At 29.4% G+C, this 124,871-nt stretch overlaps 29 pseudogenes; 13 read left to right on the top strand and 16 right to left on the bottom strand.

Annotated features, from left to right (window-relative positions):
• Positions 1-4,980: 4,980 nt before the first annotated feature.
• LOC145982397 (NADH-ubiquinone oxidoreductase chain 4 pseudogene) lies at positions 4,981-5,965 on the bottom strand (annotated as a pseudogene).
• A 1,723-nt stretch (positions 5,966-7,688) lies between these two features.
• Positions 7,689-9,396, top strand: LOC145982396 (cytochrome c oxidase subunit 2 pseudogene; annotated as a pseudogene).
• Positions 9,397-10,390: 994 nt separating this feature from the next.
• Positions 10,391-11,167, top strand: LOC145982437 (cytochrome c oxidase subunit 3 pseudogene; annotated as a pseudogene).
• A 1,058-nt stretch (positions 11,168-12,225) lies between these two features.
• Positions 12,226-13,727, bottom strand: LOC145982395 (NADH-ubiquinone oxidoreductase chain 5 pseudogene; annotated as a pseudogene).
• Positions 13,728-13,801: 74 nt separating this feature from the next.
• Positions 13,802-15,671, bottom strand: LOC145982394 (NADH-ubiquinone oxidoreductase chain 4 pseudogene; annotated as a pseudogene).
• A 1,616-nt stretch (positions 15,672-17,287) lies between these two features.
• On the bottom strand, positions 17,288-18,226 carry LOC145982432 (NADH-ubiquinone oxidoreductase chain 1 pseudogene; annotated as a pseudogene).
• A 5,552-nt stretch (positions 18,227-23,778) lies between these two features.
• On the top strand, positions 23,779-24,634 carry LOC145982393 (cytochrome c oxidase subunit 2 pseudogene; annotated as a pseudogene).
• Positions 24,635-25,628: 994 nt separating this feature from the next.
• On the top strand, positions 25,629-26,405 carry LOC145982435 (cytochrome c oxidase subunit 3 pseudogene; annotated as a pseudogene).
• A 1,147-nt stretch (positions 26,406-27,552) lies between these two features.
• LOC145982392 (NADH-ubiquinone oxidoreductase chain 5 pseudogene) lies at positions 27,553-28,966 on the bottom strand (annotated as a pseudogene).
• A 74-nt stretch (positions 28,967-29,040) lies between these two features.
• LOC145982391 (NADH-ubiquinone oxidoreductase chain 4 pseudogene) lies at positions 29,041-31,878 on the bottom strand (annotated as a pseudogene).
• A 21-nt stretch (positions 31,879-31,899) lies between these two features.
• Positions 31,900-33,471, bottom strand: LOC145982390 (NADH-ubiquinone oxidoreductase chain 1 pseudogene; annotated as a pseudogene).
• Positions 33,472-39,023: 5,552 nt separating this feature from the next.
• On the top strand, positions 39,024-39,864 carry LOC145982376 (cytochrome c oxidase subunit 2 pseudogene; annotated as a pseudogene).
• Positions 39,865-40,862: 998 nt separating this feature from the next.
• LOC145982426 (cytochrome c oxidase subunit 3 pseudogene) lies at positions 40,863-41,639 on the top strand (annotated as a pseudogene).
• A 1,029-nt stretch (positions 41,640-42,668) lies between these two features.
• On the bottom strand, positions 42,669-44,200 carry LOC145982375 (NADH-ubiquinone oxidoreductase chain 5 pseudogene; annotated as a pseudogene).
• Positions 44,201-44,274: 74 nt separating this feature from the next.
• Positions 44,275-46,419, bottom strand: LOC145982374 (NADH-ubiquinone oxidoreductase chain 4 pseudogene; annotated as a pseudogene).
• A 1,339-nt stretch (positions 46,420-47,758) lies between these two features.
• LOC145982368 (NADH-ubiquinone oxidoreductase chain 1 pseudogene) lies at positions 47,759-48,699 on the bottom strand (annotated as a pseudogene).
• Positions 48,700-54,171: 5,472 nt separating this feature from the next.
• LOC145982389 (cytochrome c oxidase subunit 2 pseudogene) lies at positions 54,172-55,105 on the top strand (annotated as a pseudogene).
• An 8-nt stretch (positions 55,106-55,113) lies between these two features.
• Positions 55,114-60,847, bottom strand: LOC145982439 (NADH-ubiquinone oxidoreductase chain 4 pseudogene; annotated as a pseudogene).
• LOC145982373 (cytochrome c oxidase subunit 3 pseudogene) lies at positions 56,100-56,888 on the top strand (annotated as a pseudogene).
• Positions 57,935-59,433, bottom strand: LOC145982372 (NADH-ubiquinone oxidoreductase chain 5 pseudogene; annotated as a pseudogene).
• An 8,374-nt stretch (positions 60,848-69,221) lies between the features above and the next one.
• Positions 69,222-70,100, top strand: LOC145982387 (cytochrome c oxidase subunit 2 pseudogene; annotated as a pseudogene).
• Positions 70,101-71,058: 958 nt separating this feature from the next.
• LOC145982430 (cytochrome c oxidase subunit 3 pseudogene) lies at positions 71,059-71,834 on the top strand (annotated as a pseudogene).
• Positions 71,835-74,470: 2,636 nt separating this feature from the next.
• On the bottom strand, positions 74,471-76,645 carry LOC145982386 (NADH-ubiquinone oxidoreductase chain 4 pseudogene; annotated as a pseudogene).
• Positions 76,646-76,754: 109 nt separating this feature from the next.
• Positions 76,755-77,894, top strand: LOC145982385 (cytochrome b pseudogene; annotated as a pseudogene).
• A 90-nt stretch (positions 77,895-77,984) lies between these two features.
• Positions 77,985-78,923, bottom strand: LOC145982427 (NADH-ubiquinone oxidoreductase chain 1 pseudogene; annotated as a pseudogene).
• Positions 78,924-84,170: 5,247 nt separating this feature from the next.
• Positions 84,171-85,312, top strand: LOC145982384 (cytochrome c oxidase subunit 2 pseudogene; annotated as a pseudogene).
• An 8-nt stretch (positions 85,313-85,320) lies between these two features.
• Positions 85,321-91,247, bottom strand: LOC145982383 (NADH-ubiquinone oxidoreductase chain 4 pseudogene; annotated as a pseudogene).
• Positions 91,248-91,633: 386 nt separating this feature from the next.
• LOC145982382 (cytochrome b pseudogene) lies at positions 91,634-92,772 on the top strand (annotated as a pseudogene).
• Positions 92,773-92,890: 118 nt separating this feature from the next.
• Positions 92,891-93,803, bottom strand: LOC145982381 (NADH-ubiquinone oxidoreductase chain 1 pseudogene; annotated as a pseudogene).
• Between the last annotated feature and the right edge of the window lie 31,068 nt (positions 93,804-124,871).

The raw sequence follows: 124,871 nt of genomic DNA, 5'->3' as shown, positions 1-124,871 counted from the left end.
TAATAATATATATAATTATATTACTAATCAAAACATCATTAAAATAATATAAAGATCTATAGGGTCTTATCGTCCCCTTAAAAAAATAAAGCCTTTTCACTCTAAAGTAAAATTATATATTAATTAACTAAAGACAGTCTATTCCTCATCCAACCATTCATTCTAGCCCCCAATTAAAAGACTAATGATTATGCTACCTTCGCACGGTCAAAATACCGCGGCCATTAAACAAATGTCATTGGGCAGGTTATACTTCATACAAAAATCATGAAAAGATGTTTTTGATAAACAGGCGAGAATAAATTTTGCCTAATTCCTTTAATTAATTAAGTAAATATACAAATAGAATCATAATTTCAAAATAAAACCAATTAAAACATATAATTAAGTAAGCAAGTAAAACCAAACTAAATTTTTAATAAAATTTCAAATAAATTATAACAAAATTACAAAAATTAGCAATCTCCAAACCAATAAATATAATAGTTTAATATAAAGTTATAACCAACATATTAACCAGAAGCACATCCCCCTAGTCATAACTAAACATTAATATTATAATATATATATATTAATATAAAAAATATTAAAATGCAAAGCTATATTAAATATAATTCCCTAATAACTAGATATAAGGTAAGTCGAATAACATTTTTTTACAAATAACAATTTTAACAGAAAAATATAACACTTTTACCTTAAAATTAGTCTACTAGCTCTTCCTCCTCAAATACACCGTCTCAACCCATAAAAATTGGCGGAAATTTTCCCTCTCTTTAATAAATACATATGTAAAATTTAACTAGGGAATTTTAAGCTAGAATAAAACTTTAGTTCTAAAATATAAAGAGAGGTTCTTTATTATTATATAGTATGTATTATATTAAATTAAATTATAATTAGAAATTATCTCACGAAAATTTCCTCCCTTTTTTATTTTTACTCACTTTCCCATACTATATAGAACACAATTTTTTTTTTCCCTCAAAATTGTGTTCTATATAGATATATTAACTTCTTTTTTCTCTAGACTCAATAAGTATTAAAATGACATGTTAATTAAGTCAATTACTTTAAGTTAGACTACAAAAACTTAAAAAAAATTGGATAAAATTAAAAAGGATTCTGAAGTATTTTATATTATTTAATAAATAGGTTCTACTTATTGATCATAACAATAAAAGTCTAATAAATAGTATTATTAACCCACTATTATAACTTATATATAAATAAGATGTCTGAAAAAGGATTACCATGATAGGGTAAAGTATACATGAAATTTAACATGTTCTTATTAATTTATTTGTAACAAAAATGAATTTTTATAATTGAAAGAATTAAACTTTCTCCAATGGTATCAAACCCCATAGTGCATCATACACCAAAATATAATAAAAAGGTAAGCTAATTAAGCTAGAGGGCTCATACCCCACATATGAAGGTCTATAATTAATCCTTCCCTTTTTAATGCTCACAACCCCCAAGAAAATAATATTCCTATTGACCCTCACAATAGGAACCCTCCTTTCTATTTCTTCCACCTCATGATATGCAGCCTGAATAGGCTTAGAAATTAATCTAATATCTTTTATCCCATTAATTTCTACACCAAATAATCAACGAAATACAGAAGCATCACTTAAATACTTCCTAATTCAAGCATTAGCATCATCAATAATTTTGGCTGCAGCATTAATTATAATTAATGCTGCAAACTTCAATATACAGATCCAGCTTTTAACCATAGCTTTATTAATAAAAATAGGAGCTGCTCCATTTCACATTTGAATACCAGAAGTTATAGAAGGAATAACATGAATTAACTGCCTAGTAATAACAACTATTCAAAAAATTGCTCCATCAACATTGCTTAGTTATGTAATTGACAATTTAAACATAATTTTAATTTTAACAATTAGAACATCAGCAATTATTGGAGCAATTGGAGGATTAAATCAAACCTCGTTACGAAAAATTATAGCCTTTTCATCAATTAACCACATATCATGAATTATTCTAAGAATAACATCAGAAGATAATACCTGGTTAACATATTTACTACTTACTATACATCCTTATAACTACCTCTACCATTATGTTATTTTCAATAAACAAAACATACTACGTCCATCAACTGTTTATATTAAAACTTCCGCCCATTAAAAAAATATCTTTATTCATATCAATATTATCTCTTGGTGGACTACCACCTCTACTAGGGTTTTTACCAAAATGGATAGTCATTATCCAAACAACCAACTTTAAGCAATTAATTATAATTATAATCCTAATTAGCATATCGTTGCTAACCTTATATTATTACTTACGAACCTCACTTACATCAATTTTAATAAATTATAAAACTAATATATGGAATATCATTACTTAAACTTAAAAGAACAAGTATTATCAGTAGTTACAATTTTTCTCTCAGTATGTGGACTACCTATAATCCAACCAATTTACATATCTCTATAAAATCTTTATAAGGTCTTAAGTTAATTTTAAACTAATGACCTTCAAAGTCATAAATAAGGGGTACTCTTTTAGGCCTTAATACATATATGTATCACCCTGAAATTGCAGTTCAAAATTATTATTCTTAACTATAAAGCCAAAATTTAATGAGAGAGTTTTAAACTCATACATAAATTTACAGTTTATCACCTATAACTTCAGTCATCTCATTCTTGCAACGATGATTATTTTCTACTAACCATAAAGATATTGGTACAATATATTTAATTTTCGGAGTATGATCAGGAATAGTTGGAACATCATTAAGTATCTTAATCCGTATAGAATTAGGCCAAAAAGGAAGTTTAATTGGAGATGATCAGATCTACAATGTGATTGTAACTGCACACGCATTTATTATAATTTTTTTCATAGTAATACCTATTATAATTATGGGATTTGGAAACTGACTAGTACCTTTAATAATTGGAGCCCCAGACATAGCCTTCCCACGATTAAATAATATAAGATTTTGATTACTACCTCCATCATTAACTCTACTATTATCAGGAAGAATTGTAGAGAGTGGTGCAGGAACTGGTTGAACAGTATATCCTCCCCTATCTGCAGGAATTGCACATGCCGGAGCCTCTGTAGATTTATCAATTTTTTCATTACATTTAGCAGGAGTATCCTCTATTCTAGGGGCAGTAAATTTTATTACAACAGTAATTAATATACGAACTATAGGAATATCCATAGAACGAGTACCATTATTCGTATGGTCAGTAGTAATCACTGCAGTTCTACTATTATTATCACTACCAGTTCTAGCAGGAGCAATTACAATGCTATTAACAGATCGAAATTTAAATACCTCATTTTTTGACCCATCTGGTGGTGGAGACCCAATCTTATATCAACACCTATTCTGATTCTTTGGACACCCAGAAGTATATATTCTAATTCTACCGGGATTTGGAATAATTTCACATATTGTAACTCAAGAAAGAGGTAAAAAAGAAACATTTGGAGTTCTTGGAATAATTTATGCAATAATAGCAATTGGGTTCCTAGGATTTATTGTATGAGCACATCATATATTTACTGTAGGAATAGATGTTGATACTCGATCATATTTTACTGCAGCTACAATAATTATCGCTGTACCAACAGGAATTAAGGTATTTAGATGAATTGCAACACTACATGGAACACAAATTAATTACTCTCCATCAATATTATGAGCATTAGGATTTATTTTCTTATTTACAATAGGGGGATTAACAGGAGTAGTATTTGCAAATTCATCACTAGACATTGTGCTGCATGACACATACTATGTTGTAGCACATTTTCATTATGTATTATCTATAGGAGCAGTATTTGCTATTATAGCAGGACTAGTACATTGATTTCCATTATTTACAGGAGTAATAATAAATCCAGATTGATTAAAAATTCAATTTATCTCAATATTTATTGGAGTTAACTTAACATTCTTCCCACAACATTTTCTAGGATTAAGAGGAATACCGCGACGATATTCGGATTATCCAGATGCATATACAATATGAAATGTTGTTTCAAGATTAGGATCAATCTTATCATTTACAGCAGTAATTATTATAATTTTTATTACCTGAGAAGGTATGACAAGTGCCCGACCAACATTATTTAATCTACAACAAGCATCATCAATTGAATGGTATCAAATGTCACCTCCCTCTGAACATACATATTCAGAACTCCCAATACTACTTACTAACAACTAATTTTTAAGGTGGCAGAGAAGTGCATTGAATTTAAGCTTCAAATATAAGGAATATCCCTTACTTAAAAGTGACAACCTGAAATCAAGTATTGTTATACCAGCAATAATAATAAATCTAGTAATTAATATTATATCAAAGTCAGAAACTAATCATAAATAATAGATATAATTTCAGCTACCATAATTTAATATTCAAGCAATAGATAATAAAATAAATACATCACCAATTCGGTTAGACAAAGCAGTTAATATTCCAGCAGAATAGGAACGAACATTCTGATAATAAATTACTAGGCAGTAAGAAACTAGTCCTAGACCATCCCATCCTAAAATAATTCTAATAATATTAGGAGAAATAATTAAAAACATTATAGACCCGACAAATAATAAAACTAAAATAATAAATCGATTTATATTATAATCCCCTTCTATATAAGAACCTCTATAATTAATAACCATAGAAGAGATATATATAACTAATCCTATAAAAATTAAAGATATTCAATCAAATAATATTGTTATGATAATACTAGAACTATTCAAATTAACAATATTTCACTCAATAAAAATTGTAATATCCCTAATTAAAAATATTATCCCTAATAATAATAAAATTATTCTACTAATTAATAAAATAATTGATACTATACTTGTAATAAAAAAATTAAAAAACATTGATCTAAGAACTTTTTAGCTACCAGTAAGTCCACAACTTACTATTCTACTTAAACTACTTAAATAATTTAAATTCAATGAAATATTGGAGAACAAAAAAAAAATAAAAAAATTAATGGAAATAAATGACAAAATAATAATAAATATTCACGAGTGTTACTTCTTCAGCAAGAAAATACACCAGAGTAGTATATTCCATGTTGAGTGTAAGAATATAAATATAAAGTATAACCAGCACTTAAAAAGGAGAGTAATGCAACACCTACAAAACTAAAGTAGGATCACCCAATAATTCTATTTAATAGACTAATTTCACCCAACAGATTAATAGAAGGGGGGCAGCTATATTAGTAATTCTCAATATAAATCATCATAAAGATAATCTAGGAATATAACTAATTATCCCCCTATTAATTAATATACTACGACTACCTAATCGTTCATAAGTAATATTTACTAGACAAAATATTCCAGAAGAACAAAGACCATGTGCTACTATTAAAGTAAGACTACCATTTATTCCTCATGCCCCTATAGTTATAATCCCCATCAAAACAAGACCTATATGTGCTACAGATGAATATGCAACCAAAGCCTTTAAATCAATTTGACGTATACAAACAAGACTAATTATTCAAATTCCAACAATGCTAATACCAAATCAAAAAATATTATATTTAACAGCTAATCTCTCAATACAAGAAATAATTCGCAAAATCCCATACCCTCCGAGCTTTAATAAAATCCCAGCCAAAATCATAGACCCACTAACTGGAGCCTCAACATGAGCCCTAGGTAATCACAAATGAACCAAAAATATAGGTATTTTTACTAAAAAGGCAAACACCATTCTAATATATCAATATTAATATATCTAAATATATATATATATAAACCCCCCACCTTATAATTTAACATAAAAATACCAACCAAAAGAGGTAAAGAAGCAAGTAATGTATAAAAAAGTAAATATACCCCCGCTTGTACTCGTTCTGGCTGATACCCTCACCCTAAAATTAAAAATAAAGTAGGTACTAATGATCCCTCAAAAAACAAATAAAATATAGCGCTGGTGGATTTGCTTTAATTTTTATATCTGAATATGCTAGTATTTTATTTATAAGTGTTTTATTTAGAATTTTATTGTTGGGGGGATACCACTTTTCTTATTTTTTTTACTTAAGGGTTATTTTTTTAGGATTTATTTATATTTGAATTCGAGGGACACTACCACGATTTCGTTATGATAAACTTATATATTTAGCTTGAAAAAGTTTTCTTCCGGTTTCTTTAAATTATTTTTTTTTTTTTGTTGGTTTTAGGGGGTTGATTGTATCAATTTATATTTAGTTGCATAATAATTAGAATGTGAAGACTTCTAGAATATTTATATTCTATTTTATGTTTTCAAGACATACACTTAAAGTTTCAGTCAAGAAGTCATTTTTTTAAGATTTTATCTCATAGTAGAAGGGTTGCTGGGGATATAATGAAATATATAAAATATATAATTGTTAATACTTGCCCAGTAGTAATGTATGGAGTTTCTACGGGTCGGGCTCCAATTCAGGTTAATAAAATAAAGGTTGCAAATATTAATCAAAATAATACTTGATTTAATGGATAAAATTGTAGTCCACGAAAATTTCTTTTATGGTGTATTGGTATAATAAATAAAATTATAATAGATAATACTAGTGCTACTACTCCTCCAAGCTTATTTGGGATTGATCGTAGAATGGCGTATGCAAACAGAAAGTATCACTCTGGTTGAATGTGTACTGGGGTTACTAGTGGATTTGCAGGGGTAAAGTTTTCAGGGTCTCCTAGGGTTGTTGGAAATATTAATGAGAGTTGTATTAGTCTTAAAATTATAAGTATAAACCCTAATATATCTTTTATTGAGAAGTATGGGTGGAATGGAATTTTATCCATGTTGCTATTAATAGATAGTGGATTATTAGACCCAGTTTGATGCAAGAAAAGTAGATGAATTATGGATATTGCTATTAAAATAAATGGTAATAAAAAATGAAAGGCGAAGAATCGAGTTAGTGTAGCACTATCTACTGCAAATCCCCCCCAAATTCATTGGACTAACGTAGTCCCTAAATATGGAATTGCCGAGAGTAAATTAGTAATTACTGTGGCACCTCAAAATGATATTTGCCCTCATGGTAATACATATCCAACAAATGCTGTTGCTATTGTTGCTAATATAATTATAACCCCAATAGATCATGTGTGAAAATATAAGTAGGATCCATAATATATTCCTCGTCCAACATGTATATATATACAAATAAAAAATATGGAGGCGCCATTAGCATGAATAGTTCGTAGTATTCACCCATAATTCACATCTCGGCAGATGTGTATTACTCTAGAAAGGCTAAATCTGTTCTTGAAATATAATGTATTGCTAAAAAAAGACCTGTTAAGATTTGGATTGAAAGACATATTCCTATGAGTGAGCCAAAATTTCATCAATAGGAAATATTTAGTGGGGCTGGCAAGTCTACTAATGCATTATTTGCTAATTTGAGTAGAGGGTGATAAATCCGTGCTGGTTTTGTCATTTGTAATTATTTAATTATTTTTAGAGGCCCATGTGAAAGTCTAGTAATTTTTACAATTGAAATTAATGTAATAAATAGATATACTACTGTTATAGTAGTTATTATTATAATGGATTCATTGTATAATTTTATTCCTGGTAAGGGTGGTGTACTTCTTCAGGTTGTATAAGTATCTATATTTTGTAGTATTGAGGGGGTTAATAATGGGTCTATTATTATTAATATAAATAAACATAATAATATTAAACTTACACTCATAATTATTATTTTTGTTCTTATTTTAAATATTTCATTTGGTGTAAGTCTTGTTGTATAAATAAATAGAACTAATATTCCTCCTAAAAATACTAGAAATAATACATAGGAAAGTCATGTGGATTTTAAAAATGTGGATATTGTTAGGCATGCAGTAATAGTTTGTATAATTAGTGTGATCCCCATAGATAGTTAATGTGTTATATATAATATTATTAGTGCTAATATTAATATAACAGTGATTAGTATTAATTGTATTTTAATATCAAGGGGAAGTTTAATAAAAATATTGGCTTTGGGAGCTAATGATGATGTAATTATATCTTCCTTGATGTTTTTAGAATTATTAATTCATTAATGATTTACAAGACCATTGTTTTTATTAAACTATAAAAACTTATGTTAAGAGTATTATTTATATTATTTATTTTATTTACTAGATTTTTATGCTTTATTTCTCAACGTAGGCACTTATTAGTAACTCTATTAAGACTTGAATTTATTGTGTTATCCTTATATTTATATATAACTTATTATTTTATTAATAATCAGGAAGAAGCTTATTTTTGTTTATTATTTATTTCGTTTTGTGTATGTGAGGGGGCTCTTGGTCTATCTGTTATAGTATCAGTTACACGTACTCATGGTAATGATTATTTTAATTCTTTTGTATTATTGAAATGTTAAAATATATTTTTTATTTTATATTTTTAATCCTTTTGAGATTTAATAGTTCTTTATGAATGGTGGTTCAAATTTCTTATATTTTTGGTTGTTTTTTGTTTTTATTAATAGTATGATTTGGTATCGGAGTATGGGGGGCTGGTTATTTTATTGGCTTAGATGTGATGTCTTACTCTTTAATTTTGCTTAGCATTTGAATTATTTTTTTAATAATAGTGGCTAGAAATAGTATTATATCTATTTATTTTTATCCTTGTGGTGGCATTTTGTTAATTATTTTATTATTTTCATAATATTAACTTTTATAAGAATAATTTTTTTTTTTTAGGATTACAAGATAGATCCTCCCCATTAATAGAACAAATAATATTTTTCCATGACCACACAATATTAATTTTAATTATAATTACAGTATTAGTAGGATACTTAATAGCATCATTATTTAATAACAAATTAACAAACCGAATACTTTTAGAAGGACAAACATTAGAAACAATATGAACAATTATACCAGCAATTACCCTAGTTTTTATTGCCCTACCCTCTCTACGTTTATTATACTTATTAAATGAAATTAATCAACCTTCATTGACCCTTAAAACTATTGGACATCAATGATATTGAAGTTATGAATACTCCGATTTTATAAGGGCAGAATTTGACTCATATATATCCCCAACAAATGAAATATCTATAGACTCATTTCGATTATTAGATGTAGATAATCGAACAGTATTACCAATTAACATAGATATCCGAGTACTAACTACATCTGCAGATGTATTACACTCATGAGCCATACCATCCATAGGGATTAAAATAGATGCCACCCCAGGACGACTTAACCAGGCAGGACTAAATATTAGTCGAATTGGCTTATTTTTCGGACAATGTTCAGAAATTTGTGGTTCTAATCATAGATTCATACCAATTATTGTTGAAACTACAACTCACAAATCTTTTATTAATTGACTAATAAAAATTATACAAGAATCATTAGATGACTGAAAAGTAAGTAATGGTCTCTTAAACCACAAAATAGTAATATAACAACTACTTCTAATGAAAAGAGTTAGTTAATCTATAACATAGGAATGTCAAACCTAAATTATCTTTATAGATACTTTTTTATTCCACAAATATACCCATTAAATTGAATTATTCTATTTATAATATTTATATCAATTTATTTTCTATTTATAATCATCAATTATTATAATTATAATAAATTATTAAATAGTAACAACTTTAAAATAGAAAATAAACCAAAAATTAAATACTGAAAATGATAACAAGATTATTTTCATCATTCGATCCAACATCATCAATTATAAATATATCACTAAATTGAATAAGAACATTCCTGGGATTATTAATAATCCCAGCCCCATTTTGATTAATACAATCACGAACCTCTATATTATATAACATAATAATAATAAAGTTACATGAAGAATTTAAAACATTTTTAGGGATAATTAGTCACCAGGGAAGAACCCTAATATTTATTAGTATATTTTCAATAATCTTATTTAATAATTCAATAGGATTACTACCCTATGTATTTACTAGATCAAGTCACTTAGTATTTACCCTAACCCTGGCCCTACCAATATGATTATCATTTATATTATTTGGGTGAATCAATAATACAAAACATATATTAGCACACCTAGTACCGGAAGGTGTGCCAGCACTATTAATACCAATTATAGTAGGTATTGAAATAATTAGAAATCTAATTCGTCCAATAACTCTATCAGTGCGACTAGCAGCAAACATAATAGTTGGACATTTAATAATATCAATAATTGGAAATACAGGAACAATATTAGAAATTATTGGACTTTCAATATTAATTTTAGCACAAATTATATTAATTATTATAGAAACAGCCGTAGCATTTATCCAATCTTATGTATTTGCCTTATTAATTGCTATTTATTCTAGAGAATCAAAATAAACAATGTCAGCAAACCAAAACCACCCATATCACCTAGTAGATCAAAGCCCATGACCAGCAACAGGAGCTATTAGAGCAATAATATTAACAACAGGGATAATTAGATGATTTCACCAACAAAATATAATTCTATTATCAATAGGAATAACAACTATACTTCTTACAATAATTCAATGATGACGAGATATTTCACGAGAGGGAACATATCAAGGATTACATACAAATCAAGTTATAATAGGACTACGATGGGGCATAATTCTATTTATTATCTCAGAGGTATTATTTTTTGTATCCTTCTTTTGAGCATTTTTCCATAGAAGATTATCCCCAACAATTGAACTGGGGATATTATGACCACCAAGGGGAATTACTCCATTTAACCCAATACAAGTACCTTTATTAAATACAGCAATTTTACTAGCCTCAGGAGAAACAGTAACATGAGCCCATCATGGGTTATTAGAAAAAAACCACTCACATACAACGCAAGCCCTTATATTAACACTAATATTAGGAATATATTTTACTATTCTTCAGGCATATGAATATTATGAATCCCCCTTTACTATCGCTGATGCAGTATATGGATCCACATTCTTTATAGCAACAGGATTTCATGGGTTACATGTTATTATTGGATCAACATTCCTAGGGGTATGTTTAGCTCGACACATCTTATGCCATTTTTCACCAACACATCACTTCGGATTTGAAGCAGCAGCCTGATATTGACATTTCGTAGATGTAGTATGATTATTCCTTTATATTTCAATTTACTGATGAGGTAGATAATTTACTTAGTATATTTAAAGTACGCTTAACTTCCAATTAAAAAGATTATAATAAAATAAAGTAAATAATTAATATAATCATAAGTACCTCATTATTAATTATAATAATTACCTCAATTGTAATAATATTATCCACATTACTATCAAAAAAAATAATTACAGACCGAGGAAAAAGATCACCGTTTGAGTGTGGATTTGACCCAAAATCCTCAGCACGAATTCCATTCTCTATAAAATTCTTTCTAATTGCAGTAATTTTTCTAATTTTTGATGTAGAAATTGTATTACTATTACCAATAACAGTTATTATTACTAATTCAAAACTAATATATTGAATATGTGTTAGACTCCTATTCCTATTAATCTTGCTTTTAGGTTTATATCATGAATGAACCCAAGGATCACTAGAATGAGCATGCTAGAGTAATAGTTAATAATAATATTTGAGTTGCATTCAAAAGGTATTGAATAGTTCAATTTACTTTATTGAGCAAGAAGCAAAAGCAATCAGCTTCGACCTGAATAAATTGGTATATATTACCCTTGCTTATTTGACTGAAGCCAAAGGAAGGCGGCATATTAATGTTAATAATAAAATTAGGATTATCTCCTCAGTTAAGGGGTATATTATTAAGTGGGGGCTGCTAACTTCCATCTTTAGTGGTGAAACTCCATTAATACTCTCACTATTTCTTTAGTATAAAATTACATTATCTTTTCATGATAAAGCTGAACTTTAAATAAGTTCAAGAAATGCCTATAGAATTATTTTATCCTTCCTAATAACTTCAATATTATGCTTTATTATAAGCTATATAAACACATATAAATTATTAATAAAATTACTATTAAAAATGAAAATATAAAATAAATATTAAAATAATTAGAATGTATTAATTGGATATTTAAAGAACCACTCCTTATATATTTATAGACTCCCTGTCCCCCCATAAGTTCACTTCATCCATAATCAACAGCCTTAATATATAGACCTCCAGTAATAAATGAACTACCAATTAATCCACCAGAGGATAAATAAGGTAAAAATCATATCCCCCCTAATAAATAATATATTATTTTATTATTAAAAAATGGATAAATTTCGAACAAGAAAGATGTAATATTATACCCAATTCACCCTCCCAATAAAATACATATAATTGCCCCTATTTTCAAACTAAGTGGGATAATAATAACAAAAACAGAAGGAAATATTAATCATATTAACCCAGAACCACCTACAATAGATAAGAATAATAGGCCTAACATACCTTTAAATATGCCTCATCCCCCATCATCTGAAAAGAATTGAAATGATATACCTCTATAAGATTTACCAACTAAATAATAATTTAATCGAAAACTATAGGCTATAGTTATACCCGTAGAAACTCATAATAAAACAAATATTACTAAATTAAAAGAAGATATACTTAATATTTCCAAAATTAAATCCTTAGAATAAAACCCAGCCAAAAACGGTATTCCACATAAGGCAAGACTAGAAATTATTATACAAGAAATAGTTATTGGTATTTTATTAATTAGACCCCCCATACAACGAATATCCTGAACATCCCCTATTACATGAATAACTACACCGGCACATAAAAACAATAAAGACTTAAATATAGCATGTGTCAATAAATGGAAAAATGATAACTCCTTTAACCCCACAGATAATGTTAACATTATTAACCCAAGTTGTCTTAATGTAGATAAAGCAATAATTTTCCTCAAATCATATTCAAAATTAGCACCAACCCCAGCTATAAATATAGTTAACCCTGACAGTAATAAGAGTATCCTACCAAAAACAGTATATATATCAGTATATCTCCAAAACGAATTAATAAATAAACTCCAGCAGTAACCAAAGTAGAAGAATGAACTAATGCAGAAACTGGGGTGGGTGCAGCCATAGCTGCCGGCAATCATGCAGAAAATGGAATTTGTGCACTCTTTGTTATCCCAGCAATAATAATAAATCTAGTAATTAATATTATATCAAAGTCAGAAACTAATCATAAATAATAGATATAATTTCAGCTACCATAATTTAATATTCAAGCAATAGATAATAAAATAAATACATCACCAATTCGGTTAGACAAAGCAGTTAATATTCCAGCAGAATAGGAACGAACATTCTGATAATAAATTACTAGGCAGTAAGAAACTAGTCCTAGACCATCCCATCCTAAAATAATTCTAATAATATTAGGAGAAATAATTAAAAACATTATAGACCCGACAAATAATAAAACTAAAATAATAAATCGATTTATATTATAATCCCCTTCTATATAAGAACCTCTATAATTAATAACCATAGAAGAGATATATATAACTAATCCTATAAAAATTAAAGATATTCAATCAAATAATATTGTTATGATAATACTAGAACTATTCAAATTAACAATATTTCACTCAATAAAAATTGTAATATCCCTAATTAAAAATATTATCCCTAATAATAATAAAATTATTCTACTAATTAATAAAATAATTGATACTATACTTGTAATAAAAAAATTAAAAAACATTGATCTAAGAACTTTTTAGCTACCAGTAAGTCCACAACTTACTATTCTACTTAAACTACTTAAATAATTTAAATTCAATGAAATATTGGAGAACAAAAAACAATTAAAAACTTTAATGGAAATAAATGACAAAATAATAATAAATATTCACGAATGTTACTTCTTCAGCAAGAAAATACACCAGAGTAGTATATTCCATGTTGAGTGTAAGAATATAAATGTAAAGTATAACCAGCACTTAAAAAGGAGAGTAATGCAACACCTACAAAACTAAAGTAGGATCACCCAATAATTCTATTTAATAGACTAATTTCACCCAACAGATTAATAGAAGGGGGGCAGCTATATTAGTAATTCTCAATATAAATCATCATAAAGATAATCTAGGAATATAACTAATTATCCCCCTATTAATTAATATACTACGACTACCTAATCGTTCATAAGTAATATTTACTAGACAAAATATTCCAGAAGAACAAAGACCATGTGCTACTATTAAAGTAAGACTACCATTTATTCCTCATGCCCCTATAGTTATAATCCCCATCAAAACAAGACCTATATGTGCTACAGATGAATATGCAACCAAAGCCTTTAAATCAATTTGACGTATACAAACAAGACTAATTATTCAAATTCCAACAATGCTAATACCAAATCAAAAAATATTATATTTAACAGCTAATCTCTCAATACAAGAAATAATTCGCAAAATCCCATACCCTCCGAGCTTTAATAAAATCCCAGCCAAAATCATAGACCCACTAACTGGAGCCTCAACATGAGCCCTAGGTAATCACAAATGAACCAAAAATATAGGTATTTTTACTAAAAAGGCAAACACCATTCTAATATATCAATATTAATATATCTAAATATATAAATATGTAAACCCCCCACCTTATAATTTAACATAAAAATACCAACCAAAAGAGGTAAAGAAGCAAGTAATGTATAAAAAAGTAAATATACCCCCGCTTGTACTCGTTCTGGCTGATACCCTCACCCTAAAATTAAAAATAAAGTAGGTACTAATGATCCCTCAAAAAACAAATAAAATAAAAAAAAAATTATTCTTATAAAAGTTAATATTAACAATAATAATAAAATAATTAACAAAAATATAAATCTACAAGGATAAAAATAAAAAGATATAATACTATTTCTAGCCACTATTATTAAAAAAATAATTCAAATGCTAAGCAAAATTAAAGAGTAAGACATCACATCTAAGCCAATAAAATAACCAGCCCCCCATACTCCGATACCAAATCATACTATTAATAAAAACAAAAAACAACCAAAAATAATAGAAATTTGAACCACCATTCATAAAGAACTATTAAATCTCAAAAGGATTAAAAATATAAAATAAAAAATATATTTTAACATTTCAATAATACAAAAGAATTAAAATAATCATTACCATGAGTACTTGTAACTGATACTATAACAGATAGACCAAGAGCCCCCTCACATACACAAAACGAAATAAATAATAAACAAAAATAAGCTTCTTCCTGATTATTAATAAAATAATAAGTTATATATAAATATAAGGATAACACAATAAATTCAAGTCTTAATAGAGTTACTAATAAGTGCCTACGTTGAGAAATAAAGCATAAAAATCTAGTAAATAAAATAAATAATATAAATAATACTCTTAACATAAGTTTTTATAGTTTAATAAAAACAATGGTCTTGTAAATCATTAATGAATTAATAATTCTAAAAACATCAAGGAAGATATAATTACATCATCATTAGCTCCCAAAGCCAATATTTTTATTAAACTACCCCTTGATATTAAAATACAATTAATACTAATTACTGATATATTAATATTAGCACTAATAATATTATACATAAAACATCCACTGTCTATGGGGATCACACTAATTATACAAACTATTACTGCATGCCTAACAATATCCACATTCTTAAAATCCACATGACTTTCCTATGTATTATTTCTAGTATTTTTAGGAGGAATATTAGTTCTATTTATTTATACAACAAGACTTACACCAAATGAAATATTTAAAATAAGAACAAAAATAATAATTATGAGTGTAACTTTAATATTATTATGTTTATTTATATTAATAATAATAGACCCATTATTAACCCCCTCAATACTACAAAATATAGATACTTATACAACCTGAAGAAGTACACCACCCTTACCAGGAATAAAATTATACAATGAATCCATTATAATAATAACTACTATAACAGTAGTATATCTATTTATTACATTAATTGCAATTGTAAAAATTACTAGACTTTCACATGGGCCTCTAAAAATAATTAAATAATTACAAATGACAAAACCAGCACGGATTTATCACCCTCTACTCAAATTAGCAAATAATGCATTAGTAGACTTGCCAGCCCCACTAAATATTTCCTATTGATGAAATTTTGGCTCACTCATAGGAATATGTCTTTCAATCCAAATCTTAACAGGTCTTTTTTTAGCAATACATTATATTTCAAGAACAGATTTAGCCTTTTCTAGAGTAATACACATCTGCCGAGATGTGAATTATGGGTGAATACTACGAACTATTCATGCTAATGGCGCCTCCATATTTTTTATTTGTATATATATACATGTTGGACGAGGAATATATTATGGATCCTACTTATATTTTCACACATGATCTATTGGGGTTATAATTATATTAGCAACAATAGCAACAGCATTTGTTGGATATGTATTACCATGAGGGCAAATATCATTTTGAGGTGCCACAGTAATTACTAATTTACTCTCGGCAATTCCATATTTAGGGACTACGTTAGTCCAATGAATTTGGGGGGGATTTGCAGTAGATAGTGCTACACTAACTCGATTCTTCGCCTTTCATTTTTTATTACCATTTATTTTAATAGCAATATCCATAATTCATCTACTTTTCTTGCATCAAACTGGGTCTAATAATCCACTATCTATTAATAGCAACATGGATAAAATTCCATTCCACCCATACTTCTCAATAAAAGATATATTAGGGTTTATACTTATAATTTTAAGACTAATACAACTCTCATTAATATTTCCAACAACCCTAGGAGACCCTGAAAACTTTACCCCTGCAAATCCACTAGTAACCCCAGTACACATTCAACCAGAGTGATACTTTCTGTTTGCATACGCCATTCTACGATCAATCCCAAATAAGCTTGGAGGAGTAGTAGCACTAGTATTATCTATTATAATTTTATTTATTATACCAATACACCATAAAAGAAATTTTCGTGGACTACAATTTTATCCATTAAATCAAGTATTATTTTGATTAATATTTGCAACCTTTATTTTATTAACCTGAATTGGAGCCCGACCCGTAGAAACTCCATACATTACTACTGGGCAAGTATTAACAATTATATATTTTATATATTTCATTATATCCCCAGCAACCCTACTACTATGAGATAAAATCTTAAAAAAATGACTTCTTGACTGAAACTTTAAGTGTATGTCTTGAAAACATAAAATAGAATATAAATATTCTAGAAGTCTTCACATTCTAATTATTATGCAACTAAATATAAATTGATACAATCAACCCCCTAAAACCAACAAAAAAAAATAAATAATTTAAAGAAACCGGAAGAAAACTTTTTCAAGCTAAATATATAAGTTTATCATAACGAAATCGTGGTAGTGTCCCTCGAATTCAAATATAAATAAATCCTAAAAAAATAACCCTTAAGTAAAAAAAATAAGAAAAGTGGTATCCCCCCAACAATAAATTTCTAAATAAAACACTTATAAATAAAATACTAGCATATTCAGATATAAAAATTAAAGCAAATCCACCAGCGCTATACTCAACATTAAACCCAGAAACAAGTTCAGATTCCCCCTCAGCAAAATCAAAAGGAGTCCGGTTAGTTTCAGCTAAACAAGAACTCAATCAGGCTAACGCCAACGGTAAAGCAATAAAGATAAACCATAAATAATCCTGAAAAACATTAAATAAAAGTAAATTATAGCCACCAATTAAAAAAATAAAAGATAGTAAAATTAATACTAATCTAACCTCATAAGAAATAGTTTGAGCAACGGCTCGAAGACCCCCAAGTAACGCATAATTAGAATTAGATGCCCACCCAGCAGATATTACTCTATACACTCCTATTCTCATACAACATAAAAAGAAAAATACCCCCAAATAAAAATTAAATAATAAGGTGTGATATGGAAAAACAACCAAAGACAAAAATAAACTAAAAACTGGAGATATATAATATGGATAATAGTTTCTCAAAGTAGGTAATGTTTGCTCCTTAGTAAATAATTTAACTGCATCAGCAAAAGGCTGAAAAATACCACAAATCCCAACCCGATTAGGCCCCTTACGAATTTGAATATAACCTAAAACCCTGCGCTCAAATAAAGTAAAAAAAGCAACTCTAATTAAAACACATACAACTAAAATAATAAAAGAAATAACTCCAATAAATAAATCTGATATCATCTACTATAAAAAGAAATTTTTCTTCATTATTGAATTCTAAATTCAATGCACTTCTCTGCCATAATAGTAATTATTATTAATCAATATTATATATATAATATAAGTATTTGGTCCTTTCGTACTAAAACACTTTTAATATTAAGAGATAGAAACCAACCTGGCTCACGCCGGTTTGAACTCAGATCATGTAAGAAATTAAAGGTCGAACAGACCATCAAATTTGAAATGCTACCCCCAAATGATATCTTAATCCAACATCGAGGTCGCAACCCCTCCTGTCGATATGATCTCTCAAGAAAGATTACGCTGTTATCCCTAAGGTAACTTATTCTTTAAATCACTAAAAATGGATCCAAATAACAAAAATTATTGAATATTAAATAAAAAAGAGCTAATTATTATCTTCCCATCACCCCAACGAAATACTATTTAATAATATATATAATTATGTTACTAATCAAAACATCATTAAAATAATATAAAGATCTATAGGGTCTTATCGTCCCCTTAAAAAAAATAAAGCCTTTTCACTCTAAAGTAAAATTATATATTAATTAACTAAAGACAGTCTATTCCTCGTCCAACCATTCATTCTAGCCCCCAATTAAAAGACTAATGATTATGCTACCTTCGCACGGTCAAAATACCGCGGCCATTAAACAAATGTCATTGGGCAGGTTATACTTCATATAAAAATCATGAAAAGATGTTTTTGATAAACAGGCGAGAATAAATTTTGCCTAATTCCTTTAATTAATTAAGTAAATATACAAATAGAATCATAATTTCAGAATAAAACCAATTAAAACATATAATTAAGTAAGCAAGTAAAACCAAACTAAATTCTTAATAAAATTTCAAATAAATTATAACAAAATTACAAAAATTAGCAATCTCCAAACCAATAAATATAATAGTTTAATATAAAGTTATAACCAACATATTAACCAGAAGCACATCCCCCTAGTCATAACTAAACATTAATATTATAATATATATATATATTAATATAAAAAATATTAAAATGCAAAGCTATATTAAATATAATTCCCTAATAACTAGATATAAGGTAAGTCGAATAACATTTTATTACAAATAACAATTTTAACAGAAAAATATAACACTTTTACCTTAAAATTAGTCTACTAGCTCCTCACCCTTCGAGAAAATAGAATATTCAATTAAAATTTAATCCTCCCTGATACAAAAGGTACGATTATTGACATCTCCTATAATAAAAATCAATATTTCATATATTTAATAAATCCCAACACTGTACTAATAACCTATAACAAACTAATTCATATACACTAAGTATATAACCAACCCCAATAAAATTACTTTTCATATAAAATCAACTTATAAACTAAATTCAAATAGTAATAAAATTTCTATCAAAATATGTCGAATTGCACGACTAACTACTCAATGTAAATGAATATTCTAACTAACAGAAATATTTTGATATTATATTCAAACTAGGTACACCTTCCGGTACACCTACTATGTTACGACTTATCTCACCTATATAAATGAGAGCGACGGGCGATGTGTGCATGCCCTAGAGCTAATAAACCAAAATGTTATTCTAAAACAAAATTTCAATTAAATCCAATTTCAAATATAATTTCAATATATTATCCAAATCAACATAATGTAACCCATCTCCACCCACTAATAAGCTGCACCTTGACCTGAAATATATTTCAACAGAAAAAAAGAATATATATATTTAAATATTCAAATTACGGTGGTATACAAACTGATACTTTACAATAATAGGTCAAATAAAACGCGGAATATCGATTACGGGACAGGTTCCTCTAAATAGAATAAAGCACCGCCAAATTCTTTGAGTTTCAAGATCATAACTAATACTACTCAAACCAAATTTACAATGATAATAATAGGGTATCTAATCCTAGTTTAACATATCACCTTTATAGAATTAATAAAAATAAAGAACAAATTATATTAAAAATTTCACCTAATAAATAAAATATAAACAACCAAAAATCAATTATTACTACAATTAAGCCAACAACTCTCCACTTATGTCCCCACGTCTAACCGCGGCAGCTGGCACGAATTTAGCCGGACAAAATAAATATTAAAATTTAAAATCCTGTAATCTAATTTACATTAAAATTAAACAAAACCACACACTGCGAACTAAATTCAAATACACCGTCTCAACCCATAAAAAATTGGCGGAAATTTTCCCTCTCTTTAATAAATACATATGTAAAATTTAACCAGGGAATTTTAAGCTAGAATAAAACTTTAGTTCTAAAATATAAAGAGAGGTTCTTTATTATTATATAGTATGTATTATATTAAATTAAATTATAATTAGAAATTATCTCACGAAAATTTCCTCCCTTTTTATTTTTACTCACTTTCCCATACTATATAGAACACAATTTTTTTTCCCTCAAAATTGTGTTCTATATAGATATATTAACTTCTTTTTTCTCTAGACTCAATAAGTATTAAAATGACATGTTAATTAAGTCAATTACTTTAAGTTAGACTACAAAAACTTAAAAAAAATTGGATAAAATTAAAAAGGATTCTGAAGTATTTTATATTATTTAATAAATAGGTTCTACTTATTGATCATAACAATAAAAGTCTAATAAATAGTATTATTAACCCACTATTATAACTTATATATAAATAAGATGTCTGAAAAAGGATTACCATGATAGGGTAAAGTATACATGAAATTTAACATGTTCTTATTAATTTATTTGTAACAAAAATGAATTTTTATAATTGAAAGAATTAAACTTTCTCCAATGGTATCAAACCCCATAGTGCATCATACACCAAAATATAATAAAAAGGTAAGCTAATTAAGCTAGAGGGCTCATACCCCACATATGAAGGTCTATAATTAATCCTTCCCTTTTTAATACTCACAACCCCCAAGAAAATAATATTCCTATTGACCCTCACAATAGGAACCCTCCTTTCTATTTCTTCCACCTCATGATATGCAGCCTGAATAGGCTTAGAAATTAATCTAATATCTTTTATCCCATTAATTTCTACACCAAATAATCAACGAAATACAGAAGCATCACTTAAATACTTCCTAATTCAAGCATTAGCATCATCAATAATTTTGGCTGCAGCATTAATTATAATTAATGCTGCAAACTTCAATATACAGATCCAGCTTTTAACCATAGCTTTATTAATAAAAATAGGAGCTGCTCCATTTCACATTTGAATACCAGAAGTTATAGAAGGAATAACATGAATTAACTGCCTAGTAATAACAACTATTCAAAAAATTGCTCCATCAACATTGCTTAGTTATGTAATTGACAATTTAAACATAATTTTAATTTTAACAATTAGAACATCAGCAATTATTGGAGCAATTGGAGGATTAAATCAAACCACGTTACGAAAAATTATAGCCTTTTCATCAATTAACCACATATCATGAATTATTCTAAGAATAACATCAGAAGATGGTTAACATATTTACTACTTACTATACATCCTTATAACTACCTCTACCATTATGTTATTTTCAATAAACAAAACATACTACGTCCATCAACTGTTTATATTAAAACTTCCGCCCATTAAAAAAATATCTTTATTCATATCAATATTATCTCTTGGTGGACTACCACCTCTACTAGGGTTTTTACCAAAATGGATAGTCATTATCCAAACAACCAACTTTAAGCAATTAATTATAATTATAATCCTAATTAGCATATCGTTGCTAACCTTATATTATTACTTACGAACCTCACTTACATCAATTTTAATAAATTATAAAACTAATATATGGAATATCATTACTTAAACTTAAAAGAACAAGTATTATCAGTAGTTACAATTTTTCTCTCAGTATGTGGACTACCTATAATCCAACCAATTTACATATCTCTATAAAATCTTTATAAGGTCTTAAGTTAATTTTAAACTAATGACCTTCAAAGTCATAAATAAGGGGTACTCTTTTAGGCCTTAATACATATATGTATCACCCTGAAATTGCAGTTCAAAATTATTATTCTTAACTATAAAGCCAAAATTTAATGAGAGAGTTTTAAACTCACAAATAAATTTACAGTTTATCACCTATAACTTCAGTCATCTCATTCTTGCAACGATGATTATTTTCTACTAACCATAAAGATATTGGTACAATATATTTAATTTTCGGAGTATGATCAGGAATAGTTGGAACATCATTAAGTATCTTAATCCGTATAGAATTAGGCCAACCAGGAAGTTTAATTGGAGATGATCAGATCTACAATGTGATTGTAACTGCACACGCATTTATTATAATTTTTTTCATAGTAATACCTATTATAATTGGGGGATTTGGAAACTGACTAGTACCTTTAATAATTGGAGCCCCAGACATAGCCTTCCCACGATTAAATAATATAAGATTTTGATTACTACCTCCATCATTAACTCTACTATTATCAGGAAGAATTGTAGAGAGTGGTGCAGGAACTGGTTGAACAGTATATCCTCCCCTATCTGCAGGAATTGCACATGCCGGAGCCTCTGTAGATTTATCAATTTTTTCATTACATTTAGCAGGAGTATCCTCTATTCTAGGGGCAGTAAATTTTATTACAACAGTAATTAATATACGAACTATAGGAATATCCATAGAACGAGTACCATTATTCGTATGGTCAGTAGTAATCACTGCAGTTCTACTATTATTATCACTACCAGTTCTAGCAGGAGCAATTACAATGCTATTAACAGATCGAAATTTAAATACCTCATTTTTTGACCCATCTGGTGGTGGAGACCCAATCTTATATCAACACCTATTCTGATTCTTTGGACACCCAGAAGTATATATTCTAATTCTACCGGGATTTGGAATAATTTCACATATTGTAACTCAAGAAAGAGGTAAAAAAGAAACATTTGGAGTTCTTGGAATAATTTATGCAATAATAGCAATTGGGTTCCTAGGATTTATTGTATGAGCACATCATATATTTACTGTAGGAATAGATGTTGATACTCGAGCATATTTTACTGCAGCTACAATAATTATCGCTGTACCAACAGGAATTAAGGTATTTAGATGAATTGCAACACTACATGGAACACAAATTAATTACTCTCCATCAATATTATGAGCATTAGGATTTATTTTCTTATTTACAATAGGGGGATTAACAGGAGTAGTATTAGCAAATTCATCACTAGACATTGTGCTGCATGACACATACTATGTTGTAGCACATTTTCATTATGTATTATCTATAGGAGCAGTATTTGCTATTATAGCAGGACTAGTACATTGATTTCCATTATTTACAGGAGTAATAATAAATCCAGATTGATTAAAAATTCAATTTATCTCAATATTTATTGGAGTTAACTTAACATTCTTCCCACAACATTTTCTAGGATTAAGAGGAATACCGCGACGATATTCGGATTATCCAGATGCATATACAATATGAAATGTTGTTTCAAGATTAGGATCAATCTTATCATTTACAGCAGTAATTATTATAATATTTATTACCTGAGAAGGTATGACAAGTGCCCGACCAACATTATTTAATCTACAACAAGCATCATCAATTGAATGGTATCAAATGTCACCTCCCTCTGAACATACATATTCAGAACTCCCAATACTACTTACTAACAACTAATTTTTAAGGTGGCAGAGAAGTGCATTGAATTTAAGCTTCAAATATAAGGAATATCCCTTACTTAAAAGTGGCAACCTGAAATCAAGTAGGATTACAAGATAGATCCTCCCCATTAATAGAACAAATAATATTTTTCCATGACCACACAATATTAATTTTAATTATAATTACAGTATTAGTAGGATACTTAATAGCATCATTATTTAATAACAAATTAACAAACCGAATACTTTTAGAAGGACAAACATTAGAAACAATATGAACAATTATACCAGCAATTACCCTAGTTTTTATTGCCCTACCCTCTCTACGTTTATTATACTTATTAAATGAAATTAATCAACCTTCATTGACCCTTAAAACTATTGGACATCAATGATATTGAAGTTATGAATACTCCGATTTTATAAGGGCAGAATTTGACTCATATATATCCCCAACAAATGAAATATCTATAGACTCATTTCGATTATTAGATGTAGATAATCGAACAGTATTACCAATTAACATAGATATCCGAGTACTAACTACATCTGCAGATGTATTACACTCATGAGCCATACCATCCATAGGGATTAAAATAGATGCCACCCCAGGACGACTTAACCAGGCAGGAGTAAATATTAGTCGAATTGGCTTATTTTTCGGACAATGTTCAGAAATTTGTGGTTCTAATCATAGATTCATACCAATTATTGTTGAAACTACAACTCACAAATCTTTTATTAATTGACTAATAAAAATTATACAAGAATCATTAGATGACTGAAAAGTAAGTAATGGTCTCTTAAACCACAAAATAGTAATATAACAACTACTTCTAATGAAAAGAGTTAGTTAATCTATAACATAGGAATGTCAAACCTAAATTATCTTTATAGATACTTTTTTATTCCACAAATATACCCATTAAATTGAATTATTCTATTTATAATATTTATATCAATTTATTTTCTATTTATAATCATCAATTATTATAATTATAATAAATTATTAAATAGTAACAACTTTAAAATAGAAAATAAACCAAAAATTAAATACTGAAAATGATAACAAGATTATTTTCATCATTCGATCCAACATCATCAATTATAAATATATCACTAAATTGAATAAGAACATTCCTGGGATTATTAATAATCCCAGCCCCATTTTGATTAATACAATCACGAACCTCTATATTATATAACATAATAATAATAAAGTTACATGAAGAATTTAAAACATTTTTAGGGATAATTAGTCACCAGGGAAGAACCCTAATATTTATTAGTATATTTTCAATAATCTTATTTAATAATTCAATAGGATTACTACCCTATGTATTTACTAGATCAAGTCACTTAGTATTTACCCTAACCCTGGCCCTACCAATATGATTATCATTTATATTATTTGGGTGAATCAATAATACAAAACATATATTAGCACACCTAGTACCGGAAGGTGTGCCAGCACTATTAATACCAATTATAGTAGGTATTGAAATAATTAGAAATCTAATTCGTCCAATAACTCTATCAGTGCGACTAGCAGCAAACATAATAGTTGGACATTTAATAATATCAATAATTGGAAATACAGGAACAATATTAGAAATTATTGGACTTTCAATATTAATTTTAGCACAAATTATATTAATTATTATAGAAACAGCCGTAGCATTTATCCAATCTTATGTATTTGCCTTATTAATTGCTATTTATTCTAGAGAATCAAAATAAACAATGTCAGCAAACCAAAACCACCCATATCACCTAGTAGATCAAAGCCCATGACCAGCAACAGGAGCTATTAGAGCAATAATATTAACAACAGGGATAATTAGATGATTTCACCAACAAAATATAATTCTATTATCAATAGGAATAACAACTATACTTCTTACAATAATTCAATGATGACGAGATATTTCACGAGAGGGAACATATCAAGGATTACATACAAATCAAGTTATAATAGGACTACGATGGGGCATAATTCTATTTATTATCTCAGAGGTATTATTTTTTGTATCCTTCTTTTGAGCATTTTTCCATAGAAGATTATCCCCAACAATTGAACTGGGGATATTATGACCACCAAGGGGAATTACTCCATTTAACCCAATACAAGATCCTTTATTAAATACAGCAATTTTACTAGCCTCAGGAGTAACAGTAACATGAGCCCATCATGGGTTATTAGAAAAAAACCACTCACATACAACGCAAGCCCTTATATTAACACTAATATTAGGAATATATTTTACTATTCTTCAGGCATATGAATATTATGAATCCCCCTTTACTATCGCTGATGCAGTATATGGATCCACATTCTTTATAGCAACAGGATTTCATGGGTTACATGTTATTATTGGATCAACATTCCTAGGGGTATGTTTAGCTCGACACATCTTATGCCATTTTTCACCAACACATCACTTCGGATTTGAAGCAGCAGCCTGATATTGACATTTCGTAGATGTAGTATGATTATTCCTTTATATTTCAATTTACTGATGAGGTAGATAATTTACTTAGTATATTTAAAGTACGCTTAACTTCCAATTAAAAAGATTATAATAAAATAAAGTAAACAATTAATATAATCATAAGTACCTCATTATTAATTATAATAATTACCTCAATTGTAATAATATTATCCACATTACTATCAAAAAAAATAATTACAGACCGAGAAAAAAGATCACCGTTTGAGTGTGGATTTGACCCAAAATCCTCAGCACGAATTCCATTCTCTATAAAATTCTTTCTAATTGCAGTAATTTTTCTAATTTTTGATGTAGAAATTGTATTACTATTACCAATAACAGTTATTATTACTAATTCAAAACTAATATATTGAATATGTGTTAGACTCCTATTCCTATTAATCTTGCTTTTAGGTTTATATCATGAATGAACCCAAGGATCACTAGAATGAGCATGCTAGAGTAATAGTTAATAATAATATTTGAGTTGCATTCAAAAGGTATTGAATAGTTCAATTTACTTTATTGAGCAAGAAGCAAAAGCAATCAGCTTCGACCTGAATAAATTGGTATATATTACCCTTGCTTATTTGACTGAAGCCAAAGGAAGGCGGCATATTAATGTTAATAATAAAATTAGGATTATCTCCTCAGTTAAGGGGTATATTATTAAGTGGGGGCTGCTAACTTCCATCTTTAGTGGTGAAACTCCATTAATACTCTCACACTATTTCTTTAGTATAAAATTACATTATCTTTTCATGATAAAGCTGAACTTTAAATAAGTTCAAGAAATGCCTATAGAATTATTTTATCTTTCCTAATAACTTCAATATTATGCTTTATTATAAGCTATATAAACACATATAAATTATTAATAAAATTACTATTAAAAATGAAAATATAAAATAAATATTAAAATAATTAGAATGTATTAATTGGATATTTAAAGAACCACTCCTTATATATTTATAGACTCCCTGTCCCCCCATAAGTTCACTTCATCCATAATCAACAGCCTTAATATATAGACCTCCAGTAATAAATGAACTACCAATTAATCCACCAGAGGATAAATAAGGTAAAAATCATATCCCCCCTAATAAATAATATATTATTTTATTATTAAAAAATGGATAAATTTCGAACAAGAAAGATGTAATATTATACCCAATTCACCCTCCCAATAAAATACATATAATTGCCCCTATTTTCAAACTAAGTGGGATAATAATAACAAAAACAGAAGGAAATATTAATCATATTAACCCAGAACCACCTACAATAGATAAGAATAATAGGCCTAACATACCTTTAAATATGCCTCATCCCCCATCATCTGAAAAGAATTGAAATGATATACCTCTATAAGATTTACCAACTAAAAAATAATTTAATCAAAAACTATAGGCTATAGTTATACCCGTAGAAACTCATAATAAAACAAATATTACTAAATTAAAAGAAGATATACTTAATATTTCCAAAATTAAATCCTTAGAATAAAACCCAGCCAAAAACGGTATTCCACATAAGGCAAGACTAGAAATTATTATACAAGAAATAGTTATTGGTATTTTATTAATTAATTAAATAATTAACGAATATCCTGAACATCCCCTATTACATGAATAACTACACCGGCACATAAAAACAATAAAGACTTAAATATAGCATGTGTCAATAAATGGAAAAATGATAACTCCTTTAACCCCACAGATAATGTTAACATTATTAACCCAAGTTGTCTTAATGTAGATAAAGCAATAATTTTCCTCAAATCATATTCAAAATTAGCACCAACCCCAGCTATAAATATAGTTAACCCTGACAGTAATAAGAGTATCCTACCAAAAACAGTATATATATCAGTATATCTCCAAAACGAATTAATAAATAAACTCCAGCAGTAACCAAAGTAGAAGAATGAACTAATGCAGAAACTGGGGTGGGTGCAGCCATAGCTGCCGGCAATCATGCAGAAAATGGAATTTGTGCACTCTTTGTTATCCCAGCAATAATAATAAATCTAGTAATTAATATTATATCAAAGTCAGAAACTAATCATAAATAATAGATATAATTTCAGCTACCATAATTTAATATTCAAGCAATAGATAATAAAATAAATACATCACCAATTCGGTTAGACAAAGCAGTTAATATTCCAGCAGAATAGGAACGAACATTCTGATAATAAATTACTAGGCAGTAAGAAACTAGTCCTAGACCATCCCATCCTAAAATAATTCTAATAATATTAGGAGAAATAATTAAAAACATTATAGACCCGACAAATAATAAAACTAAAATAATAAATCGATTTATATTATAATCCCCTTCTATATAAGAACCTCTATAATTAATAACCATAGAAGAGATATATATAACTAATCCTATAAAAATTAAAGATATTCAATCAAATAATATTGTTATGATAATACTAGAACTATTCAAATTAACAATATTTCACTCAATAAAAATTGTAATATCCCTAATTAAAAATATTATCCCTAATAATAATAAAATTATTCTACTAATTAATAAAATAATTGATACTATACTTGTAATAAAAAAATTAAAAACCATTGATCTAAGAACTTTTTAGCTACCAGTAAGTCCACAACTTACTATTCTACTTAAACTACTTAAATAATTTAAATTCAATGAAATATTGGAGAACAAAAAAAAATTAAAAAATTTAATGGAAATAAATGACAAAATAATAATAAATATTCACGAATGTTACTTCTTCAGCAAGAAAATACACCAGAGTAGTATATTCCATGTTGAGTGTAAGAATATAAATGTAAAGTATAACCAGCACTTAAAAAGGAGAGTAATGCAACACCTACAAAACTAAAGTAGGATCACCCAATAATTCTATTTAATAGACTAATTTCACCCAACAGATTAATAGAAGGGGGGCAGCTATATTAGTAATTCTCAATATAAATCATCATAAAGATAATCTAGGAATATAACTAATTATCCCCCTATTAATTAATATACTACGACTACCTAATCGTTCATAAGTAATATTTACTAGACAAAATATTCCAGAAGAACAAAGACCATGTGCTACTATTAAAGTAAGACTACCATTTATTCCTCATGCCCCTATAGTTATAATCCCCATCAAAACAAGACCTATATGTGCTACAGATGAATATGCAACCAAAGCCTTTAAATCAATTTGACGTATACAAACAAGACTAATTATTCAAATTCCAACAATGCTAATACCAAATCAAAAAATATTATATTTAACAGCTAATCTCTCAATACAAGAAATAATTCGCAAAATCCCATACCCTCCGAGCTTTAATAAAATCCCAGCCAAAATCATAGACCCACTAACTGGAGCCTCAACATGAGCCCTAGGTAATCACAAATGAACCAAAAATATAGGTATTTTTACTAAAAAGGCAAACACCATTCTAATATATCAATATTAATATATCTAAATATATATATATATAAACCCCCCACCTTATAATTTAACATAAAAATACCAACCAAAAGAGGTAAAGAAGCAAGTAATGTATAAAAAAGTAAATATACCCCCGCTTGTACTCGTTCTGGCTGATACCCTCACCCTAAAATTAAAAATAAAGTAGGTACTAATGATCCCTCAAAAAACAAATAAAATAAAAAAAAAATATTCTTATAAAAGTTAATATTAACAATAATAATAAAATAATTAACAAAAATATAAATCTACAAGGATAAAAATAAATAGATATAATACTATTTCTAGCCACTATTATTAAAAAAATAATTCAAATGCTAAGCAAAATTAAAGAGTAAGACATCACATCTAAGCCAATAAAATAACCAGCCCCCCATACTCCGATACCAAATCATACTATTAATAAAAACAAAAAACAACCAAAAATAATAGAAATTTGAACCACCATTCATAAAGAACTATTAAATCTCAAAAGGATTAAAAATATAAAATAAAAAATATATTTTAACATTTCAATAATACAAAAGAATTAAAATAATCATTACCATGAGTACGTGTAACTGATACTATAACAGATAGACCTAGAGCCCCCTCACATACACAAAACGAAATAAATAATAAACAAAAATAAGCTTCTTCCTGATTATTAATAAAATAATAAGTTATATATAAATATAAGGATAACACAATAAATTCAAGTCTTAATAGAGTTACTAATAAGTGCCTACGTTGAGAAATAAAGCATAAAAATCTAGTAAATAAAATAAATAATATAAATAATACTCTTAACATAAGTTTTTATAGTTTAATAAAAACAATGGTCTTGTAAATCATTAATGAATTAATAATTCTAAAATCATCAAGGAAGATATAATTACATCATCATTAGCTCCCAAAGCCAATATTTTTATTAAACTACCCCTTGATATTAAAATACAATTAATACTAATTACTGTTATATTAATATTAGCACTAATAATATTATATATAACACATTAACTATCTATGGGGATCACACTAATTATACAAACTATTACTGCATGCCTAACAATATCCACATTTTTAAAATCCACATACTTTCTTATGTATTATTTCTAGTATTTTTAGGAGGAATATTAGTTCTATTTATTTATACAACAAGACTTACACCAAATGAAATATTTAAAATAAGAACAAAAATAATAATTATGAGTGTAACTTTAATATTATTATGTTTATTTATATTAATAATAATAGACCCATTATTAACCCCCTCAATACTACAAAATATAGATACTTATACAACCTGAAGAAGTACACCACCCTTACCAGGAATAAAATTATACAATGAATCCATTATAATAATAACTACTATAACAGTAGTATATCTATTTATTACATTAATTGCAATTGTAAAAATTACTAGACTTTCACATGGGCCTCTAAAAATAATTAAATAATTACAAATGACAAAACCAGCACGGATTTATCACCCTCTACTCAAATTAGCAAATAATGCATTAGTAGACTTGCCAGCCCCACTAAATATTTATTATTGATGAAATTTTGGCTCACTCATAGGAATATGTCTTTCAATCCAAATCTTAACAGGTCTTTTTTTAGCAATACATTATATTTCAAGAACAGATTTAGCCTTTTCTAGAGTAATACACATCTGCCGAGATGTGAATTATGGGTGAATACTACGAACTATTCATGCTAATGGCGCCTCCATATTTTTTATTTGTATATATATACATGTTGGACGAGGAATATATTATGAATCCTACTTATATTTTCACACATGATCTATTGGGGTTATAATTATATTAGCAACAATAGCAACAGCATTTGTTGGATATGTATTACCATGAGGGCAAATATCATTTTGAGGTGCCACAGTAATTACTAATTTACTCTCGGCAATTCCATATTTAGGGACTACGTTAGTCCAATGAATTTGGGGGGGATTTGCAGTAGATAGTGCTACACTAACTCGATTCTTCGCCTTTCATTTTTTATTACCATTTATTTTAATAGCAATATCCATAATTCATCTACTTTTCTTGCATCAAACTGGGTCTAATAATCCACTATCTATTAATAGCAACATGGATAAAATTCCATTCCACCCATACTTCTCAATAAAAGATATATTAGGGTTTATACTTATAATTTTAAGACTAATACAACTCTCATTAATATTTCCAACAACCCTAGGAGACCCTGAAAACTTTACCCCTGCAAATCCACTAGTAACCCCAGTACACATTCAACCAGAGTGATACTTTCTGTTTGCATACGCCATTCTACGATCAATCCCAAATAAGCTTGGAGGAGTAGTAGCACTAGTATTATCTATTATAATTTTATTTATTATACCAATACACCATAAAAGAAATTTTCGTGGACTACAATTTTATCCATTAAATCAAGTATTATTTTGATTAATATTTGCAACCTTTATTTTATTAACCTGAATTGGAGCCCGACCCGTAGAAACTCCATACATTACTACTGGGCAAGTATTAACAATTATATATTTTATATATTTCATTATATCCCCAGCAACCCTACTACTATGAGATAAAATCTTAAAAAAATGACTTCTTGACTGAAACTTTAAGTGTATGTCTTGGAAACATAAAATAGAATATAAATATTCTAGAAGTCTTCACATTCTAATTATTATGCAACTAAATATAAATTGATACAATCAACCCCCTAAAACCAACAAAAAAAATAAATAATTTAAAGAAACCGGAAGAAAACTTTTTCAAGCTAAATATATAAGTTTATCATAACGAAATCGTGGTAGTGTCCCTCGAATTCAAATATAAATAAATCCTAAAAAAATAACCCTTAAGTAAAAAAAATAAGAAAAGTGGTATCCCCCCAACAATAAAATTCTAAATAAAACACTTATAAATAAAATACTAGCATATTCAGATATAAAAATTAAAGCAAATCCACCAGCGCTATACTCAACATTAAACCCAGAAACAAGTTCAGATTCCCCCTCAGCAAAATCAAAAGGAGTCCGGTTAGTTTCAGCTAAACAAGAACTCAATCAGGCTAACGCCAACGGTAAAGCAATAAAGATAAACCATAAATAATCCTGAAAAACATTAAATAAAAGTAAATTATAGCCACCAATTAAAAAAATAAAAGATAGTAAAATTAATACTAATCTAACCTCATAAGAAATAGTTTGAGCAACGGCTCGAAGACCCCCAAGTAACGCATAATTAGAATTAGATGCCCACCCAGCAGATATTACTCTATACACTCCTATTCTCATACAACATAAAAAGAAAAATACCCCCAAATAAAAATTAAATAATAAGGTGTGATATGGAAAAACAACCCAAACAACCAAAGACAAAAATAAACTAAAAACTGGAGATATATAATATGGATAATAGTTTCTCAAAGTAGGTAATGTTTGCTCCTTAGTAAATAATTTAACTACATCAGCAAAAGGCTGAAAAATACCACAAATCCCAACCCGATTAGGCCCCTTACGAATTTGAATATAACCTAAAACCCTGCGCTCAAATAAAGTAAAAAAAGCAACTCTAATTAAAACACATACAACTAAAATAATAAAAGAAATAACTCCAATAAATAAATCTGATATCATCTACTATAAAAAGAAATTTATCTTCATTATTGAATTCTAAATTCAATGCACTTCTCTGCCATAATAGTAATTATTATTAATCAATATTATATATATAATATAAGTATTTGGTCCTTTCGTACTAAAACACTTTTAATATTAAGAGATAGAAACCAACCTGGCTCACGCCGGTTTGAACTCAGATCATGTAAGAAATTAAAGGTCGAACAGACCATCAAATTTGAAATGCTACCCCCAAATGATATCTTAATCCAACATCGAGGTCTCAACCCCTCCTGTCGATATGATCTCTCAAGAAAGATTACGCTGTTATCCCTAAGGTAACTTATTCTTTAAATCACTAAAAATGGATCCAAATAACAAAAATTATTGAATATTAAATAAAAAAGAGCTAATTATTATCTTCCCATCACCCCAACAAAATACTATTTAATAATATATATAATTATATTACTAATCAAAACATCATTAAAATAATATAAAGATCTATAGGGTCTTATCGTCCCCTTAAAAAAATAAAGCCTTTTCACTCTAAAGTAAAATTATATATTAATTAACTAAAGACAGTCTATTCCTCGTCCAACCATTCATTCTAGCCCCCAATTAAAAGACTAATGATTATGCTACCTTCGCACGGTCAAAATACCGCGGCCATTAAACAAAAGTCATTGTGCAGGTTATACTTCATATAAAAAATCATGAAAAGATGTTTTTGATAAACAGGCGAGAATAAATTTTGCCTAATTCCTTTAATTAATTAAGTAAATATACTAATAGAATCATAATTTCAAAATAAAACCAATTAAAACATATAATTAAGTAAGCAAGTAAAACCAAACTAAATTTTTAATAAAATTTCAAATAAATTATAACAAAATTACAAAAATTAGCAATCTCCAAACCAATAAATATAATAGTTTAATATAAAGTTATAACCAACATATTAACCAGAAGCACATCCCCCTAGTCATAACTAAACATTAATATTATAATATATATATATTAATATAAAAAATATTAAAATGCAAAGCTATATTAAATATAATTCCCTAATAACTAGATATAAGGTAAGTCGAATAACATTTTATTACAAATAACAATTTTAACAGAAAAATATAACACTTTTACCTTAAAATTAGTCTACTAGCTCCTCACCCTTCGAGAAAATAGAATATTCAATTAAAATTTAATCCTCAATGATACAAAAGGTACGATTATTGACATCTCCTGTAATAAAAATCAATATTTCATATATTTAATAAATCCCAACACTGTACTAATAACCTATAACAAACTAATTCATATACACTAAGTATATAACCAACCCCAATAAAATTACTTTTCATATAAAATCAACTTATAAACTAAATTCAAATAGTAATAAAATTTCTATCAAAATATGTCGAATTGCACGACTAACTACTCAATGTAAATGAATATTCTAACTAACAGAAATATTTTGATATTATATTCAAACTAGGTACACCTTCCGGTACACCTACTATGTTACGACTTATCTCACCTATATAAATGAGAGCGACGGGCGATGTGTGCATGCCCTAGAGCTAATAAACCAAAATGTTATTCTAAAACAAAATTACAATTAAATCCAATTTCAAATATAATTTCAATATATTATCCAAATCAACATAATGTAACCCATCTCCACCCACTAATAAGCTGCACCTTGACCTGAAATATATTTCAACAGAAAAAAAGAATATATATATTTAAATATTCAAATTACGGTGGTATACAAACTGATACTTTACAATAATAGGTCAAATAAAACGCGGAATATAGATTACGGGACAGGTTCCTCTAAATAGAATAAAGCACCGCCAAATTCTTTGAGTTTCAAGATCATAACTAATACTACTCAAACCAAATTTACAATGATAATAATAGGGTATCTAATCCTAGTTTAACATATCGCCTTTATAGAATTAATAAAAATAAAGAACAAATTATATTAAAAATTTCACCTAATAAATAAAATATAAACAACCAAAAATCAATTATTACTACAATTAAGCCAACAACTCTCCACTTATGTCCCCACGTCTAACCGCGGCAGCTGGCACGAATTTAGCCGGACAAAATAAATATTAAAATTTAAAATCCTGTAATCTAATTTACATTAAAATTAAACAAAACCACACACTGCGAACTAAATTCAAATACACCGTCTCAACCCATAAAAAATTGGCGGAAATTTTCCCTCTCTTTAATAAATACATATGTAAAATTTAACTAGGGAATTTTAAGCTAGAATAAAACTTTAGTTCTAAAATATAAAGAGAGGTTCTTTATTATTATATAGTATGTATTATATTAAATTAAATTATAATTAGAAATTATCTCACGAAAATTTCCTCCCTTTTTATTTTTACTCACTTTCCCATACTATATAGAACAATTTTTTTTTCCCTCAAAATTGTGTTCTATATAGATATATTAACTTCTTTTTTCTCTAGACTCAATAAGTATTAAAATGACATGTTAATTAAGTCAATTACTTTAAGTTAGACTTCAAAAACTTTAAAAAAATTGGATAAAATTAAAAAGGATTCTGAAGTATTTTATATTATTTAATAAATAGGTTCTACTTATTGATCATAACAATAAAAGTCTAATAAATAGTATTATTAACCCACTATTATAACTTATATATAAATAAGATGTCTGAAAAAGGATTACCATGATAGGGTAAAGTATACATGAAATTTAACATGTTCTTATTAATTTATTTGTAACAAAAATGAATTTTTATAATTGAAAGAATTAAACTTTCTCCAATGGTATCAAACCCCATAGTGCATCATACACCAAAATATAATAAAAAGGTAAGCTAATTAAGCTAGAGGGCTCATACCCCACATATGAAGGTCTATAATTAATCCTTCCCTTTTTAATGCTCACAACCCCCAAGAAAATAATATTCCTATTGACCCTCACAATAGGAACCCTCCTTTCTATTTCTTCCACCTCATGATATGCAGCCTGAATAGGCTTAGAAATTAATCTAATATCTTTTATCCCATTAATTTCTACACCAAATAATCAACGAAATACAGAAGCATCACTTAAATACTTCCTAATTCAAGCATTAGCATCATCAATAATTTTGGCTGCAGCATTAATTATAATTAATGCTGCAAACTTCAATATACAGATCCAGCTTTTAACCATAGCTTTATTAATAAAAATAGGAGCTGCTCCATTTCACATTTGAATACCAGAAGTTATAGAAGGAATAACATGAATTAACTGCCTAGTAATAACAACTATTCAAAAAATTGCTCCATCAACATTGCTTAGTTATGTAATTGACAATTTAAACATAATTTTAATTTTAACAATTAGAACATCAGCAATTATTGGAGCAATTGGAGGATTAAATCAAACCTCGTTACGAAAAATTATAGCCTTTTCATCAATTAACCACATATCATGAATTATTCTAAGAATAACATCAGAAGATAATACCTGGTTAACATATTTACTACTATACATCCTTATAACTACCTCTACCATTATGTTATTTTCAATAAACAAAACATACTACGTCCATCAACTGTTTATATTAAAACTTCCGCCCATTAAAAAAATATCTTTATTCATATCAATATTATCTCTTGGTGGACTACCACCTCTACTAGGGTTTTTACCAAAATGGATAGTCATTATCCAAACAACCAACTTTAAGCAATTAATTATAATTATAATCCTAATTAGCATATCGTTGCTAACCTTATATTATTACTTACGAACCTCACTTACATCAATTTTAATAAATTATAAAACTAATATATGGAATATCATTACTTAAACTTAAAAGAACAAGTATTATCAGTAGTTACAATTTTTCTCTCAGTATGTGGACTACCTATAATCCAACCAATTTACATATCTCTATAAAATCTTTATAAGGTCTTAAGTTAATTTTAAACTAATGACCTTCAAAGTCATAAATAAGGGGTACTCTTTTAGGCCTTAATACATATATGTATCACCCTGAAATTGCAGTTCAAAATTATTATTCTTAACTATAAAGCCAAAATTTAATGAGAGAGTTTTAAACTCATACATAAATTTACAGTTTATCACCTATAACTTCAGTCATCTCATTCTTGCAACGATGATTATTTTCTACTAACCATAAAGATATTGGTACAATATATTTAATTTTCGGAGTATGATCAGGAATAGTTGGAACATCATTAAGTATCTTAATCCGTATAGAATTAGGCCAACCAGGAAGTTTAATTGGAGATGATCAGATCTACAATGTGATTGTAACTGCACACGCATTTATTATAATTTTTTTCATAGTAATACCTATTATAATTGGGGGATTTGGAAACTGACTAGTACCTTTAATAATTGGAGCCCCAGACATAGCCTTCCCACGATTAAATAATATAAGATTTTGATTACTACCTCCATCATTAACTCTACTATTATCAGGAAGAATTGTAGAGAGTGGTGCAGGAACTGGTTGAACAGTATATCCTCCCCTATCTGCAGGAATTGCACATGCCGGAGCCTCTGTAGATTTATCAATTTTTTCATTACATTTAGCAGGAGTATCCTCTATTCTAGGGGCAGTAAATTTTATTACAACAGTAATTAATATACGAACTATAGGAATATCCATAGAACGAGTACCATTATTCGTATGGTCAGTAGTAATCACTGCAGTTCTACTATTATTATCACTACCAGTTCTAGCAGGAGCAATTACAATGCTATTAACAGATCGAAATTTAAATACCTCATTTTTTGACCCATCTGGTGGTGGAGACCCAATCTTATATCAACACCTATTCTGATTCTTTGGACACCCAGAAGTATATATTCTAATTCTACCGGGATTTGGAATAATTTCACATATTGTAACTCAAGAAAGAGGTAAAAAAGAAACATTTGGAGTTCTTGGAATAATTTATGCAATAATAGCAATTGGGTTCCTAGGATTTATTGTATGAGCACATCATATATTTACTGTAGGAATAGATGTTGATACTCGAGCATATTTTACTGCAGCTACAATAATTATCGCTGTACCAACAGGAATTAAGGTATTTAGATGAATTGCAACACTACATGGAACACAAATTAATTACTCTCCATCAATATTATGAGCATTAGGATTTATTTTCTTATTTACAATAGGGGGATTAACAGGAGTAGTATTAGCAAATTCATCACTAGACATTGTGCTGCATGACACATACTATGTTGTAGCACATTTTCATTATGTATTATCTATAGGAGCAGTATTTGCTATTATAGCAGGACTAGTACATTGATTTCCATTATTTACAGGAGTAATAATAAATCCAGATTGATTAAAAATTCAATTTATCTCAATATTTATTGGAGTTAACTTAACATTCTTCCCACAACATTTTCTAGGATTAAGAGGAATACCGCGACGATATTCGGATTATCCAGATGCATATACAATATGAAATGTTGTTTCAAGATTAGGATCAATCTTATCATTTACAGCAGTAATTATTATAATTTTTATTACCTGAGAAGGTATGACAAGTGCCCGACCAACATTATTTAATCTACAACAAGCATCATCAATTGAATGGTATCAAATGTCACCTCCCTCTGAACATACATATTCAGAACTCCCAATACTACTTACTAACAACTAATTTTTAAGGTGGCAGAGAAGTGCATTGAATTTAAGCTTCAAATATAAGGAATATCCCTTACTTAAAAGTGGCAACCTGAAATCAAGTAGGATTACAAGATAGATCCTCCCCATTAATAGAACAAATAATATTTTTCCATGACCACACAATATTAATTTTAATTATAATTACAGTATTAGTAGGATACTTAATAGCATCATTATTTAATAACAAATTAACGAACCGAATACTTTTAGAAGGACAAACATTAGAAACAATATGAACAATTATACCAGCAATTACCCTAGTTTTTATTGCCCTACCCTCTCTACGTTTATTATACTTATTAGATGAAATTAATCAACCTTCATTGACCCTTAAAACTATTGGACATCAATGATATTGAAGTTATGAATACTCCGATTTTATAAGGGCAGAATTTGACTCATATATATCCCCAACAAATGAAATATCTATTGACTCATTTCGATTATTAGATGTAGATAATCGAACACTATTACCAATTAACATAGATATCCGAGTACTAACTACATCTGCAGATGTATTACACTCATGAGCCATACCATCCATAGGGATTAAAATAGATTCCACCCCAGGACGACTTAACCAGGCAGGAGTAAATATTAGTCGAATTGGCTTATTTTTCGGACAATGTTCCGAAATTTGTGGTTCTAATCATAGATTCATACCAATTATTGTTGAAACTATCTTTTATTAATTGACTAATAAAAATTATACAAGAATCATTAGATGACTGAAAAGTAAGTAATGGTCTCTTAAACCACAAAATAGTAATATAACAACTACTTCTAATGAAAAGAGTTAGTTAATCTATAACATAGGAATGTCAAACCTAAATTATCTTTATAGATACTTTTTTATTCCACAAATATACCCATTAAATTGAATTATTCTATTTATAATATTTATATCAATTTATTTTCTATTTATAATCATCAATTATTATAATTATAATAAATTATTAAATAGTAACAACTTTAAAATAGAAAATAAACCAAAAATTAAATACTGAAAATGATAACAAGATTATTTTCATCATTCGATCCAACATCATCAATTATAAATATATCACTAAATTGAATAAGAACATTCCTGGGATTATTAATAATCCCAGCCCCATTTTGATTAATACAATCACGAACCTCTATATTATATAACATAATAATAATAAAGTTACATGAAGAATTTAAAACATTTTTAGGGATAATTAGTCACCAGGGAAGAACCCTAATATTTATTAGTATATTTTCAATAATCTTATTTAATAATTCAATAGGATTACTACCCTATGTATTTACTAGATCAAGTCACTTAGTATTTACCCTAACCCTGGCCCTACCAATATGATTATCATTTATATTATTTGGGTGAATCAATAATACAAAACATATATTAGCACACCTAGTACCGGAAGGTGTGCCAGCACTATTAATACCAATTATAGTAGGTATTGAAATAATTAGAAATCTAATTCGTCCAATAACTCTATCAGTGCGACTAGCAGCAAACATAATAGTTGGACATTTAATAATATCAATAATTGGAAATACAGGAACAATATTAGAAATTATTGGACTTTCAATATTAATTTTAGCACAAATTATATTAATTATTATAGAAACAGCCGTAGCATTTATCCAATCTTATGTATTTGCCTTATTAATTGCTATTTATTCTAGAGAATCAAAATAACCAATGTCAGCAAACCAAAACCACCCATATCACCTAGTAGATCAAAGCCCATGACCAGCAACAGGAGCTATTAGAGCAATAATATTAACAACAGGGATAATTAGATGATTTCACCAACAAAATATAATTCTATTATCAATAGGAATAACAACTATACTTCTTACAATAATTCAATGATGAAGAGATATTTCACGAGAGGGAACATATCAAGGATTACATACAAATCAAGTTATAATAGGACTACGATGGGGCATAATTCTATTTATTATCTCAGAGGTATTATTTTTTGTATCCTTCTTTTGAGCATTTTTCCATAGAAGATTATCCCCAACAATTGAACTGGGGATATTATGACCACCAAGGGGAATTACTCCATTTAACCCAATACAAGTACCTTTATTAAATACAGCAATTTTACTAGCCTCAGGAGTAACAGTAACATGAGCCCATCATGGGTTATTAGAAAAAAACCACTCACATACAACGCAAGCCCTTATATTAACACTAATATTAGGAATATATTTTACTATTCTTCAGGCATATGAATATTATGAATCCCCCTTTACTATCGCTGATGCAGTATATGGATCCACATTCTTTATAGCAACAGGATTTCATGGGTTACATGTTATTATTGGATCAACATTCCTAGGGGTATGTTTAGCTCGACACATCTTATGCCATTTTTCACCAACACATCACTTCGGATTTGAAGCAGCAGCCTGATATTGACATTTCGTAGATGTAGTATGATTATTCCTTTATATTTCAATTTACTGATGAGGTAGATAATTTACTTAGTATATTTAAAGTACGCTTAACTTCCAATTAAAAAGATTATAATAAAATAAAGTAAATAATTAATATAATCATAAGTACCTCATTATTAATTATAATAATTACCTCAATTGTAATAATATTATCCACATTACTATCAAAAAAAATAATTACAGACCGAGAAAAAAGATCACCGTTTGAGTGTGGATTTGACCCAAAATCCTCAGCACGAATTCCATTCTCTATAAAATTCTTTCTAATTGCAGTAATTTTTCTAATTTTTGATGTAGAAATTGTATTACTATTACCAATAACAGTTATTATTACTAATTCAAAACTAATATATTGAATATGTGTTAGACTCCTATTCCTATTAATCTTGATTTTAGGTTTATATCATGAATGAACCCAAGGATCACTAGAATGAGCATGCTAGAGTAATAGTTAATAATAATATTTGAGTTGCATTCAAAAGGTATTGAATAGTTCAATTTACTTTATTGAGCAAGAAGCAAAAGCAATCAGCTTCGACCTGAATAAATTGGTATATATTACCCTTGCTTATTTGACTGAAGCCAAAGGAAGGCGGCATATTAATGTTAATAATAAAATTAGGATTATCTCCTCAGTTAAGGGGTATATTATTAAGTGGGGGCTGCTAACTTCCATCTTTAGTGGTGAAACTCCATTAATACTCTCACACTATTTCTTTAGTATAAAATTACATTATCTTTTCATGATAAAGCTGAACTTTAAATAAGTTCAAGAAATGCCTATAGAATTATTTTATCCTTCCTAATAACTTCAATATTATGCTTTATTATAAGCTATATAAACACATATAAATTATTAATAAAATTACTATTAAAAATGAAAATATAAAATAAATATTAAAATAATTAGAATGTATTAATTGGATATTTAAAGAACCACTCCTTATATATTTATAGACTCCCTGTCCCCCCATAAGTTCACTTCATCCATAATCAACAGCCTTAATATATAGACCTCCAGTAATAAATGAACTACCAATTAATCCACCAGAGGATAAATAAGGTAAAAATCATATCCCCCTAATAAATAATATATTATTTTATTATTAAAAAATGGATAAATTTCGAACAAGAAAGATGTAATATTATACCCAATTCACCCTCCCAATAAAATACATATAATTGCCCCTATTTTCAAACTAAGTGGGATAATAATAACAAAAACAGAAGGAAATATTAATCATATTAACCCAGAACCACCTACAATAGATAAGAATAATAGGCCTAACATACCTTTAAATATGCCTCATCCCCCATCATCTGAAAAGAATTGAAATGATATACCTCTATAAGATTTACCAACTAAATAATAATTTAATCGAAAACTATAGGCTATAGTTATACCCGTAGAAACTCATAATAAAACAAATATTACTAAATTAAAAGAAGATATACTTAATATTTCCAAAATTAAATCCTTAGAATAAAACCCAGCCAAAAACGGTATTCCACATAAGGCAAGACTAGAAATTATTATACAAGAAATAGTTATTGGTATTTTATTAATTAGACCCCCCATACAACGAATATCCTGAACATCCCCTATTACATGAATAACTACACCGGCACATAAAAACAATAAAGACTTAAATATAGCATGTGTCAATAAATGGAAAAATAATAACTCCTTTAACCCCACAGATAATGTTAACATTATTAACCCAAGTTGTCTTAATGTAGATAAAGCAATAATTTTCCTCAAATCATATTCAATATTAGCACCAACCCCAGCTATAAATATAGTTAACCCTGACAGTAATAAGAGTATCCTACCAAAAACAGTATATATATCAGTATATCTCCAAAACGAATTAATAAATAAACTCCAGCAGTAACCAAAGTAGAAGAATGAACTAATGCAGAAACTGGGGTGGGTGCAGCCATAGCTGCCGGCAATCATGCAGAAAATGGAATTTGTGCACTCTTTGTTATCCCAGCAATAATAATAAATCTAGTAATTAATATTTTATGAAAGTCAGAAACTAATCATAAATAATAGATATAATTTCAGCTACCATAATTTAATATTCAAGCAATAGATAATAAAATAAATACATCACCAATTCGGTTAGACAAAGCAGTTAATATTCCAGCAGAATAGGAACGAACATTCTGATAATAAATTACTAGGCAGTAAGAAACTAGTCCTAGACCATCCCATCCTAAAATAATTCTAATAATATTAGGAGAAATAATTAAAAACATTATAGACCCGACAAATAATAAAACTAAAATAATAAATCGATTTATATTATAATCCCCTTCTATATAAGAACCTCTATAATTAATAACCATAGAAGAGATATATATAACTAATCCTATAAAAATTAAAGATATTCAATCAAATAATATTGTTATGATAATACTAGAAATATTCAAATTAACAATATTTCACTCAATAAAAATTGTAATATCCCTAATTAAAAATATTATCCCTAATAATAATAAAATTATTCTACTAATTAATAAAATAATTGATACTATACTTGTAATAAAAAAATTAAAAACCATTGATCTAAGAACTTTTTAGCTACCAGTAAGTCCACAACTTACTATTCTACTTAAACTACTTAAATAATTTAAATTCAATGAAATATTGGAGAACAAAAAACAATTAAAAAATTTAATGGAAATAAATGACAAAATAATAATAAATATTCACGAATGTTACTTCTTCAGCAAGAAAATACACCAGAGTAGTATATTCCATGTTGAGTGTAAGAATATAAATATAAAGTATAACCAGCACTTAAAAAGGAGAGTAATGCAACACCTACAAAACTAAAGTAGGATCACCCAATAATTCTATTTAATAGACTAATTTCACCCAACAGATTAATAGAAGGGGGGCAGCTATATTAGTAATTCTCAATATAAATCATCATAAAGATAATCTAGGAATATAACTAATTATCCCCCTATTAATTAATATACTACGACTACCTAATCGTTCATAAGTAATATTTACTAGACAAAATATTCCAGAAGAACAAAGACCATGTGCTACTATTAAAGTAAGACTACCATTTATTCCTCATGCCCCTATAGTTATAATCCCCATCAAAACAAGACCTATATGTGCTACAGATGAATATGCAACCAAAGCCTTTAAATCAATTTGACGTATACAAACAAGACTAATTATTCAAATTCCAACAATGCTAATACCAAATCAAAAAATATTATATTTAACAGCTAATCTCTCAATACAAGAAATAATTCGCAAAATCCCATACCCTCCGAGCTTTAATAAAATCCCAGCCAAAATCATAGACCCACTAACTGGAGCCTCAACATGAGCCCTAGGTAATCACAAATGAACCAAAAATATAGGTATTTTTACTAAAAAGGCAAACACCATTCTAATATATCAATATTAATATAACTAAATATATATATATATAAACCCCCCACCTTATAATTTAACATAAAAATACCAACCAAAAGAGGTAAAGAAGCAAGTAATGTATAAAAAAGTAAATATACCCCCGCTTGTACTCGTTCTGGCTGATACCCTCACCCTAAAATTAAAAATAAAGTAGGTACTAATGATCCCTCAAAAAACAAATAAAATAAAAAAAAATATTGTTATAAAAGTTAATATTAACAATAATAATAAAATAATTAACAAAAATATAAATCTACAAGGATAAAAATAAATAGATATAATACTATTTCTAGCCACTATTATTAAAAAAATAATTCAAATGCTAAGCAAAATTAAAGAGTAAGACATCACATCTAAGCCAATAAAATAACCAGCCCCCCATACTCCGATACCAAATCATACTATTAATAAAAACAAAAAACAACCAAAAATAATAGAAATTTGAACCACCATTCATAAAGAACTATTAAATCTCAAAAGGATTAAAAATATAAAATAAAAAATATATTTTAATATTTCAATAATACAAAAGAATTAAAATAATCATTACCATGAGTACGTGTAACTGATACTATAACAGATAGACCAAGAGCCCCCTCACATACACAAAACGAAATAAATAATAAACAAAAATAAGCTTCTTCCTGATTATTAATAAAATAATAAGTTATATATAAATATAAGGATAACACAATAAATTCAAGTCTTAATAGAGTTACTAATAAGTGCCTACGTTGAGAAATAAAGCATAAAAATCTAGTAAATAAAATAAATAATATAAATAATACTCTTAACATAAGTTTTTATAGTTTAATAAAAACAATGGTCTTGTAAATCATTAATGAATTAATAATTCTAAAAACATCAAGGAAGATATAATTACATCATCATTAGCTCCCAAAGCCAATATTTTTATTAAACTACCCCTTGATATTAAAATACAATTAATACTAATTACTGTTATATTAATATTAGCACTAATAATATTATATATAAAACATCCACTATCTATGGGGATCACACTAATTATACAAACTATTACTGCATGCCTAACAATATCCACATTTTTAAAATCCACATGACTTTCCTATGTATTATTTCTAGTATTTTTAGGAGGAATATTAGTTCTATTTATTTATACAACAAGACTTACACCAAATGAAATATTTAAAATAAGAACAAAAATAATAATTATTAGTGTAACTTTAATATCATTATGTTTATTTAAATTAATAATAATAGACCCATTATTAACCCCCTCAATACTACAAAATATAGATACTTATACAATCTGAAGAAGTACACCACCCTTACCAGGAATAAAATTATACAATGAATCCATTATAATAATAACTACTATAACAGTAGTATATCTATTTATTACATTAATTGCAATTGTAAAAATTACTAGACTTTCACATGGGCCTCTAAAAATAATTAAATAATTACAAATGACAAAACCAGCACGGATTTATCACCCTCTACTCAAATTAGCAAATAATGCATTAGTAGACTTGCCAGCCCCACTAAATATTTCCTATTGATGAAATTTTGGCTCACTCATAGGAATATGTCTTTCAATCCAAATCTTAACAGGTCTTTTTTTAGCAATACATTATATTTCAAGAACAGATTTAGCCTTTTCTAGAGTAATACACATCTGCCGAGATGTGAATTATGGGTGAATACTACGAACTATTCATGCTAATGGCGCCTCCATATTTTTTATTTGTATATATATACATGTTGGACGAGGAATATATTATGGATCCTACTTATATTTTCACTCATGATCTATTGGGGTTATAATTATATTAGCAACAATAGCAACAGCATTTGTTGGATATGTATTACCATGAGGGCAAATATCATTTTGAGGTGCCACAGTAATTACTAATTTACTCTCGGCAATTCCATATTTAGGGACTACGTTAGTCCAATGAATTTGGGGGGGATTTGCAGTAGATAGTGCTACACTAACTCGATTCTTCGCCTTTCATTTTTTATTACCATTTATTTTAATAGCAATATCCATAATTCATCTACTTTTCTTGCATCAAACTGGGTCTAATAATCCACTATCTATTAATAGCAACATGGATAAAATTCCATTCCACCCATACTTCTCAATAAAAGATATATTAGGGTTTATACTTATAATTTTAAGACTAATACAACTCTCATTAATATTTCCAACAACCCTAGGAGACCCTGAAAACTTTACCCCTGCAAATCCACTAGTAACCCCAGTACACATTCAACCAGAGTGATACTTTCTGTTTGCATACGCCATTCTACGATCAATCCCAAATAAGCTTGGAGGAGTAGTAGCACTAGTATTATCTATTATAATTTTATTTATTATACCAATACACCATAAAAGAAATTTTCGTGGACTACAATTTTATCCATTAAATCAAGTATTATTTTGATTAATATTTGCAACCTTTATTTTATTAACCTGAATTGGAGCCCGACCCGTAGAAACTCCATACATTACTACTGGGCAAGTATTAACAATTATATATTTTATATATTTCATTATATCCCCAGTAACCCTACTACTATGAGATAAAATCTTAAAAAAATGACTTCTTGACTGAAACTTTAAGTGTATGTCTTGAAAACATAAAATAGAATATAAATATTCTAGAAGTCTTCACATTCTAATTATTATGCAACTAAATATAAATTGATACAATCAACCCCCTAAAACCAACAAAAAAAAATAAATAATTTAAAGAAACCGGAAGAAAACTTTTTCAAGCTAAATATATAAGTTTATCATAACGAAATCGTGGTAGTGTCCCTCGAATTCAAATATAAATAAATCCTAAAAAAATAACCCTTAAGTAAAAAAAATAAGAAAAGTGGTATCCCCCCAAAAATAAAATAAAATAAATTAAACACTTATAAATAAAATACTAGCATATTCAAATATAAAAATTAAAGCAAATCCACCAGCGCTATACTCAACATTAAACCCAGAAACAAGTTCAGATTCCCCCTCAGCAAAATCAAAAGGAGTCCGGTTAGTTTCAGCTAAACAAGAACTCAATCAGGCTAACGCCAACGGTAAAGCAATAAAGATAAACCATAAATAATCCTGAAAAACATTAAATAAAAGTAAATTATAGCCACCAATTAAAAAAATAAAAGATAGTAAAATTAATACTAATCTAACCTCATAAGAAATAGTTTGAGCAACGGCTCGAAGACCCCCAAGTAACGCATAATTAGAATTAGATGCCCACCCAGCAGATATTACTCTATACACTCCTATTCTCATACAACATAAAAAGAAAAATACCCCCAAATAAAAATTAAATAATAAGGTGTGATATGGAAAAACAACCAAAGACAAAAATAAACTAAAAACTGGAGATATATAATATGGATAATAGTTTCTCAAAGTAGGTAATGTTTGCTCCTTAGTAAATAATTTAACTGCATCAGCAAAAGGCTGAAAAATACCACAAATCCCAACCCGATTAGGCCCCTTACGAATTTGAATATAACCTAAAACCCTGCGCTCAAATAAAGTAAAAAAAGCAACTCTAATTAAAACACATACAACTAAAATAATAAAAGAAATAACTCCAATAAATAAATCTGATATCATCTACTATAAAAAGAAATTTATCTTCATTATTGAATTCTAAATTCAATGCACTTCTCTGCCATAATAGTAATTATTATTAATCAATATTATATATATAATATAAGTATTTGGTCCTTTCGTACTGAAACACTTTTAATATTAAGAGATAGAAACCAACCTGGCTCACGCCGGTTTGAACTCAGATCATGTAAGAAATTAAAGCTCGAACAGACCATCAAATTTGAAATGCTACCCCCAAATGATATCTTAATCCAACATCGAGGTCGCAACCCCTCCTGTCGATATGATCTCTCAAGAAAGATTACGCTGTTATCCCTAAGGTAACTTATTCTTTAAATCACTAAAAATGGATCCAAATAACAAAAATTATTGAATATTAAATAAGAAAGAGCTAATTATTATCTTCCCATCACCCCAACAAAATACTATTTAATAATATATATAATTATATTACTAATCAAAACATCATTAAAATAATATAAAGATCTATAGGGTCTTATCGTCCCCTTAAAAAAATAAAGCCTTTTCACTTTAAAGTAAAATTATATATTAATTAACTAAAGACAGTCTATTCCTCGTCCAACCATTCATTCTAGCCCCCAATTAAAAGACTAATGATTATGCTACCTTCGCACGGTCAAAATACCGCGGCCATTAAACAAGTGTCATTGGGCAGGTGATACTTCATATAAAAATCATGAAAAGATGTTTTTGATAAACAGGCGAGAATAAATTTTGCCTAATTCCTTTAATTAATTAAATAAATATACTAATAGAATCATAATTTCAAAATAAAACCAATTAAAACATATAATTAAGTAGGCAAGCAAAACCAAACTAAATTTTTAATAAAATTTCAAATAAATTATAACAAAATTACAAAAATTAGCAATCTCCAAACCAATAAATATAATAGTTTAATATAAAGTTATAACCAACATATTAACCAGAAGCACATCCCCCTGGTCATAACTAAACATTAATATTTTAATATATATATTAATATAAAAAATATTAAAATGTAAAGCTATATTAAATATAATTCCCTAATAACTAGATATAAGGTAAGTCGAATAACATTTTATTACAAATAACAATTTTAACAGAAAAATATAACACTTTTACCTTAAAATTAGTCTACTAGCTCCTCACCCTTCGAGAAAATAGAATATTCAATTAAAATTTAATCCTCCCTGATACAAAAGGTACGATTATTAACATCTCCTATAATAAAAATCAATATTTCATATATTTAATAAATCCCAACACTGTACTAATAACCTATAACAAACTAATTTATATATACTAAATATATAACCAACCCCAATAAAATTACTTTTCATATATAATCAACTTATAAACTAAATTCAAATAGTAATAAAATTTCTATCAAAATATGTCGAATTGCACGACTAACTACTCAATGTAAATGAATATTCTAACAGAAATATTTTGATATCATTCAAACTAGGCACACCTTCCGGTACGCCTACTATGTTACGACTTATCTCACCTATATAAATGAGAGCGACGGGCGATGTGTGCATGCCCTAGAGCTAATAAACCAAAATGTTATTCTAAAACAAAATTACAATTAAATCCAATTTCAAATATAATTTCAATATACTATCCAAATCAATATAATGTAACCCATCTCCACCCACTAATAAGCTGCACCTTGACCTGAAATATACTTCAACAGAAAAAAAGAATATATATATTTAAATATTCAAATTACGGCGGTATACAAACTGATACTTTACAATAATAGGTCAAATAGAACGCGGAATATCGATTACGGAACAGGTTCCTCTAAATAGAATAAAGCACCGCCAAATTCTTTGAGTTTCAAGATCATAACTAATACTACTCAAACCAAATTTACAATGATAATAATAGGGTATCTAATCCTAGTTTAACATATCACCTTTATAGAATTAATAAAAACAAAGAACAAATTATATTAAAAATTTCACCTAATAAATAAAATATAAACAACCAAAAATCAATTATTACTACAATTAAGCCAACAACTCTCCACTTATGTCCTCACGTCTAACCGCGGCAGCTGGCACGAATTTAGCCGGACAAAATAGATATTAAAATTTAAAATCCTGTAATCTAATTTACATTAAAATTAAACAAAGCCACACACTGCGAACTAAATCTAAATACACCACCTCAACCCATAAAAAATTGGCGGAAATTTTTTCCTCTCTTTAATAAATACATATGTAAAATTTAACTAGGGAATTTTAAGCCAGAATAAAACTTTAATTCTAAAATATAAAGAGAGGTTCTTTATTATTATATAATATGTATTATACTAAATTAAATTATAATTAGAAATTATCTCACGAAAATTTCCTCCTGTTTTATTTTTTTACTCACTTCCCGTACTATATAGAACACAATTTTTTTTCCCCTCAAAATTGTGTTCTATATAGATATATTAACTTCTTTTTTCTCTAGACTCAATAAGTATTAAAATGACATGTTAATTAAGTCAATTACTTTAAGTTAGACTACAAAAACTTAAAAAAATTTGGATAAAATTAAAAAGGATTCTGAAGTATTTTATATTATTTAATAAATAGGTTCTACTTATTGATCATAACAATAAAAGTCTAATAAATAATATTATTAACCCACTATTATAACTTATGTATAAATAAGATGTCTGAAAAAGGATTACCATGATAGGGTAAAGTATACATGAAATTCAACATGTTCTTATTAATTTATTTGTGACAAAAATGAATTTTTATTATTGAAAGAATTAAACTTTCTCCGACGGTATCAAACCCCACAGTGCATCATACACCAAAATATAATAAAAAGGTAAGCTAATTAAGCTAGAGGGCTCATACCCCACATATGAAGGTCTATAATTAATCCTTCCCTTTTTAATGCTCACAACCCCCAAGAAAATAATATTCCTATTGACCCTCACAATAGGAACCCTCCTTTCTATTTCTTCCACTTCATGATATGCAGCCTGAATAGGCTTAGAAATTAATTTAATATCTTTTATTCCATTAATTTCTACGCCAAATAATCAACGAAATACAGAAGCATCACTTAAATACTTCCTAATTCAAGCATAAGCATCATCAATAATTTTAACCGCAGCATTAATTATAATTAATGCTGTAAACTTCCATATACAGATCCAGCTTTTAACTATAGCTTTATTAATAAAAATAGGAGCTGCTCCATTTCACATTTGAATACCAGAAGTTATAGAAGGAATAACATGAATTAACTGCCTAGTAATAACAACTATTCAGAAAATTGCTCCATCAACATTGCTTAGTTATGTAATTGACAATTTAAACATAATTTTAGTTTTAACAGTTAGAACATCAGCAATTATTGGAGCAATTGGAGGGTTAAATCAAACCTCGTTACGAAAGATTATAGCCTTTTCATCAATTAACCACATATCATGGATTATTCTAAGAATAACATCAGAAGATAATACCTGGTTAACATATTTACTGCTATACATCCTTATAACTACCTCTACCATTATGTTATTTTCAATAAATAAAACATACTACGTCCATCAACTGTTTATATTAAAACTTCCACCCATTAAAAAAATATCCTTATTCATATCAATACTATCTCTGGGTGGACTACCACCTCTACTAGGGTTTTTACCAAAATGGATAGTTATTATCCAAACAACCAACTTTAAGCAATTAATTATAATTATAATCCTAATTAGTATATCGTTGTTAACCCTATATTATTACTTACGAACCTCACTTACATCAATTTTAATAAATTATAAAACTAATATATGGAATATTATTAATAATAAGCCGTTAAATTTAAAAGAACAAGTATTATCAGTAGTTACAATTTTTCTATCGGTATGTGGGCTACCTATAATTCAACCAATTTACATATCTCTATAAAATCTTCATAAGGTCTTAAGTTAATTTTAAACTAATGACCTTCAAAGTCATAAATAAGGGGTACTCTTTTAGGCCTTAATACATATATGTATCACCCTGAAATTGCAGTTCAAAATTATTATTCTTAACTATAAAGCCAAAATTTAATGAGAGAGTTTTAAACTCATAAATAAATTTACAGTTTATCACCTATAGTTTCAGTCATCTCATTCTTGCAACGATGATTATTTTCTACTAACCATAAAGATATTGGTACAATATATTTAATTTTCGGAGTATGATCAGGAATAGTATCATTAAGTATCTTAATCCGTATAGATTTAAGCCAACCAGGAAGTTTAATTGGAGATGATCAGATCTACAATGTGATTGTAACTGCACACGCATTTATTATAATTTTCTTCATAGTAATACCTATTATAATTGGAGGGTTTGGAAACTGACTAGTACCTTTAATAATTGGAGCCCCAGACATAGCCTTCCCACGATTAAATAATATAAGATTTTGACTACTACCCCCATCATTAACTCTACTAATATCAGGAAGAATTGTAGAAAGTGGTGCAGGAACTGGTTGAACAGTGTATCCTCCCCTATCTGCAGGAATTGCACATGCCGGAGCCTCTGTAGATTTATCAATTTTTTCATTACATTTAGCAGGAGTATCCTCCATCCTAGGGGCAGTAAATTTTATTACAACACTAATTAATATACGAACCATAGGAATATCCATAGAACGAGTACCATTATTTGTATGATCAGTAGTAATCACTGCAGTTCTACTATTATTATCATTACCAGTTCTAGCAGGAGCAATTACAATACTATTAACAGATCGAAATTTAAATACCTCATTTTTTGACCCATCTGGTGGTGGAGACCCAATCTTATATCAACACCTATTCTGATTCTTTGGACACCCAGAAGTATATATTCTAATTCTACCTGGATTTGGAATAATTTCACATATTGTAACTCAAGAAAGAGGTAAAAAAGAAACATTTGGAGTTCTTGGAATAATTTATGCAATAATAGCAATTGGATTCCTAGGATTTATTGTGTGAGCACATCATATATTTACTTTAGGAATAGATGTTGATACCCGAGCATATTTTACTGCAGCTACAATAATTATCGCTGTACCAACAGGGATTAAAGTATTTAGATGAATTGCAACACTACATGGAACACAAATTAATTACTCTCCATCAATATTATGAGCATTAGGATTTATTTTCTTATTTACAATAGGGGGATTAACAGGAGTAGTGTTAGCAAATTCATCACTAGACATTGTGCTGCATGATACATACTATGTTGTAGCACATTTTCATTATGTATTATCTATAGGAGCAGTATTTGCTATTATAGCAGGACTAGTACATTGATTTCCACTATTTACAGGAGTAATAATAAATCCAGATTGATTAAAAATCCAATTTATCTCAATATTTATTGGAGTCAATTTAACATTCTTCCCACAACATTTTCTAGGATTAAGAGGAATACCACGACGATATTCGGATTATCCAGATGCATATATGATATGAAATATTGTTTCAAGATTAGGGTCAATCCTATCATTTACAGAAGTAATTATTATAATTTTTATTACCTGAGAAGGTATGACAAGTGCTCGACCAACATTATTTAATCTACAACAAGCATCATCAATTGAATGATATCAAATGTCACCTCCTTCTGAACATACATATTCAGAACTTCCAATACTACTTACTAACAACTAATTTTTAAGGTGGCAGAGAAGTGCATTGAATTTAAGCTTCAAATATAAGGTTATCCCTTACTTAAAAGTGGCAACCTGAAATCAAGTAGGATTACAAGATAGATCCTCTCCATTAAGAGAGCAAATAATATTTTTCCATGACCACACAATATTAATTTTAATTATAATTACAGTATTAGTAGGATACTTAATAGCATCATTATTTAATAACAAATTAACAAACCGAATACTCTTAGAAGGACAAACATTAGAAACAATATGAACAATTATACCAGCAATTACCCTAGTTTTTATTGCCCTACCCTCTCTACGCTTATTATACCTATTAGATGAAATTAATCAACCTTCATTAACCCTTAAAACTATTGGACATCAATGATACTGAAGTTATGAGTACTCCGATTTTATAAGGGCAGAATTTGACTCATATATATCCCCAACAAATGAAATGTCCATAGACTCATTTCGATTATTAGATGTAGATAATCGAACAGTATTACCAATTAACATAGATATCCGAGTATTAACTACATCTGCAGATGTATTACACTCATGGGCCATACCATCCATAGGGATTAAAATAGACGCCACCCCAGGACGACTTAACCAAGCAGGAGTAAATATTAGTCGAATTGGCTTATTTTTCGGACAATGTTCAGAAATTTGTGGTTCTAATCATAGTTTCATACCAATTATTGTTGAAACTACAACTCACAAATCTTTTATTAATTGATTAATAAAAATTATACAAGAATCATTAGATGACTGAAAAGTAAGTAATGGTCTCTTAAACCACAAAATAGTAATATAACAACTACTTCTAATGAAAAGAGTTAGTTAATATATAACATAGGAATGTCAAACCTAAATTATCTTTATAGATACTTTTTTATTCCCCAGATATACCCATTAAATTGAATTACCCTATTTATAATATTTATATTAATTTATTTTCTATTTATAATCATCAATTACTATAATTATAATAAATTATTAAATAATAGCAACTTTAAAATAGAAAATAAGCCAAAAATTAAATACTGAAAATGATAACAAGATTATTTTCATCATTCGACCCGACATCCTCAATTATAAACATATCATTAAATTGAATAAGAACATTCCTGGGACTATTAATAGTCCCAGCCCCATTTTTATTGATACAATCACGAACCTCTATATTGTATAACATAATAATAATAAAGTTACATGAAGAATTTAAAACATTTTTAGGAATAATTAGTCACCAGGGAAGAACCCTAATATTTATTAGTATATTTTCAATAATTTTATTTAATAATTCAATAGGATTACTACCCTATGTATTTACTAGATCAAGTCATTTAGTATTTACCCTAACCCTGGCCCTACCAATATGACTATCATTTATATTATTTGGGTGAATCAATAATACAAAATATATATTAGCACACCTAGTACCAGAAGGTGTACCAGCACTATTAATACCAATTATAGTAGGTATTGAAATAATTAGAAATCTAATTCGTCCAATAACCCTATCAGTGCGACTAGCAGCAAACATAATAGTTGGACATTTAATAATATCAATAATTGGAAACACAGGAACAATATTAGAAATTATTGGACTTTCAATATTAATTTTAGCACAAATTATATTAATTATTATAGAAACAGCCGTAGCATTTATCCAATCTTATGTATTTGCCTTATTAATTGCTATTTATTCTAGAGAATCAAAATAACCAATGTCAGCAAACCAAAACCACCCATATCACCTAGTAGATCAAAGTCCATGACCGGCAACAGGAGCTATTAGAGCAATAATATTAACAACAGGGATAATTAGATGATTTCACCAACAAAATATAATTTTATTATCAATAGGAATAATAACTATACTTCTTACAATAATTCAATGATGACGAGATATTTCACGAGAAGGAACATATCAAGGATTACATACAAATCAAGTTATAATAGGACTACGATGAGGTATAATTCTATTTATTATTTCAGAGGTACTATTTTTCGTATCCTTCTTTTGAGCATTTTTCCATAGTAGATTATCCCCAACAATTGAGCTAGGAATATTATGACCACCAAGGGGAATTACTCCATTTAACCCAATACAAGTACCTTTATTAAATACAGCAATTTTACTAGCCTCAGGAGTAACAGTAACATGAGCCCATCATGGGCTATTAGAAAAAAACCACTCACATACAACGCAAGCCCTTATATTAACATTAATATTAGGAATATATTTTACTATTCTTCAGGCATATGAATATTATGAATCCCCCTTTACTATCGCTGATGCAGTATATGGATCAACATTCTTTATAGCAACAGGATTTCATGGACTACATGTTATTATTGGATCAACATTCCTAGGGGTATGTTTAGCTCGACATATCCTATGCCACTTTTCACCAACACATCACTTCGGATTTGAGGCAGCAGCCTGATATTGACATTTCGTAGATGTAGTATGATTATTCCTTTATATTTCAATTTACTGATGGGGTAGATAATTTACTTAGTATATTTAAAGTACGCTTAACTTCCAATTAAAAAGATTATAATAAAATAAAGTAAATAATTAATATAATCATAAGTATCTCATTATTAATTATAATAATTACCTCAATTGTAATAGTGTTATCCACGTTACTATCAAAAAAAATAATTACAGACCGAGAAAAAAGATCACCGTTTGAGTGTGGATTTGACCCAAAATCCTCAGCACGAATTCCATTCTCTATAAAATTCTTTCTAATTGCAGTAATTTTTCTAATTTTTGATGTAGAAATTGTACTACTATTACCAATAACAGTCGTTATTACTAATTCAAAACTAATATATTGAATATGTGTTAGACTCCTATTCCTATTAATCTTACTTTTAGGCTTATATCATGAATGAACCCAAGGATCACTAGAATGAGCATGCTAGAGTAATAGTTAATAATAATATTTGAGTTGCATTCAAAAGGTATTGAATAATTCAATTTACTTTATTGAGCAAGAAGCAAAAGCAATCAGCTTCGACCTGAATAAATTGGTATATATTACCCTTGCTTATTTGACTGAAGCCAAAGGAAGGCGGCATATTAATGTTAATAATAAAATTAGGATCATCTCCTCAGTTAAGGGGTATATTATTAAGTGGGGGCTGCTAACTTCCATCTTTAGTGGTGAAATTCCATTAATACTCTCCACTATTTCTTTAGTATAAAATTACATTATCTTTTCATGATAAAGCTGAACTTGAAATAAGTTCAAGGAGTGCCTACAGAATCCTTTTATTCTTCCTAATAACTTCAATATTATGCTTTATTATAAGCTATATAAACACACATAAATTATTAATAAAATTACTATTAAAAATGTAAATATAAAATAAATATTAAAATAATTAGAATGTATTAATTGGATATTTAAAGAACCACTCCTTATATATTTATAGACTCCCTGCCCCCCATAAGTTCACTTCACCCATAATCAACAGCCTTAATATATAGGCCCCCAGTAATAAATGAATTACCAATTAATCCACCAGAGGATAAATAAGGTAAAAATCATATCCCCCCCAATAAATAATATATTATTTTATTATTAAAAAATGGATAAATTTCGAATAAGAAAGATGTAATATTATACCCAATTCACCCCCCAATAAAATACATATAATTGCCCCTATTTTCAAACTAAATGGAATAATAATAACAAAAACAGAAGGAAATATTAATCATATTAATCCAGAACCCCCTACAATAGATAAAAATAATAGACCTAATATACCTTTAAATATACCTCATCCCCCATCATCTGAAAAGAATTGAAATGATATGCCTCTATAAGATTTACCAACTAAATAATAATTTAATCGGAAACTATAAGCTATTGTTATACCCGTAGAAACTCATAATAAAACAAATATTACTAAATTAAAAGAAGATATACTTAATATTTCCAAAATTAAATCCTTAGAATAAAACCCAGCCAAAAATGGTATTCCACATAAGGCAAGACTAGAAATTATTATACAAGAAATAGTTATTGGTATTTTATTAATTAAGCCCCCCATACAACGAATATCCTGAACATCCCCTATTACATGAATAACTACCCCAGCACATAAAAACAATAAAGACTTAAATATAGCATGCGTCAATAAGTGGAAAAATGATAACTCCTTTAACCCCACAGATAATGTTAACATTATTAGCCCAAGTTGTCTTAACGTAGATAAAGCAATAATTTTCCTCAAATCATATTCAAAATTAGCACCAACCGCAGCTATAAATATAGTTAGTCCTGATAATAATAAAAGTAGCTTACCAAAAACGGTATATCTCAGTATATCTCCAAAACGAATTAATAAATAAACCCCAGCAGTAACCAAGGTAGAAGAATGAACTAATGCAGAAACTGGGGTTGGTGCAGCTATAGCTGCCGGCAACCATGCAGAAAATGGAATTTGTGCACTCTTTGTTATCCCAGCAATAATAATAAATCTAGTAATTAATATTATATCAAAGTCAGAAACTAATCATAAATAATAAATATAATTTCAGCTACCATAATTTAATATTCAAGCAATAGATAATAAAATAAACACATCACCAATTCGGTTAGACAAAGCAGTTAATATTCCAGCAGAATAAGAACGAACATTCTGATAATAGATTACTAGACAGTAAGAAACTAGTCCTAGACCGTCTCATCCTAAAATAATTCTAATAATATTAGGAGAAATAATTAAAAATATTATAGATCCAACAAATAATAAAACTAAAATAATAAATCGATTTATATTATAATCCCCCTCTATATAAGAACCTCTATAATTAATAACCATAGAAGAGATGTATATAACTAATCCTATAAAAATTAAAGATATCCAATCAAATAACATTGTTATGATAATGCTAGAACTATGCAAATTAATAATATTTCACTCAATAAAAACTGTAATATCCCTAATTAAAAATATTATCCCCAATAATAATAAAATTATTCTACTAATTAATAAAATAATTGATGTTACACTTGTAATAAAAAAATTAAAAACCATTGATCTAAGAACCTTTAGTTACCACTAAGTCCACAACTTACTATTCTACTTAAACTACTTAAATAATTTAAATTCAATGAAATATTGGAGAACAAAAAACAATTAAAAAATTTAATGGAAATAAATGACAAAATAATAATAAATATTCACGAATGTTACTTCTTCAGCAAGAAAATACACCAGAGTAATATATTCCATGTTGAGTGTAAGAATATAAATATAAAGTATAACCAGCACTTAAAAAGGAGAGTAGTGCAACACCTACAAAACTAAAGTAGGATCACCCAATAATTCTATTTAATAGACTAATCTCACCCAACAGATTAATAGAAGGAGGAGCAGCTATATTAGTAATTCTCAATATAAATCATCATAAAGATAATCTAGGGATATAATTAATTATCCCCCTATTAATTAATATACTACGACTACCTAATCGTTCATAAGTAATATTTACTAGACAAAATATCCCAGAAGAACAAAGACCATGTGCTACTATTAAAGTAAGACTACCATTTATTCCTCATGCTCCTATAGTTATAATCCCTATCAAAACAAGACCTATATGTGCTACAGATGAATATGCAACCAAAGCCTTTAAATCAATTTGACGTATACAAACAAGACTAATTATTCAAATTCCAACAATTCTAATACCAAATCAAAAAATATTATATTTAACAGCTAATATCTCAATACAAGAAATAATTCGCAAAATCCCATACCCTCCAAGCTTTAACAAAATCCCAGCCAAAATCATAGACCCACTAACTGGGGCCTCAACATGAGCCCTAGGTAACCACAGATGAACCAAAAATATAGGCATTTTTACTAAAAAAGCAAACACCATTCTAACATACCAAATAAAATAATTTATATTAATATTAATATATCTAAATATATATATATATAATCCCCCCACGTTATAATTTAATATAAAAATACCAACCAAAAGAGGTAAAGAAGCAAGTAATGTATAAAAAAGTAAATATACCCCCGCTTGTACTCGCTCTGGCTGATATCCTCATCCTAAAATTAAAAATAAAGTAGGTACTAATGATCCCTCAAAAAACAAATAAAATAAAAAAAAATTTATTCTTATAAAAGTTAATATTAACAATAATAATAAAATAATTAACAAAAATATAAATCTACAAGGGTAAAAATAAATAGATATAATACTATTTCTAGCTACTATTATTAAAAAAATAATTCAAATGCTAAGCAAAATTAAAGAATAAGACATCACATCTAAGCCAATAAAATAACCAGCCCCTCATACTCCAATACCAAATCATACTATTAACAAAAACAAAAAACAACCAAAAATAATAGAAATTTGAACCACCATTCATAAAGAACTATTAAATCTCAAAAGGATTAAAAATATAAAATAAAAAATATATTTTAACATTTCAATAATACAAAAGAATTAAAATAATCATTACCATGAGTGCGTGTAACTGACACTATAACAGATAGACCAAGAGCCCCTTCACACACACAAAACGAAATAAATAATAAACAAAAATAAGCTTCTTCCTGATTATTAATAAAATAATAAGTTATATATAAATATAAGGATAACACAATAAATTCAAGTCTTAATAGAGTTACTAGTAAGTGCCTACGTTGAGAAATAAAGCATAAAAATCTAGTAAATAAAATAAATAATATAAATAATACTCTTAACATAAGTTTTTATAGTTTAATAAAAACAATGGTCTTGTAAATCATTAATGAATTAATAATTCTAAAAACATCAAGGAAGACATAATTATATCATCACTTGCTCCCAAAGCCAATATTTTTATTAAACTACTCCTTGATATTAAAATACAGTTAATACTAATTACTGTTATATTATTATTAGCACTAATAATATTATATATAAAACATCCGCTATCTATAGGGATTACACTAATTATACAAACTATTACTGCATGCCTAACAATATCCACATTTTTAAAATCCACGTGACTTTCCTATGTACTATTTTTAGTATTTTTAGGAGGAATATTAGTTCTATTTATTTATACAACAAGACTCACACCAAATGAAATATTCAAAATAAGAACAAAAATAATAATTATGGGTATAACTTTAATATTACTATATTTATTTATATTAATAATAATAGACCCATTATTAACCCCCTCAATACTACAAAATATAGATACTTATACAACCTGAAGAAGTACACCACCCCTACCAGGAATAAAATTATACAACGAATCCATTATAATAATAACTACTATAACAGTAGTATATTTATTTATTACATTAATTGCAATTGTAAAAATTACTAGACTTTCACATGGACCTCTATAAATAATTAAATAATTACAAATGACAAAACCAGCACGGATTTATCACCCCCTACTTAGATTAGCAAATAGTGCATTAGTAGACTTACCAGCCCCACTAAATATTTCCTATTGATGAAATTTTGGCTCACTTATAGGAATATGTCTTTCAATCCAAATCTTAACAGGTCTTTTTTTAGCAATACATTATATTTCAAGAACAGATTTAGCCTTTTCCAGAGTAATACACATCTGCCGAGATGTAAATTACGGGTGAATACTACGAACTATTCATGCTAATGGTGCCTCCATATTTTTTATTTGCATATATATACATGTTGGACGAGGAATATATTATGGATCCTACTTATATTTTCACACATGATCTATTGGAGTTATAATTATATTAGCAACAATAGCAACAGCATTTGTTGGATATGTATTACCATGGGGGCAAATATCATTTTGAGGTGCCACAGTAATTACTAATTTACTCTCGGCAATTCCATATTTAGGAACTATGCTAGTTCAATGAATTTGGGGAGGGTTTGCAGTAGATAGTGCTACACTAACTCGATTCTTCGCCTTTCATTTTTTATTACCATTTATTTTAATAGCAATATCCATAATTCATCTACTTTTCTTGCATCAAACCGGATCTAATAATCCTCTATCTATTAATAGCAACATGGATAAAATTCCATTCCATCCATACTTCTCAATAAAAGATATATTAGGGTTTATAATTATAATTTTAAGACTAATACAACTCTCATTAATATTTCCAACAACCCTAGGAGACCCTGAAAACTTTACCCCTGCAAATCCATTAGTAACCCCAGTACACATTCAACCAGAATGATACTTTCTATTTGCATACGCCATTCTACGATCAATTCCAAATAGGCTTGGAGGAGTAGTAGCACTAGTATTATCTATTATAATTTTATTTATTATACCAATACATCATAAAAGAAATTTTCGTGGCCTACAATTTTATCCATTAAATCAAGTATTATTTTGATTAATATTTGCAACCTTTATTCTATTAACCTGAATTGGAGCCCGACCCGTAGAGACTCCATATATTACTACTGGGCAATTATTAACAGTTATATATTTTATATATTTCATTATATCCCCAGCAACCCTACTATTATGAGATAAAATTTTAAAAAAATGACTTCTTGACTGAAACTTTAAGTGTATGTCTTGAAAACATAAAATAGAATGTAAATATTCTAGAAGTCTTCACATTCTAATTATTATGCAACTAAATATAAATTGATACAATCAATCCCCTAAAACCAACAAAAAAAAAAATAATTTAAAGAAACTGGAAGAAAACTCTTTCAAGCTAAATATATAAGTTTATCATAACGAAATCGCGGTAATGTCCCTCGAATTCAAATTTAAATAAATCCTAAAAAAATAACCCTTAAGTAAAAAAAATAAGAAAAGTGGTATCCACCCAACAATAAAATTCTAAATAAAACACTTATAAATAAAATACTAGCATATTCAGATATAAAAATTAAAGCAAATCCGCCAGCGCTATATTCAACATTAAACCCAGAGACAAGCTCAGACTCCCCCTCAGCAAAATCAAAAGGAGTCCGATTAGTTTCAGCTAAACAAGAACTCAATCAGGCTAACGCCAACGGTAAAGCAATAAAAATAAACCATAAATAATCCTGAAAAACATTAAATAAAAGTAAATTATAACCACCAATCAAAAAAATAAAGGATAATAAAATTAATACTAATCTAACCTCATAAGAAATAGTTTGAGCAACGGCTCGAAGACCTCCAAGTAATGCATAATTAGAATTAGATGCCCACCCGGCAGATATTACTCTATATACTCCCATTCTCATACAACATAAAAAGAAAAATACCCCCAAATAAAAATTAAATAATAAAGTGTGATATGGAAAAACAACCCAAACAACCAAAGACAAAAATAAACTAAAAACTGGAGACATATAATATGGATAATAGTTTCTTAAAGTAGGCAATGTTTGCTCCTTAGTAAATAATTTAACTGCATCAGCAAAAGGCTGAAAGATACCACAAATTCCAACCCGATTAGGCCCCTTACGAATTTGAATATAACCTAAAACCCTGCGCTCAAATAAAGTAAAAAAAGCAACTCAGATCATGTAAGAAATTAAAGCTCGAACAGACCATCAAATTTGAAATGCTACCCCCAAATGATATCTTAATCCAACATCGAGGTCGCAACCCCTCCTGTCGATATGATCTCTCAAGAAAGATTACGCTGTTATCCCTAAGGTAACTTATTCTTTAAATCACTAAAAATGGATCCAAATAACAAAAATTATTGAATATTAAATAAAAAAGAGTTAACTATTATCTTCCCATCACCCCAACAAAATATTATTTAATAATATATACAATTATATTACTAATCAAAACATCATTAAAATAATATAAAGATCTATTGGGTCTTATCGTCCCCTTAAAAAAATAAAGCCTTTTCACTTTAAAGTAAAATTATATATTAATTAACTAAAGACAGTCTATTCCTCGTCCAACCATTCATTCTAGCTCCCAATTAAAAGACTAATGATTATGCTACCTTCGCACGGTCAAAATACCGCGGCCATTAAACAAGTGTCATTGGGCAGGTGATACTTCATATAAAAATCATGAAAAGATGTTTTTGATAAACAGGCGAGAATAAATTTTGCCTAATTCCTTTAATTAATTAAATAAATATACTAATAGAATCATAATTTCAAAATAAAACCAATTAAAACATATAATTAAGTAGGCAAGCAAAACCAAACTAAATTTTTAATAAAATTTCAAATAAATTATAACAAAATTACAAAAATTAGCAATCTCCAAACCAATAAATATAATAGTTTAATATAAAGTTATAACCAACATATTAACCAGAAGCACATCCCCCTGGTCATAACTAAACATTAATATTTTAATATATATATTAATATAAAAAATATTAAAATGTAAAGCTATATTAAATATAATTCCCTAATAACTAGATATAAGGTAAGTCGAATAACATTTTATTACAAATAACAATTTTAACAGAAAAATATAACACTTTTACCTTAAAATTAGTCTACTAGCTCCTCACCCTTCGAGAAAATAGAATATTCAATTAAAATTTAATCCTCCCTGATACAAAAGGTACGATTATTAACATCTCCTATAATAAAAATCAATATTTCATATATTTAATAAATCCCAACACTGTACTAATAACCTATAACAAACTAATTTATATATACTAAATATATAACCAACCCCAATAAAATTACTTTTCATATATAATCAACTTATAAACTAAATTCAAATAGTAATAAAATTTCTATCAAAATATGTCGAATTGCACGACTAACTACTATATTCAAACTAGGTACACCTTCCGGTACACCTACTATGTTACGACTTATCTCACCTATATAAATGAGAGCGACGGGCGATGTGTGCATGCCCTAGAGCTAATAAACCAAAATGTTATTCTAAAACAAAATTACAATTAAATCCAATTTCAAATATAATTTCAATATATTATCCAAATCAACATAATGTAACCCATCTCCACCCACTAATAAGCTGCACCTTGACCTGAAATATATTTCAACAGAAAAAAAGAATATATATATTTAAATATTCAAATTACGGTGGTATACAAACTGATACTTTACAATAATAGGTCAAATAAAACGCGGAATATCGATTACGGGACAGGTTCCTCTAAATAGAATAAAGCACCGCCAAATTCTTTGAGTTTCAAGATCATAACTAATACTACTCAAACCAAATTTACAATGATAATAATAGGGTATCTAATCCTAGTTTAACATATCACCTTTATAGAATTAATAAAAATAAAGAACAAATTATATTAAAAATTTCACCTAATAAATAAAATATAAACAACCAAAAATCAATTATTACTACAATTAAGCCAACAACTCTCCACTTATGTCCCCACGTCTAACCGCGGCAGCTGGCACGAATTTAGCCGGACAAAATAAATATTAAAATTTAAAATCCTGTAATCTAATTTACATTAAAATTAAACAAAACCACACACTGCGAACTAAATTCAAATACACCGTCTCTACCCATAAAAAATTGGCGGAAATTTTCCCTCTCTTTAATAAATACATATGTAAAATTTAACTAGGGAATTTTAAGCTAGAATAAAACTTTAGTTCTAAAATATAAAGAGAGGTTCTTTATTATTATATAGTATGTATTATATTAAATTAAATTATAATTAGAAATTATCTCACGAAAATTTCCTCCCTTTTTATTTTTACTCACTTTCCCATACTATATAGAACACAATTTTTTTTCCCCTCAAAATTGTGTTCTATATAGATATATTAACTTCTTTTTTCTCTAGACTCAATAAGTATTAAAATGACATGTTAATTAAGTCAATTACTTTAAGTTAGACTACAAAAACTTAAAAAAAATTGGATAAAATTAAAAAGGATTCTGAAGTATTTTATATTATTTAATAAATAGGTTCTACTTATTGATCATAACAATAAAAGTCTAATAAATAGTATTATTAACCCACTATTATAACTTATATATAAATAAGATGTCTGAAAAAGGATTACCATGATAGGGTAAAGTATACATGAAATTTAACATGTTCTTATTAATTTATTTGTAACAAAAATGAATTTTTATAATTGAAAGAATTAAACTTTCTCCAATGGTATCAAACCCCATAGTGCATCATACACCAAAATATAATAAAAAGGGAAGCTAATTAAGCTAGAGGGCTCATACCCCACATATGAAGGTCTATAATTAATCCTTCCCTTTTTAATGCTCACAACCCCCAAGAAAATAATATTCCTATTGACCCTCACAATAGGAACCCTCCTTTCTATTTCTTCCACCTCATGATATGCAGCCTGAATAGGCTTAGAAATTAATCTAATATTTTTATCCCATTAATTTCTACACCAAATAATCAACGAAATACAGAAGCATCACTTAAATACTTCCTAATTCAAGCATTAGCATCATCAATAATTTTGGCTGCAGCATTAATTATAATTAATGCTGCAAACTTCAATATACAGATCCAGCTTTTAACCATAGCTTTATTAATAAAAATAGGAGCAGCTCCATTTCACATTTGAATACCAGAAGTTATAGAAGGAATAACATGAATTAACTGCCTAGTAATAACAACTATTCAAAAAATTGCTCCATCAACATTGCTTAGTTATGTAATTGACAATTTAAACATAATTTTAATTTTAACAATTAGAACATCAGCAATTATTGGAGCAATTGGAGGATTAAATCAAACCTCGTTACGAAAAATTATAGCCTTTTCATCAATTAACCACATATCATGAATTATTCTAAGAATAACATCAGAAGATAATACCTGGTTAACATATTTACTACTATACATCCTTATAACTACCTCTACTATTATGTTATTTTCAATAAACAAAACATACTACGTCCATCAACTGTTTATATTAAAACTTCCGCCCATTAAAAAAATATCTTTATTCATATCAATATTATCTCTTGGTGGACTACCACCTCTACTAGGGTTTTTACCAAAATGGATAGTCATTATCCAAACAACCAACTTTAAGCAATTAATTATAATTATAATCCTAATTAGCATATCGTTGCTAACCTTATATTATTACTTACGAACATCACTTACATCAATTTTAATAAATTATAAAACTAATATATGGAATATCATTACTTAAACTTAAAAGAACAAGTATTATCAGTAGTTACAATTTTTCTCTCAGTATGTGGACTACCTATAATCCAACCAATTTACATATCTCTATAAAATCTTTATAAGGTCTTAAGTTAATTTTAAACTAATGACCTTCAAAGTCATAAATAAGGGGTACTCTTTTAGGCCTTAATACATATATGTATCACCCTGAAATTGCAGTTCAAAATTATTATTCTTAACTATAAAGCCAAAATTTAATGAGAGAGTTTTAAACTCATACATAAATTTACAGTTTATCACCTATAACTTCAGTCATCTCATTCTTGCAACGATGATTATTTTCTACTAACCATAAAGATATTGGTACAATATATTTAATTTTCGGAGTATGATCAGGAATAGTTGGAACATCATTAAGTATCTTAATCCGTATAGAATTAGGCCAACTAGGAAGTTTAATTGGAGATGATCAGATCTACAATGTGATTGTAACTGCACACGCATTTATTATAATTTTTTTCATAGTAATACCTATTATAATTGGGGGATTTGGAAACTGACTAGTACCTTTAATAATTGGAGCCCCAGACATAGCCTTCCCACGATTAAATAATATAAGATTTTGATTACTACCTCCATCATTAACTCTACTATTATCAGGAAGAATTGTAGAGAGTGGTGCAGGAACTGGTTGAACAGTATATCCTCCCCTATCTGCAGGAATTGCACATGCCGGAGCCTCTGTAGATTTATCAATTTTTTCATTACATTTAGCAGGAGTATCCTCTATTCTAGGGGCAGTAAATTTTATTACAACAGTAATTAATATACGAACTATAGGAATATCCATAGAACGAGTACCATTATTCGTATGGTCAGTAGTAATCACTGCAGTTCTACTATTATTATCACTACCAGTTCTAGCAGGAGCAATTACAATGCTATTAACAGATCGAAATTTAAATACCTCATTTTTTGACCCATCTGGTGGTGGAGACCCAATCTTATATCAACACCTATTCTGATTCTTTGGACACCCAGAAGTATATATTCTAATTCTACCGGGATTTGGAATAATTTCACATATTGTAACTCAAGAAAGAGGTAAAAAAGAAACATTTGGAGTTCTTGGAATAATTTATGCAATAATAGCAATTGGGTTCCTAGGATTTATTGTATGAGCACATCATATATTTACTGTAGGAATAGATGTTGATACTCGAGCATATTTTACTGCAGCTACAATAATTATCGCTGTACCAACAGGAATTAAGGTATTTAGATGAATTGCAACACTACATGGAACACAAATTAATTACTCTCCATCAATATTATGAGCATTAGGATTTATTTTCTTATTTACAATAGGGGGATTAACAGGAGTAGTATTAGCAAATTCATCACTAGACATTGTGCTGCATGACACATACTATGTTGTAGCACATTTTCATTATGTATTATCTATAGGAGCAGTATTTGCTATTATAGCAGGACTAGTACATTGATTTCCATTATTTACAGGAGTAATAATAAATCCAGATTGATTAAAAATTCAATTTATCTCAATATTTATTGGAGTTAACTTAACATTCTTCCCACAACATTTTCTAGGATTAAGAGGAATACCGCGACGATATTCGGATTATCCAGATGCATATACAATATGAAATGTTGTTTCAAGATTAGGATCAATCTTATCATTTACAGCAGTAATTATTATAATTTTTATTACCTGAGAAGGTATGACAAGTGCCCGACCAACATTATTTAATCTACAACAAGCATCATCAATTGAATGGTATCAAATGTCACCTCCCTCTGAACATACATATTCAGAACTCCCAATACTACTTACTAACAACTAATTTTTAAGGTGGCAGAGAAGTGCATTGAATTTAAGCTTCAAATATTACTTAAAAGTGGCAACCTGAAATCAAGTAGGATTACAAGATAGATCCTCCCCATTAATAGAACAAATAATATTTTTCCATGACCACACAATATTAATTTTAATTATAATTACAGTATTAGTAGGATACTTAATAGCATCATTATTTAATAACAAATTAACAAACCGAATACTTTTAGAAGGACAAACATTAGAAACAATATGAACAATTATACCAGCAATTACCCTAGTTTTTATTGCCCTACCCTCTCTACGTTTATTATACTTATTAGATGAAATTAATCAACCTTCATTGACCCTTAAAACTATTGGACATCAATGATATTGAAGTTATGAATACTCCGATTTTATAAGGGCAGAATTTGACTCATATATATCCCCAACAAATGAAATATCTATAGACTCATTTCGATTATTAGATGTAGATAATCGAACAGTATTACCAATTAACATAGATATCCGAGTACTAACTACATCTGCAGATGTATTACACTCATGAGCCATACCATCCATAGGGATTAAAATAGATGCCACCCCAGGACGACTTAACCAGGCAGGAGTAAATATTAGTCGAATTGGCTTATTTTTCGGACAATGTTCAGAAATTTGTGGTTCTAATCATAGATTCATACCAATTATTGTTGAAACTACAACTCACAAATCTTTTATTAATTGACTAATAAAAATTATACAAGAATCATTAGATGACTGAAAAGTAAGTAATGGTCTCTTAAACCACAAAATAGTAATATAACAACTACTTCTAATGAAAAGAGTTAGTTAATCTATAACATAGGAATGTCAAACCTAAATTATCTTTATAGATACTTTTTTATTCCACAAATATACCCATTAAATTGAATTATTCTATTTATAATATTTATATCAATTTATTTTCTATTTATAATCATCAATTATTATAATTATAATAAATTATTAAATAGTAACAACTTTAAAATAGAAAATAAACCAAAAATTAAATACTGAAAATGATAACAAGATTATTTTCATCATTCGATCCAACATCATCAATTATAAATATATCACTAAATTGAATAAGAACATTCCTGGGATTATTAATAATCCCAGCCCCATTTTGATTAATACAATCACGAACCTCTATATTATATAACATAATAATAATAAAGTTACATGAAGAATTTAAAACATTTTTAGGGATAATTAGTCACCAGGGAAGAACCCTAATATTTATTAGTATATTTTCAATAATCTTATTTAATAATTCAATAGGATTACTACCCTATGTATTTACTAGATCAAGTCACTTAGTATTTACCCTAACCCTGGCCCTACCAATATGATTATCATTTATATTATTTGGGTGAATCAATAATACAAAACATATATTAGCACACCTAGTACCGGAAGGTGTGCCAGCACTATTAATACCAATTATAGTAGGTATTGAAATAATTAGAAATCTAATTCGTCCAATAACTCTATCAGTGCGACTAGCAGCAAACATAATAGTTGGACATTTAATAATATCAATAATTGGAAATACAGGAACAATATTAGAAATTATTGGACTTTCAATATTAATTTTAGCACAAATTATATTAATTATTATAGAAACAGCCGTAGCATTTATCCAATCTTATGTATTTGCCTTATTAATTGCTATTTATTCTAGAGAATCAAAATAACCAATGTCAGCAAACCAAAACCACCCATATCACCTAGTAGATCAAAGCCCATGACCAGCAACAGGAGCTATTAGAGCAATAATATTAACAACAGGGATAATTAGATGATTTCACCAACAAAATATAATTCTATTATCAATAGGAATAACAACTATACTTCTTACAATAATTCAATGATGACGAGATATTTCACGAGAGGGAACATATCAAGGATTACATACAAATCAAGTTATAATAGGACTACGATGGGGCATAATTCTATTTATTATCTCAGAGGTATTATTTTTTGTATCCTTCTTTTGAGCATTTTTCCATAGAAGATTATCCCCAACAATTGAACTGGGGATATTATGACCACCAAGGGGAATTACTCCATTTAACCCAATACAAGTACCTTTATTAAATACAGCAATTTTACTAGCCTCAGGAGTAACAGTAACATGAGCCCATCATGGGTTATTAGAAAAAAACACTCACATACAACGCAAGCCCTTATATTAACACTAATATTAGGAATATATTTTACTATTCTTCAGGCATATGAATATTATGAATCCCCCTTTACTATCGCTGATGCAGTATATGGATCCACATTCTTTATAGCAACAGGATTTCATGGGTTACATGTTATTATTGGATCAACATTCCTAGGGGTATGTTTAGCTCGACACATCTTATGCCATTTTTCACCAACACATCACTTCGGATTTGAAGCAGCAGCCTGATATTGACATTTCGTAGATGTAGTATGATTATTCCTTTATATTTCAATTTACTGATGAGGTAGATAATTTACTTAGTATATTTAAAGTACGCTTAACTTCCAATTAAAAAGATTATAATAAAATAAAGTAAATAATTAATATAATCATAAGTACCTCATTATTAATTATAATAATTACCTCAATTGTAATAATATTATCCACATTACTATCAAAAAAAATAATTACAGACCGAGAAAAAAGATCACCGTTTGAGTGTGGATTTGACCCAAAATCCTCAGCACGAATTCCATTCTCTATAAAATTCTTTCTAATTGCAGTAATTTTTCTAATTTTTGATGTAGAAATTGTATTACTATTACCAATAACAGTTATTATTACTAATTCAAAACTAATATATTGAATATGTGTTAGACTCCTATTCCTATTAATCTTGCTTTTAGGTTTATATCATGAATGAACCCAAGGATCACTAGAATGAGCATGCTAGAGTAATAGTTAATAATAATATTTGAGTTGCATTCAAAAGGTATTGAATAGTTCAATTTACTTTATTGAGCAAGAAGCAAAAGCAATCAGCTTCGACCTGAATAAATTGGTATATATTACCCTTGCTTATTTGACTGAAGCCAAAGGAAGGCGGCATATTAATGTTAATAATAAAATTAGGATTATCTCCTCAGTTAAGGGGTATATTATTAAGTGGGGGCTGCTAACTTCCATCTTTAGTGGTGAAACTCCATTAATACTCTCACACTATTTCTTTAGTATAAAATTACATTATCTTTTCATGATAAAGCTGAACTTTAAATAAGTTCAAGAAATGCCTATAGAATTATTTTATCCTTCCTAATAACTTCAATATTATGCTTTATTATAAGCTATATAAACACATATAAATTATTAATAAAATTACTATTAAAAATGAAAATATAAAATAAATATTAAAATAATTAGAATGTATTAATTGGATATTTAAAGAACCACTCCTTATATATTTATAGACTCCCTGTCCCCCCATAAGTTCACTTCATCCATAATCAACAGCCTTAATATATAGACCTCCAGTAATAAATGAACTACCAATTAATCCACCAGAGGATAAATAAGGTAAAAATCATATCCCCCCTAATAAATAATATATTATTTTATTATTAAAAAATGGATAAATTTCGAACAAGAACGATGTAATATTATACCCAATTCACCCTCCCAATAAAATACATATAATTGCCCCTATTTTCAAGCTAAGTGGGATAATAATAACAAAAACAGAAGGAAATATTAATCACATTAACCCAGAACCACCTACAATAGATAAGAATAATAGGCCTAACATACCTTTAAATATGCCTCATCCCCCATCATCTGAAAAGAATTGAAATGATATACCTCTCTAAGATTTACCAACTAAATAATAATTTAATCGAAAACTATAGGCTATAGTTATACCCGTAGAAACTCATAATAAAACAAATATTACTAAATTAAAAGAAGATATACTTAATATTTCCAAAATTAAATCCTTAGAATAAAACCCAGCCAAAAACGGTATTCCACATAAGGCAAGACTAGAAATTATTATACAAGAAATAGTTATTGGTATTTTATTAATTAGACCCCCCATACAACGAATATCCTGAACATCCCCTATTACATGAATAACTACACCGGCACATAAAAACAATAAAGACTTAAATATAGCATGTGTCAATAAATGGAAAAATGATAACTCCTTTAACCCCACAGATAATGTTAACATTATTAACCCAAGTTGTCTTAATGTAGATAAAGCAATAATTTTCCTCAAATCATATTCAAAATTAGCACCAACCCCAGCTATAAATATAGTTAACCCTGACAGTAATAAGAGTATCCTACCAAAAACAGTATATATATCAGTATATCTCCAAAACGAATTAATAAATAAACTCCAGCAGTAACCAAAGTAGAAGAATGAACTAATGCAGAAACTGGGGTGGGTGCAGCCATAGCTGCCGGCAATCATGCAGAAAATGGAATTTGTGCACTCTTTGTTATCCCAGCAATAATAATAAATCTAGTAATTAATATTTTATGAAAGTCAGAAACTAATCATAAATAATAGATATAATTTCAGCTACCATAATTTAATATTCAAGCAATAGATAATAAAATAAATACATCACCAATTCGGTTAGACAAAGCAGTTAATATTCCAGCAGAATAGGAACGAACATTCTGATAATAAATTACTAGGCAGTAAGAAACTAGTCCTAGACCATCCCATCCTAAAATAATTCTAATAATATTAGGAGAAATAATTAAAAACATTATAGACCCGACAAATAATAAAACTAAAATAATAAATCGATTTATATTATAATCCCCTTCTATATAAGAACCTCTATAATTAATAACCATAGAAGAGATATATATAACTAATCCTATAAAAATTAAAGATATTCAATCAAATAATATTGTTATGATAATACTAGAACTATTCAAATTAACAATATTTCACTCAATAAAAATTGTAATATCCCTAATTAAAAATATTATCCCTAATAATAATAAAATTATTCTACTAATTAATAAAATAATTGATACTATACTTGTAATAAAAAAATTAAAAACCATTGATCTAAGAACTTTTTAGCTACCAGTAAGTCCACAACTTACTATTCTACTTAAACTACTTAAATAATTTAAATTCAATGAAATATTGGAGAACAAAAAACAATTAAAAAATTTAATGGAAATAAATGACAAAATAATAATAAATATTCACGAATGTTACTTCTTCAGCAAGAAAATACACCAGAGTAGTATATTCCATGTTGAGGGTAAGAATATAAATATAAAGTATAACCAGCACTTAAAAAGGAGAGTAATGCAACACCTACAAAACTAAAGTAGGATCACCCAATAATTCTATTTAATAGACTAATTTCACCCAACAGATTAATAGAAGGGGGGGCAGCTATATTAGTAATTCTCAATATAATTCATCATAAAGATAATCTAGGAATATAACTAATTATCCCCCTATTAATTAATATACTACGACTACCTAATCGTTCATAAGTAATATTTACTAGACAAAATATTCCAGAAGAACAAAGACCATGTGCTACTATTAAAGTAAGACTACCATTTATTCCTCATGCCCCTATAGTTATAATCCCCATCAAAACAAGACCTATATGTGCTACAGATGAATATGCAACCAAAGCCTTTAAATCAATTTGACGTATACAAACAAGACTAATTATTCAAATTCCAACAATGCTAATACCAAATCAAAAAATATTATATTTAACAGCTAATCTCTCAAAACAAGAAATAATTCGCAAAATCCCATACCCTCCGAGCTTTAATAAAATCCCAGCCAAAATCATAGACCCACTAACTGGAGCCTCAACATGAGCCAAATGAACCAAAAATATAGGTATTTTTACTAAAAAGCCAAATGAACCAAAAATATAGGTATTTTTACTAAAAAGGCAAACACCATTCTAATATATCAATATTAATATAACTAAATATATATATATATAAACCCCCCACCTTATAATTTAACATAAAAATACCAACCAAAAGAGGTAAAGAAGCAAGTAATGTATAAAAAAGTAAATATACCCCCGCTTGTACTCGTTCTGGCTGATACCCTCACCCTAAAATTAAAAATAAAGTAGGTACTAATGATCCCTCAAAAAACAAATAAAATAAAAAAAAGAATTATTCTTATAAAAGTTAATATTAACAATAATAATAAAATAATTAACAAAAATATAAATCTACAAGGATAAAAATAAATAGATATAATACTATTTCTAGCCACTATTATTAAAAAAATAATTCAAATGCTAAGCAAAATTAAAGAGTAAGACATCACATCTAAGCCAATAAAATAACCAGCCCCCCATACTCCGATACCAAATCATACTATTAATAAAAACAAAAAACAACCAAAAATAATAGAAATTTGAACCACCATTCATAAAGAACTATTAAATCTCAAAAGGATTAAAAATATAAAATAAAAAATATATTTTAACATTTCAATAATACAAAAGAATTAAAATAATCATTACCATGAGTACGTGTAACTGATACTATAACAGATAGACCAAGAGCCCCCTCACATACACAAAACGAAATAAATAATAAACAAAAATAAGCTTCTTCCTGATTATTAATAAAATAATAAGTTATATATAAATATAAGGATAACACAATAAATTCAAGTCTTAATAGAGTTACTAATAAGTGCCTACGTTGAGAAATAAAGCATAAAAATCTAGTAAATAAAATAAATAATATAAATAATACTCTTAACATAAGTTTTTATAGTTTAATAAAAACAATGGTCTTGTAAATCATTAATGAATTAATAATTCTAAAAACATCAAGGAAGATATAATTACATCATCATTAGCTCCCAAAGCCAATATTTTTATTAAACTACCCCTTGATATTAAAATACAATTAATACTAATTACTGTTATATTAATATTAGCACTAATAATATTATATATAAAACATCCACTATCTGTGGGGATCACACTAATTATACAAACTATTACTGCATGCCTAACAATATCCACATTTTTAAAATCCACATGACTTTCCTATGTATTATTTCTAGTATTTTTAGGAGGAATATTAGTTCCATTTATTTATACAACAAGACTTACACCAAATGAAATATTTAAAATAAGAACAAAAATAATAATTATGAGTGTAAGTTTAATATTATTATGTTTATTTATATTAATAATAATAGACCCATTATTAACCCCCTCAATACTACAAAATATAGATACTTATACAATCTGAAGAAGTACACCACCCTTACCAGGAATAAAATTATACAATGAATCCATTATAATAATAACTACTATAACAGTAGTATATCTATTTATTACATTAATTGCAATTGTAAAAATTACTAGACTTTCACATGGGCCTCTAAAAATAATTAAATAATTACAAATGACAAAACCAGCACGGATTTATCACCCTCTACTCAAATTAGCAAATAATGCATTAGTAGACTTGCCAGCCCCACTAAATATTTCCTATTGATGAAATTTTGGCTCACTCATAGGAATATGTCTTTCAATCCAAATCTTAACAGGTCTTTTTTTAGCAATACATTATATTTCAAGAACAGATTTAGCCTTTTCTAGAGTAATACACATCTGCCGAGATGTGAATTATGGGTGAATACTACGAACTATTCATGCTAATGGCGCCTCCATATTTTTTATTTGTATATATATACATGTTGGACGAGGAATATATTATGGATCCTACTTATATTTTCACTCATGATCTATTGGGGTTATAATTATATTAGCAACAATAGCAACAGCATTTGTTGGATATGTATTACCATGAGGGCAAATATCATTTTGAGGTGCGACAGTAATTACTAATTTACTCTCGGCAATTCCATATTTAGGGACTACGTTAGTCCAATGAATTTGGGGGAGATTTGCAGTAGATAGTGCTACACTAACTCGATTCTTCGCCTTTCATTTTTTATTACCATTTATTTTAATAGCAATATCCATAATTCATCTACTTTTCTTGCATCAAACTGGGTCTAATAATCCACTATCTATTAATAGCAACATGGATAAAATTCCATTCCACCCATACTTCTCAATAAAAGATATATTAGGGTTTATACTTATAATTTTAAGACTAATACAACTCTCATTAATATTTCCAACAACCCTAGGAGACCCTGAAAACTTTACCCCTGCAAATCCACTAGTAACCCCAGTACACATTCAACCAGAGTGATACTTTCTGTTTGCATACGCCATTCTACGATCAATCCCAAATAAGCTTGGAGGAGTAGTAGCACTAGTATTATCTATTATAATTTTATTTATTATACCAATACACCATAAAAGAAATTTTCGTGGAATACAATTTTATCCATTAAATCAAGTATTATTTTGATTAATATTTGCAACCTTTATTTTATTAACCTGAATTGGAGCCCGACCCGTAGAAACTCCATACATTACTACTGGGCAAGTATTAACAATTATATATTTTATATATTTCATTATATCCCCAGCAACCCTACTACTATGAGATAAAATCTTAAAAAAATGACTTCTTGACTGAAACTTTAAGTGTATGTCTTGAAAACATAAAATAGAATATAAATATTCTAGAAGTCTTCACATTCTAATTATTATGCAACTAAATATAAATTGATACAATCAACCCCCTAAAACCAACAAAAAAAAATAAATAATTTAAAGAAACCGGAAGAAAACTTTTTCAAGCTAAATATATAAGTTTATCATAACGAAATCGTGGTAGTGTCCCTCGAATTCAAATATAAATAAATCCTAAAAAAATAACCCTTAAGTAAAAAAAATAAGAAAAGTGGTATCCCCCCAACAATAAAATTCTAAATAAAACACTTATAAATAAAATACTAGCATATTCAGATATAAAAATTAAAGCAAATCCACCAGCGCTATACTCAACATTAAACCCAGAAACAAGTTCAGATTCCCCCTCAGCAAAATCAAAAGGAGTCCGGTTAGTTTCAGCTAAACAAGAACTCAATCAGGCTAACGCCAACGGTAAAGCAATAAAGATAAACCATAAATAATCCTGAAAAACATTAAATAAAAGTAAATTATAGCCACCAATTAAAAAAATAAAAGATAGTAAAATTAATACTAATCTAACCTCATAAGAAATAGTTTGAGCAACGGCTCGAAGACCCCCAAGTAACGCATAATTAGAATTAGATGCCCACCCAGCAGATATTACTCTATACACTCCTATTCTCATACAACATAAGAAGAAAAATACCCCCAAATAAAAATTAAATAATAAGGTGTGATATGGAAAAACAACCAAAGACAAAAATAAACTAAAAACTGGAGATATATAATATGGATAATAGTTTCTCAAAGTAGGTAATGTTTGCTCCTTAGTAAATAATTTAACTGCATCAGCAAAAGGCTGAAAAATACCACAAATCCCAACCCGATTAGGCCCCTTACGAATTTGAATATAACCTAAAACCCTGCGCTCAAATAAAGTAAAAAAAGCAACTCTAATTAAAACACATACAACTAAAATAATAAAAGAAATAACTCCAATAAATAAATCTGATATCATCTACTATAAAAAGAAATTTATCTTCATTATTGAATTCTAAATTTAATGCACTTCTCTGCCATAATAGTAATTATTATTAATCATTATTATATATATAATATAAGTATTTGGTCCTTTCGTACTGAAACACTTTTAATATTAAGAGATAGAAACCAACCTGGCTCACGCCGGTTTGAACTCAGATCATGTAAGAAATTAAAGGTCGAACAGACCATCAAATTTGAAATGCTACCCCCAAATGATATCTTAATCCAACATCGAGGTCGCAACCCCTCCTGTCGATATGATCTCTCAAGAAAGATTACGCTGTTATCCCTAAGGTAACTTATTCTTTAAATCACTAAAAATGGATCCAAATAACAAAAATTATTGAATATTAAATAAAAAAGAGCTAATTATTATCTTCCCATCACCCCAACAAAATACTATTTAATAATATATATAATTATATTACTAATCAAAACATCATTAAAATAATATAAAGATCTGTAGGGTCTTATCGTCCCCTTAAAAAAATAAAGCCTTTTCACTCTAAAGTAAAATTATATATTAATTAACTAAAGACAGTCTATTCCTCGTCCAACCATTCATTCTAGCCCCCAATTAAAAGACTAATGATTATGCTACCTTCGCACGGTCAAAATACCGCGGCCATTAAACAAATGTCATTGGGCAGGTTATACTTCATATAAAAAATCATGAAAAGATGTTTTTGATAAACAGACGAGAATAAATTTTGCCTAATTCCTTTAATTAATTAAGTAAATATACTAATAGAATCATAATTTCAAAATAAAACCAATTAAAACATATAATTAAGTAAGCAAGTAAAACCAAACTAAATTTTTAATAAAATTTCAAATAAATTATAACAAAATTACAAAAATTAGCAATCTCCAAACCAATAAATATAATAGTTTAATATAAAGTTATAACCAACATATTAACCAGAAGCACATCCCCCTAGTCATAACTAAACATTAATATTATAATATATATATATTAATATAAAAAATATTAAAATGCAAAGCTATATTAAATATAATTCCCTAATAACTAGATATAAGGTAAGTCGAATAACATTTTATTACAAATAACAATTTTAACAGAAAAATATAACACTTTTACCTTAAAATTAGTCTACTAGCTCCTCACCCTTCGAGAAAATAGAATATTCAATTAAAATTTAATCCTCCCTGATACAAAAGGTACGATTATTGACATCTCCTATAATAAAAATCAATATTTCATATATTTAATAAATCCCAACACTGTACTAATAACCTATAACAAACTAATTCATATACACTAAGTATATAACCAACCCCAATAAAATTACTTTTCATATAAAATCAACTTATAAACTAAATTCAAATAGTAATAAAATTTCTATCAAAATATGTCGAATTGCACGACTAACTACTCAATGTAAATGAATATTCTAACTAACAGAAATATTTTGATATTATATTCAAACAAGGTACACCTTCCGGTACACCTATTATGTTACGACTTATCTCACCTATATAAATGAAAGCGACGGGCGATGTGTGCATGCCCTAGAGCTAATAAACCAAAATGTTATTCTAAAACAAAATTACAATTAAATCCAATTTCAAATATAATTTCAATATATTATCCAAATCAACATAATGTAACCCATCTCCACCCACTAATAAGCTGCACCTTGACCTGAAATATATTTCAACAGAAAAAAAGAATATATATATTTAAATATTCAAATTACGGTGGTATACAAACTGATACTTTACAATAATAGGTCAAATAAAACGCGGAATATCGATTACGGGACAGGTTCTTCTAAATAGAATAAAGCACCGCCAAATTCTTTGAGTTTCAAGATCATAACTAATACTACTCAAACCAAATTTACAATGATAATAATAGGGTATCTAATCCTAGTTTAACATATCACCTTTATAGAATTAATAAAAATAAAGAACAAATTATATTAAAAATTTCACCTAATAAATAAAATATAAACAACCAAAAATCAATTATTACTACAATTAAGCCAACAACTCTCCACTTATGTCCCCACGTCTAACCGCGGCAGCTGGCACGAATTTAGCCGGACAAAATAAATATTAAAATTTAAAATCCTGTAATCTAATTTACATTAAAATTAAACAAAACCACACACTGCGAACTAAATTCAAATACACCGTCTCAACCCATAAAAAATTGGCGGAAATTTTCCCTCTCTTTAATAAATACATATGTAAAATTTAACTAGGGAATTTTAAGCTAGAATAAAACTTTAGTTCTAAAATATAAAGAGAGGTTCTTTATTATTATATAGTATGTATTATATTAAATTAAATTATAATTAGAAATTATCTCACGAAAATTTCCTCCCTTTTTATTTTTACTCACTTTCCCATACTATATAGAACACAATTTTTTTTCCCTCAAAATTGTGTTCTATATAAATATATTAACTTCTTTTTTCTCTAGACTCAATAAGTATTAAAATGACATGTTAATTAAGTCAATTACTTTAAGTTAGACTACAAAAACTTAAAAAAAATTGGATAAAATTAAAAAGGATTCTGAAGTATTTTATATTATTTAATAAATAGGTTCTACTTATTGATCATAACAATAAAAGTCTAATAAATAGTATTATTAACCCACTATTATAACTTATATATAAATAAGATGTCTGAAAAAGGATTACCATGATAGGGTAAAGTATACATGAAATTTAACATGTTCTTATTAATTTATTTGTAACAAAAATGAATTTTTATAATTGAAAGAATTAAACTTTCTCCAATGGTATCAAACCCCATAGTGCATCATACACCAAAATATAATAAAAAGGTAAGCTAATTAAGCTAGAGGGCTCAGACCCCACATATGAAGGTCTATAATTAATCCTTCCCTTTTTAATGCTCACAACCCCCAAGAAAATAATATTCCTATTGACCCTCACAATAGGAACCCTCCTTTCTATTTCTTCCACCTCATGATATGCAGCCTGAATAGGCTTAGAAATTAATCTAATATCTTTTATCCCATTAATTTCTACACCAAATAATCAACGAAATACAGAAGCATCACTTAAATACTTCCTAATTCAAGCATTAGCATCATCAATAATTTTGGCTGCAGCATTAATTATAATTAATGCTGCAAACTTCAATATACAGATCCAGCTTTTAACCATAGCTTTATTAATAAAAATAGGAGCTGCTCCATTTCACATTTGAATACCAGAAGTTATAGAAGGAATAACATGAATTAACTGCCTAGTAATAACAACTATTCAAAAAATTGCTCCATCAACATTGCTTAGTTATGTAATTGACAATTTAAACATAATTTTAATTTTAACAATTAGAACATCAGCAATTATTGGAGCAATTGGAGGATTAAATCAAACCTCGTTACGAAAAATTATAGCCTTTTCATCAATTAACCACATATCATGAATTATTCTAAGAATAACATCAGAAGATAATACCTGGTTAACATATTTACTACTATACATCCTTATAACTACCTCTACCATTATGTTATTTTCAATAAACAAAACATACTACGTCCATCAACTGTTTATATTAAAACTTCCGCCCATTAAAAAAATATCTTTATTCATATCAATATTATCTCTTGGTGGACTACCACCTCTACTAGGGTTTTTACCAAAATGGATAGTCATTATCCAAACAACCAACTTTAAGCAATTAATTATAATTATAATCCTAATTAGCATATCGTTGCTAACCTTATATTATTACTTACGAACCTCACTTACATCAATTTTAATAAATTATAAAACTAATATATGGAATATCATTAACAACAAGCCATTAAACTTAAAAGAACAAGTATTATCAGTAGTTACAATTTTTCTCTCAGTATGTGGACTACCTATAATCCAACCAATTTACATATCTCTATAAAATCTTTATAAGGTCTTAAGTTAATTTTAAACTAATGACCTTCAAAGTCATAAATAAGGGGTACTCTTTTAGGCCTTAATACATATATGTATCACCCTGAAATTGCAGTTCAAAATTATTATTCTTAACTATAAAGCCAAAATTTAATGAGAGAGTTTTAAACTCATACATAAATTTACAGTTTATCACCTATAACTTCAGTCATCTCATTCTTGCAACGATGATTATTTTCTACTAACCATAAAGATATTGGTACAATATATTTAATTTTCGGAGTATGATCAGGAATAGTTGGAACATCATTAAGTATCTTAATACGTATAGAATTAGGCCAACCAGGAAGTTTAATTGGAGATGATCAGATCTACAATGTGATTGTAACTGCACACGCATTTATTATAATTTTTTTCATAGTAATACCTATTATAATTGGGGGATTTGGAAACTGACTAGTACCTTTAATAATTGGAGCCCCAGACATAGCCTTCCCACGATTAAATAATATAAGATTTTGATTACTACCTCCATCATTAACTCTACTATTATCAGGAAGAATTGTAGAGAGTGGTGCAGGAACTGGTTGAACAGTATATCCTCCCCTATCTGCAGGAATTGCACATGCCGGAGCCTCTGTAGATTTATCAATTTTTTCATTACATTTAGCAGGAGTATCCTCTATTCTAGGGGCAGTAAATTTTATTACAACAGTAATTAATATACGAACTATAGGAATATCCATAGAACGAGTACCATTATTCGTATGGTCAGTAGTAATCACTGCAGTTCTACTATTATTATCACTACCAGTTCTAGCAGGAGCAATTACAATGCTATTAACAGATCGAAATTTAAATACCTCATTTTTTGACCCATCTGGTGGTGGAGACCCAATCTTATATCAACACCTATTCTGATTCTTTGGACACCCAGAAGTATATATTCTAATTCTACCGGGATTTGGAATAATTTCACATATTGTAATTCAAGAAAGAGGTAAAAAAGAAACATTTGGAGTTCTTGGAATAATTTATGCAATAATAGCAATTGGGTTCCTAGGATTTATTGTATGAGCACATCATATATTTACTGTAGGAATAGATGTTGATACTCGAGCATATTTTACTGCAGCTACAATAATTATCGCTGTACCAACAGGAATTAAGGTATTTAGATGAATTGCAACACTACATGGAACACAAATTAATTACTCTCTATCAATATTATGAGCATTAGGATTTATTTTCTTATTTACAATAGGGGGATTAACAGGAGTAGTATTAACAAATTCATCACTAGACATTGTGCTGCATGACACATGCTATGTTGTAGCACATTTTCATTATGTATTATCTATAGGAGCAGTATTTGCTATTATAGCAGGACTAGTACATTGATTTCCATTATTTACAGGAGTAATAATAAATCCAGATTGATTAAAAATTCAATTTATCTCAATATTTATTGGAGTTAACTTAACATTCTTCCCACAACATTTTCTAGGATTAAGAGGAATACCGCGACGATATTCGGATTATCCAGATGCATATACAATATGAAATGTTGTTTCAAGATTAGGATCAATCTTATCATTTACAGCAGTAATTATTATAATTTTTATTACCTGAGAAGGTATGACAAGTGCCCGACCAACATTATTTAATCTACAACAAGCATCATCAATTGAATGGTATCAAATGTCACCTCCCTCTCAACATACATATTCAGAACTCCCAATACTACTTACTAACAACTAATTTTTAAGGTGGCAGAGAAGTGCATTGAATTTAAGCTTCAAATATAAGGAATATCCCTTACTTAAAAGTGGCAACCTGAAATCAAGTAGGATTACAAGATAGATCCTCCCCATTAATAGAACAAATAATATTTTTCCATGACCACACAATATTAATTTTAATTATAATTACAGTATTAGTAGGATACTTAATAGCATCATTATTTAATAACAAATTAACAAACCGAATACTTTTAGAAGGACAAACATTAGAAACAATATGAACAATTATACCAGCAATTACCCTAGTTTTTATTGCCCTACCCTCTCTACGTTTATTATACTTATTAGATGAAATTAATCAACCTTCATTGACCCTTAAAACTATTGGACATCAATGATATTGAAGTTATGAATACTCCGATTTTATAAGGGCAGAATTTGACTCATATATATCCCCAACAAATGAAATATCTATAGACTCATTTCGATTATTAGATGTAGATAATCGAACAGTATTACCAATTAACATAGATATCCGAGTACTAACTACATCTGCAGATGTATTACACTCATGAGCCATACCATCCATAGGGATTAAAATAGATGCCACCCCAGGACGACTTAACCAGGCAGGAGTAAATATTAGTCGAATTGGCTTATTTTTCGGACAATGTTCAGAAATTTGTGGTTCTAATCATAGATTCATACCAAATATTGTTGAAACTACAACTCACAAATCTTTTATTAATTGACTAATAAAAATTATACAAGAATCATTAGATGACTGAAAAGTAAGTAATGGTCTCTTAAACCACAAAATAGTAATATAACAACTACTTCTAATGAAAAGAGTTAGTTAATCTATAACATAGGAATGTCAAACCTAAATTATCTTTATAGATACTTTTTTATTCCACAAATATACCCATTAAATTGAATTATTCTATTTATAATATTTATATCAATTTATTTTCTATTTATAATCATCAATTATTATAATTATAATAAATTATTAAATAGTAACAACTTTAAAATAGAAAATAAACCAAAAATTAAATACTGAAAATGATAACAAGATTATTTTCATCATTCGATCCAACATCATCAATTATAAATATATCACTAAATTGAATAAGAACATTCCTGGGATTATTAATAATCCCAGCCCCATTTTGATTAATACAATCACGAACCTCTATATTATATAACATAATAATAATAAAGTTACATGAAGAATTTAAAACATTTTTAGGGATAATTAGTCACCAGGGAAGAACCCTAATATTTATTAGTATATTTTCAATAATCTTATTTAATAATTCAATAGGATTACTACCCTATGTATTTACTAGATCAAGTCACTTAGTATTTACCCTAACCCTGGCCCTACCAATATGATTATCATTTATATTGTTTGGGTGAATCAATAATACAAAACATATATTAGCAATAATATTAACAACAGGGATAATTAGATGATTTCACCAACAAAATATAATTCTATTATCAATAGGAATAACAACTATACTTCTTACAATAATTCAATGATGACGAGATATTTCACGAGAGGGAACATATCAAGGATTACATACAAATCAAGTTATAATAGGACTACGATGGGGCATAATTCTATTTATTATCTCAGAGGTATTATTTTTTGTATCCTTCTTTTGAGCATTTTTCCATAGAAGATTATCCCCAACAATTGAACTGGGGATATTATGACCACCAAGGGGAATTACTCCATTTAACCCAATACAAGTACCTTTATTAAATACAGCAATTTTACTAGCCTCAGGAGTAACAGTAACATGAGCCCATCATGGGTTATTAGAAAAAACCACTCACATACAACGCAAGCCCTTATATTAACACTAATATTAGGAATATATTTTACTATTCTTCAGGCATATGAATATTATGAATCCCCCTTTACTATCGCTGATGCAGTATATGGATCCACATTCTTTATAGCAACAGGATTTCATGGGTTACATGTTATTATTGGATCAACATTCCTAGGGGTATGTTTAGCTCGACACATCTTATGCCATTTTTCACCAACACATCACTTCGGATTTGAAGCAGCAGCCTGATATTGACATTTCGTAGATGTAGTATGATTATTCCTTTATATTTCAATTTACTGATGAGGTAGATAATTTACTTAGTATATTTAAAGTACGCTTAACTTCCAATTAAAAAGATTATAATAAAATAAAGTAAATAATTAATATAATCATAAGTACCTCATTATTAATTATAATAATTACCTCAATTGTAATAATATTATCCACATTACTATCAAAAAAAATAATTACAGACCGAGAAAAAAGATCACCGTTTGAGTGTGGATTTGACCCAAAATCCTCAGCACGAATTCCATTCTCTATAAAATTCTTTCTAATTGCAGTAATTTTTCTAATTTTTGATGTAGAAATTGTATTACTATTACCAATAACAGTTATTATTACTAATTCAAAACTAATATATTGAATATGTGTTAGACTCCTATTCCTATTAATCTTGCTTTTAGGTTTATATCATGAATGAACCCAAGGATCACTAGAATGAGCATGCTAGAGTAATAGTTAATAATAATATTTGAGTTGCATTCAAAAGGTATTGAATAGTTCAATTTACTTTATTGAGCAAGAAGCAAAAGCAATCAGCTTCGACCTGAATAAATTGGTATATATTACCCTTGCTTATTTGACTGAAGCCAAAGGAAGGCGGCATATTAATGTTAATAATAAAATTAGGATTATCTCCTCAGTTAAGGGGTATATTATTAAGTGGGGGCTGCTAACTTCCATCTTTAGTGGTGAAACTCCATTAATACTCTCACACTATTTCTTTAGTATAAAATTACATTATCTTTTCATGATAAAGCTGAACTTTAAATAAGTTCAAGAAATGCCTATAGAATTATTTTATCCTTCCTAATAACTTCAATATTATGCTTTATTATAAGCTATATAAACACATATAAATTATTAATAAAATTACTATTAAAAATGAAAATATAAAATAAATATTAAAATAATTAGAATGTATTAATTGGATATTTAAAGAACCACTCCTTATATATTTATAGACTCCCTGTCCCCCCATAAGTTCACTTCATCCATAATCAACAGCCTTAATATATAGACCTCCAGTAATAAATGAACTACCAATTAATCCACCAGAGGATAAATAAGGTAAAAATCATATCCCCCCTAATAAATAATATATTATTTTATTATTAAAAAATGGATAAATTTCGAACAAGAAAGATGTAATATTATACCCAATTCACCCTCCCAATAAAATACATATAATTGCCCCTATTTTCAAACTAAGTGGGATAATAATAACAAAAACAGAAGGAAATATTAATCATATTAACCCAGAACCACCTACAATAGATAAGAATAATAGGCCTAACATACCTTTAAATATGCCTCATCCCCCATCATCTGAAAAGAATTGAAATGATATACCTCTATAAGATTTACCAACTAAATAATAATTTAATCGAAAACTATAGGCTATAGTTATACCCGTAGAAACTCATAATAAAACAAATATTACTAAATTAAAAGAAGATATACTTAATATTTCCAAAATTAAATCCTTAGAATAAAACCCAGCCAAAAACGGTATTCCACATAAGGCAAGACTAGAAATTATTATACAAGAAATAGTTATTGGTATTTTATTAATTAGACCCCCCATACAACGAATATCCTGAACATCCCCTATTACATGAATAACTACACCGGCACATAAAAACAATAAAGACTTAAATATAGCATGTGTCAATAAATGGAAAAATGATAACTCCTTTAACCCCACAGATAATGTTAACATTATTAACCCAAGTTGTCTTAATGTAGATAAAGCAATAATTTTCCTCAAATCATATTCAAAATTAGCACCAACCCCAGCTATAAATATAGTTAACCCTGACAGTAATAAGAGTATCCTACCAAAAACAGTATATATATCAGTATATCTCCAAAACGAATTAATAAATAAACTCCAGCAGTAACCAAAGTAGAAGAATGAACTAATGCAGAAACTGGGGTGGGTGCAGCCATAGCTGCCGGCAATCATGCAGAAAATGGAATTTGTGCACTCTTTGTTATCCCAGCAATAATAATAAATCTAGTAATTAATATTTTATGAAAGTCAGAAACTAATCATAAATAATAGATATAATTTCAGCTACCATAATTTAATATTCAAGCAATAGATAATAAAATAAATACATCACCAATTCGGTTAGACAAAGCAGTTAATATTCCAGCAGAATAGGAACAAACATTCTGATAATAAATTACTAGGCAGTAAGAAACTAGTCCTAGACCATCCCATCCTAAAATAATTCTAATAATATTAGGAGAAATAATTAAAAACATTATAGACCCGACAAATAATAAAACTAAAATAATAAATCGATTTATATTATAATCCCCTTCTATATAAGAACCTCTATAATTAATAACCATAGAAGAGATATATATAACTAATCCTATAAAAATTAAAGATATTCAATCAAATAATATTGTTATGATAATACTAGAACTATTCAAATTAACAATATTTCACTCAATAAAAATTGTAATATCCCTAATTAAAAATATTATCCCTAATAATAATAAAATTATTCTACTAATTAATAAAATAATTGATACTATACTTGTAATAAAAAAATTAAAAACCATTGATCTAAGAACTTTTTAGCTACCAGTAAGTCCACAACTTACTATTCTACTTAAACTACTTAAATAATTTAAATTCAATGAAATATTGGAGAACAAAAAACAATTAAAAAATTTAATGGAAATAAATGACAAAATAATAATAAATATTCACGAATGTTACTTCTTCAGCAAGAAAATACACCAGAGTAGTATATTCCATGTTGAGGGTAAGAATATAAATATAAAGTATAACCAGCACTTAAAAAGGAGAGTAATGCAACACCTACAAAACTAAAGTAGGATCACCCAATAATTCTATTTAATAGACTAATTTCACCCAACAGATTAATAGAAGGGGGGGCAGCTATATTAGTAATTCTCAATATAAATCATCATAAAGATAATCTAGGAATATAACTAATTATCCCCCTATTAATTAATATACTACGACTACCTAATCGTTCATAAGTAATATTTACTAGACAAAATATTCCAGAAGAACAAAGACCATGTGCTACTATTAAAGTAAGACTACCATTTATTCCTCATGCCCCTATAGTTATAATCCCCATCAAAACAAGACCTATATGTGCTACAGATGAATATGCAACCAAAGCCTTTAAATCAATTTGACGTATACAAACAAGACTAATTATTCAAATTCCAACAATGCTAATACCAAATCAAAAAATATTATATTTAACAGCTAATCTCTCAATACAAGAAATAATTCGCAAAATCCCATACCCTCCGAGCTTTAATAAAATCCCAGCCAAAATCATAGACCCACTAACTGGAGCCTCAACATGAGCCCTAGGTAATCACAAATGAACCAAAAATATAGGTATTTTTACTAAAAAGGCAAACACCATTCTAATATATCAATATTAATATATCTAAATATATATATATATATAAACCCCCCACCTTATAATTTAACATAAAATACCAACCAAAAGAGGTAAAGAAGCAAGTAATGTATAAAAAGTAAATATACCCCCGCTTGTACTCGTTCTGGCTGATACCCTCACCCTAAAATTAAAAATAAAGTAGGTACTAATGATCCCTCAAGAAACAAATAAAATAAAAAAAAAATTATTCTTATAAAAGTTAATATTAACAATAATAATAAAATAATTAACAAAAATATAAATCTACAAGGATAAAAATAAATAGATATAATACTATTTCTAGCCACTATTATTAAAAAAATAATTCAAATGCTAAGCAAAATTAAAGAGTAAGACATCACATCTAAGCCAATAAAATAACCAGCCCCCCATACTCCGATACCAAATCATACTATTAATAAAAACAAAAAACAACCAAAAATAATAGAAATTTGAACCACCATTCATAAAGAACTATTAAATCTCAAAAGGATTAAAAATATAAAATAAAAAATATATTTTAACATTTCAATAATACAAAAGAATTAAAATAATCATTACCATGAGTACGTGTAACTGATACTATAACAGATAGACCAAGAGCCCCCTCACATACACAGAACGAAATAAATAATAAACAAAAATAAGCTTCTTCCTGATTATTAATAAAATAATAAGTTATATATAAATATAAGGATAACACAATAAATTCAAGTCTTAATAGAGTTACTAATAAGTGCCTACGTTGAGAAATAAAGCATAAAAATCTAGTAAATAAAATAAATAATATAAATAATACTCTTAACATAAGTTTTTATAGTTTAATAAAAACAATGGTCTTGTAAATCATTAATGAATTAATAATTCTAAAAACATCAAGGAAGATATAATTACATCATCATTAGCTCCCAAAGCCAATATTTTTATTAAACTACCCCTTGATATTAAAATACAATTAATACTAATTACTGTTATATTACTATTAGCACTAATAATATTATACATAAAACATCCACTGTCTAAGGAGATCACACTAATTATACAAACTATTACTGCATGCCTAACAATATCCACATTCTTAAAATCCACATGACTTTCCTATGTATTATTTCTAGTATTTTTAGGAGGAATATTAGTTCCATTTATTTATACAACAAGACTTACACCAAATGAAATATTTAAAATAAGAACAAAAATAATAATTATGAGTGTAGCGTTAATATTATTATGTTTATTTATATTAATAATAATAGACCCATTATTAACCCCCTCAATACTACAAAATATAGATACTTATACAACCTGAAGAAGTACACCACCCTTACCAGGAATAAAATTATACAATGAATCCATTATAATAATAACTACTATAACAGTAGTATATCTATTTATTACATTAATTGCAGTTGTAAAAATTACTAGACTTTCACATGGGCCTCTAAAAATAATTAAATAATTACAAATGACAAAACCAGCACGGATTTATCACCCTCTACTCAAATTAGCAAATAATGCATTAGTATACTTGCCAGCCCCACTAAATATTTCCTATTGATGAAATTTTGGCTCACTCATAGGAATATGTCTTTCAATCCAAATCTTAACAGGTCTTTTTTTAGCAATACATTATATTTCAAGAACAGATTTAGCCTTTCTAGAGTAATACACATCTGCCGAGATGTGAATTATGGGTGAATACTACGAACTATTCATGCTAATGGCGCCTCCATATTTTTTATTTGTATATATATACATGTTGGACGAGGAATATATTATGGATCCTACTTATATTTTCACTCATGATCTATTGGGGTTATAATTATATTAGCAACAATAGCAACAGCATTTGTTGGATATGTATTACCATGAGGGCAAATATCATTTTGAGGTGCGACAGTAATTACTAATTTACTCTCGGCAATTCCATATTTAGGGACTACGTTAGTCCAATGAATTTGGGGGAGATTTGCAGTAGATAGTGCTACACTAACTCGATTCTTCGCCTTTCATTTTTTATTACCATTTATTTTAATAGCAATATCCATAATTCATCTACTTTTCTTGCATCAAACTGGGTCTAATAATCCACTATCTATTAATAGCAACATGGATAAAATTCCATTCCACCCATACTTCTCAATAAAAGATATATTAGGGTTTATACTTATAATTTTAAGACTAATACAACTCTCATTAATATTTCCAACAACCCTAGGAGACCCTGAAAACTTTACCCCTGCAAATCCACTAGTAACCCCAGTACACATTCAACCAGAGTGATACTTTCTGTTTGCATACGCCATTCTACGATCAATCCCAAATAAGCTTGGAGGAGTAGTAGCACTAGTATTATCTATTATAATTTTATTTATTATACCAATACACCATAAAAGAAATTTTCGTGGACTACAATTTTATCCATTAAATCAAGTATTATTTTGATTAATATTTGCAACCTTTATTTTATTAACCTGAATTGGAGCCCGACCCGTAGAAACTCCATACATTACTACTGGGCAAGTATTAACAATTATATATTTTATATATTTCATTATATCCCCAGCAACCCTACTACTATGAGATAAAATCTTAAAAAAATGACTTCTTGACTGAAACTTTAAGTGTATGTCTTGAAAACATAAAATAGAATATAAATATTCTAGAAGTCTTCACATTCTAATTATTATGCAACTAAATATAAATTGATACAATCAACCCCCTAAAACCAACAAAAAAAAAAAAAATAATTTAAAGAAACCGGAAGAAAACTTTTTCAAGCTAAATATATAAGTTTATCATAACGAAATCGTGGTAGTGTCCCTCGAATTCAAATATAAATAAATCCTAAAAAAATAACCCTTAAGTAAAAAAAAATAAGAAAAGTGGTATCCCTCCAACAATAAAATTCTAAATAAAACACTTATAAATAAAATACTAGCATATTCAGATATAAAAATTAAAGCAAATCCACCAGCGCTATACTCAACATTAAACCCAGAAACAAGTTCAGATTCCCCCTCAGCAAAATCAAAAGGAGTCCGGTTAGTTTCAGCTAAACAAGAACTCAATCAGGCTAACGCCAACGGTAAAGCAATAAAGATAAACCATAAATAATCCTGAAAAACATTAAATAAAAGTAAATTATAGCCACCAATTAAAAAAATAAAAGATAGTAAAATTAATACTAATCTAACCTCATAAGAAATAGTTTGAGCAACGGCTCGAAGACCCCCAAGTAACGCATAATTAGAATTAGATGCCCACCCAGCAGATATTACTCTATACACTCCTATTCTCATACAACATAAAAAGAAAAATACCCCCAAATAAAAATTAAATAATAAGGTGTGATATGGAAAAACAACCAAAGACAAAAATAAACTAAAAACTGGAGATATATAATATGGATAATAGTTTCTCAAAGTAGGTAATGTTTGCTCCTTAGTAAATAATTTAACTGCATCAGCAAAAGGCTGAAAAATACCACAAATCCCAACCCGATTAGGCCCCTTACGAATTTGAATATAACCTAAAACCCTGCGCTCAAATAAAGTAAAAAAAGCAACTCTAATTAAAACACATACAACTAAAATAATAAAAGAAATAACTCCAATAAATAAATCTGATATCATCTACTATAAAAAGAAATTTATCTTCATTATTGAATTCTAAATTCAATGCACTTCTCTGCCATAATAGTAATTATTATTAATCAATATTATATATATAATATAAGTATTTGGTCCTTTCGTACTGAAACACTTTTAATATTAAGAGATAGAAACCAACCTGGCTCACGCCGGTTTGAACTCAGATCATGTAAGAAATTAAAGCTCGAACAGACCATCAAATTTGAAATGCTACCCCCAAATGATATCTTAATCCAACATCGAGGTGGCAACCCCTCCTGTCGATATGATCTCTCAAGAAAGATTACGCTGTTATCCCTAAGGTAACTTATTCTTTAAATCACTAAAAATGGATCCAAATAACAAAAATTATTGAATATTAAAAAAAAAATAGCTAATTATTATCTTCCCATCACCCCAACAAAATACTATTTAATAATATATATAATTATATTACTAATCAAAACATCATTAAAATAATATAAAGATCTATAGGGTCTTATCGTCCCCTTAAAAAAATAAAGCCTTTTCACTCTAAAGTAAAATTATATATTAATTAACTAAAGACAGTCTATTCCTCGTCCAACCATTCATTCTAGCCCCCAATTAAAAGACTAATGATTATGCTACCTTCGCACGGTCAAAATACCGCGGCCATTAAAAAAATGTCATTGTTATAACGAAATACTGAGCCTGATATAGAATAGATTTCATATGAAGGAAGTGCACTAACTTCTGTATAATCGTCGTAGAAGGAAACTTTGTTTTATTGGGACTCCCCGATGGTACAGTGGTAGCACTTCACCTTGTAATCAAGGGGTGCCGGGTTCGATAATCCGTGAAGGAACATAGTGATTTGAATCCCATTTTAAAGTGTGGGTCCAGTTCCGATTCAATCGTTACTAAACAAATTTCACAAAGTAGTTTTATCAAACTTCAGAGGGAAGCTGACAGCAACGTCAGGGTGGCGGGAGCCTATTTACGGCCAGGGCGTTTTCCGAGACTATTTTTCGCCGCTTCCCACTGACAGAGGTTTTGCTTTGAACAATGGACACCGTTCCTTCAGGGGGCAAACCTGCAGTAGCGGGTAAGTGCCATAAATCCAGGCCTAAAGTAGGAATGAAAGTTGATGCAAGGGAGGCGCAATAAAAATTCTGTAATTTGCTTTGCTTGCTGACAGGAAGTTTTGCAGGAAAAGCTGAAAAGGAAAACGGCAAACTTTGAATGCAAGAGGGACAGTGAACACAAGTTCTTTGTATTATTCGCCGACACACAAGCTTCCATTTCGAAGGTGAGGCCATCAGCAGCGAAGTTATTAGAGGGTTGGAAGCAGTGACGACGCCTGAGGAGGCAAGGGGCGCCACTTCGCCCTCTCCAGGGCCCTCCAACTGAAGTTAATTAAATATCAAATAATAAAGAGAGTTCATTTATAAGTATATGACGATTTTCACCTTTTCAAAGTGGTGTATTCTGCATGACATCACTTTCCTGTTTATAATACCAACTTGATTAACAAATATTAATTTGTTTAGTATATATATATAGCTATGTGTATGTGACTTTCGTTCAAGATTCGAGCGCCTACCTGGGCATAGGTGATTTCTCATTCATTTATGTCCTATAATCGTCGAGATTAACCTAAGTTTTAAAAAGTTTTAAGAACTGGGAAAAAGTGTTGAATGTGGATGGTTTTAAAACATCACGAATATTTTCAGGACCACAAGACATCATCTGTAGTACGCGCAAATTATTCTAATCGTGTTCGTTAGTGACAACGCTAATTATTAAAATACATTCAAAGTTGATTCAAGATTTGATTGGTTGGTTGATTTGGTGTTTTAAGTCCATTTTATGCACAGCAAAGTCAATCGGGACTTAGCTTAAAGTGCCTCCACTGGGTATCGAACCTGGGACTAAAGGTGATCGAAAAAACCCGGCACTAAATGTCAGTTGTTGTGGATTCATCGCGGTTTCTTACTATTCAGGGACTTGAATTTCGAGATGATGAGTCTGAGGAAACCTTAAGAAAGGGAATTTCTTCGATACTCTTGAAGTTAATGAGGATATATTATTTCGAAATGTATTGAACATGAACCTTAAAATGCAAATTACACTTAAAATTCGAATCAAAACATATCGCGGGCACGTAAAATAACGCTATTTAGGATTTGCCACGCTTCAATCATTTAATACAGGTTCGCTCTTTCTCGAACATATCAAAATCGAAGAACATCTTCCCACGAACCCCATAGGTGCCTGTAATTGTTTAGCACAGACATACGTTGGAGTGGTAGAGTAAGAGTAAGTAATGCCAGGGTCAGAATATTTCTTGAATCGTGAGATAACTTTAATCTTTGTCTGATTTTTTTTATCCTGTGATAACATTTCCCTGAAAGGTGAAATACAAATTTTGCCCAAAAATCGTCAGCATTACGAAGATGGTTGTCCTTAAAATCTTTGAAAAGGCTTGCTCGAAACAGGATGCTGGATGCAAACTGCCTCATTTGGCTGTTCTTGCCATTGAGAAGAAATGTCATGTCCTGGACGTACCAAAGGTGGCAATGTGTTCTCCAAACCACACAGAGCAGAATTCTCCTACAGGAGAAATACACTTCACTAAATGCCTCACATTTTTCTAATACTTAAGAAGATTCATTTCTTCCAACGTCACGTTTATTTTGCAAGAAAATTAAACTCTTCGAAGCATTTTTTCGTCATTTATATTATTATCTTATAACTTAAATATTTATATCAGTAGTTTCATCTCAAGAAAGACGATGAATTATAAAATTATGAATGTCTTTCAATACTGAAATAGGCTACTAGAGACAACGCAACTTAACAATAAAAAAGAATTAATGTCTTTATTAAAACGAATCATGTGGAGATAAACTAGTAATCAAGAAGTAAATTTAGGCAGTCAACGTCTACTCTAAATAAAAGACAAACACAAAACACCATACATGAATATAATAATAATAATTATTATTATAATTATTATTATAATTATTATAATAGTCATTATTATAAGTATTATTATATATGTATATATATTTATATGTGTAGTGTTTTATGGCGTTTTAATGTGACTACCTCCTTACAATATTTTATTGCCAGCCTTTCGCCCCCCCCAGTCACATTTCCCTGGCGCCGTCACTGGTTGGAAGTAAATTTATTAGGACGAGGAAAGTAACATTAGCTGTTGACAGTGTTGCACCAAAGGACGTGATATGTGCTACTGTTTGTATAAATTATAGGAAATTTAAGCAAAAAATTATAATTGTTGAGACTTGAGAGTTGTTTCCTTCAGATAAAAAAGTTCAGATAAAACAAGAATTTAGCCTTACTGTTATGGAAAGAAATAACGCAGTACAGGGAAAGAATAACTCTTCACATGTGTCGCACCTGGTGGGATGCAACCCACATGCACAAGAGTATTGCAGAAAGTCTATGAACGAGGATGAAAAGGGATGTGTGAAATTTGACTTAGCTGCGTGTGAATTAGTGGATTCTAATATTCTTAAGGTTGATATTGGGTTTTAAGTCCACTTGATTCACAAATAGGGTAAATCGCGAATCGACCTACAGTTTAAAGTGTGATCCGATCCACTTTGTGCCTCCATTTGGTATCGAACGAGGAGACCCTTGATTACAAGACCTCGACGTTATTAATACGCCATCGGGAGGCACCCAATTTACACAAATATGTTGATTTCAATAACACGTTTAATGCATAATCTGATAATGATGCACTTTTGGTGCATCTAAACATATTTTTTTCAACTATATCATGTCTAAAAGAATCATTGAAGTTGGGATTTTTGTAACTTCAGGAGGCACGGCTCTGTAAATGTGCGATATAAAATATATGCGGGTTTGCCTTCCATACGTGGAGGTTTTGTCACGTTTCTTCGCTTCGTACAACATACACTTTTGCAGGATCGGCTTCTTGAATCTTCCTGGGACCTTGCTCTAGCTAAACAAAAAATATATTTGTTTAGCATAATCGATGGTTACTTATTCCTGCCGAACAAGGATTTTATTGCGATCATACGGCTTTGAATGACAGTATCACTGAAGATTTATGTATACTACTACTTATAATAATGAGCATAAAATATTAATCAGGAACTTTATTTTTCGTCAACTGGATGTAACATCCTTTTTTGTTATTTAACAAATATTCAATTTATCACCTTTTTTGACATTAAACTTCTAGCCAGGACAGCTGTTTTTATGCAGATTTTGGCGATCTTAACTACACGTAAGCTAGATATTAGCTATTATTCGTGCTGTTATATTACTATTCTTCTACAATCTTTGTAACATCTCATGTAATAACAATAATATAATTGATTAATTTACATATTCAAGTGAATAGACCTATGAATTATATTAGTGTATTAAATTAAACATTTGCTTAATTGTTGTCGTTAATGTTGTTATTATTATCATTTTTTCTGAAACACTTGGCTCGGACACCCTCCCCCGACATATATTTCTAGATGCGTGCCTGCCGAAGGATAAATTAGATCAAGCGGTGGTGGTCTCTGACTTAGAGGCTAAAGAGAAAACAAAGAAATATGTGCGTCATAAGCTGAGCATAAGAAACAGCACAATATCACAAAGAAACACTTTTTGAAACTTATGTCATAGAAGATGTTGAACAATATTAAGAACAATAAATGCTTTCTATTTGTAATATACTAAGTATTGAAATGTTTTCTTACTACACATTTAAAATCTCTTTTGTTGCTCCCGAGCGCCAAGCTTAGAATTTAAAGAAGAAATGTACATTTTTATAGTGCACGGAAGTTCGACATTCAGAAAGAAAGAAGGTCTAGTGGAAAACATTTCAAAACTTCCAAAAGGAATAGCAGTAATAAAAAGAGCACTCTTGTATGGAAGCCAGAAAAACCACAAGGTAGATTTCATAAGATACCTAGCAATCAGTAACCAACAAACTGCATTTTTAATATTAATGTCCTCATTATTAACGAACCTTATTTATTCTCACCAGGCAATGGTAAAATATTTGGAGCTTTATCCCACTTTCCGGAAAAAATATTTTGTGTTTCTGCTACTTTTGACTTTTGTTGGCATGATATCCCGGATCACTTTTACGAGACGAGACGAGACAAAACGAGACGGGACGAGACGAGACGAGACAGAACCCTTCGAGACGGGAGACGAGATGGGACATACGAATATTTTCGAGACGAGACACGAGACGAGACAGCATTTTCACGAGACGGGACGGGACAGACCAAAGTCTCGTCTCGTCCCGTCTCGTGGGCAACACTAACGGAAAACCCGGGAGATATTTTACATAGAATTCATAAGAAACACATTATTGAATGTGTGAGATTTGTATCGAGAAATTATTATATATCTCCTATATGGTTAGTCTCAATTCAGAACATTTTTAATTTTTGTACCATCAAGGAATACCCGGGAAATATATTTTTGTTCTTACTTCCTCGCTGAAAGACGAATTTCACAAGAAAATATGAACCAAATTGTATCTAGTGTGTAGGGTTTGTATCCAGATAATCTTTGAATAAAATCTTCTCTGTGATTACTTTCTTTTAAGCCCGTATTTTATTTTAGTAAATCAGGGAAAACTAGGGAAATATTTTATAATTCTTACTTCCGCGTTGATACACGAAGTTCACAAGAAACTATGCACCAAATATTATCGAGTGTGTGAGATTTGTATCTAAGTAATCTTTAAATATAATCTTCTGTGTGATTACTTTCTATTAAGCACGTTTTTTATTTTTGTACCATCACGGAAAACCCGGGAAATATATTTTAATTATCAATTCTTCGCTGAGACAAGAAACTATGGACGAAATCTTATCGAGTATCCGAGGTTCGTATATAAGTAATCTATAAATAAAGTATCCTATATGATTACTATATATTAAGCCTATTTTCAATCTTTGTAAGGTGGCGGAAAATGGGGTAAATATGTTTTTTTAACTTTTACTTCCTCGTTACGATACGCAGATCACAAGAAATTATTTACCAGATATAATCGAATGTGTGGAGTTTGTATCTAAGTAATACTTAAATAAAATCTTCTACACAATTACTTTCTAGGAAGCCCGTTTATTTGTACCGTCAACAAAACACTGGAAATATTTCTTAATTCTTATTTCTTCGCTGAGACACGAGGTTCACAAGAAACTATGGACAAAATATTTTTGAGTGTGTATGGTTTGTATCGAGTTAGTCTTTAAATAAAATCTTCTATATGATTACTTTCTATTAAACCCGTACTTTATTTTTGTACAGGTTAAGTGGCTTTTCTTGGAAAATGGGGTTTGTTGAGTGTTGTTTCGAAGAAATGTGAGATTTAATGGATGTGGTTTGAGTAATAGGTTTGGAATGAAAATTGCTTTTGTAGTTTTGAGTCAAGTGTTTTAAGGACTGTTTTTCAAGGAATCTTGTTGGGAGATTGTTTCAGGGTCTGGTGAATTTTCGAGGATATGACATTGAAGTGTTGAGTGTTCGAATTCTAGGTGTGGGATGAGATTAGGGATTCGGGGAATGTCTGGTGTTAATTTTGACTATACGTAGGATCAAAACTTGATTTTTCGAGAAATTCGCGTTCAATGCTAATACCCACATCAAAACTCATTTTCTAAACAGACCAAGCCAGAGATGATTTACTTCAAAATGTTAAATTATTATGCTTTTCAGAGGCTGAAAAGCGTTTTAATTATGACATTTTAACTATGGGATTAATAGTTGATTTTTCGAGAAATACGCGTTCAATGCTAGTACTCGTTCGAAACTCATTTTCTCTACAGAGCTAGTCACAGATGATTTACTTTAAAATATTAAATTATTATGCTTTAAAGATCCTCAAAAGCGTTTTAATTAAGACATTTGGACAACGGGATTAATATCTGATTTTTCGAGAAATACGCGTTCAATGCTAGTACTCGTTTGAAACTCATTTTCTCTACAGACCTAGCCTCAGATGATTTTCATTAAATTGTTGAATTATTAAGCTTTTCAGAGGCTGAGAAGCGTTATAATTCTGACATTTCGACTATAGGATCAAAACTTGATTTTTCGAGAAATTCGCGTTCAATGCTAATACTCACATAGGACTCATTTTCTATACAGACTAAGAAGGAGATGATTTAATTTAAATTGTTTAATTATTATGCTATTAAGATCCTCAAAAGCGATTTATTTAAGTGATTTGGACTATAGGATTAATATCTGAATTTTCTAGAAATACGCGTACAATGCTGGTACACGTTTTTAACTCATTTTCTCTACTTACCTAGCCAGAAATGATTTTAATTAAAATGTAGAATTATTAAGATTTTAAGAGCCTGAAAAGCGTTTTAATTATGACATTTCGCCTATAATATCAATATTTGATTTTTCGAGAATTCGCGTTAAATGTTAATTTTCGTTTGAAACACATTTACTCTTCAGACCAAGCAAAAGATGATTTTCTTAATAATTTTGAATTATTATGCATTTCAGAGCCAGAAAAGCGTTTTAATTCTGACATTTGGACTATGGGATTATTAGTTGATTTTACGAGAAATACGCGATCAATTCTAGTACTCGTTCAAAACTCATTTCTTCTACAGACCAAGCCAGAGATGATTTACTTGAAAATATTAAATCATTATGCTTTTCAGATCCTGAAAAGCGTTTTAATTAAGACATATGGACTCTAAATTAATAGTTGATATTTCGAGAAATACGCGTTCAATATTAGTACTCGTTCGAAACTCATTTTCTCTACAGAGCTAGTAAGAGATGATTTTCTTTAAAATGTTAAATTATTAAACTGTATAGAGTTTGAAAAGCGTTCTAGTTAAGACATTTGGACTATGGAATGAATATTTCATTTTTAGAGAAAAACGCGTTCAATGCTGGTACAGGTTTAAAACTTATTTTCTCTACAGACCAAGCCAGACATGATTTTCTTTAAATTGTAACATCTTCTCTGAGACACGAAATTTATAAGAGAAGGAACTGTAACTAGGTAATCTATAAATAAAATCATATATATGATTACTTTCTATTAAGCCCGTTTTTTTGTACCGTCACGGAAAACAAGGAAATATATTTAAACCTTTTCTTCTTCGCTGAGGCACGAAGCTCAAAAGAAATTTTGGACGATATCCTATCTAGTGTGTGAGGTCTGTATCTAAGCAAACTTTAAATAAAATCTCCTATATGATTATTTTCTCTTAAGCTTATTTTCGATTTTGGACCATCACGGAAAACCCGGGAAATATATTTTAATTCTTACTTCTTCGCTGAGACACGAAGTTCATTTGAAACTGTGGACGAAATCTTATCGAGTATGTAAGGTTTGTATCTAGGGAATTTATAAATAAAATCTTCTATGTGATTAATTTCTATTGAGCCAGTTTTTTTATTTTTGTACCGTTATATAAATTCAGGGAAATATTTTATAATTCTTACGTCCTCGCTCAGATATGAAGTTCACAAGAAACTATGGACAAAATATTGTTGAGTGTGTAGGGTTTGTATCCAGTCAGTCTTTGAATACAATCTTCTATATGATTTCTTTCTATTAAAATCGTACTTTATTTTTGTACATCAGGAAAAACTCGGGAATTTTTTTTAAATTCTTACTTCTTGGCTGAGACATAGAATTCATAAGAAACACATTATCGAATGTGTGAGATTTGTATCGAGGAATTATTATATAATATCTCCTATATGGTTAGTCTCAATTCAGAACATTTTTAATTTTTGTACCATCAAGGAATACCCGGAAAAAATATTTTTGTTCTTACTTCCTCGCTGAAACAGGAATTTCACAAGAAATTATGAACCAAATTTTATCTAGTGTGTAGGGTTTGTATCCAGTTAATCTTTGAATAAAATCTTCTCTATGATTACTTTCTATTAAGTCCGTTTTTTTGTACCGTCAACAAAACACGGGAAATATTTCTTAATTCTTATTTCTTCGCTGAGACACGAGGTTCACAAGAAACTATGGACAAAATATTGTTGAGTGTGTAGGGTTTGAATCGAGTTAGTTTTTATATAAAATTTTCTATATGATTACACTCTATTAACCCTCACATGCATGTCACTTTTTTTTACAACTTTACATATGTGGGGTCAATTTGACACAATGCAATTATGTTTTGAAATAAGTACGACAGAGTAAATAGTTCAGCTAATATGGTTTATTGATCAATTATTTATCTGAATATAACATAGGAAACACTTACCCTTTATTATTATTATTATTATTATTACTTGAGCCCCACCCCCCAAAAATAACAATGTATTGACAATTCACTGTTCTACATATTAATGGTAGTTACACTTCGCTCGCAATTATCAGAACTTCAGTTGACCTGAGAAACAGTATTTTAGAGATAACACAATACAGCACTAAATATTATTTTATCTAGAACAAATAATTTTAAAAAAATAGAAATAAAAAAAGTAATAAAAAACAATGCGCCGGCCTCTCACTAGCATTCTGAGCACAACTCAGTCACACTGCTGTGGACCTGCACACAGGTTTCCCACATCTTCGGCAACGTTCCGTCGTCTTCCTGTCCTCTTTTCTTGTGCAGACCTTGCATCTTACTCTTTTCTTTGAAGATCTTTCCTCCAGTCTCTGTGCCTGCCTTACTACGCGGCAAAGTTTTATTTCCTCTTTTACTGGTTTCTTCAGGTACAAGCTTTGGTACCTCACCAGCATGTGAGGAAAAATCAACTCATTCGCCAACTCGATAAGGAACATACAGCGTCTGTGACTGACGCCTGATTGGTAATCAAAATGCTGTGACAAGTAGCATGTGTATGCATTGAGAATACATAGATTACATTATAGAACCGGGCCATTGGCCATCGAAGTGTCTTGTGTTCTGCAGGTGTACGTTTGAACCAGTTTGTCCATGGCGCACACTCCACTCTTTATATGGTTGTAAAACTTTATGATTTCTGGCTTCTTCTTAGAAACATCATCATCAATGTGTATGTCATGATGCATGGTGCTGAGTAGAATGACATTCTTGTTTTTCTTCGGCACGTAGCTTAACAGGATCTCATTTTCATGGAAGCCGAATTGTGATGTGCAAGGCTGTCTTGTCTTGATATTGGATAGTGCAGGTGGGATTTCACGCTTGTTTTTCTTTACTGTTCCGACAATGGTTACATTTTGTAACAGGAGATCGTTAGCCAATTCATGACATGTGAAGAATTGGTCAGTTGTGATATTTCTTCCAGAGTAGAGTAGATTAGTCCGTCTTTGGCGTAAAAGTTATGAGGATCGCAGAACCAGAAGTTCTTGATGCCGTATTTGGCCGGTTTACTTGGTACGTATTGCACAAACTTGCATCTCCAACAGAAAGGCACTAATTGTTCTTCAATCGTAAGAAAGGCACCGGGTACCATGATTCTGCGACAGCTTTTGATCAAAAGTGTCCAGATATATCGAAACGCAGCCATGTGATCAGTCTCCAGATGTGCAGCGCCAGTATGTGTCATCAGATCAGAGCAGTCTTCTGATGTCATCGAAACGATTTACACCAAAGGTTGCTTTGTACTTCGGATTGGAGAATTTGTTGAGAAAAAGCTCACGAACAGGAACATCCCAACTTCTCTCAGTTGGCCTCGATCCGTGCCAAATTCATCTGCGCATGCGCACTTTGCAGTGAGTCATGACAGGGTGGGTTTTATATTTTTGTACCATCACGGAAAACCCGGGAAATATATTTTAATTATCACTTCTTCGCTGAGACACAAAGTTCACAAGAAACTATGGACGAAATCTTATCGAGTATCCGAGGTTCGTATATAAGTAATCTATAAATAAGGTATCCTATATGATTACTTTATATTAAGCCTATTTTCAATCTTTGTAAGGTGGCGGAAAATGCGGTAAATGTGTTTTTTTTAACTTTTACTTCCTCGTTACGATACGCAGTTCACAAGAAATTATTTAACAGATATTATCGAATGTGTGGAGTTTGTATCTAAGTAATACTTAAATAAAATCTTCTACACAATTACTTACTATGAAGCCCGTTTTTTTTGTACCGTCAACAAAACACGGGAAATATTTCATAATTCTTATTTCTTCGCTGAGACATCAGGTTCACAAGAAACTATGGACAAAATATTGTTGAGTGTGCAGGGTTTGTATCCAGTTAGTCTTTAAATAAAATCTTCTATATGATTACTTTCTATTAAGTCCGTTTTTTATTTTTGTACGTGCTTTCAGGGAAAACCCTGGAAATATTTTTAAATTCTTACTTCCTCGCTGAATCATGAAGTACACAAGAAATTATACTTATCGACTGTGTAAGGGTTGTATCTAGGCAATCCATAAATAAAATCTCCTATATGACTACTTTCTCTTAAGCTCATTTTCAATTTTTGTACCATCACGGAAAACCAGGGAAATATATTTTAATTCTTACTTCTTCGCTGAGACACGAAATTCATAAGAAACTATGGACAAAATATTATCGAATGTGTGAGTAATCCTTAAATAAAATCGTCTATACGATTTCCTTGTATTAAGCACGTTTTTGTTTTTTGTGCGGTCCCAGAAAACTCGGAAAAATTTCATAATTCTTATTTCTTTGCTGAGACACGAAGTTCTCAAGAACCTATGGACAAAATGATATCTAATGTGAGAGGTTTGTATCTAAGTAATCCTTAAATAAAATATTTTATATGATTACTTTCTATTTTGCTCGTTTTTCATTTTTGTACCTTGACGGAAAACCCGGGAGATATTTTACAATTCTTACTTCCTCTCTGTGACACGAAGTTCTCAAGACACTTTGGAAAAAATATTATCTAATTATGTGATGTTTGGTTGGATCTAAGTAATCTGTGAATAAGATATTCTATATGATTAATTTATATTAGGCCCGTTAAGTTTCAAGATGGTGGATGAAAAACTGATTTTACAAACTTGCAGGAACTATGCTAAGATCTATATTGTTTTGGTTTCTTTCTTTCAAATCTGTCTAGAATGCAATATTTCATTGGTCCGCATTTTTGCATTAAGACTTTTAAAATAATATTTCATAGATTAGGAGAGGAGTGGTGGTAAAATCACAAACATAGTATTAATGATAACCATCATAAATAAAAAGCTATTGATTTGCAATTTATATATTTACAAAATATTTTGAAGAATTGGTCTCGCATTATATTTCAGAACCATTTAAAGATAGTAGATGACTGACCGGTTTTACATGTCTTGAGAGAGCTTTAAGTTATGCTCATATTTGACTAGGTTACATTTTTGTAGTTTAAGAAACACAGGTCTCAGCATCACTTGAGTTTTAAGTTTTTATTAAAAATTATGGAATGTAGTTGTGTTTTAAGAAGGCTGAGAAAGTCACCAATAACTGCAGCAAATTTATAGGTTTCTAGCTAAAATTAATCACACCAATATACATGTCAGGAGTGATTTTTACATTTGTTCAAAGCATGGATTTTTCATATGCTGAAGTAGATTCCAAATTCTGATGACACTTTCAACTACATTTATGGACATTAAGGAAATAAACCTTTTAAAAATTGTAGGGCGTTACTTAAACTACAGTTTGACATTAAATATTTAGGGAGCATTGAGGACCAAATTGAGAGTCACAAATGTTTTAACGTAGGAATTGCCTTTTTCATATCAGCCAGATATTTTGAAGGATATATAACGACGAAAATAGCCAGACAAATAAATCTGTGAAACTTGTAATTTGGTATGGTTAATATATGTACGCTTGCTTGAAACATGCAGAAAAATAATTGGAAAACACAACTATGATAAACTGTATTGAAGCAGATTTAAAACATTTTGTTGCATAGTAATTTTGGATTATTTTATGGTCTATGGCAGCTTGTAAGTAAATTAAATAAATGAGGTAAAAGATGTGTCTATAGCTGTATCATAGTTAATTCCAAGAAAAGCACAACACTGCATTCACAAAATAATTTGTATGATAAGCTGAGTTAAGAATGGAATAATCACGAATAGTATTTATTAAAAATGTGCTGCATCTTGAATAACATATAATTTAAAGTGCTTAAATTTGAGTATTATTGCAGGAAGAAGAAAATAACAAACCTCATTGATAATATTGAAAGTTTCACTGTAAACAAGATACAGTTATAGCATAGCTTCTATTCTGGGAAGATAAGTTCCAACACTATTAGATGTTGTTTCGAAGAAATGTGAGAATTAATGGATGTGGTTTGAGTAATTTGTCTGGAATGGTAATTGCTTTTGCAGTTTTGAGTCAAGTGTTTTATGGACTGTTTTTCAAGGAATTTTGTCGGGAGATTGTTTCAGGTTCTGGTGAATGTTCGAGAATATGACATTGAAGTTTTGAGTGTTCGAGTTCATGGTGTGGGATGAGGTTAGGGCTTGGGGAATGAGTAATGTTTTATGTCTGGTGTTAATTTTGACTATACGTAGGATCAAAACTTGATTTTTCGAGAAATTCGCGTTCAATGCTAATACCCACTTCAAAACTTATTTACTGTACAAACCGAGCCAGAGATGATTTACTTCAAAATGTTAAATTATTATGCTTTTTAGAGGCTGAAAAGCGTTTTAATTATGACATTTTAACTATGGGATTAATAGTTGATTTTTCGAGAAATACGCGTTCAATGCTAGTACTCGTTCGAAACTCATTTTCTCTACAGAGCTAGTCAGAGATGATTTTCTTTAAAACGTTGAATTAATAAGCTTTACAGAGCCTGAGAAGCGTTTTAATTAATACATTTGGACTATGGAATGAATATTTGATTTTTAGAGAAATACGCGTTCAATGCTGGTACAGGTTTAAAACTTATTTTCTCTTCAGACCAAGCCAGAGATGATTTTCTTTCAATTGTTACCTCTTCCCTGAGACACGAAATTTATTAGAAAAGGACAGGTAACAACGTAATCTATAAATAAAATCTTCTATATGATTACTTTCTATTAAGCCCGTCTTTTTGTACCGTCACAGAAAACCCGGAAATATATTTAAACCTTTACTTCTTCGCTGAGGCACGAAGTTCAAAAGAAATTTTGGACGAAATCCTATCGAGTGTGTGTGGTTTGCATCTAAGCAAACTTTAAATAAAAAGTCCTACATGATTATTTTCTTTTAAGCTTATTTTCGATTTTGGACCATCACGGAAAACCCGGGAAATGTATTTTAGTTCTTACTTCTTCGCTGAGACACGAAGTTCAAATGAAACTATGGACGAAATCTTATCGAGTATGTAAGGTTTGTATCTAGCGAATTTTTAAATAAAATCATCCATGTGATTACCTTCTATTAAGTCCGTTTTTTTTTTGTACCACCAGGGAAAATCCGTGAAATATTTATCAATTCTTACTTATTCTTTGAAAATATTAAGAAACTGGACCATATCTTATCGAGTGTGTATGACCTGTAACGAGGTAATTTATAAATAAAATCTTCTATGTGATTAATTTCTATTGAGCCAGTATTTTTTATTTTTGTACCGTTAGATAAATTCAGGGAAATATTTTATAATTCTTACGTCCTCGCTCAGATACGAAGTTCACAAGAAACTATGGACAACATATTGTTGAGTGTGTAGGGTTTGTATCCAGTTAGTCTTTAAATAAAATCTTCTATATGATTACTTTCTATAAAACCCGTACTTTATTTTTGTACATCAGGGAAAACTCGGGAATTTTTTTTAAATTCTTACTTCTTGGCTGAGACATAGAATTCATAAGAAACACATTATCGAATGTGTGAGATTTGTATCGAGGAATTATTATATAATATCTCCTATATGGTTAGTATCAATTCAGAAAATTTTTAATTTTTGTACCATCAAGGAATACCCGGGAAATATATTTTTGTTCTTACTTCCTCCCTGAAACACGAATTTCACAAGAAATTATGAACCAAATTTTATCTAGTGTGTAGGGTTTGTATCCAGTTAATCTTTGAATAAAATCTTCTCTATGATTACTTTGTTTTAAGCCCGTATTTTATTTTGGTAAATCAGGGAAAACTAGGGAAATATTTTATAATTCTTACGTCCGCGTTGATACACGAAATTCACAAGAAACTATGCACCAAATATTATCGAGTGTGTGAGATTTGTATCTAAGTAATCTTTAAATAAAGTATCCTATATGATTACTTTATATTAAGCCTATTTTCAATCTTTGTAAGGTGGTGGAAAATGCGGTAAATGTGTTTTTTTATCTTTTACTTCCTGGTTACGATACGCAGTTCACAAGAAATTATTTACCAGATATTATCGAATGTGTGGAGTTTGTATCTAAGTAATACTTAAATAAAATCTTCTACACAATTACTTTCTATGAAGCCCGTTTTTTTGTACCTTCAACAAAACACGGGAAGTATTTCTTAATTCTTATTTCTTCGCTGAGACACGAGGTTCACAAGAAACTATGGACAAAATATTGTTGAGTGTGTAGGGTTTGTATCCAGTTAGTCTTTAAATAAAATTTTCTATATGATTACACTCTATTAACCCTCGGATGCATGTCACTTTTTTTTTACAACTTTACATATGTGGGGTCAATTTGACACAATGCAATTATGCTTTGAAATAAGTACGACAGAGTAAATAGTTCAGCTAATATGGTTTATTGATCAATTATTTATCTGAATATAACATAGGAAACACTTACCTTTTATTATTATTATTATTATTATTATTATTATTATTATTATTATTATTATTTAAGCCCCACCCCCCAAAAATAACAATGTATTGACAATTCACTGTTCTACATATTAATGGTAGTTACACTTCGCTCGCAATTATCAGAACCTCAGTTGACCTGAGAAACAGTATTTTAGAGATAACACAATACAGCACTAAATATTATTTTATCTAGAACAAATAATTTTTAAAAAATAGAAATAAAAAAAGTAATAAAAAACTATGCGCCGGCCTCTCACTGGCATTCTGAGCACACCACAGTCACACTGCTGTGGACCTGCACACAGGTTTCCCACATCTTCGGCAACGTTCCGTCGTCTTCCTGTCCTCTTTTCTTGTGCAGACCTTGCATCTTACTCTTTTCATTGAAGATCTTTCCTCCAGTCTCTGTGCCTGCCTTACTACGCGGCAAAGTTTTATTTCCTCTTTTACTGGTTTCTTCAGGTACAAGCTTTGGTACCTCACCAGCATGTGAGGAAAAATCAACTCATTCGCCAACTCGATAAGGAACATACAGCGTCTGTGACTGACGCCTGATTGGTAATCAAAATGCTGTGACAAGTAGCATGTGTATGCATTGAGAATACATAGATTACATTATAGAACCGGGCCATTGGCCATCGATGTGTCTTGTGTTCTGCAGGTGTACGTTTGAACCAGTTTGTCCATGGCGCACACTCCACTCTTTGTTTGGTTGTAAAACTTTATGATTTCTGGCTTCTTCTTAGAAACATCATCATCAATGTGTATGTCATGATGCATGGTGCTGAGTAGAATGACATTCTTGTTTTTCTTCGGCACGTAGCTTAACAGGATCTCATTTTCAGGGAAGCCGAATTGTGATGTGCAAGGCTGTCTTGTCTTGATATTGGATAGTGCAGGTGGGATTTCACGCTTGTTTTTCTTTACTGTTCCGACAATGGTTACATTTTGTAACAGGAGATCGTTAGCCAATTCATGACATGTGAAGAATTGGTCAGTTGTGATATTTCTTCCAGAGAAGAGTAGATTAGTCCGTCTTTGGCGTAAAAGTTATGAGGATCGCACAACCAGAAGTTCTTGATGCCGTATTTGGCCGGTTTACTTGGTATGTATTGCACAAACTTGCATCTCCAACAGAAAGGCACTAATTGTTCATCAATCGTAAGAAAGGCACCCGGTACCATGATTCTGCGACAGCTTTTGATCAAAAGTGTCCAGATATATCGAAATGCAGCCATGTGATCAGTCTCCAGATGTGCAGCGCCAGTATGTGTCATCAGATCAGAGCAGTCTTCTGATGTCATCGAAACGATTTACACCAAAGGTTGCTCTGTACTTCGGGTTGGAGAATTTGTTGAGAAAAAGCTCACGAACAGGAACATCCCAACTTCTCTCAGTTGGCCTCGATCCGTGCCAAATTCATCTGCGCATGCGCACTTCGCAGTGAGTCATGACAGGGTGGGTTTTATATTTTTGTACCATCACGGAAAACCCGGGAAATATATTTTAATAATCACTTCTTCGCTGAGACACAAAGTTCACAAGAAACTATGGACGAAATCTTATCGAGTATCCGAGGTTCGTATATAAGTAATCTATAAATAAGGTATCCTATATGATTACTTTATATTAAGCCTATTTTCAATCTTTGTAAGGTGGCGGAAAATGCGGTAAATGTGTTTTTTTTAACTTTTACTTCCTCGTTACGATACGCAGTTCACAAGAAATTATTTAACAGATATTATCGAATGTGTGGAGTTTGTATCTTAAGTAATACTTAAATAAAATCTTCTACACAATTACTTACTATGAAGCCCGTTTTTTTTGTACCGTCAACAAAACACGGGAAATATTTCATAATTCTTATTTCTTCGCTGAGACATCAGGTTCACAAGAAACTATGGACAAAATATTGTTGAGTGTGCAGGGTTTGTATCCAGTTAGTCTTTAAATAAAATCTTCTATATGATTACTTTCTATTAAGTCCGTTTTTTATTTTTGTACGTGCTTTCAGGGAAAACCCTGGAAATATTTTTAAATTCTTACTTCCTCGCTGAATCATGAAGTACACAAGAAATTATGGACCAAATCTTATCGACTGTGTAAGGGTTGTATCTAGGCAATCCATAAATAAAATCTCCTATATGACTACTTTCTCTTAAGCTCATTTTCAATTTTTGTACCATCACGGAAAACCAGGGAAATATATTTTAATTCTTACTTCTTCGCTGAGACACGAAATTCATAAGAAACTATGGACAAAATATTATCGAATGTGTGAGTAATCCTTAAATAAAATCGTCTATACGATTTCCTTGTATTAAGCACGTTTTTGTTTTTTGTGCGGTCCCAGAAAACTCGGAAAAATTTCATAATTCTTATTTCTTAGCTGAGACACGAAGTTCTCAAGAACCTATGGACAAAATGATATCTAATGTGAGAGGTTTGTATCTAAGTAATCCTTAAATAAAATATTTTATATGATTACTTTCTATTTTGCTCGTTTTTCATTTTTGTACCTTGACGGAAAACCCGGGAGATATTTTACAATTCTTACTTCCTCTCTGTGACACGAAGTTCTCAAGACACTTTGGAAAAAATATTATCTAATTATGTGATGTTTGGTTGGATCTAAGTAATCTGTGAATAAGATATTCTATATGATTAATTTATATTAGGCCCGTTAAGTTTCAAGATGGTGGATGAAAAACTGATTTTACAAACTTGCAGGAACTATGCTAAGATCTATATTGTTTTGGTTTCTTTCTTTCAAATCTGTCTAGAATGCAATATTTCATTGGTCCGCATTTTTGCATTAAGACTTTTAAAATAATATTTCATAGATTAGGAGAGGAGTGGTGGTAAAATCACAAACATAGTATTAATGATAACCATCATAAATAAAAAGCTATTGATTTGCAATTTATATATTTACAAAATATTTTGAAGAATTGGTCTCGCATTATATTTCAGAACCATTTAAAGATAGTAGATGACTGACCGGTTTTACATGTCTTGAGAGAGCTTTAAGTTATGCTCATATTTGACTAGGTTACATTTTTGTAGTTTAAGAAACACAGGTCTCAGCATCACTTGAGTTTTAAGTTTTTATTAAAAATTATGGAATGTAGTTGTGTTTTAAGAAGGCTGAGAAAGTCACCAATAACTGCAGCAAATTTATAGGTTTCTAGCTAAAATTAATCACACCAATATACATGTCAGGAGTGATTTTTACATTTGTTCAAAGCATGGATTTTTCATATGCTGAAGTAGATTCCAAATTCTGATGACACTTTCAACTACATTTATGGACATTAAGGAAATAAACCTTTTAAAAATTGTAGGGCGTTACTTAAACTACAGTTTGACATTAAATATTTAGGGAGCATTGAGGACCAAATTGAGAGTCACAAATGTTTTAACGTAGGAATTGCCTTTTTCATATCAGCCAGATATTTTGAAGGATATATAACGACGAAAATAGCCAGACAAATAAATCTGTGAAACTTGTAATTTGGTATGGTTAATATATGTACGCTTGCTTGAAACATGCAGAAAAATAATTGGAAAACACAACTATGATAAACTGTATTGAAGCAGATTTAAAACATTTTGTTGCATAGTAATTTTGGATTATTTTATGGTCTATGGCAGCTTGTAAGTAAATTAAATAAATGAGGTAAAAGATGTGTCTATAGCTGTATCATAGTTAATTCCAAGAAAAGCACAACACTGCATTCACAAAATAATTTGTATGATAAGCTGAGTTAAGAATGGAATAATCACGAATAGTATTTATTAAAAATGTGCTGCATCTTGAATAACATATAATTTAAAGTGCTTAAATTTGAGTATTATTGCAGGAAGAAGAAAATAACAAACCTCATTGATAATATTGAAAGTTTCACTGTAAACAAGATACAGTTATAGCATAGCTTCTATTCTGGGAAGATAAGTTCCAACACTATTAGATGTTGTTTCGAAGAAATGTGAGAATTAATGGATGTGGTTTGAGTAATTTGTCTGGAATGGTAATTGCTTTTGCAGTTTTGAGTCAAGTGTTTTATGGACTGTTTTTCAAGGAATTTTGTCGGGAGATTGTTTCAGGTTCTGGTGAATGTTCGAGAATATGACATTGAAGTTTTGAGTGTTCGAGTTCATGGTGTGGGATGAGGTTAGGGCTTGGGGAATGAGTAATGTTTTATGTCTGGTGTTAATTTTGACTATACGTAGGATCAAAACTTGATTTTTCGAGAAATTCGCGTTCAATGCTAATACCCACTTCAAAACTTATTTACTGTACAAACCGAGCCAGAGATGATTTACTTCAAAATGTTAAATTATTATGCTTTTTAGAGGCTGAAAAGCGTTTTAATTATGACATTTTAACTATGGGATTAATAGTTGATTTTTCGAGAAATACGCGTTCAATGCTAGTACTCGTTCGAAACTCATTTTCTCTACAGAGCTAGTCAGAGATGATTTTCTTTAAAACGTTGAATTAATAAGCTTTACAGAGCCTGAGAAGCGTTTTAATTAACACATTTGGACTATGGAATGAATATTTGATTTTTAGAGAAATACGCGTTCAATGCTGGTACAGGTTTAAAACTTATTTTCTCTTCAGACCAAGCCAGAGATGATTTTCTTTCAATTGTTACCTCTTCCCTGAGACACGAAATTTATTAGAAAAGGACAGGTAACAACGTAATCTATAAATAAAATCTTCTATATGATTACTTTCTATTAAGCCCGTCTTTTTGTACCGTCACAGAAAACCCGGAAATATATTTAAACCTTTACTTCTTCGCTGAGGCACGAAGTTCAAAAGAAATTTTGGACGAAATCCTATCGAGTGTGTGTGGTTTGCATCTAAGCAAACTTTAAATAAAAAGTCCTACATGATTATTTTCTTTTAAGCTTATTTTCGATTTTGGACCATCACGGAAAACCCGGGAAATGTATTTTAGTTCTTACTTCTTCGCTGAGACACGAAGTTCAAATGAAACTATGGACGAAATCTTATCGAGTATGTAAGGTTTGTATCTAGCGAATTTTTAAATAAAATCATCCATGTGATTACCTTCTATTAAGTCCGTTTTTTTTTTTGTACCACCAGGGAAAATCCGTGAAATATTTATCAATTCTTACTTATTCTTTGAAAATATTAAGAAACTGGACCATATCTTATCGAGTGTGTATGACCTGTAACGAGGTAATTTATAAATAAAATCTTCTATGTGATTAATTTCTATTGAGCCAGTATTTTTTATTTTTGTACCGTTAGATAAATTCAGGGAAATATTTTATAATTCTTACGTCCTCGCTCAGATACGAAGTTCACAAGAAACTATGGACAACATATTGTTGAGTGTGTAGGGTTTGTATCCAGTTAGTCTTTAAATAAAATCTTCTATATGATTACTTTCTATAAAACCCGTACTTTATTTTTGTACATCAGGGAAAACTCGGGAATTTTTTTTAAATTCTTACTTCTTGGCTGAGACATAGAATTCATAAGAAACACATTATCGAATGTGTGAGATTTGTATCGAGGAATTATTATATAATATCTCCTATATGGTTAGTATCAATTCAGAAAATTTTTAATTTTTGTACCATCAAGGAATACCCGGGAAATATATTTTTGTTCTTACTTCCTCGCTGAAACACGAATTTCACAAGAAATTATGAACCAAATTTTATCTAGTGTGTAGGGTTTGTATCCAGTTAATCTTTGAATAAAATCTTCTCTATGATTACTTTGTTTTAAGCCCGTATTTTATTTTGGTAAATCAGGGAAAACTAGGGAAATATTTTATAATTCTTACGTCCGCGTTGATACACGAAATTCACAAGAAACTATGCACCAAATATTATCGAGTGTGTGAGATTTGTATCTAAGTAATCTTTAAATAAAGTATCCTATATGATTACTTTATATTAAGCCTATTTTCAATCTTTGTAAGGTGGTGGAAAATGCGGTAAATGTGTTTTTTTATCTTTTACTTCCTGGTTACGATACGCAGTTCACAAGAAATTATTTACCAGATATTATCGAATGTGTGGAGTTTGTATCTAAGTAATACTTAAATAAAATCTTCTACACAATTACTTTCTATGAAGCCCGTTTTTTTGTACCTTCAACAAAACACGGGAAGTATTTCTTAATTCTTATTTCTTCGCTGAGACACGAGGTTCACAAGAAACTATGGACAAAATATTGTTGAGTGTGTAGGGTTTGTATCCAGTTAGTCTTTAAATAAAATTTTCTATATGATTACACTCTATTAACCCTCGGATGCATGTCACTTTTTTTTTACAACTTTACATATGTGGGGTCAATTTGACACAATGCAATTATGCTTTGAAATAAGTACGACAGAGTAAATAGTTCAGCTAATATGGTTTATTGATCAATTATTTATCTGAATATAACATAGGAAACACTTACCTTTTATTATTATTATTATTATTATTATTATTATTATTATTATTATTATTTAAGCCCCACCCCCCAAAAATAACAATGTATTGACAATTCACTGTTCTACATATTAATGGTAGTTACACTTCGCTCGCAATTATCAGAACCTCAGTTGACCTGAGAAACAGTATTTTAGAGATAACACAATACAGCACTAAATATTATTTTATCTAGAACAAATAATTTTTAAAAAATAGAAATAAAAAAAGTAATAAAAAACTATGCGCCGGCCTCTCACTGGCATTCTGAGCACACCACAGTCACACTGCTGTGGACCTGCACACAGGTTTCCCACATCTTCGGCAACGTTCCGTCGTCTTCCTGTCCTCTTTTCTTGTGCAGACCTTGCATCTTACTCTTTTCATTGAAGATCTTTCCTCCAGTCTCTGTGCCTGCCTTACTACGCGGCAAAGTTTTATTTCCTCTTTTACTGGTTTCTTCAGGTACAAGCTTTGGTACCTCACCAGCATGTGAGGAAAAATCAACTCATTCGCCAACTCGATAAGGAACATACAGCGTCTGTGACTGACGCCTGATTGGTAATCAAAATGCTGTGACAAGTAGCATGTGTATGCATTGAGAATACATAGATTACATTATAGAACCGGGCCATTGGCCATCGATGTGTCTTGTGTTCTGCAGGTGTACGTTTGAACCAGTTTGTCCATGGCGCACACTCCACTCTTTGTTTGGTTGTAAAACTTTATGATTTCTGGCTTCTTCTTAGAAACATCATCATCAATGTGTATGTCATGATGCATGGTGCTGAGTAGAATGACATTCTTGTTTTTCTTCGGCACGTAGCTTAACAGGATCTCATTTTCAGGGAAGCCGAATTGTGATGTGCAAGGCTGTCTTGTCTTGATATTGGATAGTGCAGGTGGGATTTCACGCTTGTTTTTCTTTACTGTTCCGACAATGGTTACATTTTGTAACAGGAGATCGTTAGCCAATTCATGACATGTGAAGAATTGGTCAGTTGTGATATTTCTTCCAGAGAAGAGTAGATTAGTCCGTCTTTGGCGTAAAAGTTATGAGGATCGCACAACCAGAAGTTCTTGATGCCGTATTTGGCCGGTTTACTTGGTATGTATTGCACAAACTTGCATCTCCAACAGAAAGGCACTAATTGTTCATCAATCGTAAGAAAGGCACCCGGTACCATGATTCTGCGACAGCTTTTGATCAAAAGTGTCCAGATATATCGAAATGCAGCCATGTGATCAGTCTCCAGATGTGCAGCGCCAGTATGTGTCATCAGATCAGAGCAGTCTTCTGATGTCATCGAAACGATTTACACCAAAGGTTGCTCTGTACTTCGGGTTGGAGAATTTGTTGAGAAAAAGCTCACGAACAGGAACATCCCAACTTCTCTCAGTTGGCCTCGATCCGTGCCAAATTCATCTGCGCATGCGCACTTCGCAGTGAGTCATGACAGGGTGGGTTTTATATTTTTGTACCATCACGGAAAACCCGGGAAATATATTTTAATAATCACTTCTTCGCTGAGACACAAAGTTCACGAGAAACTATGGACGAAATCTTATCGAGTATCCGAGGTTCGTATATAAGTAATCTATAAATAAGGTATCCTATATGATTACTTTATATTAAGCCTATTTTCAATCTTTGTAAGGTGGCGGAAAATGCGGTAAATGTGTTTTTTTTAACTTTTACTTCCTCGTTACGATACGCAGTTCACAAGAAATTAATTAACAGATATTATCGAATGTGTGGAGTTTGTATCTTAAGTAATACTTAAATAAAATCTTCTACACAATTACTTACTATGAAGCCCGTTTTTTTTGTACCGTCAACAAAACACGGGAAATATTTCATAATTCTTATCTCTTCGCTGAGACATCAGGTTCACAAGAAACTATGGACAAAATATTGTTGAGTGTGCAGGGTTTGTATCCAGTTAGTCTTTAAATAAAATCTTCTATATGATTACTTTCTATTAAGTCCGTTTTTTATTTTTGTACGTGCTTTCAGGGAAAACCCTGGAAATATTTTTAAATTCTTACTTCCTCGCTGAATCATGAAGTACACAAGAAATTATGGACCAAATCTTATCGACTGTGTAAGGGTTGTATCTAGGCAATCCATAAATAAAATCTCCCATATGACTACTTTCTCTTAAGCTCATTTTCAATTTTTGTACCATCACGGAAAACCAGGGAAATATATTTTAATTCTTACTTCTTCGCTGAGACACGAAATTCATAAGAAACTATGGACAAAATATTATCGAATGTGTGAGTAATCCTTAAATAAAATCGTCTATACGATTTCCTTGTATTAAGCACGTTTTTGTTTTTTGTGCGGTCCCAGAAAACTCGGAAAAATTTCATAATTCTTATTTCTTAGCTGAGACACGAAGTTCTCAAGAACCTATGGACAAAATGATATCTAATGTGAGAGGTTTGTATCTAAGTAATCCTTAAATAAAATATTTTATATGATTACTTTCTATTTTGCTCGTTTTTCATTTTTGTACCTTGACGGAAAACCCGGGAGATATTTTACAATTCTTACTTCCTCTCTGTGACACGAAGTTCTCAAGACACTTTGGAAAAAATATTATCTAATTATGTGATGTTTGGTTGGATCTAAGTAATCTGTGAATAAGATATTCTATATGATTAATTTATATTAGGCCCGTTAAGTTTCAAGATGGTGGATGAAAAACTGATTTTACAAACTTGCAGGAACTATGCTAAGATCTATATTGTTTTGGTTTCTTTCTTTCAAATCTGTCTAGAATGCAATATTTCATTGGTCCGCATTTTTGCATTAAGACTTTTAAAATAATATTTCATAGATTAGGAGAGGAGTGGTGGTAAAATCACAAACATAGTATTAATGATAACCATCATAAATAAAAAGCTATTGATTTGCAATTTATATATTTACAAAATATTTTGAAGAATTGGTCTCGCATTATATTTCAGAACCATTTAAAGATAGTAGATGACTGACCGGTTTTACATGTCTTGAGAGAGCTTTAAGTTATGCTCATATTTGACTAGGTTACATTTTTGTAGTTTAAGAAACACAGGTCTCAGCATCACTTGAGTTTTAAGTTTTTATTAAAAATTATGGAATGTAGTTGTGTTTTAAGAAGGCTGAGAAAGTCACCAATAACTGCAGCAAATTTATAGGTTTCTAGCTAAAATTAATCACACCAATATACATGTCAGGAGTGATTTTTACATTTGTTCAAAGCATGGATTTTTCATATGCTGAAGTAGATTCCAAATTCTGATGACACTTTCAACTACATTTATGGACATTAAGGAAATAAACCTTGTAAAAATTGTAGGGCGTTACTTAAACTACAGTTTGACATTAAATATTTAGGGAGCATTGAGGACCAAATTGAGAGTCACAAATGTTTTAACGTAGGAATTGCCTTTTTCATATCAGCCAGATATTTTGAAGGATATATAACGACGAAAATAGCCAGACAAATAAATCTGTGAAACTTGTAATTTGGTATGGTTAATATATGTACGCTTGCTTGAAACATGCAGAAAAATAATTGGAAAACACAACTATGATAAACTGTATTGAAGCAGATTTAAAACATTTTGTTGCATAGTAATTTTGGATTATTTTATGGTCTATGGCAGCTTGTAAGTAAATTAAATAAATGAGGTAAAAGATGTGTCTATAGCTGTATCATAGTTAATTCCAAGAAAAGCACAACACTGCATTCACAAAATAATTTGTATGATAAGCTGAGTTAAGAATGGAATAATCACGAATAGTATTTATTAAAAATGTGCTGCATCTTGAATAACATATAATTTAAAGTGCTTAAATTTGAGTATTATTGCAGGAAGAAGAAAATAACAAACCTCATTGATAATATTGAAAGTTTCACTGTAAACAAGATACAGTTATAGCATAGCTTCTATTCTGGGAAGATAAGTTCCAACACTATTAGATGTTGTTTCGAAGAAATGTGAGAATTAATGGATGTGGTTTGAGTAATTTGTCTGGAATGGTAATTGCTTTTGCAGTTTTGAGTCAAGTGTTTTATGGACTGTTTTTCAAGGAATTTTGTCGGGAGATTGTTTCAGGTTCTGGTGAATGTTCGAGAATATGACATTGAAGTTTTGAGTGTTCGAGTTCATGGTGTGGGATGAGGTTAGGGCTTGGGGAATGAGTAATGTTTTATGTCTGGTGTTAATTTTGACTATACGTAGGATCAAAACTTGATTTTTCGAGAAATTCGCGTTCAATGCTAATACCCACTTCAAAACTTATTTACTGTACAAACCGAGCCAGAGATGATTTACTTCAAAATGTTAAATTATTATGCTTTTTAGAGGCTGAAAAGCGTTTTAATTATGACATTTTAACTATGGGATTAATAGTTGATTTTTCGAGAAATACGCGTTCAATGCTAGTACTCGTTCGAAACTCATTTTCTCTACAGAGCTAGTCAGAGATGATTTTCTTTAAAACGTTGAATTAATAAGCTTTACAGAGCCTGAGAAGCGTTTTAATTAACACATTTGGACTATGGAATGAATATTTGATTTTTAGAGAAATACGCGTTCAATGCTGGTACAGGTTTAAAACTTATTTTCTCTTCAGACCAAGCCAGAGATGATTTTCTTTCAATTGTTACCTCTTCCCTGAGACACGAAATTTATTAGAAAAGGACAGGTAACAACGTAATCTATAAATAAAATCTTCTATATGATTACTTTCTATTAAGCCCGTCTTTTTGTACCGTCACAGAAAACCCGGAAATATATTTAAACCTTTACTTCTTCGCTGAGGCACGAAGTTCAAAAGAAATTTTGGACGAAATCCTATCGAGTGTGTGTGGTTTGCATCTAAGCAAACTTTAAATAAAAAGTCCTACATGATTATTTTCTTTTAAGCTTATTTTCGATTTTGGACCATCACGGAAAACCCGGGAAATGTATTTTAGTTCTTACTTCTTCGCTGAGACACGAAGTTCAAATGAAACTATGGACGAAATCTTATCGAGTATGTAAGGTTTGTATCTAGCGAATTTTTAAATAAAATCATCCATGTGATTACCTTCTATTAAGTCCGTTTTTTTTTTTGTACCACCAGGGAAAATCCGTGAAATATTTATCAATTCTTACTTATTCTTTGAAAATATTAAGAAACTGGACCATATCTTATCGAGTGTGTATGACCTGTAACGAGGTAATTTATAAATAAAATCTTCTATGTGATTAATTTCTATTGAGCCAGTATTTTTTATTTTTGTACCGTTAGATAAATTCAGGGAAATATTTTATAATTCTTACGTCCTCGCTCAGATACGAAGTTCACAAGAAACTATGGACAACATATTGTTGAGTGTGTAGGGTTTGTATCCAGTTAGTCTTTAAATAAAATCTTCTATATGATTACTTTCTATAAAACCCGTACTTTATTTTTGTACATCAGGGAAAACTCGGGAATTTTTTTTAAATTCTTACTTCTTGGCTGAGACATAGAATTCATAAGAAACACATTATCGAATGTGTGAGATTTGTATCGAGGAATTATTATATAATATCTCCTATATGGTTAGTATCAATTCAGAAAATTTTTAATTTTTGTACCATCAAGGAATACCCGGGAAATATATTTTTGTTCTTACTTCCTCGCTGAAACACGAATTTCACAAGAAATTATGAACCAAATTTTATCTAGTGTGTAGGGTTTGTATCCAGTTAATCTTTGAATAAAATCTTCTCTATGATTACTTTGTTTTAAGCCCGTATTTTATTTTGGTAAATCAGGGAAAACTAGGGAAATATTTTATAATTCTTACGTCCGCGTTGATACACGAAATTCACAAGAAACTATGCACCAAATATTATCGAGTGTGTGAGATTTGTATCTAAGTAATCTTTAAATAAAGTATCCTATATGATTACTTTATATTAAGCCTATTTTCAATCTTTGTAAGGTGGTGGAAAATGCGGTAAATGTGTTTTTTTATCTTTTACTTCCTGGTTACGATACGCAGTTCACAAGAAATTATTTACCAGATATTATCGAATGTGTGGAGTTTGTATCTAAGTAATACTTAAATAAAATCTTCTACACAATTACTTTCTATGAAGCCCGTTTTTTTGTACCTTCAACAAAACACGGGAAGTATTTCTTAATTCTTATTTCTTCGCTGAGACACGAGGTTCACAAGAAACTATGGACAAAATATTGTTGAGTGTGTAGGGTTTGTATCCAGTTAGTCTTTAAATAAAATTTTCTATATGATTACACTCTATTAACCCTCGGATGCATGTCACTTTTTTTTTACAACTTTACATATGTGGGGTCAATTTGACACAATGCAATTATGCTTTGAAATAAGTACGACAGAGTAAATAGTTCAGCTAATATGGTTTATTGATCAATTATTTATCTGAATATAACATAGGAAACACTTACCTTTTATTATTATTATTATTATTATTATTATTATTATTATTATTATTATTTAAGCCCCACCCCCCAAAAATAACAATGTATTGACAATTCACTGTTCTACATATTAATGGTAGTTACACTTCGCTCGCAATTATCAGAACCTCAGTTGACCTGAGAAACAGTATTTTAGAGATAACACAATACAGCACTAAATATTATTTTATCTAGAACAAATAATTTTTAAAAAATAGAAATAAAAAAAGTAATAAAAAACTATGCGCCGGCCTCTCACTGGCATTCTGAGCACACCACAGTCACACTGCTGTGGACCTGCACACAGGTTTCCCACATCTTCGGCAACGTTCCGTCGTCTTCCTGTCCTCTTTTCTTGTGCAGACCTTGCATCTTACTCTTTTCATTGAAGATCTTTCCTCCAGTCTCTGTGCCTGCCTTACTACGCGGCAAAGTTTTATTTCCTCTTTTACTGGTTTCTTCAGGTACAAGCTTTGGTACCTCACCAGCATGTGAGGAAAAATCAACTCATTCGCCAACTCGATAAGGAACATACAGCGTCTGTGACTGACGCCTGATTGGTAATCAAAATGCTGTGACAAGTAGCATGTGTATGCATTGAGAATACATAGATTACATTATAGAACCGGGCCATTGGCCATCGATGTGTCTTGTGTTCTGCAGGTGTACGTTTGAACCAGTTTGTCCATGGCGCACACTCCACTCTTTGTTTGGTTGTAAAACTTTATGATTTCTGGCTTCTTCTTAGAAACATCATCATCAATGTGTATGTCATGATGCATGGTGCTGAGTAGAATGACATTCTTGTTTTTCTTCGGCACGTAGCTTAACAGGATCTCATTTTCAGGGAAGCCGAATTGTGATGTGCAAGGCTGTCTTGTCTTGATATTGGATAGTGCAGGTGGGATTTCACGCTTGTTTTTCTTTACTGTTCCGACAATGGTTACATTTTGTAACAGGAGATCGTTAGCCAATTCATGACATGTGAAGAATTGGTCAGTTGTGATATTTCTTCCAGAGAAGAGTAGATTAGTCCGTCTTTGGCGTAAAAGTTATGAGGATCGCACAACCAGAAGTTCTTGATGCCGTATTTGGCCGGTTTACTTGGTATGTATTGCACAAACTTGCATCTCCAACAGAAAGGCACTAATTGTTCATCAATCGTAAGAAAGGCACCCGGTACCATGATTCTGCGACAGCTTTTGATCAAAAGTGTCCAGATATATCGAAATGCAGCCATGTGATCAGTCTCCAGATGTGCAGCGCCAGTATGTGTCATCAGATCAGAGCAGTCTTCTGATGTCATCGAAACGATTTACACCAAAGGTTGCTCTGTACTTCGGGTTGGAGAATTTGTTGAGAAAAAGCTCACGAACAGGAACATCCCAACTTCTCTCAGTTGGCCTCGATCCGTGCCAAATTCATCTGCGCATGCGCACTTCGCAGTGAGTCATGACAGGGTGGGTTTTATATTTTTGTACCATCACGGAAAACCCGGGAAATATATTTTAATAATCACTTCTTCGCTGAGACACAAAGTTCACGAGAAACTATGGACGAAATCTTATCGAGTATCCGAGGTTCGTATATAAGTAATCTATAAATAAGGTATCCTATATGATTACTTTATATTAAGCCTATTTTCAATCTTTGTAAGGTGGCGGAAAATGCGGTAAATGTGTTTTTTTTAACTTTTACTTCCTCGTTACGATACGCAGTTCACAAGAAATTAATTAACAGATATTATCGAATGTGTGGAGTTTGTATCTTAAGTAATACTTAAATAAAATCTTCTACACAATTACTTACTATGAAGCCCGTTTTTTTTGTACCGTCAACAAAACACGGGAAATATTTCATAATTCTTATCTCTTCGCTGAGACATCAGGTTCACAAGAAACTATGGACAAAATATTGTTGAGTGTGCAGGGTTTGTATCCAGTTAGTCTTTAAATAAAATCTTCTATATGATTACTTTCTATTAAGTCCGTTTTTTATTTTTGTACGTGCTTTCAGGGAAAACCCTGGAAATATTTTTAAATTCTTACTTCCTCGCTGAATCATGAAGTACACAAGAAATTATGGACCAAATCTTATCGACTGTGTAAGGGTTGTATCTAGGCAATCCATAAATAAAATCTCCCATATGACTACTTTCTCTTAAGCTCATTTTCAATTTTTGTACCATCACGGAAAACCAGGGAAATATATTTTAATTCTTACTTCTTCGCTGAGACACGAAATTCATAAGAAACTATGGACAAAATATTATCGAATGTGTGAGTAATCCTTAAATAAAATCGTCTATACGATTTCCTTGTATTAAGCACGTTTTTGTTTTTTGTGCGGTCCCAGAAAACTCGGAAAAATTTCATAATTCTTATTTCTTAGCTGAGACACGAAGTTCTCAAGAACCTATGGACAAAATGATA

This window comes from Lepisma saccharinum, unplaced genomic scaffold (genome assembly GCF_977018435.1).
Source record: "Lepisma saccharinum unplaced genomic scaffold, izLepSacc3.1 HAP1_SCAFFOLD_162, whole genome shotgun sequence".
NCBI classification, from domain to species: Eukaryota; Metazoa; Arthropoda; class Insecta; order Zygentoma; family Lepismatidae; genus Lepisma; species Lepisma saccharinum.
This window is presented reverse-complemented; position numbering and strand designations above follow the sequence as displayed.